The sequence below is a fragment of the Mchenga conophoros genome, linkage group LG18 (assembly GCF_057382185.1).
Source record: "Mchenga conophoros isolate Kocher_MC1m ecotype Shallow Benthic linkage group LG18, M_conophoros_male_GT1.1, whole genome shotgun sequence".
Lineage (NCBI taxonomy): Eukaryota > Metazoa > Chordata > Actinopteri > Cichliformes > Cichlidae > Mchenga > Mchenga conophoros.
Genome location: NC_140543.1, coordinates 27,600,184 through 27,722,079, shown reverse-complemented (window position 1 = coordinate 27,722,079; position 121,896 = coordinate 27,600,184). Strand labels below are relative to the sequence as shown.

The following is a 121,896-nucleotide window of genomic DNA, read 5'->3' as shown; positions in this document are numbered from 1 at the left end:
TTCCTCCATATATATGTATATATATATATATATATATATATATATATATATATATATATATATATATATATATATATATTCTGTATTTCCATGTATGCTTGCATATTTCAATAAACTGCTGCAACATTTTCATAGCATAATACAAGGAAATTAGAACCTTTATCAGGAGAGCTAATATATTTTATACAAGTTCTTTGCCACTTTAAATAATTGTTAGAGAATCTTCATACTTAAAAACTAAATAATTTAGTATCAACATAATAATAATATTTTTTTGTGTTTCATTTTCAAATCTCTCGAACACCGGTGACGTCGCGCGTCGCACTTTGGCCGGAAGTTGCGTGAGCAGTAGGCTATCATCGGAACTGATAGCCGCCTGCTATCCTAAAACACAGTAAAAAAATATCTGTAAAATCGTTTTTAGTTAATTCAGAGTCAAAGGTAAACTAACTCCAAGACAAATATGGACGACGATGTGTTGACGACTCTGAAGCTGTTGATAATTGGTGAAAGTGGCGTCGGAAAGTCCAGGTTTGTCTGTGTTTTAGCGAGCTTAGCAGCTAGCCTGTTGTGAATGTTGACATTGTTGTGTAAGTTTCTTTCTCGCTGCCCAGTGTTCCAGCTTAACTGGTTTTCATGGTGTCTGTTGATGCCAACATTTCAGCCTGTATTCACAAACTTCAGATGTTCCTGGTAACAGATTAGACACATTTCTGAACATTTTAGAAGTAGATTTGAAGTTTAAAAAAAGACATATGCTCGGGGGTTGCAGTGAGATTTGGCAGGTTAGGGGAAAACTACAAATATCTTACATAATAATGTCTACTCTGAGCTTCAGAAGGCTTTCTTTGTGTACTGGGATCAGCTGACCTGTCCTATTGCAGGTTTGGATTTTTTTGTTTAGTTTTTTCCCTTTGTGAATTTAACCAACTGTATTCTACAATATAAAGGCCCACGTTACAGGAGCCTTGTCTGCTTCCAGCCTCTAGCCAGTATAAATGCGGAATTTGCAAGTGTTGATCAGCTCAAATCCAAAGTGATATCTCCTTTGAGAACCAAACCCTATTATACAGCAGCTGCATTGAAATGCAAATGAGCACTCCATTTTTTGAGTGTTATTTCAATTAATTTCAATTTAAAAAAAAAAACCGATTCAAGTACATAATATTAAGTTAAATCAGATTTTTTTTAAATCACCTGACTATGCACACAAGTAAGGTTTTACAAGATTTTCACCAGGAGGCCATACTTTCAACACTCTCAGGAACTAACAGTTCAATTACGTGTTTCTCTCTGATGATATCTGTGTTTTTACTCGGGAGCTAACCTAGCACAGTCTGCCCTGCACCAGTCCAGCACCCATTACTGTAAACAGCACCACAGCACTGCACATAGCCCCAGTTTAGCCAGCACCTACTGGTCAGTATAAACTCTAAATTGCCCAGAATTATAATCTTATGATTATGAATTTGCTTCTAAAAACATGTCAGAGTATTTAATGTATTCAGATGTATCCAAATAAGTTCAACAGCACATCATGTATAGATCCATGATTTGATAAAAAAAAAAAAAAAAAACTCAAACAAAACAATTAAACTTCTTGGAAAATGCATCCACTGTGTCATTAGCTTGCAGCTAGCAGTAGGGGTGGGCAACAATGAAATCTCTGACGACATAGATTCCAAAGAAATTCTGAACGTTTTATTGATGGTTGTAAAGTAAATGGAAGGCCATCTTTTTCCAACAAACCGCTGTCACTGATAAACAGTAGCAAATGTAAGCACAAAACTAGGGCTGGGCAGTGTTTGCCTTTGTAGCTCTTCAGGAGCTGCACAATATGGTCACATATTAAAAGAAAAAAATGTTTTCTACCAGAGATGACTTGGGTGTCTTGGGTCAGGCTTTTTAACCAGTTGCTGAATAATCAATTCTCCAGAAAATAGCGTCACCATTCCCAAAGGACCCACCAACCTCTCTGCCCGAACAGTAGGAGTAAATAATAAATAAATATTAAATAATATAGATTTTTAAATGCAACTTTATTCCTTAATGTTTTTTCTCCTGTTAGCAGCAAACAATTTTACAACAGCTTTATTGTTTTATAAACAATAGCAAGACACTGACTCGGTACTCACTGACCTCATATCAAATTTGTACTAATTTTGAATTCTGTTTTTGTATTTAAGCTTTACTCTCAAACCATAAACAGCACTTAGTCTGCAGCTGAAAGAATACAAACTAAAACTGTTGGGAGCAGGTAATGTCCAAAATCATCTGGAAGCGCCATGTTTTCACAGAGTTTTTTATTCACGGCAGTCTCTGCTGGGGGAATCTATCTTATATGTGCAAGTTGTTCAGAATCAGAATACTTTAATAAACCCTAAGAAAATGATGTAAGCCATTGTTAAGCCATATCTTAGTAAAATCAAAATTGCAAAATGCAAACTGTGCGTCGCATTGTTAGGGAACTGTCCGTGTTTTAATTTGGTGATTTAGAAATGTTGTTCTACATAATTCTAATCTGCTGATTAGTCTGTTTCACACTGCTGGAAACACAGAACACACACTGAGAATACCTGTTCAGTCAATAAAATTAATTTCTCTTTGGTCTGCGACAAGCGGAAGCAATTTCCACGTTTCCTTTGTTATGGTGTGGGACTTTAAACCTTAATATTTAAATAGATTTTTACCACATTTTTACCACGGTCTGATAGCGACAGGCCGTGGTAAATATGCAGTGCTGGTCCTGTTGGACATGACTGCTGCATTTGACACAGTGGATCACGATTTGCTGATCTCCCGCTTACAGCACTGTGTGGGAATTTTTGGTTCGGCACTTGTGTGGTTTAAGTCCTATCTTTCAAATAGGACCTTTTGTGTTAAGTTGGGATCCGCTTCATCCTCTGTGGCTCCTCTGCTTTGGGGTGTGCCTCAGGGATCTATTCTTGGGCCATTATTGTTTTCACTGTACCTTTTGCCTCTTGGTGCGATTTTCCGAAAACATAAAGTGTCATTCCATCTATATGCAGATGACTGCCAGCTTTATTTACCTTTTAGTCATTCTGATAGTCTCCCAAGTCGACCTCTGCTTGACTGCCTTAGCGATGTTAAAGCATGGATTGCAAAAAACCTTTTAAATTTTAATGATCGGAAGACAGAAGCGATCTTATTTGGCCCAAATCGTTTTTTCTCACGCTCCAGATGTTGATCTTGGAGCTTTGACTTCCCAACTAAAGAATTCGATCACAAATCTCGGAGTAAAAATTGATTCTGCACTTACCTTTGATGACCACGTAAACGGGGTGGTAAAATCAGCATCCTATCACCTCAGACGTTTAACGAAGGTTAAGCCCTTTCAGTGTTATTCATGCCTTTATTACTTCATGTTTAGATTATTGCAATTCTCTTTTAATAGGGGTTGGGCAGGGCACTTTGTCACGCTTGCAACTAGTGCAAAATACTGCGGCACGATTTTTAACTGGCAGAGGGAAATTTGACCACATCACTCCGATTTTGGCCTCTCTACACCGGCTTCCAATTGAATTTAGGATCCGTTTTAAAGTCCTTTTATTGGTTTTTAAATCTCTAAATGGTCTGGCACCTGTTTATTTGTCTGAAAATAAAGTGCCTTAACCTTATTATGCGCAAAGCAATGCCAGACTGTTACCTCCTATTAAGTATGAAGCTGCCAGTGCTAAAATGCAATGATTGCTAGTTAACATGGGCTCAATGAGCAGCAGGTGTTAATCAGCTGACAGTGTGAACGAGACAGAGCTGCAGACTAACAGGAGAGATGAGGAAAGTGCACAAGTTCTATTAGTAAACGGTTGTTTGAACAGGCTGTGAATGACGCAGGGCTGATGATACTCTGGGCACAAAAGGTGTTATGTCTGTCAGGTAAACATGCGTAGGCCAGTGTGCACTAAAATACCATTACAGTTGCACAGAAGCTTCTCTTCAAAACACAACGAGAAACTGCAGGTGGCCTTAACCTACCACTGCACCCCTGGCAGAGCGAGAGGCTTGTCTGTCAATTAGATCATGAAGTACAAAGTATTCATGTTTGGGGGGAAAAGTAGTTAAAATTCTGGTGCCTTTACAATCTTTTGGCATGTGCCCACTTGTCCTTTAAATCATTTTCTAACAATTTTAAGTCAGTTAAGTTACTGTTAAAATCCATGTTTTCATTTTTGTTTTTGTAATGTTACCTTTAGATCAGGGGTCGGCAACCCTAGGCACGTGAAGGGTTAACTGATGGCACGACCATAGCTGGACTGGCCATCGGGCATACCGGGCATTTGCTCAGTGGGCCGATGGTGATTTTTTGTTTTTATGGGCCGATGATTTTTATTTATTTCTTTATTTGTAACGGTATAAGCAATGAAAGGTGGTGGACTGGCCAGATGCTGGCCGGTGCGTAAAAATAACTCAGTTGTTTGGTGGCTATGGCGGAGCTTCCACAGATTCAGTAACATTAGCAAGTGGTGGAGGCCAGCAGGTGGATGAAGGAAAGGGGAGGCAGGAGGAGGAGAGACCCGAGGCGGCCACCGGTCAGGTGTCAGGTGAACTGAACTTCAGGTGAGAAGTTATGACCTGCAGTCTATCTGGGTCAGATATGAACCAAGTTTAGGTGGAGTTTATTTTCATGTTGCTGACTTTTTACAGTCAGTTACAATAACTCGTACTGCGTACTAGCTAGCATGACAGAGTTTCTATACAGCTGGGTGGATGCTATGATGTTACTGATAGTGAACTTTATTTTATTCATAAGGTTAGTTAGTAGAGTTGCCAACCATCCCGTATTCAGAGAAAATATTATGTGTTTCATATTGAGCTGAAAAGGAACACAGTTTGTCCTGGACTTTAGCTAGAATGAAAAAGACACAAAGCTGGAGTTACTCTGTGTCTTTGCTGCACAGCTGCCTCTTCTTCTCTCATTCTCTCCCCTCCCTCTCCTGTTGCTACTTCAATCATGCAACTGATCAATGATCAGCTGATCGGCTTTTCTCTCTTGTTTCTTTACGCCAGAAAGAGGAAACCGGCAGATGTGGCGCTAAACAACAGCAGCACGTTTAAGCTTGATCAGCTGTTGTTAGAATTTATTTAATATTACCTTCTAGTATCAGCTGATGTTTGCTGGAGCCACAGCTGTAAAAGCTGCTGGTCATGATATCGGTTTGGATACATGAGGGAAACATGAAGATGAAACCAGGAGATGTCCTTACTGAATCATCAGAGCTGAACAGGTGATGGAGAAACAGGTTTACCTTTTAGGTGACATGAATGAGTTGAAGGGAAGTTATGAACTGTTTCTGAGAGACAAATAACACCAGGATCCTTTTTTACGTAGCTGACAGCTGGCAACTGTGCAGGGGCGGATCTAGCAAAGTTTTGCCAGGGGGCCAGGTAGGGCATTAGCAGGGAAGGGGGGCACAAAGAAATACTTTTCTTTCTTATTCGCATTTAAAATGTCTAGCTTTTAATAAATAATTATCTGAATCTTAAACCAAAGTTTTTATCTGATGTAAAATGTATAGAAATCATACATATACCAACAAGATTGTACATCACTGTCACAACAGCATCTGTTTTCATTCAAAGGCTTTATGGCTTTTCCTGTAATACCTGGTGGGCCGGTCTCTAGTCAAAATGCCCGAGCCGATTTTTTTTGTCCAGCCCTGGGCACGACACGCAGAGAATTAATCTGAGAAGGTGCAATAAAAAATAAATGGCTGCGCCAGCGCTGCACATTGCAAATTAGCTCGCATAGACACATTAGTTGTGCTGCTTCTTAATGACGGTATCTTAGCTAACAACCCCAACTACCAGATTCAACTTGTAATTGGCTAAAAATAACTTAGCCTACCGGTGAGAGGGACGTTGTTAGCTTTCCACATTCCGACACTTCAAAAGCTTCAGGAGATTTCCGCTCAGCGCAGCATCAGCACCGCGGAATTACACGGATACATCCGTAGACTCGAGACAGAATTCACAATGCTTTTTTGGGACTTTCAGGTGTATGGACCAATGTTTTCTTTTCTGATCAAACCAGAAAGCTTTAATGAGCAGCTGGGTTTGTCTTGCATTAACTGGCTGAGTTAATGCCAGTTAATGCAACATCGAAGCAGCTGGAATCCACAGCTGTGTGTGTTCATGCAGCTTGCATTATCACCTGCTGGACATCATCCTGACAAGTTTAACTGTCTTCAGAACATTGCAGAGGCCTTATTGACAGTATTTGGCTCTGCATATCTGTGTGAGCAGATTTTCTCTCACATTAAGAGTGTCCTCAGGTAGCCGTCTGAATATTGGACACTCGGAGACCTGTGTCTTGTTATGGATAAAAAAGTGTCTTTTTTTGTTTCAAAATAGCTGATAACTATTCGCCGATAGCTGCCAACATCTGCAAACAAATATAATCCTATAAAGTGGTTCTATATAGTGTGTAATTGTTAATATAGAGTGTTATTAAATTTATTGCTAATGCAATCATATGGCGCATTGACTTCTGAGATGGCACTCATCATCAGAAAGGTTGCCTACCCCTGCTTTAGATTATATTATATTATATAGGTCTCATGTTGGCACAGATCGTACTTTGATCTCAGATTACTGCCTGAAATTTACAGCACTTATTTACAACTTAATTGAAACAAATTAGTCTTTGAAAAAGCTTACATACTTCCTTAAAAATGTTTGAGCTATTTCCATCCTGACTGATTCCCTGCTCCCTCTTTGTAAATCACCTCGTATCACTTTGATCAGATAAGTTGACCTGTTGAAAATGGCGACTCTGGATGCAAATTCTTGAACACAGAGACTGAAAAATATAATGAAATCTCGCCAGTTAACATTGAAACCACTTAAGTGTTTTTGGTCTTTTTCTAACCGTTTGCTTGAAGTATTTGCTGCTAACAACCCTGTAGTATTGCTAATCTTAAGGGCCTTCCTTTACACACAGACGTAGAAAATTTGTTTGAATGTTTCGTGAGCTACACATATTCTTAATGCAGATGCTCACACTGTCCATTTGATTTGATAGGATTAATTTTTTTTTGCTGCAAATAAAAAAAATCTTATCAATCAGACCGCTGCATTTGGCAACGAGTACGTCTTACTTCAAAACATGTACCGGTACTTAATTTGGAATTTTGTGTTGCAGGTTTAAATTTTTTGTTTTTTGCACCTTGCCCTGTGTCTAAAGGCCTTTACTCCTGCAGTTTTAAAGCTTTCCAATATTTTTTTTTGCTGAAAGGTGTCAAGCGCTGTTAGCATTTTCAAGACCATAAAGTTATTGCGATCCTGTGGCCCTGCTCGAGGGAAACCTGTTCAAAGCTACGGCTAGCTCACAATAGCCTGTTGTACTGGATGAACTGCTCATTTCCATTTTATCTTTATTACAGTCTGCTCCTGAGGTTCACAGAGGATACTTTCGATCCAGAGCAGTCTGCCACAATAGGTTTTACACACTCACACACGCACACACATATATGAAAACTACTATTGATTTTAAACTTATAACTTAAAGATTTTTTCTTTTTTGTCTCTTATAAATGATCAGGTGTGGACTTCAAAGTAAAAACACTTGCAATCGATGGAAATAAAGCTAAGCTCGCCATATGGGTAAGACAGAAGTTTTTATTCCTGTTGTCTACATTTCATGTTTGGGGGGGAACACGATGAAGTAAAACGTTTCTCCACAAGATGGTGACATGGTACAGCCAAAATTGAAGGACGTAGGTGGTATTCCCAGTATCCAGTAAAACCATGCTATGCACAATGAATCCATAACCTAAGCCCCATACAGAGAAGTGCTTGAAATTTCTTTCTAAAAAGTTATTATTATTGATATTATTATTTTATCTGGTCTCAATAAGAACATGTGTGGGAGGTTTATAAAAATTGGAAAAACCTAATGGCCTCTGTTTTTATGTGATGAGGGGAAAAGTAAGGTTTATATTGCATCTGTTGTTAAAAATAATGCAGTGTTCTTGGAAAGCGTTGTCCCGGGCATTCACATAGACGTTACTGTAACACAAAACACCTAGGGTACCATTGTCCCATTCCCTGTATGACTCCAACTCTTTCTCCCAATGGCAGCAACACATCAGGCCATGCCACAAAAGGGAAAAAAGACACAGAAAAAAAGATCAGAACCAGCTCTGAGACTTGGTCTCCAAACTATTCACATCCCAATCAGATTGAGCATCTGCCAGAATCCATATGGACCCTGTCCTGCAATCACTGGGACCTAAAGGCTTTGTTGTCAACCTTCACAACTAGAAGACACACACGGGGTCAAAGGTGGAATGGCAGCAGATCAGGGATTTAAAGAGTATTAGACAGTTTTATTGTGGTCCATCACTTTATATTAATAGTGTTGTTTTCCAGTAAAACTTGATAGAAAAAAAAAAAAGATTAATTGTTCCTGAGGCAACAGCAAGCTCACATTGTGACTGTCCGAGTGGAACTTATCAGAAACACATGGTCTGTGAGGTCGGATGCTGGGAATTGGCTGCTGTGCCGCTGGCCTTAAAAGTTTGGTATCAGAAATCTTTTGCCGCTTTTATTTTCGTAGGACACAGCTGGACAGGAACGGTTTCGCACTCTGACACCCAGCTATTACCGCGGCGCACAGGGAGTCATACTTGGTAATTACCTGTACTGCAACATAAATCAAGATCAAAACAGACCGATACTGGCAGTTGCATCTCTGTCAGTGCTGTTATAGTAATGTAATGATTTTCTCCAGCTCCTTCTTACTCGTCACGTCTTTCTTTTTTCAGTGTATGATGTCACAAAGCGTGACACGTTTACGAAGCTCGAAAACTGGCTGAACGAACTGGAGACCTACACAACACGCAACGACATAGTGAAAATGCTGGTTGGGAACAAAATTGATAAAGTGAGTCACTTTTACAAATCCTTTTACATTGCGCTCTGGTTTTATGAATCCAGTTCATCCTATATTGTTTAATAGTGCATTTTGTCTGTGAAGGTTCTCAGTCATCCAGGTCATCATAGTCTAAGGAGCTGGGAAAGAAAAGCGTCTGGACTTTTTAAAGTTTCCTCGAAGACATTTCACCTCTCGTCTGAAAACCTTTTTCAGTTCTAAGAGCAGATGGTGGAGATTTCCCACGACATCCCAGTGTTCTTCAGACCCAGCCACACACTCAGACAAAAACTGGTTCATCCCAAACACAAAACTTCCAAACACATACTTAACAACGTAATATATGCTGCACAGAACAGCGAGGAATGCTCAAACCTTTACATTGGAGAAACCAAACAGCCACTTCATGAACGCATGGCACAACATAGAAGAGCTACCTCGATGGGACAAGACTCAGCTGTCAATCTCCATCTAAAAGACAAATGTCACTCTTTCGAGGATGCCAATGTTCACATATTGGACAGAGAAGACATATTGTTTGAAAGTGTGAAAGAAGCCATCTATGTCCACTGTGAACGACCATCTTTGAACAAAGGGTGGTGGCTTACGGCACCAACTGTCTGCCATCTATAATCCAGTTTGGAGATCCCTTCCCAGACACCTTAACGCCCCCTCACATCCTGGCCTTCTGACCTCAGTAAGGCTACGTCCACACTAATGCGTTGTCGTTTGAAAACGCATCGTTTTCTCTCCGTTTCGGCCTCCCGTCCACACTGAGACAACGTTTTCGCTGATGGAAAACGCTCTCAAAAACGCATACATTTCAAAACAGAGCTTTCGCGGATCAGTGTGGACAGCAAAAACGCAGACTTTTGAAAACGATGATGCATGTTAGTCATATGATGCAGTCATGTGACCACTTCACATAAGATAGCGGAGGGCATTATACCTCTTGGAGACACTCCCATAGGGCTTAAAATCTGGGACTCTTCACCAATTACCCCTTAGAACTGAAGAAGCTTCTCGGATGAGAGGTGAAACGTCTTCAAGGAAACTTAAAGAAGTCCAGACGCTTTTCTTTCCGAGCTCCTTAGAATAGTGCATTTTAATGAGTGTTGCTTGTCTTGTGTTGTACTTTTATGATGCGTACACAATTCTCCCTCACCATTCGGGCAAATGACAAATGTTTATTTATTTATTTTTTAATATTCAGGACGACCGCGAAGTGGACAGAAACGAGGGGCTGAAGTTTGCTCGGAAACACTCTATGCTTTTTATCGGTGAGTTTCTGTGTTCGAGTAACGTCAGGCGTGGCCGGTCATGCTCGTTTAAAGTAAGAGAGGCATAAAATGTAACTTAAAGCTATTAGAATTTACCGTAGTGCTGCTTAAAAGTCAGGACTGTTAGTGCACAGCTGGAACAAGCCAAGACATCATTGAGTTAGTCATGCGTGTAGTTCAGATGAGATGAGCTGTGCTGTTTATACTGCTCGCGCATTTCTGAGTCTCTGCTGTTGAGAGACGCGGCCACTCAGACGAGCTGCATTATGATTAAAATCTAGCCAGCTTTCATTTATCAAATCCATGTCCGCACGTGTTCCTGATTCTCCTCTCCAATCTGGCCCTCTCTGGTAAATTAGGTTAAGGTTTGTGCAGAGTTTCCATTTTAGAACGGCTAATAAGGGGTTTTGAAAAGGGCAGGGCAAGAAGAATCTGAAGCTTTCATCTGCAGCAAGGATGTCTTCATCCTGATGGATGACTTCTGCTTTTATGAAGTCATTTTATACTTTATTAGTCATGTTTGTCAGCTGACTGATATGTTTAGTTTTGGTAGCATGCTGGAAAATGCTCACATTTACTTTATTTACTGATCTCTTAAATTCTTCCCTTACACAGAGGCCAGTGCAAAGACCAAAGATGGCGTCCAATGTGCCTTTGAGGAGTTGGTAGAAAAGATCCTCCAGACTCCGGGGCTCTGGGAGAGCGAAAACCAGGGTCAGAAAGTTCGGCTGGGAGACCAGGAGCATGCCAGGCCTGGGGCGTGCGGAGGATACTGTTCCATACCCTGAAATGAAAAAGCACAGACGTGAGAGGACTGACTAGTGACGGGAAACGGAGAGTGAGCGAGAGGTGGAAGTGGATGAGCACCTTTTTATTTGTCGGGAGTACGTCAGTCGGTCGAACAGACACTGCTGTTTGCACACTTCCTTTTCCATCACTTATATATCACTACTTCCTGTTTAAAAGAATCACGCAGAAAAAGAGCCTCGTGTTTGAGGTGGGTGTTTTAAATTAACCACGTGGAGTATGAGTCTGTCATCCGAGTATGTATGGTTTGAATTTATCTTGGTGGCTCAGCTGTACATTAAGACTTCAGGTTACACAGTTCTTTCAGCGTGGACCGATTTTGTGGTTAGAATAGACAGCCTGTCAGATTTTAATCTAATAAATTAATTGAAGTCTCCTTCATCTCTAAACAAATCTCACCTTCTATGTAGCTGCAAAGTACAAAATCTTCTGCCATACATATATTAGGAAGCTTTATTAAACGCATACTATAGCATTGGATTGAGGATTAGGGTGGGAAACATCCAGGCTAATGCAGGTTTTCATTTCAGTGCACATGAGAACACTGTGAATTCTCAAAAATCTAACCTTTTCCAATAACACCCCAACCACCACCCAGTTACTGACATCAGTTTGTCTTTTCTGTTCACTCGTGTGTTGTCTGTTTGTCTATTATGTCGATTCTCTGCTTCAGACTATTTAGATGCCTTCAAACTAATTGATTTCCTGTGTTTATTCCTTTTGGCGTGAAAATGTGCAAGAAAAGTGATCAACTTTGTCTTGCAGGATTTCCTGTAACCGAACCCATCTCTGTCTTTGCATGCGTGATCTGGACGGTAACTTCTAGAGCTACAAGTGTAAAGTTTACAGTACCACGAGCTCTTGCAATAAAATGTACCTTTTTATGCACTTGAGCTCATAGATTGTTTTTTAATACTAAACTTTGACCTTGTGATCTTGTTTTCGCATTTATTTTGAAGGATTCATTTAGTGTTGTCCAAGTTTATTGAAGGTATTTCATACTTAACATAGCTGTGTTCTTTCCCATCTTCAGTATATTATGAACTTGATGTGTTTTTGCTATTTGTTTCTGTTTTCTCGATAAAATATTATGTTGAACTCTTCGCCCTGCTACACCCTTTCTCTCTCCCCCCGCTCCCCCATTGCTTTTGCTGTGCATCTGTTTCAATCATATAAAGTAATATGTTAAATCGATATCTGCCTTAATATCGAGATGCATTTGCTAGAGTTATGGTCAATTAACGTTTGAATTGTTTCAAACTGAAATAAATGACAAACCTCAAGATGCCGTCACTCGTGTCTGTTGTTTAATGGCCCTGTGGGATCTGCCTTTTAGTTTCCGTGTTGTGTAGAAGCCCACCTAATCAAAAGCAGGTTTACAGTGGAAACTTCAAGTGAGGCGCTCTTTCCATAATACTTTGTTGATGACTAGCCTCCTGCACATGTAAGACTGAAAACATTCCTTGCAACAAAAAAAAAAAAAAAAAAAAAAAAAAACAGACCAAAACTGGGACGTGTGGAAAAATCCAGTTAATCATGTTGTTTAAAAAAAAGAAAAGTTCCAGTATGTGATTACAAGCTTGATGTCAGGATGTCCCCAGATGCAACAGGACGAGACCTTCTTCTGAAGCCTGAAGGGTACTTGGTATTTCCATTATTTATTTTCTGCAGCTGATCGTGTGTGGAGGAAATAGAATTCCTGAAATGTCATTCAATATAAAATAAATTAAAAACATTTGTGAATGTTTCATTGTGATCTTTGCTGTTCCAGGAAAATGAAAAGGTTGATTTTTAAAACAGAGAGCACATCTATTGAGAGCAGCTTACGTTATTATTCCATGACACCACAGTGGCAATTCCATTTGAAACTTAACAAAAACCTTACATTCGAGCTGCTTGGGTGGGGTCTCTGTGTACATTGCTACTACAACATTACTATCTCTCTGTAAATAGTTATGGGGATTTGTTAGCTATAGAGTTATATACAAATTTGTTGATGGGAAGTGGTGCTATATAAATAATCTCAAAGGGCTTCATATTGTAAGGTAAAGAACCAACAGTAATATAAGCCCAACAATCACGCAAACCTCCTATAAGCAAGCACTTGGCGAAAGTGGGAAGGAAAAACTCCCTTTTAACAGGAAGAAACCTCCAGCTGAATGTGGCCCAGGCAGGGGCACCTATCCATCACAAATGTTGGCAGTGAGGGGAAAGAGAAGAAAACACAGAGACACACTGGGTGATGTGTTTCTGGTAACTTGTTCAGTGTCTGTTCTTTTAGCACAAACTAGCATCTTTAGGAAATCATACATGATCAGCTCTTTGGATGCTAAGCTCTTCCTTGTTCACTAAATAGCTGCTATCCATGTCTAGTGTGTGGCCAGTACTCTTCAAGAACATCTACTTATGGTTTGGCTAAAACACTGAAGACATGCATCATAAGGTCAAAAACAATGAGTTAAGTGAGTTCAAAGAGCTCCAAATGCTGTGGTTTCATCACTCCGAAAACACGCATTCACATCAGACAATGGAACCATTGTTTTTAAAAAAGTATTAATATGGCAGCTCCAATATGTCTGTGAAGGTTCTCAGTCATCCAGGTCATCGTAGTCAAAGGAGCTTGCAAAGAAAAGCATCTGGACTTCTTTAAGTTGCTTATTATCTTGCTTATTCGCATGATAAGGTGGGGCCAGGTTTCACAATGAACTCACCCGAAACTCTGGCTGATTGGGACCCACACCCAGTTTCACACCTTGGCTCAGGGGATTAGAGGATCATCAGGGGGTCCTTTTGTCCCTCTGTGGGGGGATACTCCCACTAGGTTTATATCTGGGACTCTCCACCATTTGACCTTAGAACTGAAGAAGCTTCTCGGATGAGAGGTGAAACGTCTTCAAGCAACTTAAAGAAGTCCAGACGCTTTTCTTTGCAAGCTCCTTTGACCATGGCAGCTCCAAGTTTGTAACAGGAAACTAGGATTTGGCCCATGTCTGTTTCTAGCCTTCCCTCCATGTTCCCTCCAGGAACTGTCTCCCTGGGCCACTATAACACTCTTCTTCCATCAGTACAACCCTTTTAAAATCCACTTTGTGTAACGATGCAGTAAAACTTCACCACGTACGTCTGCACACGTGAAAACTAAGACTAAATACAGCTCAGCAAAACAAAACTGTGCATAGAAATTACTCTAAGCACACGACTATTCAAAGGATTTCACATTAGGTTTATTGAAATAGCTGCTGTCAAACATTAGCATTGGATGATGATCCAGTCTCTTGGAAGTTAATATAACTTACTGCAACAGAGGGGGGCATGAGGAACACAGCAAAAAACAGTAACAACTAATAAACAGCATTAGGTTAGTGTTAAAAATGGTTACAAACATTAAAGTTAATCAGCATTACAAAACAAAGATCTCAGAGGCTGTACATATACATATATATATATATATATATATATATATATATATATATATATATATATATATATATATATATATATATATATATATATGTATATATATATATATATATATATACATATATATATATATATATATACATATATATATATATATATATATATCGCAAGGCACGTGGATGTCTGGTTTTCCTGTATGAAACAACATGTTTAATGCCTACACACTGTTTGCCAGTGAGACTTTGACAGTCTGGACCTCAGAGATATGAGAGGATTTCTGGATGATGCGGTTGGTGAGAGCGGGCCCGGTGGCACAGCTCTGCTGTAGACCTGAGGCAGATCCTGTGTTGCTCATCTCGTCTGTGATAGTGGTCTTTGCTACAGAGAGAGGCCCTCGGGTGTAGCTCTGCCCTGTAGCAGCGCTGGACACTGGAGCACTGCTCTGGTCTGCAGTGCAGCTCTGCACCTGGGCCAAGCTTGTCAGAGCCACAGCAGCGTGGATCTCCCTCCAGCCTTGGTCATCTTGTCTCTGCTGGCCTCTGAGTGGCTGCTGGTCCCTGTGAATACATACATACATATAGAGTATACACATATCATTTGTAGATAATTTATAATCACCCACGCCTTCCTTTAAAAAATGATCTAAACGCCAATTTCAGATATCCAGAGCCAAAAAACCCCCACAGAAAACAAAAAAGCATCTCTTTATAAAAGTCAGATGATTAGTGGTTTGATTTCAGTGAGATTATAAAATGTATGTATTCAGTAATGAATGAGTAAACTTACCTGTCACATTTAGTTGAATTGTAGTCGCTTGTATCTGTAAAAGAGAATAAAAAGACTCAAAACGTGCCATGAATCAGTTCGACTCGACAGCAGTGAAACTACAGACAGTTTAGTCATGGGACAATGAGTGTTTGGATTAAGCTTTGGAATCATATATTAGTGATAAATACATGTTTTTTTGTGGATACCCATGGGCTTGTGTGTGCTTGTGTATGTTTTAATGGCAGTACATTCTTATATGTTTGTGTCTCTGGATGGATTTTAACATGCTGAAAAGTGTATTGGTCTGTCTGTCCTCAACTATTCAACTGCTATTCAGTGTTGAGCGTTCAAGAGGGAGAAAAAAATCTTAAATGTTTTTTTTAACAGCCATATGGGTCACATAAATTAATACGACCATCATCTAAACCTGTTAAAGAAAGAAGGATGAGTTGCTCTGTCAGTGCCCTAAATAGAAACAATCTGGGCATTTTTAGGAGCAAGAGAAGAAAAAAAACGAACTTTTCAGTAATATATCGCTACATGGTTTCTGTTTGTGGTCAGCAAATAAGTGTGCATTATATGTAAAACATATTTTCCATTTCAGCTTTGGAATATTGCCTATTTTCACTGGAGCAGATTGAAGCTGGTCAAAAACAGATTTTTCTTCAGAGAGGACTAGACAGGGAAATTAGAGGTCTGCTGTGAAACACAGTCTTTCAATGCTAACAGCCCGAAACATTCCCATCTCTGACTGTGAAAAAACATAGGCCAGGGCCAAAAGCAACTACTTGTTGATAGTAAATCATTTTGCTGTCTTATGCTTTTCTTTTGCTACTGAATGTTCTTCGGCCTATAACCTCGCCAGTAAAATAGTTTAGCACTTCAGTTGTATTTACTACCCCGAAAAAACATTGTTTCAGCTCTGGTGAGTCTTAGATTTGCAGCAAAGATCAGTTACAACAAAATTTTACAAGGGGTAACATGAAGCTGCTGAGACGTCTCCCTGCTATTACATTGTCCCGCAGTGATGCAATGTCATTTCATGTTGGATCCATAATTATGGCCATATAAGGGATGGTTTCATATTAAAAAGAAACAAACTATTTCATTTTGTTCCCGAGTACAACGACAAGAATGATGGCGCTCAAATGTCTGTATAGCAAATAGCCCATAAAACTAAAGCAAGCAAGCGAGTTAATTTAGCTCAGTAAAAACTGTCTCGAGGTAACAAAATCCACTTTTTGATGGATATACTATATTTGTTTCAATAAATGCCAAAGTTTAGAAACATGTAGTAGCTACATAGCAATGTCGTTAAAAACAATATGGTGCCTAACCTGTAAAACTCTATTTGATGTTTTTATAATTTGTTTTTGTTTTTTTTGTGTGTGTGTGTGTAGATGATATGACTGAACAGATGGTATAATTAATAAGTTCAGAAAAGCAACATTTTTACATTTGGAAAGAGGCTGTTTTCCCTACTGTTTGGGCTATGCTAAGCTAAGCTAACCATGCTAAACGTATTACTAACCTACTAAAAAATTTGAATTTCTTTAAATATGAAAAAGTAACATAACTTTTGCGTTAACATTGTCTAGCTTATGCAAGTTTCTGGCATGTTGTCATGTATACATTGTTTGAGAGTTTTTGGTCATATTGGTTGTGCCACAGCTACATACAGCCACCGGTCATGAGGGAAAACTCTGTATAAACAGCCTGGTTGGAGATTGGTTGTTGGAAGTTGCTGGCTGGCACTAGGTAATTTTAGTTACAAAGATGTGGCTTTGGCCATTAATGTGTATGATACCAAATTTTCCACAAACATTTGCTAACTACTTGCCAAGTGATAGCAAAGCTTGAAAACTATAAAAGTAAAGCGTTTGCCTTCTAAATAAAAGTTGCGTCTCAGCACAGGCTCCATTTCTGGTCCGTGTTACATTTTTCACTACTGCACAGAGAGTAGCTAGTTAGTATTTCCAGATAAGCCGGTGTGCTTTATACAAACTACGGAAGACCGCGACAATCTGCTAGTGACTATTATTCACCCGATCCTACATTGCCACATGTCCAAAATGGTGGACATGTTAAAATGATGCGGTTAGTGGTCACAAGTTTGCAAAACCTCAATACTATTTAGTAATAAAAGATTAACAGATCACCAAACAATGAATTAATATCTACATGAGATCATTAAAACCTTGGCGCTCTCCCACAATATAAGTTGAAAACCGCTCACATGTCCCAGTGTCAGTGATTATGAATTTTTTCCCAGATGTATAATTCAGATCCACAATACTGCATATACGAAACAAAAACCTTCATCCATGCTTTCACTAGAAACAAAACAGGTAGTTATGCATTTCACTGCTCCGCATCCAATAAAACCTCATTCTAGTCTAGTTTATGACCCTCCAGGCTTTTTAAGGGAAATACTGAACTTGCTGTGAGTGTCAAATTATATAGTACAGAAATTGCTATACAGCCAATATTAACATTGCAAACATAGACTCTGCTACTAGACTTTTACTGCCTGTGGGAAATAAACCGATATCTTTTAGGTGTCCTCGTAGGTTAGTGTGTAGTGGCATCACCTATTAGCAAATCACTTTGAGTTTAGTGACTGTTTTAATCGTCTCCCGGGCAGAGTTAAATGTGTTAATGGTGTTAGCGCCTGTCATGAAGCTGGCAGCTTAACTTTCCACTTCACCTCCACAGAGGAGTTGCAAACGCTGCAAACACCCTTAATATGACCGTCAGGGATACATTAAAAGTTTGTAAAAACATTTCAGCAGCGCTGCATGTAGTGTTTGATGACATCATGAAAACCTCAAAGAACCACCAAAAGAAATATAATTTCAAGTGAGTATATTACACACTTACAGGAATGGTTCAGCATTTTGGGAAATAGAGTTGACCTCAAGAATTATTCTATGTCTACCAGCTAAGCTAAGCTCAAGTTGATCGAAATAACTGAGCTTGTTTGGACTCTTTCTGTAAATAGTGCTGCCTATTAACTAGTTACATGCAGAGACAGATAACTGAATTATAAACAAAAAATGTTGATTTATTGACTGAAAAATGCATTTGAACCATAATTACTGGTCAAAAATTTTTAAAAAAGAATTTACATTTGTTCTCTTTTAGCTAACAAAGCTAATGTAACATTCCTTTAGTTGTGTCTTTCCACCATGTAGGAATGCCATGTTTTGGCATACTATACTTTAAGATAAAGAGGAGTACAACGTTATAAAGTGTAGGATGGCTTAGAGAAGCCCTGACTCACTGATGATGGACTGCCAGATAGAAGAACATTCATTTCTGTAAGCAACCAGTACTGTTGCATGTGTCATTTGACAAGAATTCCTTTCAATGTTGAAAATTCACCATTGCTTTTAACCTGAAGTTAGTATAGGTTTGTAACACTACAAAGTATTGTTTGATCTGTTACCAAGTAGCAACAACCAGGGCTGAAACAGGACGAAATGTGGAAGTGCAAAAAGACGCAATTCCTTCGATGGCCACATGACACTAGCTAACAATTTTGGTTGCTATAGCTAATTTTGTCTTCATTTATCTATCCGAGTGTTGCCAACTTAGCGACCTTTTTGCTATATTTAGCGAAAAATCTAGTGACAAATCTGGCGACTTTTGCTGATGTTATTGGAGACTTATGATGACTTTTTGACGTGAAGGCACATATCGCTCTTACTCTCAACAATCAGCGGGTGCTGCCGTTGGTACCTCGCCCGTGCTATAGCACTCACAGGCGGCGGATAGTCCTTATGCAGCAGTCAACCCCAGCTGCTGTCAGAGCAGGAGATGTTCACACCTTGCTTCCAAACTCCAAATGAATCGTGCATGAGCTCCTGCCCTGACTGTAACGCAGTCAGTTCTTCTTTTACTGTTACTTTTTGTGGATCACAAGGTTTAAAACTACTTAAACACACACACAAACACACAAAGTCGCTGCGCCAGAGTACCTATTTCGGGTCACTTTTGCTGGTCCCAAGCCCAGATAAAGGAGGAGGGTTGGAATTCTGACATTAAAATAAACAATAATTGCTAAAAGAAATTTAATTTGTAGATCTAAATATATTCTAAATGCATTTAGGGTGTTTTTTTTATTCACTTTATGTCTCTTCCACAATGTTATTTCTCCCTCCTACAATGTAGGTTACAATTACATAAGCATGACCAATTATCTTAATAGCAGTTTTCCTTACTAAGGAGTTGGCAACACTGATCTATCCCATCTTCATTTATATCTCACTGTTCAAGGTGTCAGTAAGACCTAAAGTTAGGTGTATGGCCATTGTGACGAGAGCTGTTTGCTAGGTTTAAGTCACTGAAATGGGTGTTGGTTCCTTTACATGGATTTATCTAAAAGATAATATGACCTGTTATATTTTACATCCCATTCAAGAAGTTTGTGCTTCAGTTTTGGTGAGTGACACTTACTGAATAGTTTATAAGTGCAGCTAATTAAGCTTCCTAGCATTAGCTGATAACAACTAGCCTAAATATTTGAACTTTTGCCAAAGTAAACCAAAGTGGCAATGGCAAAAATGCTAATGTTGTGACTTAAAAAAACAACGAAATATATTTTTTGCTGTTTTAATCGATTAAAACAACAATTAAGAAGCGGCATGTCTTTTGGCATCCTACCTTATTTTATACTGTCTAGATAGATAACAGTTAAGGCAAGGCATTATATTTCATGTGGAATATAAGTTCAGTGGTTTATTTATCTACATATGTTTCTTTCTTAGACTGTAATTTACTCCCCAGGTTTTTCAAGTCAGCCATGACATTTAATTTAGCTTTCACAGAAAATAAAATTATCCATTAAATAACTTCTTTAGACTGGAACAAGGTGATTGCCAGGAAACTACTCTTAACATAATAAAACAGAACCTTTTTTGATTTTAGAGTCAAACTAAAGAGAAGCGCTAAAGAGCAGAATTGGTTTCAAAAATCTTTTCACAACTTTTATAATGTAATGTAAATTTAGATTGACTTTGAGTAAGAAAGTAACACTTGGGAGAATCAGACTGCCAAAGCACATAGCAGTCGAGAGAGCGAAGCCACAACTTCAAACACCGAAGGGGGAAGCCAAATGGATATTAGTGGTCTTGCTCTGCGCTGTCTCACAGATGAGTGGCAGCACCGACAGTCGCTCTATGAGACCTCTCCGGTGTAGTCCTGACAGACTGCTCCATTTCTGCATTTGGCCAAGGTTTCCACTTCTCACCCTGGGAAGAATAAAGTCTCAGACATTCTGTAATTGTCCTTGAGACTGGACTGGACATTTCCACCATGGCAAGAAGCTGAAGCGGAACAAATGGCACATTCTAGAATATGGAAATGATATTTGCGGTGTGCAGCAGCAGCCAGGGCGAGCTCCATCCAATTTTAAAATGAGGGATTTCAGCGTCTGCATGAGACTTTATTAGTAATGTTTGTAGAGGCTTTGGCTCTTGCGCCTTAGCGGATTCGAGGCTTGTCAGTTTGCTGTGCTCCCTATAGGTCTGAAAGGGCACCCAGGTGTCAAACTCCCTCCCACTTTCCCTCTAACTTTATAATTGAATCTCACAGAGCTTCTGACTTTCAGTGGAGTGCCAGAGATTTATTAATATCAGGGCGCTCCGAGGAGCCATGTGGAAGTTTCTGTTCGTTCTGTTCTTACTTTACTGTACACTGTGGTGTGTTAAAAATGAACAGAGGGGAAACAGGGTAGTTAAACTGTCAGTTTGCCTCACATTCAGCATAAATCCACAATAAACAAGGAAGATGCTTTAGTAATTTCTATGGATGGGGGGAGATCCTACCATTTCTAGACTACTGTGTTGTTTTTGATTGCTGATTGATGCATGAAGCTAATATTGCATCACATCTTTCTAAATTCGTGTATTAACACATACAGATATTGCATTTGTGTTAGAAAAGAAACAGGTCTCACCCATATGGTAGACAAAGTTGGTCTCTGTTTCATAGGACGATGCAGGCGAGACGACATCTCCATCACATTCGTTTGAACTGAACGACTCGGAGTGGCTTCTTCTCTTGCAGGCTGGCGCAACGCCATCGGCCTTCGCCACCATCATGTGCCGCAGGGTGTCGTTCAGGTAGCGATTCAGTAAACTGCTCTTGTACTTGGAAGGAGGGGACGTGCTGTCATCACTGTTGGTGCAGTCAGCCATGGTGAGCATGTTGCCTTGTTTCTCCAGCACGCTCTTGTGGGATGATGACCTGCTGAAGTTTGACTGGCTGATGGGAGTCTGTAAGGGACATTCTTCATCTGCAGCAAAGGAAACAAAGCTGTCACTGATTTCACACTAAATCGATTCATATCAGTGAATATGAAATGTTACAAACTATGATTAAAAAAGAGAGACTGGGTACATCCAGTCTGATGACTTAGAAACTACTAATTCCCTGAAGGTCCTTACCCTCTGAGTCAGTGTCATCACTGCACATGCTCAGCCTCTCCGCGTTTCCCTGGATATATTTATTGTATAGTTTGATCCTCAGGGCCCAGCTCAGGTCTGGCTGCCTCACTGTGTTCTTCAGCCTTCGTCGGGCGTTTGCAAACCAGTTGGAAACCTGCACAGATGCCGCTGTGTTTTTTTTAGGACAGCACTGACTCGCATAAATCAGCACTAATACATCTTTCAAATCACTTTTGCTTCATTCTTCTTTCTTGCGTGAGCTCGTCTCACCTGTACTAGTGTCATGTGCGAGCCCAAAGCGAGTAGGACCTTCTCGGTCTTAGTCGGGTAGGGGTTGTCCCGGTGTTTGTATAACCAGTGTTTCAGGGGCCGGGCCATGTCCTGCAACACCTGTCTTTTGTGACGAACTTTTACGCCAGTCAGACGGGACCTGAAGGAGTAAGAGGTCAACAAACATTGTCCAGCATGCTTACCTGTAACCTGATTGTAGCACTGTAGCAATACTTTCGATCTACTTCACTGTCAAATTTGACTAAATTATGTCATGCAATTAATTTAATCAAAGCGTAGATATCCAAAGAAGTACAAGATCTGAGATCGCAGCATTATTTTAGATTCTTTATAGGTTTAATGTGTTTTTCTGCCATAAAAAAAAGCAAAAAAGTGATAAAATACCCATATCTTCTGTACTTCATGGCAGAGTTGTGTTCTGCGGACTCTTGGCATCGCAGCAGGTCCGCGCTCTGTCCTTCTGCTAAACTTGTCTGAGGTACGTCTGCACAGTTCAGTCTGTTCCTCTCCTCTGCTCTCCTGCCGTCGTCCAAGTGAAGCTCAGACTTCATTACAGCAACTTTGTTCATTCTTAAACGCGCCGAGTCTTCCTCAATCAACAGGTGCATCAGTAAACTCCCAGATGTAAAGAAAGGCAGTAGATTCCCATTCTTGGTAGACTTGGTGTAAAAAGGAATAGGTTAAACATAAAAGTGTCCCTTGCTTTTCTTTCGGTGCTCTCGGGAACAGACGTTGACAGACAGAAGAGGAGAATAATGTTTGAAAAGTCAGATGATGTTGTGCGAGGAGAGTTCAAATAACCTGCTGCTCCGCCGCCTATTGGCTCCCCCCACCGTCCAATCGCTTCTGTGGAGGGGTCTGTGAGGCAAAGCTTGCAGAGCAGCGGTAGCACCCGACGGTTTGAGCGAGATTGCACATGAAAAGAATATCAGCAAATGCGGTCATTAGATTTACAAGTGAGATTTTTGCTTGGTGTGACTGCAGTCTGTGCTAAGCAGTTCAACATGCCCTCATATTTTCTACATGAGGCACATGATTCATGTGGACCTTGCGGTTTTACCAAAAACCGTGTCAGCAAATAATAGTACATGTTTTACCAAGAGATTCTGGAAATTTATGCGTGTAATTACACGGTTACTTATAACCAGCAAAACCACGGAGCTGTGCCCTGTGATAGGCAGCAAATCCTGCTGTTTTCAGATGGATTTCAGTACAAATTGGCCAATCCACAGAGGCCACACAAACACAAGAAAATGACATTAAACTGTGTGTGTGTAATTATGAGTCTGTATTGCGTCTGGGGTTTAAAGTTTTTAAAGTCTACGTATTTATTTGAGTGTCAGGACTGCATTGCATCCCTTTGCACTGTGAGTAGGGTTAATCCAAAGATAATGCGCATATTTGTTAGTGTGGGTTCCCATTTTTGAGCAACCGGGACTGTAAATAATTATGGAAACTCAGTCTGAAGGAACTCTAACATCATCATTAGTGTAACTAAATGACAACATGTGGGCTCTGAGCCCAGTATTTGAAGACTGGATGGCTCGGCTTAAGCTGTAATTCACGTATGTTTTTCCTCTAAACACTCTTATGTAAGAGTGTTTGGATATACACTGATGACTTTGCCATGCACAAGCATAACTTAATAATCTTTAAGCAAACATTTGTGATAAAATGGGGTTTTGGTCATCCTGGCTGCAGTTTAAACTTTGGAAATTGTGGCTAAAATCCAAGTAGCACTTGTTCGGTGTATTAAAGCACTCTAAAAAGTCCCATCCACATTCATAATTCAGGACTATCAGCGGGGGAGGTTGAGTTTCAGTGCTTTCAAAGCTGAAAAACACATGTACCAGAAGCGTCCCCGTTAGGTGCTGTAAATTCCTTGCTCACATTCCTCGGCAGCAGTCGGAAAAGGCTACATGCTATCTCACACCATTTACTCCTGTCCCTCTGTGATATGTTCACTGGCTCAACTGTTGATATTAGCTGGGAACACGCCTACATTTGGCAGCCAGGAGACCTGTAAAAAAATCCAAGTGGAAGGATATATATCTCGCTTTGTTTGGATACTTTGGCACTTGTGTCTGTGTATGTGTCGTGCAGGTTCACAAACTCCAGGCCTATCCAAAGGGACAAACACCCAGTAAAGTGTGAAGCAGAGAAACAGATCGCCAAGCATTCTTTTTATTATTATTATTTCTAATCCGTTTGGTTCAAACAGACAATTATTGATAGTGCTGTCAAATGTTGTAGATTCTGTTGCATGCTGCTGGCGCTGTGTCCTATTTTAGCATTTCAGCATTTTTTAGCTAATTGTTTTAGTTTACAGCCTGCAGTTAGTGGAAATGAAGCAGCTCAAAGTACTCTAATTAGTTAGCAATTAACAATAAACTGACAAATTAAGTTTCTGAAGAGGATGCATTTCCCCGGTACATTCAGACATGGTGCTAACCAAAATCAAAAAACTGTAGCGCCAAGATAAATAGGTAGTGCTAGCATAAAACTTAGTCTATTTCTTCAATTATTATTTCTTCAACGCTAATGATGTTATGCTCTGATGAATGGTAAAATCAGAATCAGAATCAGAATCAGAATCAGAATACTTTATTGATCCCTGGGGGAAATTATTTTTTGTTACAGTGCTCCATTTTAAACCAACATTAAGACAAGACAGACAATACGCTAACTAAGAATAGTACAATATATACATATATATACATACATACATACATAAGTCACTCATAAATAAATAGTTGGAAAAGAAACATGTGTAGTTGTAGCAGTAAACAGTGTGTTAAGTGGATGCGTTGTACAGGGAGATGGCCACAGGCAGGAATGATTTCCTGTGTCGTTCAGTGGTGCTTTTCGGTAATCTCAGTCTCTCACTGAACGAGCTCCTGTGACTGACCAACATGTCATGGAGTGGGTGGGAGGTGTTATCCAACATTGTCTTTATCTTGGACAGCATCCGCCTCTCCGACACCACCTTGAGGGAGTCCAGCTCCATCCCCACAACATTGCTGGCCTTACGGATCAGTTTATTAAGTCTGTTGGCATCTGCGACCCTCAGCCTGCTCCCCCAGCATGCAACAGCATAGAGGATCGCACTGGCCACCACAGACTCATAGAAAATCCTCAGCATTTTCTGGCAGATGTTGAAGGACCTCAGTCGCCTCAAAAAATAGAGACGACTCTGGCCCTTCCTGTAAAGTGCTGTGGTGTTTTTAGCCCAGTCCAGTTTATTGTCAATGTGTACTCCAAGGTATTTATAGTCCTCCACAATGTCAACACTGACCCCCTGGATTGAAACAGGGGTCAAGTGTTTCCTGGTCTTCCTGAAGTCCACGATCAGTTCCTTGGTCTTTGCCACGTTGAGCTGCAGATGATTCTGCTCACACCACGTGACAAAGGAGTCGACCACAGCCCGGTACTCTGTCTCATCATCCCTGCTGATGCATCCAACCACCGCAGAGTCATCAGAAAACTTCTGAAGATGGCAGGTCTCTGTGCAGTGGCTGAAGTCTGTGGTGTAGAGGGTGAAGAGGAAGGGGGAGAGGACAGTCCCCTGTGGTGCCCCTGTGTTGCTAATCACCTTGTCAGACACACACTGTGGGAGACGTACATATTGTGGTCTTCCTGTCAGGTAATCAACAATCCAGGACACCAGAGAAGCATCCACCTGCATCGCTGCTAACTTATCACCCAGGAGGGTCAGCCTGATGGTGTTGAAAGCACTGGAAAAGTCAAAAAACATGACCCTCACAGTGCTCGCCGGCTGGTCCAGATGGGTGTAGACACGATTGAGCAGGTAGATGATGGCGTCCTCTGTTCCGAGACGAGGCTGATAAGCGAACTGAAGGGGATCCAGATGTGGTCTTACTATGGGTCGCAGCTGGTCCAGGATGAGCCTTTCCAGGGTCTGGAATGGTAAATGGCCTGTATTTGTATAGCGCTTTACTAGTCCCTAAGGACCCCCCAAGGCCATGAAGACAAAGCGTTAGCATGTCTGTTGATGCTTGAGCGAACTGACAAACTTGGTGACTAGCTCATGAACGCAGTGTAGCATTTAGCGCCTAAGGAGCTAGCCATTTGCCTCTGGAGTGGTTGGACCCAAAACAGAGCAAAAAAGTTAAGGTGAAAATTCGAATTTGATTGGTTGCAAAATTGTCTTTTTGAGATTTTTGTGTTGCAAAGTTGTTTTGGGTTAATGTCAGCACAAATGAGTCAGCCAAAGACTCTCTAAACCTACAGTATTCTGCAATAAACTAAAAACCTTTCCCTTCCTGCTTTAGGTTTGTGTAAGTATCTCCCATATACTTTTACCATGTGCTTTACTGTGTCAGTTGTTTAAAAGTAATAAACGTTTCCTGCTAACAAACTAGATGTTGTTTAACATTGGTTGTATTTATTGTTACATTCTTCAGATAGACAGCTACACGACTGAGCCAAATTATCCGAGACCAATTGACATCATACTTCTGTGTAATGTTTGAAGTGGGAGCTACTCTGAACATAAAACGGCAGGTTTTCATTGGAGCACTCTGGTGTCTTTAATGGCATCATTATGATCTCAGAGGGTGCCTGCAGATTCTCAGCGGTGTGATGAAATTACACTGCCAGGCTTTGGCTCAGGTTGGGCTTCAGACCTGGCAAGAGTGTCGAGTGTTGTCTTGAGAGTCTGCATTTAAAATAGAAAATAAGAAAGAAAGAAATGCAGACATACCAGTGGATGCATCTATGCTGTCTGCGTCCACTCAGTTATGTTTGACTCTTACAATAAGCTTTCCAAAGACAAATAAATATTTGAGACTCGATGATGCTCCCTTTGCTGCTGCAGCCCGATCGACTACGTCTAGCTTCACTGTGTTTTTAAAGTACAATTTTATATGTTGTCATAACTTCTCTCCGTACGTCTACGAAGGCCTACGTCCCTTGAAAGCCATTACCGTCTCCCCACATCACACTGCTCTCTCTTCCTCGCAAACACGACATGATAGAGCCATTAACACTCCTTCACACCCAATTGAGCACACCATCCAAAAAAGAGGAAGGAAACACCACGGCTGTAGAGAAATGTAGTCATAAAAACATTGGATTACCCGCCATGTGTGAGTGAGAGGAGTAAAATTTGTACCCGACGACCAGCTGTGATGCTCAAATATGAGTATTTGTTAATGGAGTGTCACTAATGGTGAGTTTCTGCCAATTGTTTTTAATTGTCTCAATATGTTTTCGGGTAAAAGACACCTCGTTGTGGTTAATGTTCTATAACAAAGGTGATTTTCAGAATAGAGCATTTAACAATTAGTTATTGGACCTTCTGCACCTTTGGGTCTTTGCAGTATTTGCAGCATTCTGCTGTTCGCAATCATAAAACGGTTTTTCATCTTGCTTCAGCAAAAGTTTATGATTATTATCGTGTTTGTGTCCCTGCTCCATATAGCATGTAGCTGGCAAAAAAAAGCCTCCCTGACTGCTACTAATAATATTTCTCTGGTGTACATTACAGTTAATTGAAGTGCAGCAGCTGTCAGAATAATTACATGCTGATGTTTGCGACTTGGCAGGGAGGCATTACACTCAGCCACAAGCTCTGGAGAGTTTCCTTTTTTCCCCCCTTCTTCTTGTTCTTCTTCTGCAAACTGAAATGTTTTCACCCAAATGCCAACAGAAAAGCAGGAGCAGAGACAGATGGAGGGAGAGAGAGATGGAGAGAAGTGGAGAAATGGATTCTGCCTAACTGGATGCGCACAAAAGACAATATGGAAAACTTTAGAAATCGCAGCTTTTGTTTAGCCCAGGATTAAAATATGAAATTCAGTCTTCCATGTTGTTTGTTCTAAAATGACACATTACATACAGCTATGTTATATTTTTATTAATTTGTTTTTCTTACTAACTTCATATATAAATCTCAAATCCAGCTGGGCAGATGACTACAGCTTCTCCGCGCTTTTGTTGGTGAGGAGAAGCTCCACTCTGTGGGCACCCACTGGACCCGTGCCTCCTGAATCTTCTCGAGGTCTGACCTCAGCTCTCTGAACGCAGAGGCGATATCTCCATTAACAATCACCTTGTCAAACAGGTGACCGTACTGGCGCTCCATGTTTTCAGCTAAGTCAATCATGTCCTCAAAATCCGCCTCCTGTGAAAGGAAAATAGCGTCACCAGTATCCATCAGGCAACAAAGATTCTATCCCTAGATGGAGTGGTGTACAGTGTTGTGCAAAATGACTGCTCATTTCTTTATATTTTGTCAGGAGAATGGGAGATAGGTGCAGTAATGTACTGAAATGTGTAAACATAAATGGAAGTACTGGCAAAATCAGTTTGTGCAGTTGAAAGTCAATATTTGATATGACCACCTTTATTCTTCAACACAGCCTAAACTCCCTTAGGCAGCTTTCTTGTCATTTCTCTCAGTAGTCTTCAGAAATAGTTCTCCAGGCTTCTTGAAGGACATTCAAAGCTCTTCTTTGGATGTTGGCTACCTTTTGTTGCCTTCTCTATCAAGATGCTCCCACACTGCTTCAATAAATTTGAGGTCCAGCCTCTGGGAAAGCCATTGTATGTTTTTCTATCCAGGTGTGACTTTACTGCATTGGCAGTGTGTTTGGGATCACTGTGGTGCTGAGAAATGAAGCTGTTGCTAAACAGATGCTTTCCAAAAGTTACTGCATCATACAAATCTGACGGTTCTGTGCTCATAATTCCGTCAATTTTGACAAAATCTTCAGTACTAGTGGCTAAACCCACAAACCATGACAGAGCCTGCACTGTGTTTTACAGCTGTAGCTCAACTTACCTCTCTCCTGACCTCCTCTGTCTAATATTGATGACGATTTTAACCAAAAACTTCACACTGAGATGTCTGATGAGGTTTCAGTAAACAGTATATGGATCAACTCAAAGGCCTTTTCTGGCTTTCAGATACAGATCAACAGTTGTATATATTTTTTTAGGCTTGTCACTTCTTCTTTTGTTCTCCACTTGTCCAGTCTTTTGCAGACATACAAAAATTATGCCGGGATATGACAAGTTGTCGGCTAAGGCACAAGAAGCCTTTTCACGCAAGTTGAAAACACAGCCCTTTGAGACGAGCCTCAACTCTGAATGGACAGTACCAAAAACTTACTGCAACACAGCTGCGTCACCTTGTGGGTTTGATAAAGGCAACCTGGGCACATGTGGCCAAACAATGAATCTGAACTCAGATGGGCATTTTTAAAGTTACTTAGCATGTTTTGATTCCGCTGTGCCCCATCAACTTCAGATGCTTCAGTTTTAAACTCCTAGGACCTGCGTCCAGATTTGTGGACATCACATTTTGGGTTGTCTAGAACAAAATACTAAATTTTGCTCTACAACGGCCTGATATCCACTTACGAGGACATTATACTGCTACTGTCCTATTGAAATTTAAAGCGAATGTCCTCTTATGTGGATCTCATTTTTCTCAGAAACAAAAATCAGGTAAAAAAATAAATAAATCATGTAATTCTTTGTTTTTACATTCATCAGATCCCAGTCAGCCCAAATAGCAAAGAGAGATTAAAAATGCATGCCGTGAAGAATTCGGGTCTTAGGAGGTTAAAGTGAGCAGGTACTCAACAGAACAATATAAAATGCACAGACTCTTCAGTCTACATCAATTTGGTGAATAATTTAAGTTTGTTTCCCTATTTAATGTGATTCCTTGCTATCGCCTATTTATTGTTACAGGTTTTTGTTTGTGTTTTCTTTTAGTTTTTCCCCCATTTAAATCATGATCAATATCACACATAAGCTGAAACTTTTATCTCTGACACAAATACGCTTCCTTAGATGTTATCTTATTGGAGAAGGAGCCAATCAGAAAGCAGTTTTGTAACTTCCCATGTCTTCTAAATGCAAACCACAGGGCCAGTGTAAACTAAGGTGTGTGTTAGTTAGGGGTGTGTGCCACAATGTTTGTCCTCATACTGTCATGTCGTTACATGGAACAGGAACCTTAGTTCACCATGCAATTGCTGGACTGTGTGTGTTTTTTCTTACTGAAAAGATCCTGACTTGGTTAATATCCTCTTCATTGCAGACAAATTTAGCTCTCCGTCTGGTGAGGCGTAGCTCCTCTATGCGCGGTGGCTTGACAAACACCACGTATGGTTTAAATTCAGACGTGTACACACGCTTTATTTTCTGTTGGAACAAAAGAGGATTAGATTAGTTGAAGACAGAAGGCAAGTATCTGTAATAAAATATGTTGTCTAAACAATACACATGTGTTTTCTGAAGACTGGGCCACAGCTTCGGATTCTGTTTGGCAGAAAAAAACACAAAATCATAACTTTATCCAACTCCCATGATGTAAAGCTACTACTGTTACTTCAACTGTGGCAAAGTAATTACTTGTGAGAGCTTAGAAACTGTTGTTTTTTTCCTAGAAGAACCATTGTCTCGTGTGTCTCACCATCTCATGTGGAGCCGAGTAGAAATCTTACTTTAACTGTTCACTTATTTCCCATTTAACCAAGCAGAAACGTTGCTATCCGATATAAAACCGGATTAAAATGAGCAGTGTGACACAGCGTATAATTAAAAGGTTTGTCCAAAGGTCCAAAGGCTTTTACAAACCATCAAGGTCAAGGTCAAGTTTATTGGTATAGGACATTTAAAACAACCACGGTTGACCAAAGTGCTTCACAGGCTTTCAATAACAACAAACAAAATAATTACAAGATGTCTAGATTTAGCTCGACATGAAGGCCAGAGAGTAGAAATGAGTCCTGAGGAATGACTTGAATGTAGCAACTGTTTTGGTCAGTTCTAATATGAAATAATAAGGCATTCCAGAGACTCAGGGACACAATTTGAGAGCTCTGTGTCCACTATTTTTAAAGGCTAAATCTCGGACTATTGAGGATAAACCCCCCACCAGAGCGGCCAAAGGTTCGCCATCGAGCCCCACCCTCAACAGAGCAATCGAAGTCACATTGCCCAGCCTCGCCCCCCTTAGTTCCTCTTCATGCCCTGTCTCCGCAGTCTGATGCGTGATGTGTGAAGGGTCCGGGCTGTGAGGATTATGGCAGTGATGACTTTTCCCAGGAGAAGCTGGGACCCTGTTTACTAGAAGGTTTTAAAATTTCTGTACTTTTAGGTGACAGGAGACATGTGGCCTGGTCAAAACACAGAGAGCTGCACTCTAAAAGATCTTTAAACATAGTAAACATACCTTGTGTGCCACAGACTGCTCCCAAACACGAGGGGACAAGTAATACCTCTAAAACACTTAAGTTGGCTTTATTAAACATTAGATCTCTAGCTGGGAAAACATTTTTAATTAATGATTTAATCACTGAGCACAGCCTTGATTTTATGTTTTTAACTGAAACTTGGTTGGACCAAAGTAACAGTGGAGCTGTTCTCATCGAGACGACCCCTCCTAACTACAGTTTTATCAGTGAGGTCAGGGCGAGCAGGAGAGGAGGAGGGGTTGCTGTCTTATTTAATGAATCATTTCAATGTAAGCAGCTATCTCCTGGAAGTTTTCAGTCTTTTGAATATGTGGCTTTACAGCTGAAGGCCCCATCCAAAGTTGTGTTTCTTAATGTTTACAGGCCTCCCAAATACTGCACAGACTTTTTTAATGACCTCAGTGAACTGCTGTCTGTGATCTGTGTTGATTTTGACTGTGTAATTATTGTTGGGGATTTTAACATTCATGTGGACAACCCTCAGGACAAAGGGACTAAAGACCTGAGTAACACTCTGGGCAACTTTGGGCTGACTCAGCATGTAACAGAGGCCACACATAATAGAGGACACACTCTTGACCTACTGATCTCCAAAGGCCTGAGCATTTCAAAGGTTACTGTGTCTGATGTGGGCCTGTCTGATCATTACTGTGTTTTCTTTGAAAGTAAAATCTCAGCCCACACAAATATATCAACAACAGTGATCACAAAACGGTGTATAACTGAACACAGTAGTGCAATTTTTAACCAGGTCTTCCCATTAACACCTGACCTGCCCAGAGGGTCAGTCAATGAGCTCGTCAATAGCTTCAATGCTAACATGTTAAATGTAATGGACACTATTGCTCCCATTAAGGTGAAGGTTATCTCTGGAAGGAAAAAGTCTCCATGGAGAAACTCCACACTGGTGAAAAATGAAAAAAGAGAGTGTAGGAAAGCTGAGCGCAGATGGAGAAAAACAAACCTCCAGGTTCATTATGACATTTATAAAGAGAAACTTCACAATTATAATTTACAACTGAGGAATGCAAGGAGGTCCTACTTCTCTGACATCATCACTAAAAACAGCCATAATGCTCGGGTCTTATTTTCTACAGTTGACAGGCTAACAAACCCTCCTGTGTCAGTGGCAGCTGAACTTCATTCGACCATGGCCTGCAATGACTTTGCCAAATTCTTCACTGAAAAAATCCAAAAAATTAGACAAGCAATTGGTACATCAACAGCAGATCCAGGATATGTACTGTGTCCACCAAAAAACTGTTTAAACACCATGAAACAGTTTCAACCTATTAACAGCAAAGACCTGGAGGACATCTTAGGTCAACTGAACTCCTCCTCCTGCTGTTTAGATGTCCTGCCAACAAGTTTTTTCAAAAAGGTCTCAAAGACTTTGGAGTCAGACCTGTTACAGATCGTCAACTTTTCTTTAATGTCAGGTGTGTTTCCAGAATCACTAAAAACTGCTGTAATCAAACCTATACTGAAAAAGGACAATCTTGACAAGACACAAATGAACAACTACAGGCCGATCTCAAATCTCCCGTTTTTAAGTAAGATCATTGAAAAAGCAGTTTCTCAACAGCTCAGTTACTTCTTAAAACAGAATAATTGCTACGATGCCTTCCAGTCAGGTTTTAGACAGAACCACAGCACTGAAACCGCTCTGACCAAAGTGTTTAATGACATATGTCTGAATACAGACAGTGGAAAAATGTCAGTCCTAGTTTTACTAGATCTCAGTGCAGCATTTGATACAGTTGACCACAACATATTACTCAAACGACTGGAGAACTGGACAGGTCTTTCAGGAACTGTACTAAACTGGTTCAAAACATACGTAGAAAACAGGAAATACTTTGTATCAATAGGTAACTTCACATCTGAGCAGACAAGTATCACATGTGGAGTTCCCCAAGGTTCCATCTTGGGACCCCTTCTGTTTAACATCTACATGCTCCCACTGGCACAGATTATAAACAACAACAAAATAAACTATCACAGCTATGCAGATGACACACAAATATATATCACAATGTCACCAGGAGACCGAGGCCCTGTACAGGCTCTTGGTAAATGCATTGAGGAAATCAATGACTGGTTGTGCCACAATTTTCTCCAGCTAAACAAAAACAAAACTGAGGTAATAGTCTTTGGCGCCAAAGAAAAACGATTACAGGTCACCAGAGAACTTCAATCTATACATCTAAAAACCACAAACCAGGCGAGAAATTTGGGTGTAGTGATGGATGCAGACCTAAACTTAGAAAAACACATTAAGACAATAACAAAGTCAGCTTACTATCACCTCAAGAATATATCAAGGATAAAAGATCTGATGTCTCAACAGGACCTGGAAAAACTAGTCCATGCATTCATCTTTAGTAGGCTTGATTACTGTAACAGCATCTTTACAGGTCTACCTAAAAAATCAGTCAGACAACTACAGCTCATTCAGAACTCTGCTGCTCGAGTCCTCACTAAGACCAAAAAAGTGGACCACATCAGTCCAGCTCTGAGGTCCTTACACTGGCTGCCTGTCCGTCAGAGGATAGACTTTAAAGTTCTGATGCTGGCCTATAAAGCTCTGAATGGTTTAGGACCAAAATACATCAATGACCTCCTGACCCAGTATGAACCTTCCAGATCCCTCAGGTCATCTGGATCCGGTCTTTTATCAGTTCCCAGAGTCAGAACCAGACACGGAGAAGCTGCATTCAGCTTTTATGCTCCATATATCTGGAACAAACTCCCAGAAAGCCTCAGATCAGCTGAAACACTCAGTTTATTTAAATCCAGGTTGAAGACTCACCTGTTCTCAGCTGCATTTGAATAAAGCACCAAATCCACACTTTAAGCTTAAATTTCAAAACTTACATTTAACTACTGATTTTATCTACTGTTCTGATTTTATCTGTTTTGATTTTATATACTGTTTTGTTTGTTTGTTTGTTTGTTAATTAGTTAGTTAGTTTATTTGCTTGTTTTAATCAATTTTAAATCATGCTTTTTATTTGTTCTTGTTTCTAATGTCTCTGTAAAGCACTTTGAATCACCTTGTTGTTGAATTGTGCTATACAAATAAACTTGCCTTGCCTTGCCTTGCCTTGCCTAGAAGACCTCAGTGCTCTGACAGGAGTATGAGCATGAATAAGATCAGACAAAGACAGTGGTGCCAGCCCAATTAGAAACTTAAAAATGATCAATAAAATGTTACAATTAAACCTAAAGTTGACAGAACTCAAATGGAGTGAAGCTAAAATTGGAGTAATATGTTCATGTTTTTGTGTTCCATTTCTTTCCTACATACAAAGAATAACAATAATACAGTCAATACAATACAATAATAAGAGCATGTATGACTCTGAGTCATAAGAAAGGCAAGGCTGCACTTTGGCCAATAATCTCCGCTGGTAAAAGAAGCAGTTTTATCACAGACATAATCTGTTTATCCAAGTTAAAAGAGCTGTCAACACCCAAGTTTTTAACCGATTGATAAATGAACGACCCATAAGCCCCTTTTCCATTAGTACCTACTCGAATTGACTCGGCACGGTTCGCCAGGGTTTTCAGGGCTTTCCAATAAGTCATAGTACCAGGTACTAAAATAGTACCTGCTTGGCCGCAGTTAAAAGCAATCCAAGCAGGTACTAAAATGTGACGTCGTCAGACTGCCATGCTACCGATTGACTGGTCACTGGCATCACTTGATGAGTCACAAGAGTGTCTCATTCACAAAGATCAAAACTGCCATTTTTGAAACCAGGAAACGAGGGAAATGGCTACAAAAAACAACGCCCCGGCTCCCGAGTCCGACGAGAAGCAACAGAATACCAGGTATATTGTTGGCTCGACGTCCACTTTGGTTTAGCCTTCCGCATCGCATACTAATTACGTCACGGGATGCTCTGCAGTGTTGCTTTGACGACAACCATGGACATTAGATAGTACTGGATTGTAATGGAAAACCAGTCGATGCAAGTCAGGTCAATCCGAGCAGTGAGAGTAGTGAGAGAGCCAACACAGAGGAAACACAGTCCTACAGCTGCTCACCACAACCAAACATAACAATCTCTGTTTTCATTTCTGTTCATTAAAATTAAGAAAATTAATGTTTAACCAATTCTTTAAGGCAGTCGAACTAAACTTAATGAATTGGGGTCATTAGATTTCACAGGGGAAAAAAAATCAAGATGTTATCAGCAAAACAATGAAAGGATCGGTTAAATTTCTCAAAAAATAATAATAATTTTTAGCTCACTGACATGTGTAACCCAATAGGATTAGGGACAGGATAAAGTGTCAGTCTCTAAGGTTGACAGAAAGAACTGTAGAAAGAAATGACAAAAACTGCACTGCCTCAAATTCCCAAACATTTCCAAATGTTAACCTCAGAGTAAAAACATGTTAGCACTCTGGTTCAAAAACAGTTTTGGCCTGATCGCTAATTTCCCCCTTTATGATAACTTTTTGTGGGATTATTATTTATTTATTTGTACCCCTTAGATGGCTCAAAGTTCATTTTTAAGTGGGGAATGATTATTTTTAAAAGAGGGGCAGTAAAAGCCTGCTTGGTGACCTTGTTTGGTTTTAGTGCCTATATGACCAAAGAATAATAAAGTTGTACTAGCAGTTTGCCCAAGTTATCCGTGTTTAGCAAATATCTGTTCTTGTGCAGTGTACCCATGCTGTCACTTTGCCCACTAAACTTGGTGGTGTTAACTGAAAACTTCCCTGCACCCCACCCTTGGTATAATTACATGTTCAAAATGTTCTGGCTCCCAGAAAACAAGCTGTGAATGTCAGGCTTCAAAGTGGGACTTCAAAGATCTACAGATGATGTCCTGTTGGATAATGCTCATCTCTTATATACAGTCTATGATTTTATCCCATTTTTCCCTCCACAAATTTGGACTGCCCTCATATCCTAAAGCTAACTTGGGGAAAAGTCCACACAGGAATGTTCTTCTTCTGATAGAAGCAGATTACTCAGTCCTTATTTGTTGCTTTAAACTGCAGGGTTTAAAAAGTGAGGAGGCTCATGCTATTGCTCCACAGATCATGCAAAAAAGCAAGTACAGTGTGATCCCTCACTGGCTTCCCAGCATAACTAAAATAAAAAACTAAACCCTTGTGGTGACACATGGGACTTGGAAACTTTACTTTTATTAGTTCAACGTGAAAAGGCCACAGGACAAAAACCGAACTGTAAATTTCCATTTCTGAAAAAGGTGCTGGCTCACAATGAATGATTATTTAGTATGAAGAATCAGCGTGAACTGTTTATTAGGGACACATGACTTTTTGGATGGCACAATGCTTACACTGGGGTGAACATCCAGGAGGCAGACCTTGCCCTCTGCCATCACTCTGTGCACAGAGTCTAGACTCGTTCCATAGTAGTGACCTCTGTAACTCCCATACTCAATAAGCCTGGAGGCAGAAAGCATCAGGGACAGGAACAGACATGAAAACAATTAAAACGGCAGAGTAGACAGAGTGAGTGGACAAAATGCAAGCGAGATTATTTTAATACCATGGGAACACATGCTAATGGAGTACCTGTGACTCAGAATGAGCTCTTCAAACATGTGGACTGACACAAAATGATAATCCACACCTTCGCTTTCCTGCCTTTTCTTCTCCCGTGTGGTGTCTGTAAGAGAAGAGCACGGCAGGCGGGAGATGAAACGCATTTTAGCGTGCAGGAGATGACAGTCGAGGAACTCGAAAGCGTCTGTCTTACGGGGTACGGTGACGCCATAGCGGTCGGGGTCGGAGATCAGCAGCCTCCTCTTCAGTTCATTAACGCCAACGCCGCTGGGCCCTCGAGACAAATATCAAAACACAGTGTTCTCCATGTGGGTATTCATTCCAAGTATCACTAATGTGTACTAATGTTTTCCTCAACACAAGCCCAACATCAAATGACGCATCTGTCTTTACCATCAGAGAGGGAGCGACAGTCAGACAGAGCTCTGATTTCAGTCAGATTTTCAGCGTCTGTCTGCGCCCCCCCCATCGAACGTTTAACGCTCCTATACCCTCTGGAAAATACATAGGATTGCACTTAAATGTGACATCTGCAAAGCCACGCAGTATCAATGTCATTATAGTGTAGGATGCACAGGATGAAGCGCACACACAGACACACTCGTGCTGTAGCATCTGGGATTTTCTTCTAGAGCAGGTTTCGGCAGCCCCAGATTGCATCAGACTCTAATGGAGCTCTGTCTGAAAGTGGGATTCCTGACATACCTGCCTTTTCCATCACTGGGTTGCATGAGCTTGATGCATTACAAAATATCAGGTTTATGGACTCTCCGCTCTTACACTTCTAATGCGTTTCACAGCTGCCGCACAGAACCGGAGAGGAGCATCATCGGGCTTTGTGGACGCTTTCCTTTTCAAGAGTTACACGATCTGTGGGCGCTTTAAGTGGCTGGCAGTCACTTTCACCAACTTCCCTGGGGCATAGGGGTCTATTGTTTCATTCAAAGTGCATATGCAGTGCAAACTGAAAGGATATATTTCAAACCTGGTCAAACATCATCCAGCTGGTCCTGGTTTAGTGATCCAAGGTTTTGGTTTTCCCGTCTATAACTTTCATTGCCAATAAGCTATATATTCTTAATGATGACCTCCGGTCAATGAAGAACCCTCACAGCAGACAGTAAAACGTAATCCCGAGTTGGGGTTAGCTCCAACTCAATTAAAGAGGTCTAAATCTAAATCCAAGCCGTCTTAACTGTTCCAAGTTGATGATGGAGCACTTGGCTGACATTATGAGGGATCGTCTCCACCATCCATCTCTTTCTCTCCATTCTTTTATTTATTTTTTTATCTATTCTCTATCTGGTATTGTTTTTGCACCTCTTCAGCTCTTTGTGTTTCTCGCTTCTCTTTTCTTTATCGCTTTTTCCGTCTCTTCGCTTCTCGTCTGCCCTCCGTTCTCCTCAGTCACAGGCGACCTACAGTTGTATCGTAATATGACATTGAAAAGACCTTCAGCGGGGCTCAATCTAAAATTCCCTGGGGAGAGATAGAGCTCAGAAATACATAGAGCAGGCCTGCCGGGCTGGCAGAGAAGCAAATCTGAGGTGGGCCGCTAGGTAACTTAAGAGAGCACGGTATATTCTGACTTTGGGTTTTCTGACAGTGTTTACGTGTTTCTGATGGGAAAGGACTGTTTTTGCGCTCATGAGTGGGAACATAAATCTTCATTAACGCATTGGTTTTTCTTTTGATCAACAACATTTTCAATAATACCGTGCTTTACGTAAATGGGACTCTGGCATTTCTGAAATTTTTGCAAGGGCTAAAAAAAGGGAAGCTACAGGATGATATAAAACAGAATATAACTGACTAATACACCTTAAACTGCACGGAAATATTTATGCTGTTATCTCCATCATCTCACTGGCACATTATTTAACTCTCTCTCTTATTTTTTTTACAAGTTTATGGCATTTTTTGATAAAATTACTCTCCACACAGCGTGGGTGTGTTCAGGGTGGATATTGCACACACAGAGATAAGTCTTGTACACCCAGGGGAATCAGCTGGACATTAATGTGCCAGTGAAAACTACAAAAAACAAAACAAAACTATGACAGCATTTTTTTTAAAAACTCATTGTTTTTCATCATCATTAAAAAATGCAATGCTTTTTCCTTTTTCTTTAAAGTAGCAAAAACTCCCTGTTGACTTTAATCATTTACTAAACATCATCTTAGAAAAAAAAAATCAGCAATCAGCCCAGAGGCTGTTTTGTCCAAGACAGGAATGTCAGTGAATCATATAAATCATAATCATATAGCCACTGCTCCCTAATCCTTTCTTTTCCATTCCACTAAGAAAAGCATAATTTTCCTGCCTAGTTCATCATACAAGTGCTCGTCATAAAAATTACATTTGACAGAGATTTTAGTTTTTAATGAGGTATTGGACTTGGATAGCTCTACAAAATCTGAATGAAATATTTTTTTGAGTTTTGACTCTCCTAACCCACCTAAGTGTGTCCAAATTCAGGGGCTCCATCCCTCAAAGGACACAAAGGAAGGTTGAGAAGGCCGGAAGTGAGTGGCTGATAAATTAGACCAGGGGTAGGCAACTCCAGGCCTCAAGGGCCGGTGTCCTGCAGGTTTTAGATATCACCCTGGGTCAACACACCTGAATCAAATGATTAGTTCAGTACCAGGCCTCTGGAGAATTTCAAGACATGTTGAGGAGGTAATTTAGCCATTTGAATCAGCTCCTTTTTGGGTCAAGGACACATCTAAAACCTGCAGGACCTTGAGGCCTGGAGTTGCTCACCCCTGAATTGGACAAAATGTAACTTTCTAAGATTCTTTGTTAATTTAATATTTGGAACAGTTGGATATTTAAATGCAATAAAACCCAATGCTGACTTTAAAAGTTTATCCCTGGACTGCTTTGCTTGGACCATCTGCCATTTTTCTTTTCCAAAAAATGTTTTACAACCACCAATGCACAATAAATCTTGGGATAGAGTGGGTTGAAAAGGATTCGCCTGATGCATCTTTCAAATCCCAGGGAAAGGAGGACACATTTGTAGGCCTCGGCTGGAGGAGCCTTCGAATTTGGACAGCCTTCATTGCCTTGCTTTGATGTAAGAAGCCATCAATTGTGGCCTTCAAAGGATGGAGCCTCATATCGCTCCCCTAAAACGTCTTAAAAATACCCCCCCATACACTTTTTTGTTTTTTTGATCATACATACCAACCAGGATGACCACTCGATGTCTGTCCTTTGGCTCCCTGTGGTAGGGGATCACCTCTATGTAGGTAGGTGGACAAATTGAGCTGTGTACCCCGGCGCTCCATCTCCTGAACCGAGCAGCTTCTTTGGCCCAGCTGCTCTTTCTACCGAGTCGGAAACTCCTTCTTAACCCAGCTGGCAAAGAGACACAGGGACTCTTCAGTAAGGTGTATAACTGGAAAGGTAGCTGTAGATATATGGCGGTCCTAAAAACTTGGGTTAGTTCATTTGAGGCAGGGCTACAAAGCCTCTGGTGTGTACAGTTATGTATATGTGCAAGCAAACCAACACGGCAACATTTGGAGCAATATTTCTCATCACGTTGAAAACATTAACTCTCAGTTTGGCTCCGTTATTAGTGTTAGCCACGTATTCTTGAGGGAAAGATCTGTGTTTAGGGCTTTTTTGGTGGAAGTGAATCATAACACTAAAGCTGTGCTTTATAAAATTAAAGAAGTAGCATAAAGGTTTTTATGGCTAAGTCTGTTGATCATACTGTTTCATCATCTGTGTGTTTCCTTTCATACACATCATTTAATCCATTGAATCCAAAATCTTCTAAAACATTTCTGTCGCTCCCTCTTTTTTTTTTGCTTAAAGACGACAACATTACTAGTTATTTCTTAAGTCTGAAGAATTTTTATGTTGAGCACATTTTCACACATTAATAGTCAGCAGAGTTGCGTAAGCCTTGATTTAATCTAGGCTTAATTGACCTGCATCTGGATTTTGCTCTTGTTTTGGTAAAAAAGGCAAAGACCAGAACTCTTGTTTTATACAGTGGAAAGGGAAAAGCATTGAGAATTATTAAGGACAAGAGAAAACAATTCAAGAAACCATCTGGTGTCAACTGCTCTCCTGAGCAGCACACATCTTATTTATGAGACAATAATTCAGTCTGTCACGCGTCACTGCTGTCCTGTCTGAAATCCAGCCTCTGCCATGCGACTGTGGTCGGGCCGGGCTTGGCAGACTTGCTTTCTTTCATGATGTTAACTAAGTGATGGTGCCAAGCCCTCTCTGACGTCAACCATAATTTCACTTTGTAAGCATGTCTATCCATTTCCTCTCCAGGCTTCATTCTGAGAAACATACCAATATGATTTCAAGCTTTTGTTTACACTGGATTTAAAATGATGAGCTCTCTCAAATATGCGGGTTATACAAACTGTATAAAAAATAATTTTACAAAGCAAAAAAACAAATCTTATTTCCTAAAATCAAATGCGCTCTGCACAAAGCCATCTTGTATTTGTCAGTCTTAAATCATTCTGGCAGGCAAATTATCATCGGTGACTGAAAATGCTCCCAGCCCCACATTTGTTGAGATACTAAAACATATTTCAGATTTACTGATCAGTGTGATGTGACGGGAAAGGAGTGATAAGGCCGAGTAACAGGCCAGCGTACAACATGCTGTGAGCTGGGCCTGAGCTCTTCATGTCAATGTGGTCAGTGTAAAAGAGTTGTGTCTGTAGCATCACAGCCCTCCAACAATACAGTGAGATCATTAGGTGGCACTGAATGATTCAGTGTTAGCAATTAAGGAAACTGAATGACAGGACTGGTAGATTCCTGGTTTGGGACTTCTCCACTGAGGAACCATTTGTTTGTTTGTGACTCAAGAATAAAACATGGACTTAGCTTCCAGGTCAGAAAAACAAAGTCAATGCTGAAGTGCCTTAGATCTCCAACCACAGATGTTGCCATCTGGTGGCGATAGCTGTGGTTGGATGTATTGGAAAACAGCTTTCTGTGTCAGTTACTCATTATGTGTCATGTTGAATATTAAATTAAGTCTGTTTTGTAAATTTTGGTCATTTGGTCATACCATATTTCATAATAAAAGATTATGAAAGCTGGTAACAACTTTCAATTCAGTTCAGTTCAATTCAATTTGACTTTTATAGCACCAAATCAAACAGTTAACTCAAGGCGCTTGTGACTGACAAGTAATAGACACACAAACTATGGTTAAAAATAGCTTTTTCCACATATTTGTCATTTAACAAGAGAAAATATGACAAATGAAAAGCATCTCCATATATTTCAGAGCTTTTACTTCAGAGCAGAGATTACTGCTGCTGTTCGTACTATTTAAAAAGGCAGAGATTGGGCCTTTATCTGAGCCATGGTCTGAGTAACCCCTGCCTTTCTATTCTAAATGGTAAATGGACTGGTTCTTATAGAGCACTCTTCTACTCTACAGTGGCTTGCAGAAGTATTCGGCCCCTTTGAACTTTTCCACATTTTGTCACATTACAGCCACAAACATGAATTAATTTTATTGGAATTCCACGTGAAAGACCAACACAAAGTGGTGTACACGTGAGAAGTGGAACGAAAATCATACACGATTCCAAACATTTTTTACTAGAGACTGAAATCCTTGCCCATTCTTCTTTACAAAACAGCTCCAGCTCAGTCAGATTAGATGGACAGCGCTTGTGAACAGCAGTTTTCAGATCTTGCCACAGATTCTCGATTGGATTTAGATCTGGGCCCTATTTCAGGAAGCCGGTTTAGAAAACTCAGAGTTAAAAATGATACACGGGGTTGAGTAACCCCGAAGTGTCCAACTCGGAATATTCGGTTTCAGAAAGGCTGATAACAATTAGTTCAATCAACGCGGAGTTGCTTTAACCCCAAGTTAAGCGCGCGCACGAGGATACATAAAGCCCTGATTAGTGGAGCACAGATTAAGCGAGTCACCATGGAGATGGAGGGAAAGAAGGCGCGGTCAATGTATCTTACAGCGCTTGAGGCCGAAATTCTGATGGCAGCATATGCAGATAACATGCAAATTTTGCGGGAAAAAAGTAACACAGCCTCAGCTGCAAAAGAAAGGGAGCATGCATGGCAAAACATAGCCGACAGAGTCAATGCGTGAGTGTTAATTTAAACATTGATCGAGGGATTTCCACCCATTTAACACGTTATTTTATTTTATTTTATTTTTTATTTCATACATTTTATTTTGTGACATGATGTGAGCGCAGGTGCAACCCAACAGGCCCCAAACGTTCCTGGCAGCAAGTAAAAATGAAATATAAAAATATAGTCCAAACAGGTGAGGTGTAATTGTATTATGAGCCATAGTGCTTGGTCTGTTTGTCTGATGTAAATCAATTGCAGTTAGAGGCTACATTAATTTCCCCTCTGTAAGCACTTATTGAAATTATCTGAGCACATTACAAGTACATATTTGCTTACTCTGTATGCTCAAATGTGGCCCGTTATGGCCACTAGAAAAAAAGTGGAGGCCCGAAAAACAGGTGGGGGTCCTCCACCACCACCACTCACAGAGGCTGAGTAGTTGGCTTCCACATTTGTGATAATGTTGGCAGCATCACATATGATCTTCACAGTGCAGAGAACACAAATTAGCATCCATTACTATAATGAAATAATTTGTTAGTTTGAAATGCTACAGGGAACTATGTACCTGTACATTAATGCTGTGGAAAGACTTCCTGTTCACATAGTCTCCTTCATTTACTGAAGGAGCAATGATTGGAATGTGAGTGCCATCTATACAGCCAATCACGCCTGGGAACCCTGAAAATAAATGTAAAATTTAAGTAGTAGTTCAAATATCACCACATCATAAATTAAGTTTTGTTCATCCTGATACCTGCAATTTTGTGGAATCCCTCTTTGATAAATCTTGTGGGTCTATGACCGGGGAACACCACAAACGAGTACAGGAGACGTTTCAGTGCAACTGTAACATTCCTGACTGCCCGACAGACGGTAGCCTTGGAAACGTGCTCAGCGTCACCAATATTATACAGAAAGCTCCCGTTTGCAAAAAACCGAAGTGCAATACAAATAATATGTACAGAACTGAGAGGATGTCCGCGATGTGTCACATGAGCAATATTAGGCCTGAGGAGGTTATTCAAATCAATTATAGATTGTGCTGAAAAACGGTAACGTTCACACAGGAAATCATCAGGAAATGATAAAATGTCCAAACGCGCTCTGATCACTCTCTCCCGGCGGAGAGCTCTGCGGAGAATTTGGGCTTCAACATCTACTGGCTCTTCAAGGAAGGAACACGCCATGTCTGACACTTCCTACAGTCAGGTTTCTGACAAAGAGGCGGAGAAGGTCAGGGTTAGTTGAAGTAAACCTGCTAGGGGGCAGGTTAGCTTCACGGAGTGTGTCGTCATAGTAACTCACTCAGAATTAATCTAAACTCGCTTTGTGAAACCGAAAACCCAGAGTTTTCGTTAACTCAGGGTATACTTACTCAGAGTTTGCACTAAACCGGCTTCCTGAAACAGGGCCCTGGACTTTGACTGGGCCATTCTAACACATGAATATGTTTTGTTTTAAACCATCCCATTGTTGCCCTGGCTTTATGTTTAGGGTCGTTGTCCTGCTGGAAGGTGAACCTCCGCCCCAGTCTCAAGTCTTTTGCAGACTCCAAGAGGTTTTTTTTCCAAGATTTCCCTGTATTTGGCTCCATCCATCTTCCCATCAACTCCGACCAGCTTCCCTGTCCCTGCTGAAGAGAAGCACCCCCAGAGCATGATGCTGCCACCACCATATTTGACAGTGGGGATGGTGTGTTCAGAGTGATGTGCAGTGATAGTTTTCCGCCACACATAGCGTTTTGCATTGAGGACAAAAATTTCCATTTTGGTCTCATCTGACCAGAGCAGCTTCTTCCACATGTTTGCTGTGTCCCCCACATGGCTTGTGGCAAACTGCAAACGGGACATCTTATGGTTTTCTGTTAACAATGGCTTTCTTCTTGCCACTCTTCCATAAAGGCCAACTTTGTGCAGTGCACGACTAATAGTAAGAATAAAATGATAAACCAATATGAAGAAGTTGAAAATAATAGAATTTAATTGTAGAAAAATGATCCTTTTAGTTTGATATTTAGTGGTATTGCTCATTGTTGAGTATATTGTTCTGTTTGGTTTGTTTTTTGTTATGTGCAGAATATTGTCAGAGTGTAATTTTGGTTGCCTACTTGTATTATCACAGATAGGGGGCAGGTGTCAATAAGAATTTATTCTTCTTCCTGCTCCTTTTCATGCATGGAAACAGTGTTACTTTAATTGAAAGGAAGGTTGTGTATGGGAAATGAATTACTGCTGTACCACGTGTGAAACAATAAATAAATAAATAAATAAATAAATAAATAAATAGTTGTCCTATGGACAGATTTCCCCCACCTGAGCTGTAGATCTCTGCAGCTCGTTTAGAGTCACCATGGGCCTCTTGGCTGCATTTCTGATCAGTGCTCTCCTTGTTCGGCCTGTGAGTTTAGGTGGACGGCCTTGTCTTGGTAGGTTTACAGTTGTGCCATACTCCTTCCATTTCTGAATGATCGCTTGAACAGTGCTCGGTGGGATGTTCTAGGCTTGGGAAATCTTTTTGTAGCCTAAGCCTGCTTTAAATTTCTTAATAACTTTATCCCTGACCTGTCTGGTGTGTTCTTTGGACTTCATGGTGTTGTTGCTCCCAATATTCTCTTAGACAACCTCTGAGGCCGTCATAGGGCAGTTGTGGAGCTGTTTTGCAAAGAAGAATGGGCAAGAATTTCAGTCTCTAGATGTGCAAAGCTGGTAGAGACAAACCCTAAAAGACTGGCAGCTGTAATTGCAGCAAAAGGTGGTTCTGCAAAGTATTGACTCAGGGGGCTGAATAATTACGCACACCCCACTTTTCAGTTATTTATTTGTAAAAAATGTTTGGGATCATGTATGATTTTCGTTCCACTTCTCACGTGTACACCACTTTGTATTGGTCTTTCATGTGGAATTCCAATAAAATTGATTCACACACATTCATACTTCGCTGGATGCATCGGGGAGCAGCATGGGGTTAGTATCCCGCCCAAGGATATTTGGCATGCAGACTGGGATCGAACCTTCCAGTTAGTAGGTGACTGGCTCTACCACCTGAGCTACAGCCAACCCCCTTACTATTGTTTTGTATATATTCCTCTTGACTGCTTATATTTCTTCTGCTTATAAGAAGCCAGAGTACCTGAAGAGAACCCATGCACACACTGGGGAGAACATGCACAGTAAACACCACACAGACTGGATTTGAACCCCCGGACCTTCTTGCTGTGAGTCATCAGTGCTAACCGTGATGCCACTTTATAATAGTTGTTTCAAAATAAGCTTTACTCACTGCCTTTGTGACAGAATCGGTTCAAGAAAATGTGCCATGGATCATTATTTTGCCATGACATACACACACGCAGTCAGACTTGAGTTAAATGGATACACAGTACTCTACTAACACCCTTTACAAAGCTCTTTAGTAAGTTGTATGACTACATATTTCAAAGTTGCAACACAGTACTGTTGTAATAGAATCTCTCTGCAGTCAGACAGACCCACCTGCCTACCTACCAAAATACCTCAGCTGCTTCTCTGATTGATGCATGCAGGATCTTGATGCATGCAGCACTAAGGATGTACATGCAAAATAAAGAGTCTGAAGCTCTGTCCTCAGGTGGAATCTGGCCTCAGATAAGATGAAATGCACATTATTAACTGTACACGACTCTTTGAATTGATATTGTGCAATATCTGTAATTACCTTTCCTTTTACAGACGAAAGGAGCCTTTTTACAATCAGCCACAAGTGCACTTCCCCATATGAACATCCTGCACTGCTCACATGCACACATGCAAATACACACAAGACATTATTTCCAATCCATGAGATCAAGACAAATGGGATAAACTGTGCAGCTGAAACCACATTTGCTGTTATATTCCTTTCCTCTAAATCTACAAACCACAGAACTACATCACCAAATGAACTGGTTTGTACGGCAAAATACAACTAGGGTCTCCTTTTTTGGTTTTTATTACAGAGTTTAAATATGTGTGTTTTTGTGATCGTTCAGGTTGAAATGCCCCTGAGTTATATTTTGGAGTAGCAGTCTGGCCCCTTTTCCATTAGTGGGATTTGAGTGGGACAAGTCAAACATCTTACCAACATGGATCCCTGTTATAGCTCTATAGTCTGCATCCTCCGTGACTGGAAAAACTGGAAGAGAGAGGAGAAAGGAAATCACAGATAAAAAAGGAGAACCATTAACAACCATTAACAAAGCTTTAATCTTCGAAATTAAAAGGTAAAGCACGCTCAAGTCGACCAGTTTGGTTTTAGACGTTACATCTTAGGTACAAACAGAAAACCCCAAACCAAAACCCAAAACATACTCATTACATCATGACAATTATTCTGAAGGTAAGGTTTCGAAAGCATATGGTAACTGACAGTACCTTCCCCCTCCTCTATGAAGCATGTGGACAAAACAATCGAAGTTAGTACAAGAGGAGGGTGGCCGGGGTCACCCTGACCATTAACCATGACCTTCAATAGCTTAATAGAAAACGTTTTATACTTTTCGCGTGTGGTGAGTTTATGGGCCAAAGGGGTGCATCACCTGGTGGCTTGACTCTTTGAGGCTGGAACAGAGCTTTGGGTCGCTGTAGAGCAACTCTTCTGTAGTAAGCCAAAAAAAAGAAAGGCAGAATGAAAGCAGGATAGGTGTGTCCATTCAGAATTTTAAAGTCAAGTGACTTAAAAGCAGGAAAAAGACCTTTCATGCAGCTCCTTCGAGGGGATGAGCCCAGCTCCACCGTTGCTGTCCTCGAGGTGACAGGCCTGCCACCAGGTGTCATCCTCCATGCTAACAATCTGGAGGACGTCACCCCTTTTAAAGGTGAGTGCAGCGTCCTTGCATGGAATGCTAGGATCTTGATTGGGATCATAGTCAAACAGAGCTCGCACAAACAGCTGAGGAAAGAAAACTATGGCATTATACAGCCTTCAAGCAGACAAACTGGTGAAAGGAAAACACACAATGCCTTTTTTCATTTATTTATTCACATTTCTGTTTTTCCACAGCAGCTTCACGAACTTCTGTATTCTGGCAATGGACTGCGCTGGTGTTTCTTCGCATATGTCGGTGTCAGTTTTGAGAAATGACCACAATCACTGAAAATAATTTGTCTTAATCCATTGCAAATGCTCTCTAGCTGCTCTAACAGTTTCCAGCTTGGACATACACTCTGTGTGGTGAAGATGGCCTACAATTAGTTCTAGCTAAGATTGTTGAACTTGAATTTTTCCACATAAGATAGGGATTCATTGTTGATGTTAAATTGAGTCAGTACAGTTTAAACATTTAAATGATAAAAAGCTGTAAGTTGTAATGACGTTAGCATCTTATCCTTGATGGTCTGATCTGTGCTTACTTCTTGAGAACCCTGCAGCAGCAGTGAGAGCATTGTGGCAGAAACACAAAATATAACCCAACACACGAGATATCGCTGATTTCATACATTTTTTACTGAAACCAGGTGGACAGTTTTCTCCATGCAGCCGCATCGCATGCTAATGTCCATGCACAACGCACACTAGCACGAGTGTTATGGTTAATGTTCTTTGTACCTTTTGCTTAGTTGTTGACATTTCTTCCCTGGAGTATGCAGGAATAATTTTGAACCTGACTTCATCCTTAGAGCGAGCCTGCACAAACACAGTGTCATGAAAGCAACAGTTTGAGGTACCTCTTTCATATTTTTACACAAAACAGTCGAAACAAGGGGAACAAATTGCCTGGATCTGTGAAAATCTTAAACAATAAATTGATTAAAACATTAAATAAATATGCATTTTTAAACCTTAATTATTGGCATACTTCTTTATTTTTTAGGCTTGCACAATCACCACAGTACTTTTGTATTATTTTAGCTAGCTACATCGTCCTGTTTCTAGCTGTTAAGCTAAGCTAGCTATTGCTCAAAGTAGCAACAGTAAACATTTTGTTGTGGTTTGTTTTTTTACTGACAAATAAATCTCACTTTAAATTGAAAGTAGGAAAAAATGAATTTGAAGATAGAGCCACCGATGAAGACTGTAAACAGTCTGAGAGAAATCAAAATATTAGCAGCATGATTGATGTGATAGCATTTGATGTTTTCTCAGTTTTTCCTCGTGTTTTTACCTTAAGTAAGATTTATAGAGTTCTGGCTACTCAGATGTTTTTCATTACATGTTACAATATACTTCTAGCCTTGATCCTACAAAATTTTACCTCAAAGAAAAGTTAAAAAAATGTGGTTAGCTTGTGATATTGCTCTTTACTCTAACCTAGATTTATTGCTCTTGTATTAAAGTTGGTGTCACAAGTAGGCCTTAACACTTTGCACATGACTGGGTAGCAATTTATTGCAAATAGCCTGTGTTGTTTATGTTTTTGGAATAAAATTTTCAAAATATTTACATCACCATCGCTTGTATTTTCATTAGACTGAATATTTGAGTTTGGTTGGACCCCATAAGATTATCTGCTTTTTAGTGGGCTGTTGAACTGGCCGGAATGGCAGGATGATGGCACATGATGTTTTAGCTAACTGTCAGCCGAGTTCTCTTTATTTGATAGCGCAGGTGTTAACACATTTGGCTAACAGAGCAAAGAGTTCCAGTTCACAAACCCAGCCTTGTGTTAGGCAAGTAACACGCTACTGTAATCTGTTCAAAACCAAAAAATGTGGTCAACCTTACAGAAATATTGTAATTAGGTAAACAATAATTTTTTTACAGAAGTGAAAGTTTAAGTAACGTGGAAAGGTTTATTGGTTTTGGTGGCTTAATGAGAAAAAACATGTGAGACTAACCAGCAGGGGAAGGATTTCCTTTGGCTTCCTGTGCTCTAGTGGGACTCCATTCACCTCTTTCAGCTCATCGCCTTCATGGATGAGGCCTTCAAAGCATTGGAGATTAATATGGAAACCTGTACCTCATGCTTTTCTTTAAAACATGGAAATGTACAATCACAGCGTTTCTGCAACCTAATGTAAGCGAGGATGAAAGGAAGCATATTTGCAATCAAGAGTCTATCAGCTTACCGCTTTTGTCAGCTGCGCCTCCTCTCATGATCCTCGCCACAACAATAGCCCCGGTGGATGTATCCCTCTTAACTGTTGCTCCCTTAAGGACAGTGATTAGTGAATGAATGGACAAGCATACGAGCAGATGCAGAGAGGCAAAGAGGTCAAACGATGGCGAGTGAAAGTAACATGTTGAATTTATTAGGGCCTAGACAAGCTTCTTATTTAAAGTCCCCTGATTTCAAGGAAGGTTATTTGTATCAAGACAGGCCCATTTAGGCGGCTGCCTTCATGTAACACACAAAGCGCTGGAAAAGGTTATTCAAATCAGCATTATTTTCAACAGATGTTATTGATGTGGAGCAAATCGCAATGGAAAGAGCATCTTATGTAGCTGACTACAATCAGCTCATGCTCGGGTGTAACCCTGTTGTCTGGAAAACATGTTGGATTGATCAAAGAGGCTATGTCAGAAAAAGGTCAGTCCCCTTCCAATCTAATTTTGGGATCAATACAAAAGTATGTTCTCCATTATTGGTCCGAAGAGCCTTTTGGAAGCTCAATCACCAACACAGGAGTACACACACACACAAAAGCAAAAATGTCCGTCATTAAGTAAATTACATTCATATTTATCCTGAAAACATATTTAAATTAAACCCATCGCTGGAATTTCTGCGCTGTTTGTTTGTCTCTTGCTTAGTGAGATATCTCAGAAAGCTGCCATTAGAATTCACTGACATCTGTTGGAAAGTAAAGCAACAATACGAAATAATAGAAAAGCCTGGTTTTGTGATGTAGATCCAGGATTTTTCAAAAGAAATTTTCACTTTGCATTTGAGGACATTTCTTCTATTTTCTAATAAACTACTGGGCGTACTTGAATGGGGGAAAACCCTGCCATATGAACCCCACTGCTATCAATCACTGACTTTATGGAGATTTTGATCCAGAAGCAACTGAAAAAACTGATTATAATAACAAATTTAGAGGATTTGTGGCATTGGCAGAGGTATGCACGCTTTGTAGTTTTACTGGTTTCCTGCCCCGTTTCACTTGATCCAGGAAATATCAAAAAAAAAAAAAAAAAACCTGACAATGGCTGAATGTTGAATACGGGGAATCATTCCGATACCATCGAGAAAATAAGCTTTGATTAAAGACCTCGAAACTAGTTGATCTTCATCAGTAACAATCATTCTAAACGAGCAGAACGGCTTTAAAATGCCATTAAGAGGGTTTTTTTGGTTTTTTTTTTTGCTGTTTATACACACAAGTTTTGCACACCATACACATCTGCACAACAATGCTGGAACCGTGCCGCTCGTCTCTGCAGATATATGGCAAAAGAGATGTGGAAGAATTGACTCTGTAAATTTTGAGCTGAGGAAAGCTGCCTTATGTTTCAGCCTAGAGGCAAATGTGATCCTGTCAAAGGCTTTCGTCCCGCTACACCTTGGCATACGCTGCTTTAGCAGTCACGCTGTTCAGCAACACAGCATGAATTCAGTCCCTGGAGAAAATTTCAACCTATTAGATGTGCTCATTGCGCTGGATTGCCCGTGTGTGTCAGTTAATGTGGCTGGACAAATTGCGCATTTTTAGGCACAGTCGCCTCGTTACATGGTAGCTTTGACCTAAATGTTTGCATTTCTCTATGTTTTGCGTGAGGTCTGAGACCAGGCAGGCCGTATTAGAGACAAGCTGGCACGCAGCACAGACAGAAGGAATTCATTTTCTCGGCATGACGTTTTTGTAACCGGCCTCTGGCCTCTGTCACTGGAAATTAGTTGTATCAAATGTGTTTATTTGTTTCGCTGCTAAGAGTTAAATGAAGATTCACATAACCGCTGCATCGTGGCTCTCTCTCTGTCGGTTTCTTTTTTAAAACCTGACCTTTGAGCAGACTGTACTGACCAGAGGCTCTTTGGTTTTGACCAAACTGACAATTTTGACCGAATCCTCCTCGTCCTCCAGTGCGTCATCAGGTATGGGTGGCAGAACAGGCTCAAAGTCTCTCTGAGCTACAGCGTCATGGACATGCAGGAGACTCTGCAAAAGGAATAGAAAAAACAGTCAAGATGGTGTTCAGCTTTGAGTTAATGTCACTTTGCATTCTGGGATCCTGGAAATACACTGGGCTGAGTCCAATCAATCTGACATGCACCGAAAAGAAATACTCCTCTGTAAGTGTCCCAGGCCATACATACTCTGAACATAATGAGGCATGCAGGCTGTCAAGCTGCTGTCAGATTCAGCCTGTGCACAAATGCTGGAGGTGTCATTGGAAAACTTGTCCAGTTTGAATTTAGGTAGGCAGTAGAACTGCTGTCCCCACTATCCCCAGTGTCCCTAATGTCACCAGCTTACACGTTTAGATCATCTGTTAGGTAAAGCGTAGTCTTAGAAAGGTTGACAGCCAAGCTTCGCCCCGAATACACTTACCTAATCCAGAGGCAGCAGTTTCCTCCTGGAATGTCAGCCTGATTTAGTTTGGAATGTACCACCAGCCTGTGGGCCACCTGAAAGCAGCTCCCCCTCATCACTAACACTGGCTCTGCCTGCAGCCATCTGGCTCAGCTCAAACATCGCGCATCTTATAAAGGATCACTTCCCAGCGAATAGATCTTTGACTTGTTATCAATACCCAGGCAGTTCATTTAAATTCTTTTTGATATGGTTGCTTTGGCAGTGTGAAATCCCCGGTTTTGTTTGCTGAAAAGCAACACACAGCATAAATGTTAATCCCTCTCTCTGCGAGCCTGTGCAAAATGCAGTTCCAAACAAGAAGGTCATTTACTGTAATATGAAAGAATGAGAAGAGGGGGGGAACATGTGCTCATCAACTTAATTTTAATAATCAGCCAATCCATCTGTCAGTTAGTCTACTTGTTATCCGCATATCCATCAACAGTTACTCTGCTCAAAAGCTGCCAATGAGTGAGCAACGTGTCTCTGGCCACTTTCACAGACAGGTTTTAAAAAAACAAACATTCATTTACAGGATATTATACCCAGTGTCTCTTATAAGTATGTGCGAGCCCGTGCACTGTGGCCAAGAACAAACAGGTCATTAGGGCTGTTCAAACAAACCTGTTAGTTGTCGGCTGGCTTCTGCTCCTCATTAGGAAAAGCCACAACTTCTGCAGTTCACTGGAAAACCATATGCGCTGTGTACGTATGCTACGTGTATGTGTATGTGCATCTGAAAAATGACTGTCAGCAGATCCGAAAGAAGGAACTGTGCGTTTGAGGAGTGTGGACCACTATATGAGTGCACACTAATAAACATAACTCGGGAGTAGATTAGCTTCAGTGCTAGTGTGGTTAATAGATGTCAGCACCTCTCAGCTGCAGAATGATGAGGTGTAATCAATTTAAAAATGAACTTTACGGTCAGATTAATTTGCCACTTAGAGTGACTCATATAAGAGTGGATTGTAGGAAACATATAGTGTAAGTCGTTTAATGTATATGTGTGCTTGTAGCATGAACGGAGATTGAGCTGTCAGCTACAATTTTAATGTCAACTATCTTGGAAAAAATTACTGAGAAGTACACAATTACTTTTCATTGTTGCTATTGAATCTTTGGTGCTGGAGAGCTGAGACAGAAGTGAACAAAGCAACAAGTTTTTTTGGCTGCTTTTTCATTTCGTCTCATATCTCATATTTCATCATCATATCTGAAAATCCTTGTGGAAGAAACATGCACCCTTTCACAGTTCAAGTAATGTTTGTGTTTAGCAAAAAGAGTCAGTTCCTTGAATACTTAGATAAGACTGAAGCCTCTTTTCTATCGCTCTTGAAAATAGCAAGAAGCTGTGAATTACTAGCATAAGATAAAAACTGTAAACGGGGAAAAATAAGAAACTATTCTAATGAATATTTGTTCCATTTTTTGTGTCGGTTTTTTCTAATAAAACAAGTTAACTGCATCTCCAATTAGGTCACTCTTTGCCTTCTTGCTAAGCTAAGCTAACTGGCTGTTAAAAGACAGGCATGAGGGCAGTATTGATTTTCTGATCTATCTCTCTGCAGCAAAGTGTAAAGTTATCAGCAGCTAAAGATTTCCATGTTTCATATTGGGTGTGCTGGGTAAATATGAAATCTTGTCTCTTGTTACGACATTTGCAACAATTGCAGCTTTAGAGCTTTAGAGCAAGACAAACCAGGAAGTATTAAAACAGGTCCAGTGGCTGGGCTCCTGATGGCTCACTGCAAATCACAGACGTCCATACCACATGAAATTCTTTACAATGCATCCTAAAAATGGAGCTTTACTTATATAGCACTTTTATACTCAAAGCACTGCATATTAGAACCACATCCACCACTATACACACCTTTCATGCTGTTCGCTAAGTGCCTGGCTAGGAGATGAGGGGACTAACATTAGTATAACCAGGAAAGGAAAAAGCCAAATAGAGTGAGTTGTGAGAAAATAATATTTCATTAAGGACTCGACTCACAGAGTCTGCTGCAGTGCTATTTCAGCCAAACAAAAGGACCACAAGCTAAAATATCCTGAAAAGTAAAGGAGATGTTTAACCAAGTCAAAGGGAAAACACTTCTGCTACAGGCAAACACTTGCTACTTACTGGTTGCTTAAAGACTCATCTTATCTCATCTCATCCTCAGGCAAACCATTCAAAGCTGTCCCACTCACTGACAGAGCAGCTCTTCACCAGCTTATATACTGGCTGACTGCTGAATGTGCACTGGCATAGTGTTACAGGCCTTTAACCAATTCTGAAAAAGTCAGAATGCCATGTAAAACGTAAATAAATGTAAATAAAACAGATTGCAATGATTTTTTTTTACAATATAGCGTAGAAAACATAAGAAATGTTTAAACTATCAAAATGACAACACCAGAAGCATGTGGGATCATATATTGATTTCTGTCTGTTTTCCTTTTATTTATTTTATGTTTGTGTACACTTATAAATGGTAAATGGCCTGTATTTATATAGCGCTTTACTAGTCCCTAAGGACCCCAAAGCGCTTTACACAACCTGTCATCCACACACACATTCACACACTGGTGATGGCAAGCTACATTGTAGCCACAGCCACCCTGTGGGGCACTGACAGAGGCGAGGCTGCCGGACACTGGCGCCACCGGGCCCTCTGACCACCACCAGTAGGCAACGGGTGAAGTGTCTTACCCAAGGACACAACGACCGAGACTGTCCAAGCCGGGGCTCAAACCGGCAACCTTCTGATTACAAGGCGAACTCCCAACTCTTGAGCCACAATCGCCCCCAAGAGTTGGGAGTTACCTTATACTACTACTACCTTCAAGGTCATTTAAAAGTCTACTGATAAATTTCGCTAAAGCGTTTCTATTAAAATAATCATTGCTGAGTAGTCTCCTCCTCTGTGATTTAGAAGAACAGGAAGTGGTGAGTGGGAGGGACAAGAGAGAACGATAACGCGGCAGATTTTTTAAGCTCTTTAATTTTTCTACTGCTAGTTTTACAAGGTGTACACGGTAAAATTGTGCTGGTTAACTTTAAGTTCTTGTACACCTTGTTAAAAGAAGGTCCGAGATGGATGTCATATGTACTAGTGAAATGATTTTGTTTGTTTTTTTGATTGTGACAGGGGCGCACCAAGAGGGGTCAGGGGGGCCACTGGCCACCGCTCAACTTTAATAGCTGGAAATTAACTAGGCATATAATTCTTTTCCCCCCTCTTTTTTTGCCATATTTTTCAAGTAACTTATATTTGCCAACAGCATAACAAAACTGGAAATTCTGTTTTTAGTGTGCCACCCCAATATTTTAAGTGCCTCCCATATGAAATAATTCTGGAGGTGCTCCTGGATTGTGAGAGAAATATAAATGGAATTGTGGACATCAGTACGAAGCGTGGATGCTGTTGACCAGAGTAGATACAATGACATTTTATATACAGGCATTGCATGGGCTCAGAATGCTTCAGAAATCATTGCCTGTAAACACAGCTCACTATGCCATCCATAAATGCAGGTTAAAGCTCTATCGGGTACTTTTGAAAAGGACCGAAGAAAAGAGGAAAACCTTTCTGTGGTCAGACGGTTCAAAATTCTTCTGGACTACAGAGGAGAGGGACCATCTGGCTTGTTATCAGCTCTCAGTTCAAAAGCCTGCATCTCTGGTATGGAATTGGAAGCTTGCACCATGAATGCTGAAAGGTTTTAGAACAACATATACTCTCATCCAAGACAATGCTAGAATATTATCACTATCAGACAGGAATGGGACAGCATTCCCCTCCCAAAAACCCAGCAGCTTGTCTCCTCAGTTCCCAGGTATTTACAGACTGTAGTTAAAAGAAGATGGGGTGTTTCACAGTGGTAAATTTGTCCCTGGGAAACCTTTTTGAGACACATTGCTTCCATCAAAATCAAATTGAGCTAATATTTTTCTTAAAATGGTGCATTATCTCTGCTGTGTTTTCTGTGTTCTGCTGAAAATAAAAAATATGGGATCAACATGTTGATGACACGCTTTACCTCTGTATATATATTATATATATTATTAGCAAAGGTAATATATATAAAAAAAAACACCCAGCACGCCCCTGCGGGCGGTTTATCCTTCAAGCTCGGGTCCTCTACCAGAGGCCTGGGAGCTTGAGGGTCCTGCGCAGTATCTTAGCTGTTCCCAGGACTGCGCTCTTCTGGACAGGGATCTCCGATGTTGTTCCCGGGATCTGCTGGAGCCACTCGCTTGGGAGTCACCGCACCTAGTGCTCCGATTACCACGGGGACCACCGTTACCTTCACCCTCCACATCCTCTCGAGCTCTTCTCTGAGCCCTTGGTATTTCTCCAGCTTCTCGTGTTCCTTCTTCCTGATATTGCTGTCATTCGGAACCGCTACATATATATATATATACACACACATATATATATATATATATATATATATTACCTTTGCTAAAAATGCTATATAACTGGCCCAGGAGAGGGGAAGCTTTAGCTTGACACATGTGAAGTTACAGTAACATGTCACTGTGGAAGGAAATATTTTTACCTGAAAGTGGGGTTTGGAAATGAGGGCAAGCAGCTCTTTGACTTCCTCTCTCCAACCCTGGTATATGAGCTCCTCTGCCAACTGGAACAGGGAAGAAGGGAGAGGTCGGATGTTTATAATTAGAGGTACTCTTTTTATGTTAAGGCTTTTGTGACATTTTCAGGTAGGGGAACAAGCAAAAACGCATAAAAGGTTCATGAAATTTATATCTGCCGGACACAACGTCAGTGCTGTCGTTATTTCAGACACTTTCCTAAAACCCTGTTTGCCTCACGGGGAGTTTTCTCATCCTGGTGTGAGCCATTTGTCTGTTTCCTGTTTTAGCTTTGCGTCTCGAGTCACTGTCGGAAAAAAAAGAGAACACTTCTGAATGTTCAAGGCTACACGACAGCTGTGGTGACAGCTAAAACAGAGCAGCCTTGACCGTCGGCAGCAAGTGGAGAGGCGGCGAGTGACTGTGTGCAGTCGCCCGTCTTGTCAGGCATATTACTGTAATGACTTCTACTGCTTCAAGATGTCGAGGCACACTCCAGAGACACAATGCATGAAGGTCATTAGTTTCCACTGTGAGCAAACAGAAGCCTCTCTGAGGGGAAACAGAACCTCGGTTTGGCCCTTGCAGTAGGTCCTGATGATTTAAGCCAGGCAGAGAGTGGCTGTCGTACTGAATCTGAAGCAAGGGGACTGAAGGGAGGGAGCTGAAGTGGGGGAGTGTAGCAGAGAGACAGAATGGAAACATGGCAGATATTACAGTATATGGATATGAAAAAAAGAAGAAATGGAAGGAAAAGAGAACAAGAAAAGGGGTGGAGAGAAGAATATATGGAAGGGAAAAGGGTTAAAAAAAATTCAATTTGGACATTGTCCAGGACAAAGGTGGTGAAATCAGAAATAAAGGTGGGGGTTAATCGAAATATACAAATTAGTCATGGGGATGGATGAAAATGAAAGAAAGACGGGATGGTAACAGGAGTGAGGATGACGCACATCTGTCTGTCACGTCAGCCTAAATCTGAAATTAATTGTTTTCCTGAAACATTAGATGGAATGATTTCCGCGGCTCCCGCTTGGTGCTCAGTCTTCAATGATCTAACTCTTGGCTCATGAGTTAAGAAAAAAAAACTCCTTTAAAACAGCCTTTTCAAACGATGATATCTAAGGTGACAGCGCTTGAGACAACATTTCATAATTCAGCACACATAAGAAGAAATCCTCTTTGTGACAGGAAAGTGAGAGAAGCCCATTGGTGAGATAACCTCTGTTCCCTCTTCTGTCAAGCTGTCATCCTCGGCAGTGTGTCTATCTGCAAAAGATGTTTGGAGACAGTCACTTACACTTGAGGCCAGATTCGCCGCGTGCTCCTGGACGGGGACGGGGCTTCGCTTCTCAAAACGCTTCAGTTGCTCGTGAATCTGGCAAGTAAGGAGAGGATCATGCAAGAGCTTTTCCCTGCAGTAAAGGGGAACTTTAACTATTACTAGTTACTTATCAATAACTACTAATACTACTGCTGTGAAAACAACTGGCTACTAATATAGATTTAAAGAAATTTAAAAAAATCCCAAAGTACTGTAAATATAAACCTTTAATACAGCACACAGCTGTAGTGAATCTGTGATATGGTTTTATTGTTTTTGAGACTGGTGGAAAATATAGTACACTGTTGCATTTGCTGTAAAAAAATACAGGACACTGTTCTTTTTACAGTTAAATCCTGTAAATGCTGACGCCTTTAAGGGAAAAAATGATTAAGAGCAACTGCTGAGCTAAGGCCACCATGAGACTCCTGTTGCCCTGAATCACTTCCAGAACAGCCCCCGACCAGATTTTATTTATGTAACAACATTTCATGGAAAGTTTACATGTAATTAAATTAGTTAAACTCAGCATCGAATTTGTGTGTGTGTGTGCGTGTGTGTGTGTGTGCATAATTCTTGTCATCTGCAGACTGGAAAATAAGCATTTAATCCTTTTACTTAAGTATAAGTTATAATCATAAGTATCTTAATTGTGCATAATATGTACCTGAAGTACATATTGTGGCACTTTCCAGTGTACATAATATTAACAGCACTCTAATCCAGTGGCATTACTTGTACATAATAAAACATAAACACATAATACTGCTAACAATAGGATCTGAATACCAAATTCACTTTAAATGAAGTGAATTCTGTGACTTGGATGGACAGATTGAGTGATCACAGCTCATTACAGCACAAACGTGCGTTCACCTTGAAGAGCAAGTGAAGCTTCTTCTCCATCAGCATGCTGTGGAGAAACCTGTAGTCCTCCTCTCTGTCGGTATGTGGCTCAGTTCCAGACATCATTGAATATAGCAGCATGCACATGCCTACCGGGTAAGTGGCAGGACATGCATAAGCACACGTACAAACGAAAAAACCTGCACCTGCTCTTATCTTCTAGGTTGTGTTTTTGAGGGTCAGAAGGTGAGGTCAGAAGCCAGATGAGAGAGGTCAGAGGTTAAACGAAAGGTGTGATTAAAAGCCTTCTATATGGAAGATTCAGTGTCACTGTGCTCATCACACAGGATATAAGGAAAAGGATATAATGAAACCATACTCTGGTTCATATTCTATATTCTACATACCTCTATGCTCAGTTTGGTTTAGCATCCCTCCTAAGAATAGAAGAAAAAAAAGGACAAAGAAACCATCTCAGCAGACTTAAACTCTCTCTTTTTTCTTGTGTAAAGAGGGAATGTACCACATGTGAAAAGGAAAAAGGAAAGAGTGTATTTGTCTTTAGATGGCCCCGAACAACATACTGAGATATTAGTGCCCCCTATTGCTGATTTTTATTGTAACAGTTCTTATCAAGTATCAACAAAGCCATGTCCATTATTTATATATATTATTTATATATATATTTCAGTTTGGCGTGTTTAAATAATCAATATTTCTTGCAATAATTTCAGGAAAAGATCAAAACAAAGCTCAGTTATTACATTTCAGTTTAGATCTCAAAATAAATATATAAAAATGCATGTTGCTTTCTTTGCTTGTACAACAGTTTTACCCATGATCTATCCACCAGCGTGGGTAGAGGATAATGTCTGCAGGACCTTTGCACGGGTTCAGTTTTAGATTTATATCTAAAAATCTGTTCTTGGGCTGGAAATGTATGTGAAAACCAAAAACAGTAAGGCCTGCACTCTCACAACAGACTAATTTATGTATGAGTTACTCTGTTGTTACTCATGCATGCAAGTATCAGGTACAAAGAGTTTGAAGCTACACAATACTGTAAAACTGATTTAAACATGTGAAATAATATAATAATGAATATTTTGAATGTTCATACGCATTAACAACAAATAGTAAAAATCATGAGAAATTTTTTAATGCTCTGTCACTAAAATCAGTTCAAAAATGAAACACCTTGAATAGAATATCTCAACATTGATTATCTAGGATTTAGTTTTAATTCTTTTAATATTCCAAGGCCATGTTACAAAGATTATAAAGGATGTTTCTGTCTTATTTTGTTTTTTTAAATTCCAATAGTGTTTACGTAGAAAAAAAGTTACTGCTAAGCAAAACAACAGAAGGATGCACTCACCAGAGACTGTCCATCCCATAAGGGCCAGGTCATGCAAGCCATATCATTTAAAATATGTAAAGAGTACAGGCTGTGTTTGAACATCCACTTGTATTGAAAGGTTATGCACTGTTCCACTGACCGCAATGTAAGAAAGACCGTCTCTTATTCCATCAATATGTGTTCGGTTTGACACAAATAAAGCCAGCAGGCAATCGATACGCCAATCACATCATGGAGGTTACACAGCATGGAGTTTAATGTTGACCTATTTCAGTTCAGCTACCCACATATGACTGCAGACACTCAGTCATGCACAATATTAGTACTAGATAACGTCTTACATGATGAAACATATGGATGTTCTGATTTTGAAAATGGTGATGTTGGGGTCTCTGTTACTATAATGGAATACACTGTATAGCTACAGCTGCATTAGATATCGCTGGTCACAAAGTTCAGACTGTCCATCAGGAACCCTGTACAGTGCTTGTCTCAGTAGACTCCAGACATCTGAGTAGTTGACTATAAATGCCCTGGACTCATTGCATTTATAGTCAACTACCCTATTCTACATAAACCACGTATCAATTAGGCCAAAACCCAGGGGTGGTAAGAAAATGGACATATTAGCCTGCTGTGGCCTGTTCACGCTGGGCAAAGTGTTCGTGCGGGAGCTATATGACAACACCACAAAAGCGACAAAGCGTGCAGGCTGAAGCAGAGTCCCACTTGACAACTTAAAACTACCGAGACGTGAGGTGAACTTTGAGCAGCCAACAGCAGCACTGACAGACTGCGTCACGTTATCCAGACACAGCTGAGCTCATACGGGATATGATGAGACTTCCTTCAAAATAATAGCCCATCAACGCGGAAATGCCACGGTGAGGTGTGAAAATCAAACACTTTTTGTTAGAGAACCACGTGCGGTTATTTTTGTTATTCTGTGCCATTTTGCCAGCATCGCATAAAAAGTATAATTACTTATTTAAAAATGATAACCCAGTTACTTGTGGTTTTGACTTAAGCATATATTTTATAATTTTAAAACGGAAGAGTGGAAGTTCTTTTGCGATATTCTGTTTCACATAATACATGTCTTGCTTTTCGTTAATAATAATAATAATAATAATAATAATAATAATCTTCTAAACGCATAACTAAAATTGTATTTTAATTTGAAAAGACAAACAGGAACTTCATCCTCCTAGCCCAACATTACTGCCTTCACCGTTTCCTCCTCCATCTGCTGCCTTCCGCTGAACTACATCGGCCGAGTTTAGCGTATACCGTAACTGCATGGCAGATGGTGCACTGAGGGTGTTTCTTTTTTGTTTTTCTTTTTCAGTAAAGACCAGCCGCTATGCAGTGCTGGTATTCGGTGCGTGACTTTTAGCTCTCTGTTTGGCAGGACAGACATCAGGAAGCTGAAGAAAAGAGCTGTGAGAGCAGCCAGGCAGTCAGGAGGCCACGGTTCCCCCTCACACACATACACACATCACCACGGTCTTGATGGTGATGTATGCAAGGAAACCAACAAGAGTCAGCGATGGGTAAATCAGACTCAGACCGTAGCGTTTGAAACATGTTTTTCTTACGCCGTTGATTTAATTTGTGCGTTTAAGGTTTACTTGTAGCCGTTAGCTAGCATGGTTAGCCTGCAATTAGTTAGCCGTTGATTCCGGATATGTACCTTAGCTGGTCGACTACCGTTACACCTAATAGTATTCACATCGTAAATCCTGCCTATTCTAGGTATTTGTAAGATATACTTTAAACATTACCGATTCAATGTGAACTACAGTATGAGCTAACACATCATGATAAGATGGCAAGTCAGGCTAACTTGGCTAACGCTAGCTACTTAGCTAACTGTATATGCTCCAGAAAGTCAGTTTTCAAAGTGACAAATAGAAAATAAAAAAACGTCATTGAGATCTTGCTCTAACCTTTGTTCTGTGTGTCTCCACAGGTGCAACGACAGAAGGGATCCCCAATCGTATCAGGTATGTCATGTTCAGGTTGTTAGCTGTCACCTGTCATGACGATCCATAAACGTAGGTCAGCACAGTGTGCAGGTGATCAGCAACTGTCTGGATACATTTCAGTTTGATCACAATGGTAATTCATATGTGGACTGTCTTACTTCAGCCCTTGTGTTTCAGTTACTCTATCAAAACAAGAATTTACTAGAAATGTCAATAGAATGACAATAAAAATAAAAATGCTCTAATTCAACTTAAAGGGTCTCCTGATTGAGAGGTAAGAACACCACTGTGTGAGATTGAGCATATCTCAACAATTCTGCTGTGCACTGTCCTTTTTAGACCCATAAATCTCAGCCAAAGAGCCAGGCCACAAGCCTTCACCGCTACGACAAGGTGCGCGATGGGTCGTCAGATCCTGTGCCCCCTTACAAGATGCAGCGACGCTCAGACGAAAGTCCTGTCAGCAGACACGGGGAAGGCACGGGACATGGCAAGGCGAAACCCTCTCACAGCGTCAGAGGGAAAAACGGTGAGTCTGGTGGCATTGCACATGCATGCCATTTGCAAGATTAATCTCAGGCGGTTGTTATGAAGGGGAAACGGTAACCACAGATGGGCTCAGATAGGCATAAAGGTCAACCCTGTCTTTGTTTCTATGCTGGTCCCTGACATAATATGTGAACTTCTTCTGTCATGTGTTATTGTCATGAAGACTCTGGTCACCCCTGCCAGTTGTCATGTTGTGGGGAAAAAAAGCTTCCCATAATACTGCCATCAGATTAAGACGTAAATGTAAACTGCAAGTATAAGCCTAAAATAACAAAAGGCAAGCTGATTTCTTTTCCCTGTTGTGCAGTTGTGACTCTCCCTGAGGATTTAGTTCTTAGCAGAGCCTCGTTTGCTTTCTCTCCTTTGACAAGTGGCTTTGTTGCAGGGACCAGTGGCTCTCCTCAGGAGAACTCCCACAACAACAGTTCTCACCATGGCACCGACTTGCATGCGGCTCAGAGCAAGTCCGCAGACAGGGTAAGGATCTACCCAGTGTTATCTGATTATAAAACCTTCAGCGATTCCTTTAGAGTGCAGCCACGCCACTATGGAACATTTTATGCAGGGCGTGATGGATAGCCATCTTCTTCTCTCATGCAGACATTTATCAAACCTAACTCAACAATGCTTGACTGTAACTTCATAATTATGTAAGAGGCTCCTTGTGTAGTAGATGGTCTGATTAGAATGTGGACTTCCTTGTTTAAACGATTTGCCATTTGTCAGTGTGAATGAGAGACACATTGTTATTTCTCACTGGTTGGACTGCACAGTGGGACCAAATACACAATATTCAACATTGTCTGGTTTGACACTAATTTGAACCGCTCCTGCAAGCACCCACTGCTCCGTGCATTTGTAAGCTTTCCTACAGACTCTTGTCAGAGCACACACAGTAGTATGTGGTATCTAATTACTCTTTCCACAGAGAAGGCATGAGATCATGTTTTAAGGGCTCAAGCCTCACCTACAAAAGCACAGTTTTAAAGTTAGTACAGATGTGGATGAGAAATGTTAGATCCTAACAGAGTCGTCAGTATATGCATCATCATTAATATTAAACATACCAGCTCGCATCCACACTCAAAAGCCCCGGTCCATTATCGAGGCTCGGAAATGAAAGATGTTTACCTCCCAAAGCAAAATGGATTTATGTTTACCAAATGTGCTGACTCAGGTAAGCTCTTGCCAGTATGTACAATGAAGTAGGACTGCTACCTCCAAGCACTGGAATAAACAATTTAAATGAATTCTTCCACTTGTTGATCTTTGCTTTTGAAGCTTCGTAACCCATTTACACAAAGTGATCGATTGCCTTGCGTTACATCAGTTTAAAGAGCACTTTCATATCCTCTCAAGTTGTTTGAAACTTGAATGCGTGCTCCTCAGGAAAAAAAATGTGAGTGCTGGAAAACCGACACTGTTGCTTGAAGAAACTTTGACTTGAGCACTTTGAGACTGGAAAAGTGCTTAGTGGAGCAAAAGAAGGTGTGATGGCTCACGGCTTCAAGAGGAATGTCACTGCTGGGAAGTGGGTTGTGTAATAACACTGAAAAGAGAACTACAGACCAGCAACTACCAGAATGCTTTGCAACCTTTTCCTGTTCACCAGACAGACTGGACTGGTTTGAGGAGGGAGCGTATGGAAAATAAGGAAGTACTTTTATACAGAGCGGAAGAATTTATCTGGGGGAGATTTGCATAAATCACATAGCATGGATGGATTAAAAAAACACAGTCAGAAACAGATACTGTGCTTTCAGTTTTACAGTTCTAGGTTTTTTTAGTATCAGTGAAATAGCCTTTGAAGATTATGGCTCATGAAAACAAGGGAACATCCTAAACCTGTATGAACAGTCGGTACTTAAAATGAATGCATGCTTCTGCAATGGATCGACAAAAAGCCTACGTGCCAGTGCCAATATTTATACCTGTGCAGGTTGCACAGGTATAAAGGGCAGTGTGTAGGGCTTCAGAAAGGTTTGTAGTTGGGATGTACCTAGATCTAACAGCGAAGTGTATGTCTGCCAGTGCTTGATCAGCAGGTTGTATGCTTTACCAAGAGAATAAAGTGGGGGGGATTAGATGCAATCAAAAAGTACACAATAAGTTGAAACTGGCCAAAAACGAACTGTCAGGATTTTCTTTTCCCAACTAAGGTTAAATTTACCTGCTCTTCGGATCATCGTGGCGGGAGGACCATGTAGCTAACTTGGCGTGACTTCTTTGTTAGATTGACTAAACATCAGATATTTTGACTTTGAAGTGAAGGGTCACAACAATAATAATAAAAAAAAATTTATGAAAAATGATCATGCATACAATAATTGCATTACTTTGGCAATGTTATTGGGAAAGTTTTTGTATAAACTGAGCAAAACGAACTTGGGGTGAAGTGTTTTTTTTTTTTTTAACTATTTGACTCTCAATTTTCCTTGTGACTAGGACCCAGCAGATGACTGGACAGAGCACATTAGCTCCTCTGGGAAGAAGTACTACTACAACTGTAGAACTGAGGTCTCCCAGTGGGAAAAGCCCAAGGACCTGCTGGAGAGGCAAGGCTCACTTTATTCAAGTCTGTTGGCTTTTTAACCTGAGACAGTGACTGAGGTTGTTGTTCTCATGCAGAGTCACACATGACGGCTTTAGCACCACAATGCTATCAGAATATCATTAGCTTAAGGCACAGGCTCAAACCGCAGCCCACGTCCTTAACATCATCGCTGTTGCTTTACAAAACCTGTTTGCTTTGCTTCAGGGAACAACGGCAGAAAGACTCAGTCAAGATGGCAGCAAACAGTTTTCCCAGGGACATGGACTACAGACAAGAGGCCTTGCAGGACAAAGCCACAACAAGTACGACTTACCAATAAAATCTTGTTCATGTGTATATAGTTATGCTTCAGAATATAGCGTGAATTCATTCTGTGTTCATCACTCTGCTCGTCTCCACAGAAATCGCATCAGTGGATCAGTCCACAGCAGCCAATTGCGGCCATTCCTCCTCTTCCTCTCAGAGCCTGACCCCTGCTGCCGCCGCTATAGGCTCCACCCCTTCCAGCATGTCGTCCTCTTCTTCGTCCTCTAGTGTTCAGGCGCCTCCGTCTGCCCAGTTGCCCTCGCCGGCGCTGCTCCAGGACCCGGCACTCCTGCATCAGCTCCTCCCAGCGCTGCAAGCAACTTTGCAGATGAACAACGGCAGCATGGACGTGGCCAAGCTGAACGAGGGTGAGGATGAGGGCGCGGTTTACACTGCTTACCGGTCTAGTGTCTTATTCAGCACAGAGGCGCACAATTGGTTCTCAGAGTTATATTATGGGTTGTTTGCAACTTCATAGTTGTTTAGCTTAGAAAAAAAAAGGGGGGGGGGGGCGTCCTGTTTGGAAAGCTTGTTTTTACACACAGGTATTCCTGCGTACACAACAAAATATGTCATCTTTCAAAACAACAACATCTTGTTTGTTTTTGCTTTTTGTAACCCCCACCCCCAAGAAGCACATGTGTTCCGGCATAAAAAGGAACATGCCGTGCTCCTGCCTTGAGGCATGACTTCCAAAAAGAGTCAGGATGAGTGCGCGGGCTAAGTTTATGAGAACCAGCAGAATTTGAAGATGCGTGGCAAAACAAGCTAGCAGTTCGGCTACATTTAGGCTTCGTTCATGTTAGCTTCCTTCTGTCTGTTGATATGAACTTAGTTGGTGCACTGTGGTTATAAAGAAGCTTGTCGGACAGGTAAGAGCTGGATTTTTACCCTCTAAGATTTTGCGTCAGACAGCAAAGAGGCCACAGTGTTATCGACCCTTTTGGTGATAGAAAAAAAAAAATTAGAATCTGTGTTTGATTGTCTTTTTTGTTTTTTACAAGTGTTTCCCCTGTTGCACTAACTCGATTCTTATTTCAACTGAGTTTTCTGACTTCTAATGTTTATACACTCACCTGTTGTGTGTTCTTGCTCACTCACCTGTGTGTGTGTGTGTGTGTGTGTGTGTGTGTGTGTGTGTGTGTGTGTGTGTGTGTGTGTGTGTACACACGTCCCTCTTTCCTCCCTCCAGTATTGGCAGCTGCTGTCACCCAAGCTTCCTTGCAGTCTGTGCTTCATAAGCTCCTCACTGCTGGACCTGCTTTCAACGTCACTGCTCTGCTCTCAGCTGCTCAGCACTCCAACCAAGGTACGGCCTCTTTGCTGTTTTTCACCATCTGCTGTCACATACTGATTTTCATCTTCTTTGGAAGGTTTCTGCTCTCTGTGTCCTTGTTTTACTGTGTGTATAACTTTAGGGTTTTTTTTAGATTGACTACAGCTATGTGGGGGGAAAAGAAGCACAAGACATGGTCCCATGTTCTGGGATAAAGGATGTTTTATATGCTGTTGTATTCCCTCTTCAAGCCTTTTTACCTTTTTAACTGTTTGCTGTTAGTCCTAAAAAAACCTGGTCTAATATCAGTGCTCATTTTCCTCCTTCACACTCTGTACAATGATACGTGCAACCTGACAAATCCCCTATTCTTCCACGGCGATCTTATGTTTTCCTGTTTTCAGCCCAGCACTCGAGTCAGTCGCCGGTCTCCCTGACGTCCGACACATCATCGCCGCGGCCGTACGTCTCACCACGGAACGGCACACCACAGAGCAACCAGAAGTCTCATTTGGGTGTGCATCCTGGCAGCGTCTCATCCTCGCAAACCAGGGTGAGCCTTTGAAGCTAAAGTAACAGAGCAGAGACGCTGTGTTTATGACTGCACTCCTCTGGACCATCTTCTCTGTGTGGGTTTTCGTATCCGTGTCTTGTTTTTATTCATGTTTCTCCTCATCGTCATCTGTTTTTCCCTCTTCAGGGCAGCATGTCTTCTGGGAAGCCAGGCTCAGCTTCCTTGTCCCAGACAGCAGAAAAGCGGCCAGAAGACCCCAGGACTCTGCAGCAGAGAAGGTAACTTTCAGGAAGGAATTATTTAAAATCACTTCATCACAGCATAGATTGGTGGAGGCAAAGCCGATGAGTAGTAGCGGGGGGGATTCAAGAGCTACAAGGACAACTGGCCTGAATTTCAAAAACATGCTTTACAAAATACAGCAACATGTCTTCCAGATAGTGTTTATGGGAACGGTTTACTTTTGAGAAAGGGTTTGCAGCAAGGTCTGTGTGTTATTTGAGAGTAGTCATTTTGGGGACACTCAGCTCCCAATGATGCAGTTCCCCGAACAACCGGAAATGTTGGTGAGGCTTATAATTCATCCATATTTCCCCATTCATAGGCTAGACGGTGAGATTATAGACTGATCTGTGTAACAGTAATCAGCTAGAACATCAGAACAACTGCAGCAGGATTTTATTAACACTGTCTCCACCTGCGTGTCTTCCTCCAGCAGCCAGGACATGTTGTGCACAGGATCAAACGCATCTGGTGCCTTGTTGCCTCACGCTCCGTCCAGCAGTGCGAGCCACTCAGACACCCCTGGCTCCTTCACTCCCAGCCTGTCAGCTCATTTCGATGAAAACCTCATCAGACATATCCAAGGGTGGCCTTCAGAGAACACAGAGAAACAGGTATAGTCCTCCAGAAGACAGGTTCACATTTTATAAGGAAAAATGTAGAGCTTGGAATTCCATTTTTCGATAGTGAAATTGGCTCTTGAGTGACTTTCAGCAGACTTTGTCGTGAGTGGGCCTGTACAATATATGGATATATCCTCAGTTTTATTACTGCTCATTGTGTTGATGTTTGTATGGACAAACTGAGACTGCAGAAAAAATGATGATGGAGTAAAGAGCTTGTGCTGTGAAATGTTTTCACTGTCACTTCTGGTTGTGCTACTCTGTCATCTTTTCTGCTCCCCGTGTTGGAGTTTTATTTTATGCTGAACTCTCTCTCTCTCTCTTACACACACACACACACACACACACACACACACACACACACACACACAAAGATGCTGTTCTCCATCGCATCTATGATAACTCTTTGTTACACGAAAGCTGGCTTTTTTTCATGTTTTTGTTTTTTGTTGACAAAATGCACTTCTCCCTTTCCACCAGGCGGCTCGGTTGCGTGAAGACATCCACAACATGGGCAGCTTGTACATGTCTGAAATCTGCACAGAGATGAAAAATCTTCGGTCTCTGGTCAGAGTGTGTGAAATCCAGGCCACACTGAGGGAGCAGAGGTGAGGCAAATGGCTACATTTGCATAGACTCAGCTGTTAACACACATGCATTTTGATTTACATTTTCTTTTTTTCGCAACTGCAGAATCTTGTTCCTGAGGCAACAGAGCAAAGAGCTGGACAAGCTGAAGAACCAGAACTCCTACATGGTGTGAGGACCTGACCCGAGAGGAACAGGCTTGGATGGTCCGATTGAGACAATTAGAGAGGGAGGAATAGACACGGACAGCGAGCTGCTACAGTTTATTCCTCCTGCAAGAGCGACTGTTAGAAGTCAGTAACTGACAGTGAAGCTCCGTCATCCTGAACATGTCTTTTCTTTTTAATATATATATATATTTTTTTTTCTTTTCTCCATTGTCCACTACATAAATTGCTCAAACCGACTGTTCGCATGTCGGAACAGCTAAAAAAAAGTGGACAACGGGACCTTTTTTGGACAGCACCTTTTGGACCACGAATCTTGGATTGTGTGTGTTGTATTGGGTTAACTTGTTTTCTGGTGTGTTTTGATGTGTAGTGGTCAGGAAGAGAGTCAAAATGAACTAAGACAAACCCTCTTGTGATTGGTGTGACACTTCTGTGGGTGGGGGGGAGAGCGATCGGGTCCCCTTCCCAAACTTCTGAAATGAACTTTGTCATGCACTGCGATGTGTGGCTTCAGTGGCAGTGATGTTACTGTTATTTTTCTTTTTCTTTTTTCTTCACCAATCAGTGGGTTTGCCAACCCATTTTGTCTTAAAGCTGGTTTGTTTTACATGTCACCAGATTCACTGAGATCTTTGGCCAGACCGAAATGACAGATGTTTTTTGTCCCAAATGATGGGATTGTTCCATTGATGCAGAGTCACTTGGAAGACATGGCTAGTTGTGTAAAAAGCACTTTGAAAGCTGTTTTGATGAAGCTTATGTTATTGGACCTAGGTTGGCCACAAGTACATCTGAGGTTGTTTTCCATTGGTAGCCCTGCTGGCAGTTTTCTTCCTTCTTTTCTTTTTAAATTGTAAAATTGTCAATATTTTGTTTCTGTTCCAAGTCAAATTGGGGACATGTTCATTCCTTACAAGCAGCTTAGCAGGAGGTTGCATAAAAGAATAGAAAAGTGACTGAATTTACAGTCCCTTAAAGCTAAATTATTATTGTGCTGGAGTTATTACATCCTTGTAGTTGTAACGGAAAAGCTTGACGAAGGAATTATTTTTTTTTTTCTGTAAGAAACTCATGTTTTGGTTTTGTTTGTTGCTGCAGCCTTTTTATCGACTGACTCTAGACAGGTGTGGTTACTTTTTGTGAATGGTTCATTCGCAATGAGAGGGCATACTTTTATATGGCCATCAGATTAAAACTGCAGTCTTACACTCCAACAGTTTAAAAAAAAAAAGTTCCTTTGTTTCCTGGTTTTTTTTTTTTTTTTCTGTGACACGGAATAGTTCCCACAAGATCGGATGTGCACAATTTTTGGGGTTTCGGGGTGGGGTCAGATTTTTTTGGGGGGGCTTTGTATTCCATTAAATATGTGAATAAAATATTATGCCACACCCTTTGCTTGGCTTTCACTGACATCTCAAGCATGCCAACAGAATATCTTCAGTATCACTTTGTAAGCAGTTAACAGACGATTGCCTGTTTGAGTACAGCTGCTGACCACCAGATGGTGACAGTGAGCAATGTTACTTTTAAACCTAATCCTGCCCATGTGATCGTTTCTTGCTGGAATCCGTCATGTTAAAAGAGAAGAGGACTTGGAAATTTTGAAATACCTGGCCTGTATTACGTTTCTGTTCCCATACCGGGGCCATATATCCATAGTACCCAGCCCTTAGATAACCTGCCACACTTTGCTTTCCCCTGCCAGGGGTGTTTCCACACTTAACAAATGGCAATTAAACTATGTTAACATTTGTATATTATAATTTAAAATAAAAAATATAACCTCAAAAATATTCATAAACCCTCTATTTACATTAAAGGCATGAAACTCTACAAATCCCAAATGACACCTAAAAACCCAGAACAGTGTCGCCCCACCAAACTTGCTGCTTGGTCTCTCCCAGAACCCTTAACTAGTAACCTTTAAGAGCTTCCTTTGTCTGAAGCTGGATTTTTGCTTCAAGAATTGAAACATTTCCATCGTGATCTTTGCTTGTGTTGTGTTCCCCATGCGCACAGCTACCACATGCTCAAAAAACCAAAACCTAAAGAGTGTTTTCATGCTTTCACCAAGTATCTCATGCACTCTATATAGAGTATTGGGCCATCCAGTCTTCATCTTTGAATTTCAGTCCCACTTCCAGAGGTGTCCAACTAGCCATGCAGTCTGCCTTTACAAACATTGGTAAGAAATGGGTCTTTTCAAAGAGCTCCGGTAATGTAATAGGATCCTTTAATTACAACAAATCAACTGGTGAGATGTCTTCCCTCTTAGATAATCTATGATCAGCTGTAAGTGGTGTCATTGCAAAGTGGAAGAGTTTAGGAACTATAGAAACTCAGCCACAAAGAGACAACCATGTAAAACTTCAGAGTGAGGTCACATGCTACACTCTGCTGACTCGATAACTGCAAAGCTGCAAAGCCCCTCCAGCATTAACATCAGCACACAAAAGCCGTGTGCTGGGGTTTCAAAGAATGGGTTTCCCTTATGGAGCAGCTCCTGTAGGTGTAATGTGTAGGTGACCCAGTACTTTTGTCCATGTAGTATAGTTCATATAATTCCCCGAAGGAAAAAAAAATCAGATTTATTTTCATTTAGAGACCAAAGCATTCACAGCAGCTATACGAGTGCAGATAAATCCAAATTATTCCTTTAATTATGTCTTCATCCTAATCTGATCATCAGCTTTACTGTTCAGATGTAGGAACACATTCTTATAGTTTCGCAGTGGTCAGCACTGGCCCCTTTGAGGTTTCCTATCTTTTTTTATACACTCCTGGTCTGCTCATTGTGCATTCAGGATTTCCACTCGATTTCATTTATTACCATTTAGTCAGTACAAAGCTCGGCCTGCACCCGAGCCTTTTTCTAGCTGATACACCAGCAGCTAAATGTGCAGAGATCACCAAATTTATCTGCTGCACGGGTTCCATTTGTTCTCATATACTACATGCTGCTGTCAGCGCACAGAGGGCATTGCTCTCATTACCAGTGATGCAACATCTTTTTTTTTCTGTTACACTTAATCACAAGCTTATTAAACATGATTAAATATTGTTGTTTCAGTACATGGTCTATGGCTCAGAGTGGCTCGAGATGGAAATAAAGTTTTTTAAAATTTTAAATCTTACAGGGTCTGTCCATCCATCTCATTCAACTCTTCCAGAAGAACAAGACTGCAGTGTGTCTTGGTTGAAATAAATCCTGACCTGTGTGCCGTTTCATTGAGTTAGTAGTGAAGGCTGTGGCATCTAAACCACTGACTTCAAGTTACCATCATGGCTATTATAATGATCTGTTCCTCCCTCTTTTTCCCCTCATCACTGTTTGGTTCTTGTGTTTCTTTGTCAGTTATATGAACTCACCTCTCATACATTATTTAAGGATCACACTCCTGATTTTCATCTCCTCCTGGGACAGATTCTATGTTATAACTCACCCTTCCTTTCTCATCTTTGTTCAGTATCTTAATTTGTCCTAAGTTGGAAGCTTAATGACTAATCTGGGATTTGTTTGCTGCGCTGAGTAAACAGTGTGTGGACATGACCTCCCAACATGAACACATCTCATTTAAAGTACAATTTAACCCGCGGTGATACCTTGATGGCAGCATTTTTTTATGGATCCTGCCCAAATGCCCATGATGGCAAACCTTTACCTCTGAACCTCCTGGTATGATACTGGTATTAGTTCTATTGTCATGCATCTTCCTTCTACTTTTCTAGTTTTTCCAGGAAAAACAGCCAGACATGGTAAGTCAACATCAACACCTGTTGATTGCAAACATCTTAATAAATTTACTATGAGAGGCTGTTCAAATGTCCTGCAGGAAAAAAACAGTTGTTGACCCACATGGCCAACTGCCATACTTCACTAGAATATACAAAACAACTCCAGTTTAGTAATTTATCAAAAAACACGTGTTTGCATCATACAACATGAAATCGATCAGGGATCTGAATGACAATGATTAATGGGATCATAAATTCATTAATGATCCGTAGGTGTAGACGTATCTGCACAAAGGCCAATTTTTAGCATCACTCCTATAAGTCTACAACACCTTCTGTTACCTAATGCGAAACTATGATAGTTAAAACTGGCTACGTTTGGATATGAGCAAAGCTCAGAACTGGTGATCAAAGAAGAAAAGACGTTTGGCTCGTTGGGTGTCTGAGGCATCGGCCTTGGTGGGTTGTCTGAAAATGCTGTCGAAAAAACAACTTCCTTTTGTATCTTAAAGAATTTTTGTCTCATTTCAGAACCCAGAGAAATAAAACCATAGTGGAAGTGGCTTAAACATGCATTTTACCTGTAGGCCACCAGATGGCGATAGCTGTTGGTGCAAAAAGACTTCCGGTCCTAGAAAAGTCTATGGGAGAACGGCTTTCTGTCTTGACCTCTGTAAACACTTTTCTAGTGAGTTAATGGACTCAGTCACTCATTCTGGCTCATATTGAATAAAAAAACTGAGTCACTTGGTGATTATATGTTTCAAAAAGCTGCTCATTGGCTAACGACTTGTCAATCATTAGTCATTAGACAATAAACAAGTGCTTTAAAAAAAATCCAAGATACAGTTAGGTGAATACTCATCTCGAGGCTTCAAAGCGACGCTTCAGGATGCTGGAATAACTCACTGGATTGAGGCAACCATAGATCGTAAGGTTGTCGCAAAGGCCTGGGTTGGAATCGGGTGTCCCACAACTTTGGATGTCATCACAGCAGCCACAGCAATATTTTACGTGGTCTATGTTATGTTGTTGTTTGGATGAATTATTATAAATAATCTCAGAAATCATTTTTCTGGAGGACGGGGCTGTGGCCCCCCCACACTCCCTAGCAGATCATTACATGGAGAAACCTTTGGAATGCAAGCATGCTGATCCACACAGGTATGCACACATGGGTATTCACAGACGCGGACTAAAGCTTTCTTGGCTGCTGCCTCAAAGCACACTGTGCGCTGTCTATCTTGCGTGCTGCACAATATCGTTTATTATTTAGTAAATATTGATATCTATGACTAGCTAGTTTATTGTGATGGTGCTTTGTTTTCTCTATTATTATGTTGCTCTTTGTTGTTTGCTGTCTCCTCTGTTTGTTTTTTTTTTGTTTGTTTTTTTTTTTTCTCTCCATACAGGTGACCCAGGAGTTCTTTTTTTTTTTTTTGTCTCTCTTCCCCCCCCTTCTCACCGTCTCTTCTCCCCTTTGGTTTTCTTTCTTTCTCTTCCCCTCTTTCTCTCATTCATTCCCCCTGTCCTATTTATTTAAAAAAAAAAAAAAAAAAAAGACAAAGGATGAACTGAAGCTCTGCCATCACATAATGTCGCATACTGCTGTTTCTGATGTCATTTAAAAAAAAAAAAAAAAAAAAAAAATCATTTTTTGATTAAAAAGATGGCTTTTAAAGCAAACACGCACTTTTCTAAATGACCTACAACATTTGTCAGGGTTTCTCTAGTTCGGCCTCTATAAAGGAACCTCTATGCTTTGATCTTCTTCTGCTGGCTCTTCAATTAACTGCGCATCCTCCTCTGCTTTCAAAGTCACTTCCATTGTTTCATCTTCCTGGGTTATACTTGTCTTTGTAGTAGCAACAACATCATTTTTTTTTCAGTTTAATTACAGTACAATGGTCTGATCACGAGATTGTTGCTTCCCCCCCCCCCCATTTTATTGTATTTTGTGTGTGTATAACATGCTACTGAGGCAGGAAAGCGCAGTCTCTTTTTATTTTTCACCTTTGTTGAAACTTCTTGACTTATACTGTAATTGTATATTACACGGATGAACTGTTTTTACACTGTCAGCAGCAATTTAAAGTTTTGCCAGCGGTACTCTTGACAAGATATTGTCCTTTTTGCCCATGAGGCAGCTTAGAAACATTGCGCTTTATATCACTTCTATAACCCAGGTAGGCTTGATGGCTCTCACCGCACACAACCAGTATGTCCCCACACTATGTCATTGATAGATCGAGTCACTGCTGCCTTCGATCCTTTAGTATTCACTTCATACAGTGCAGGTTAAAGATCATCTTCATACTCTCACCTTCTCTGCGGTAAGTTTGTTCTCTCCGGGTATTTTTGTAGCATCTTCTCCTCACGCGCTTCACTTCAATCAGCGGCCCATCAGTCAGGGGGATTTTTTAAGACTCTCTGCAGTCCCTGTGTCTTAGCCCCCTTTCACCAGCACCGGCCTTAGGGGACACGGGTAATTGTCATGATTACCTGTCATACTATATTTATTGCTGTCACACATTTATTGATGGGTCCCCCTGATCCAAGTGAGCCAGATGCAGGCTCTGTCATTAGCCCTGTTTCTCTGTTTATAGCACCTTCCCTCCAATCTTCAGTTAACCCTGTTCTCTCACACCCCCAGCATTACACCCAACCCCTCCTCTTCTTATCTCACCCCCTGACATTATTCCTCATTTCGCTCATTTTTTTCCTTTTTTTTTTGCAGTCACCCACACCCTCTCTCCATCTGTCCTTGTCATCCTCCCCACACTTCCACTGGCCATTTACCCCCCCCCCCCCCCCCCCCCACACACACACACACACACACCATCATTGACTCCGTAGTGCTCCTCTCCCATCGTCACAGCCAGAGGGCTTTCACTAAAGTCACCGATCTCGCCTCAAACCGAACCTAGCATCGGGGGGTGGGGGATGTCGGCTTTGGTCGACTTTGTAAAACTTTTGATAAATGAGAGAGCTAGCCAGGGCCTTGTAAAGTCGACGTTATATAGAATGTCATTGAGGCCTGTGAGTTGAGACTGGGACATGCAACATTAGGGAGGCGGCTAAATGTGCCTTGAGCATCTTGGTGAACACTGCATGTTTGACTGTCATTTCTACATTATAATGGAAACCGTCGTGGATTGATGGGCGCGAGGTGGGGGCTGGAAGTCCTTTTGTCAAACAGTGCCATTGTGAGCAATAAATTAAATCTTGTGATTTAATATTATAGGCCCTCTGGGAGCATGCAATCCACATTAGCTATGATATATAACTGAGGCAACTGCAACAAATCTCATGATTTGTTTTCTGGAGTAGCATCAGCCCTCGTGGTCTTGTTTGTACATAGTGAAGGATAGTGCCACTGATAAAGCCCAGAAGACATTTTTTACTTAGTCAGCTTAATTTGATCAATAGTTTACTTAAAGTGCAGATAACAGACATTTCTCAAGATTTTTGAGGGTGATGATGAATAACTGAAATGGTTGGGGCTCGATTGGAATACTGAGGATTTGGTAGTCTTTGTGGTTATTACCTAATGTGGCAATCAAGTCTGTGATTCTACACCCACACAGTCATAGCTGGTTTATTTCATTACTTCTTCAGGTAGCAAGAAATCAAATAGCACTCTGCAGATGTCTGGCATTTACTCAACTGATAGATCATCAACCAGCAACTCCTTTGGTAACTGACCATTACAACAGTCAGTAGTAACAGACTGGAAATCTTTGGGATTTCTAACTTCTGAATACGATATAAAAATTATGCCCAAGTTGGGCTGAGTCACGTTTAGCATGCTAAGAGAGATATTACAGGTTTCCTTCTTCCCAGGAATGTTTTCCTTTCCTTTGGGATCCTGAGGTACCCCCAGGCCTTACAAGAAAATATAATTTGTCTAGTGATATCTGCATCTACCTCAGGGTCACCTCCTCCTGGTCATGCCTGGATAACCTTGAAGGAGAGGGGCATCCTAATCATGCCTGAACCACCTCAGGTATCTTCTTTCAACATCTAGAACTCCAATAATAACAATAATAACAAACTAGAAAAAAGCATTTTCTAGCAAAAAGTGGAAATGTGAATGCTGAAAGCTAAAATGTTTTACCTGCAACGTCTTTGGCCTAGAAAAGACTGAAATAATCGTATAGATTACAATATAAAATTATTAAATATAGATTAAAATATAAAAACTGTTTAAGCAAGGATGTCAAACTCATTTTACATCATGGTCCACATATAATGTATATTCACCATACATTCACTGGTCTTAAGTGAAGACCAGTGAATCTCCTCTTGTTGTCAGTGGGAACAAGTACAACTACACATTGAATCGCTCAGATTTCTTGATAGAAAAAAATAGCAATTGCAGACTTTGGCCTTCACAGGCGGGGCCAGTGTATTCTTGGTCAGTGGACACTGACTCCTGGTCGAGGGCCAAAGCCTTCAGTTTTCTCAGCACGGTCTCCACTTCCTCAGACACTGAGCAGGACTTTTCAGGGATTTTGTAACAGGAAATAGGAATGTTTCTTCAAAGTTTTTGTCAAAATAAGATATTTAGAAATTCAGACTATGAACTCTGACAGTCATGTGTAATCGTGAACAAAAGGCAGTGAAATGACTGAAGGTTCCTCCCTGTAGTTGGCTTATAAATACAGATTTCCTGTCATGTATGATCAGTCTATGGACCCTCAGCATGCAGACTGCATTTCTATGAGGTCATAATGTAATAGACAAATATTCTGCAGAAATATGTTTTTAATTTAATTGAATAAAATTTATTTTAGCAAAATACCTGTGTGGTAGTCACTTCAACTTTCTTACAATACCGTGACTTTTTCTGATTACAAAAAAATTGCCAAAAAGATTATCAAGGTCGAAGATTTTCAGCAAATTACAAGTATTTTCAATCAGTGTCTAGCTACTTTGAGTTATTTGTTCGGTTTTTTCAAGTACAAGTATTCATACTTATTTCACACTTTTTTTAAGAGGGAAAAATCCTTAATTTAGTGGTGTTGTACTCTAGTCCAAAGCTAGGATAGAGTACTGCTAACCATACAATCTCCAGTACCATTGGACAAGAGTGTAGATAGGACCAACAAGAATGTAACTGAATACATTTACGCTACGCGACATGACTTCTTCAATGTTACCTCTGCTGTTGCAGGATGGAGTCAGAATCTGTCCTGTGGCGTCGGAAATTGTGTTAAGTATTTTCCTGGCTTCACTGCATCACAATGAAACATGGTCACAAAACTCTTGGAGCCCAGCAGGATGGATGCACTCTCAAGCACTCAGATTAAAGGCATACAAGAGTACCACGAGATGTCAAACTGGGATCTCAGGTCGGTGATGTGCAGCAACTTTCACAGGAAGACAGACAGACGATGTCCCTCGCCTGTTGTATTAATCCAGATCTAAGGTTTAACCACAAAGGGCGTCCTTAAACAACCAGAAAAACAAGCACCAACCACTGTTAATTGAGCATGGAAGTGCCCATGAAATGGAGACAGGCTGTAGTTTTCAATGGCATCAAAGGCAAGCGTACTTTTTTAACCTTAATTACCACAACTGAGTACCAAAGCTAGACTTTTTGCACATCATAGCACTTAAACTGTGCGATGTCCTGAGTACCCTGGATGTGTAAATAGGCCACTAAATGCTCACAGAGTTGTGATTTCGTTGTAAAAGTTTTCTGCCGTGGACTCGCCATAAAATCTTTTGCCTAATTATTCTTTCTGTTATAAGCAGGCGTTTTAATTCACTCACATTTTGTGCTGTTCTGTAAATTGTCACGTATATAAATCATATATAACTTACCCAAAAAATACAGTTTTAGCTGACTCATCCCTGTGTTACCCACAGTGCCATAAAATTTTTTACCAACAGAAACTTTGTTTCATGAACTATTCGAATCACAACTCATTGTCTCATTGGCAGTGAAACACACTCTCAGAGTTACAATTGCCTTTTTGCCAGTCCCTGTATGCATTTTTTATTTGTTTTCATTTGTTTGCCAGACTAATCTCTGTTTTTCAGCCTGGGGACTCTTGATCAGTCTGTCTAAACATTGACGCTTCATCTCTTAAATTACTTACAAAGAGAATGCATAAAAAGAAAAACATCCAGTTTGTTTTAAAAGACGTGAATACCTTTATGCCCCAAACCAAAGGTGCAAAAAATCATTATGTTATGTACCTAGGCATACATCCTAGGAATATAGTTTGTGTAGAATTTATAGTTGTAAGACATATTTGCAAAGGAATATCTAGAAAATAAGTTAACATGATGTGTACCTGATTATATATACGTTCACTTCTGTCCTCATGCTAGACAGAAAATTCACACAGTCCATAAATCTACACAGGTGCACGTGGATATAGAAAGTCTACACACCAACCACTGTTAAATTAAACATTTGCTTCAATACAATCCAACATAAAACTGAAATCTTTTTTTAGGGAAAACTAAAAACTTAACAATGTAGAGATCTTTAAACTAATACCTTAGGCGAAGCACCATTTCATTTGATTACAGCCCCGAGTCTATCAACGCGGCACATCTTGACTCACTCTTCTTGCATAAACGCTCCTAATCTGTCACAATGTGGATGTGTTTCCTGTGCACTGCCCCCCGTCAGGTGACCCGGCAGATTTTCAGTTGTACAGTTGTGGTTGTGGTGTTGAAAGTATTTCTCTCCAGCTTCACTAACGTCCCAGTTTCAACAGGAGAAAAACAGCCACAAAGCGTGATGCTTTGCTTCTCTGTGATATCCACAGCATCAGTGTTGACTTGTGGTGCAGTGATGTTGTGTATCTAAACAGAATTATTTGAATTATTTGCAAAGCGTTTAACTTGGGTCTCATTAGATCACATTTTCCCACATGCTTCTTGAGAACTGGTGTATATTGTTGCAAAACTTCACTGGGCTTGAATGTTTTTCTTTATAGGAAAAGTTTCTGTTTTGCGTCCCAGCCCAGAAAAGTTCAAAATATGGGAGATGTAGTACACAACCAGTTCTTTGTACCGTTCTCCTGACTGATATCTTTAACAGTGACTTCCCGTTGATAGTTTCTAAGCTTTTTGCAGACCATAGATTTTAAAGTAAAAATCAACTAAGTAAATGCGAGGAGTCCTATTAGAACAGCTGCTCTTTATTGGCTTTTGGAGTCACTTTAACTGGTGGCAGGTGTGTAATGACTACAATTTAACCCAGATTTTAATGTGTTTTCATGTCAGTTTTGAACAGAAGTACATCCCCAGCTATAAAAGGGTGTGGACGCCCAAACCAGCTCATTCCAGCTTTTCAGATTTTACCCCCTTAAAATATTTCATTTTCTTTTTCAGTGTAAATGCGTAGATTATAGATCACATTCTGAACTGATCTATCTTGTTCTCATTTTTTTACATTACAAAAACGTAAAATTCTAACAGTGCTTTGCAGGTTTTTTAAATCCATTAAATGTGTTAAAGGTAGAAGAAAAGGAAGCCTTTTTATGAGAATGAAGGTGTAATTATACACTCTCACCACAGGAGGGTGCTGTTAGACCCACTGATGTGGTGATCAACTCCTCTTGGCCTCTGATACAAATATAAGCGTACAAAACATTATAAATTAGTGTCCAACCAAAGGAGAAATTATCGTCATAATAAAGTACAGAGAAGCCAAAGCTTACTTTATTAGAATTTTGTGGATTTGCACAAATGAGGATCACTAAAGGGAATGAAAGGAAGGTGGTTTGATGTGAAACCAGACAAAGCTGACCAGTGATGTTAGCAAGTCAGGTGATCTCAGAAGGTGCGGTGGTTGTGAATCACACCCATTAAATCCTGACTCACGATGGAGCATTCATTGCTTGGGCTCTAAGAAGGCAGTCCATGAAAACGTACAAAAAAGGTGTTAAATACATTAGTGACGCAACCAACAGCAGCTATCAGTGCCTCACTAAAAAGAAAAAAAAATACTTTTAGGTTTCTGAGGTGCTCCTCAGTTGACTCGATCACCTTAATACTTTGTTCGTTCTTCTTTGCACTGTTTTGTTGCTATTTGAGTGGTTGTTGCAAACGAGAAGGCGCCAGTCCCTGTGGTCTTGTGTGCAATACTGCTACAGTAAATGGGGTAAGTCACATTTGTGCAGTGGCAACGTAGAGTAGGTGTATTGGCTTGTTAGAGCTGTGTGGGTTAGAAAGATAGCATTGCAATTAATACTGTATTCATGTGACCCAGATGGATAGGTTTGGCTAACATATGTAATGATATTCCTCCTCTTCATTGTTTTTGTGGCTTTAACAGTGGTTTGTATTGATATAAAGACAGTGCAATAATAGATCAGAGGCGAATTTCAACTCTTTTACTTGTTTCTTGCATAGTGTGCTGCTCGTTTCAGCAGCAACTTTTGGTTGTGGGTACACTGACGGTTTTCTGTCACTCTGATTCATACAGAAGACTTTGGATCAGCTGTTTACACAGAATGTGATTTAATACAGTCTGGTGTTTACAAGTGCCAAAGCACTCAATCGCAACATTGTGACATGCCCAGCAGATATGAATATTTCCACTTCCTCAACTCCTGTCTTATCTTTTTGCCGTGTGTTTGATCAGCTCCCTATAGATGAATCTCTGTCATCTGTTCAGCAGTTGCTGATATCGTGCTGCTTTTAATTCCTAAAGAGTATTAAAAAAAGCCTCTCACAGAGAGCCAGTTCAGCCTGAAAGTTTAATTTTATATTAGGAAAGGACAGATGTGTACACCCCTCTTTGCACTAACTCTATGTCAAAATAAGGGAATGCAGCTAGAAATTAATCAGTTTAAATAATTTACATGGTTGAATCTTTCTTCTAATTGGCTTATGAAAAGGTTTATTCCATCCCTCAGAAAGTGACTGAAATTTTGATTTATCTGGGCGTCTTTATTATGATTGGGCTTTTAAACCGATTATAGTTAAAATAGAAGGCTCCATGTAATCGTGGTGGATGACTAGATCCCCCTGGCATGTAATCTAATAATTGTATAGCATCAAAATACGAACCAAGTGTAGGAAACGCATTTCCGTGTGTTTATGTGAGTCACAACAGTGCGTGCCCACAGAGTTGGGCATTTAATTGAGGACTAGGGCTGGTTTCTATGTGGTCAAAGAGAGGTTAGAGGACTTGAGTGCAACATGGACGGTGCAATTAATGATGGGCGAGATCTGGCATTTTCCTAACCTTTCAAGTGGCTGTTACAATAAGGTCGTTTGTATTTTGTTTTCAATACTTTCACTCTACTGTGTCGTCACTAAAAGTTCTGGAATTAGAGTGTGAGAGGTTAGGCGTGTTTCGAAGAACTTCTATCCCAAGTAGGGGCCAACAAACTCATGCCTGGTAAAGTAATTTCAAGCAGACAATATTCAGCAGAATTATGTTCATGGAAATGAAAATGGCATCTTAGCCTACAGCTGGACTTTAAATGTTAATGCTCAATAAAAATAAACAGTTGGGAAATCCTCAGTCAGTGTGGTGCACCATTAGATCAGATCAATTATCTTCCAGAGCACAATGGCCAGTCAGACTTACTTACATGCGAAATGTGGTTTCAAATAGTACCTGCTCGTGTGCAGCTTAACAAGGCTCCGAGGCTTTGCTTTCACATAGGTTTAAATAAGTGCAAGCTCACGTTTAAAGGGGCGAGCAGGGACCACAAACCCAGTGTGACGTCAGAACAAGTAACTAAGAGCCAGAAAGTCAGAAAACACTTACAGCGGGACTTAACCAACATGGGTGCTTTTCATTGCGTTTGACTTCAACGCCTTTTGTATGAGGAAGATTGTAGTTGATGGATTTGTCTTTGTGTAAATTTATTTTGCAAGTTTCGGTAAAAATCATCGTCATGGCATAAATAAATGTCAGTGAGGTGTGTGATGCACAGTCCAATCAGCAGATTTCCTACATCCGTATGTCCTTTTGATTTCCAGCATTAACCTGGATGATTGAAACTTAAGTTTGCCATTTAGTGATTTAAGGGATTTTAGAGAAGCGGTGTCATCATTAAACAAAATGTCTAATCAATACATGGCTTGTTTTAAGGGTCAATCAAAAGTTTTATTATAATTGTGACCTTACTTCACAGCTTCTGTTCAGCTGTGCTCTGCCTTTCACGTTCTCCTTCCAAGTTCCTTTTGATCTCCAGTTTTCACTACAGAAACGATGGTGATTGGGCACCGACATGTGACTACTCCATTATCCCCTCTCTTTACACTTTCTTGGTTGTAAAAATTAAACATATTTAATGGGGAAAAAACAAACAGCAAACTTGAGGTAGAATACTATCTCTGAAAAGGTAGTGAGCATTAGCGAGCCAGCGGATTGTGTATTCTGCACTGATGATACACTGCAAATGACACTATATACGATACACTTAGATTTAAATTTGTTTGAGATTTGAAAGAAAGAAACAAGGCAGAACAGAAATAAAGGGGTTCAATAAATATCTCTTAAGTTAGTTTTTTTTTTTTTTTCAAATGGTACTTTCTGATCATTTGACAAAACAAAACAAAATCCTAATGCTTTTAAAATTGTTCTATCCGCAATTTTATTTGTATTAGCATCCAGTCCTGATGCCAAATTACAGGCTTGCCTCGCAATCGTCTGATGAAGCCATTCTGATTCTGAGGGACACTTAGCAGAGCAACAAAACACTTATCACAGCGTGGAGCTACTTCTGCAGAACTGCCTGACATTTGACCTGCTAACTGGATAACACGCATCGCTGAATGGAAATAAAACGTCGAGGCAACTTTAAATTGAAGGAATACTTGCCAGGTCTATTGTTGGAATGTATTTAAAGGAGAAAGGAGAATTGCACCTCTTCAGCTGCCATTGCTTGACTCTGTATGGACATATTATCAATACACTACAAGTAGTCTGCTGGTTTAAATTATTTTTTTGCACTGCAGAGTAAACAAACGTACTCAGTAAAGTAGCAGAGCCAGCATAAAACTTTGTCAGACAGGGTTTGATTTTGCAGGCATTAAAGTAGTCACTTGCTAGAACTCTGCATCAGTTTTTTGCCTTGACGGAGGAAAGTAGACATGAAGAGATACTTCAGTTGTTTTTTTGTTTTTTATATTCTAAATTGTGAGTGAGTATGTCTACCATTTAAAGCTCTAATATTTTCCATCAAACAATGCATTTTCTTCTGCTTTTTCAGAGCTGGGTTGCAGGGGCAACAGCCTAAGCAGTGATGTCCAGACCTTGCTATCTCCAGCCACCTCCTCCAGTTTATCTGGGGGATCTGGAGGGCATGCCCTGGCCAGCCGAGAGATCTTTCCAGCGTGTTCTGTGTCTGCTCCGGGACCTCCTCCAAGCTGGACATGCCCAGAACACCTCACACAGGAGGTACCAAAGAGGCATTCTAGTCAGATCTCCAAATGACCTCCACTGGTTCCTTTCGATGGGGAGTAGCACCGACTAATGACTAAACTCCTGACCCTATCTCTAAGGGCGAGGCCATCTACCCTCTAGAGAAAGCTAATTTCTTCCACTTGTATCTGCAACTTCGTTCTTTTGGTCACTACCCATCACTAATCGTTGAGTGTTCATCATTCACGGCAGGGAAGTAGCTCAACTGGTAAATCAACAGCTCTGTTCTCCCCGAGGTTTTGTAGATTTGGAGGTGCTGATTCTCATTACTCCTGCTTCACACTCGACTCCAAACCACTTCAGTGTGAGCTGGAGGCCACCCCCTGATGAAGCCAACAGAACCACATCATCTGCAAAAAGCAGAGATGAGACTGTGAGGCTACCAATGTAGAAGCCTTCCACCACCTGGCTATGCCTGGAAATACTGTCCAAAAAAGATTATAAACAGAATCAGTGACAAAGGCCGGTCTTTGTCACGGGCAGAGTCCAACACTCACCAGGCACACAGTCCAACTTATTGGTTTTCATTTTGGTGGATAAAGGGAGGTTGCCCAACCAGTGTGTTTTGTGGACTGGAGAAGGCATTTGACTGTGTCCCTCAGGGTGTCCTGTGGAGGGTGTTTCAGGTGGATGGAGTCTCCGACCCATTGCTCTGAGCCATTCTGTCTATGTACAATTATTGCAAGAGTTTTGTCTGCATTGCCGGGAATAAGTAGGACTCGATTGTAAAAATGCACTAAAAAAAGCTCCAGTGTGTACCACCACCTCTTTAAATGGCTTCCAAAATTTAAAAAACCTTCTAGAATAAAACCAATTAAACCAATAACTGTCGAGTTAACAATTTGCAATACTCCCTTTACCGCCTGCTTTATCCCAGGTCAGCCTTAGACAAGCGTGAAGCAAAAAGTACGCCCAAATGAGCAACTGCTTTGCAGGTCGCCAGTTTTATTTCCCCATTAGAACAACTAAAAGCGTCATTAATGCTAAGATGACTCAGCTATGAGCAAAGCAAATGTCTTGCACTCCTGAGGAACATCTGGGGAACTTTTATTTATGATTTTTCCACCCATATTCATTCTAATAAACAAGGCTACTGCAGTCCAGTAACAGTCCAACCTTAATCTGCTCTTTAATTGCAGTTCCCTGCTCCTTTTATACATTTTTCTTTCATTAGAACAATTCCTTAAAGAAATGATACTTAGACGTGTACAGTAAACAGAATCCATTTTGCAAATAGTTTACTATAACTCAGTTTGCTTATAATGCTTGCACAATCCGATTTAATTAATTAATCCAACTCTCAGTATGAGGTCCAAATAGATGTCTTGATGCATGTCAATCATCCAGGTAAGTAAATCCCCAAAAGTTGATTCTGTTTATCTGGACGTAACGTTTTCAGTGGGAGAAATGTTTCATCACCCATCCAAGTGACTTCTTCAGTCTCAGCTGACTGCAGGTTTCCCTAATCTTATAAATGCTGGTGCAAGTGGTGCAAGCCATCACTTGGAGTGCCTTAATCATTGATATGGTACAGTCATTAAAAGAATAATGCACCAGCTTAATAACACAAAAGGCCTAAAAAGTTTGAAAAGGGATAAATGAATTGTGAGGATTAAAGAAAGACGCTTTCACAACACCTGACCAGAAACACTCTTGAGGAGATAGCTGTGTCGTTATCAAGCATGGCTGCCAGTGGAACCAGGTCAGTACTGCTTATTGATAATGCGACTGTTGATAGAAGCAGCAGGATGAATTCTGTAGTATACAGGGCTGTACTCTCTGCTGAGATTTAGCCAAATGCTGATCTGAGAGTGCTTCACAGTGCAAATGGATAATGACCCAAAGCATACAACAAAAGCAGCCCAAGATGTTCTTTGCTTTGAGTTTCTCAAAGCAAAGAAGCTCATTGAAAGAATTTTTAAAACAATCCTCATATCTAAAGTCATCTTTCATTGTCCATTTGCTTTTAAGCCTTTCAAAATTGGACACTATGTCTAAAAATGTCTGAAATTCCTGAAAAGTTATTGCAATAAACCTCTGCTAGACAGGAGTGTTGTAATTCAAAGAGTTATTGCCTGAGGTGTGAAAGCTGTCCTGTCCTTGTAGCAGTGGAGATCAATAAGTCTGTTAGAGAAAGTGCCTTCCCCGCATCACCAGTGTTTTTATTTATTAATAAAGGTGTTCTTCATCAGGGACAAACTTCTTCATGCACCAGAGTTTTCTTCTGTGATTAAAAAAAAAGGAAATATGAACCTAATATTGTGAGGCCCCAATTATAAAATCCAAATGCAAAGATTCAAAACTTAAATAAGGAACAATCAGGGCACAACTAACCACAGAACTAGTTATCAGTCAGCTGTCCAGTTACTTTTGCTGCAGTATTTTTTCGCTAAGCTCTTTCAATTGCTTCTTGATTGCTTCATTTGAAATCTATTGCATTGTTGTTCAGTCTGGTATCTGCTGGGATGAACTATTTTTGTCATTCTACACAGTCTCCCATCTTAAAATGTCCAGCTTTATAGGAAATCTTTATAATTTCCATTTGAATTGTACAAAGATTTGCACCCTTAATTATGCGGATGCGGTTGCATTGAGTCTACTCAAAGTACTTGTTTGGTCTACAGTGATGTGAAATGGAAATAAATACATATATTTTTAAGTGAGCTTTAGTATTTGAGACGACTGATCCCCCACTGATCATTTAAATACATTTTTTATACATAGATATCATAATAAAGTAATATATATAATTTAGAACTTATATTTGTAATTATATAATAATTATATGTGAAAAGTCAAAGTTCAGTGAGACTAGTATCATACACTAACATTAACAAGCTTTTTAGCTCGTCCATCCATCCATCCATCCATCCATCCATCCATCCATCCATCCATCCATCCATCCATCTTCATCCGCTTTGTCCGGGGCCGGGTCGCGGGGGCAGCAGCCTAAGCAAAGAGGCCCAGACCTCCCTCTCCCCAGCCACCTCCTCCAGCTTATCCGGGGGAATACCAAGGCGTTCCCAGGCCAGCCGAGAGATATAATCTCTCCAGCGTGTCCTGGGTCTGCCCCGGGGCCTCCTCCCGGTGGGACATGCCTGGAACACCTCACCCAGGAGGCGCCCAGGGGGCATCCTTGTCAGATGCCCGAACCACCTCAGCTGGCTCCTTTCGATGTGGAGCAGCAGCTGCTCTACTCTGAGCCCCTCCCGGATGGCCGAACTTCTCACCCTATCTCTAAGGGAGAGGCCAGCCACCCTTCGGAGGAAGCTCATTTCTGCTGCTTGTATCTGCGATCTCGTTCTTTCGGTCACTACCCACAGCTCGTGGCCATAGGTGAGGGTAGGGACGTAGATCGACCGGTAAATTGAGAGCTTCGCTTTTACACTCAGCTCCCTCTTCACCACGACGGGCCGGTGCAGCGTCCGCGTTACTGCAGCTGCAGCCCCAATCCGTCTGTCGATCTCCAGCTCCCTTCTCCCATCACTCGTGAACAAGACCCCGAGATACTTGAACTCCTCCACTTGGGGCAGGAACTCATCCCCGACCCGGAGTGGGCACTCCACCCTTTTCCGGCTGAGAACCATGGCCTCAGATTTGGAGGTGCTGATCCTCATTCCCGCTGCTTCACACTCGGCTGCGAACCGTTCCAGTGCGAGCTAGAGGCCCTCACCCGATGAAGCCAACAGAACCACATCATCTGCAAAAATCAGAGATGAGATTCTGAGGCCACCAAAGCGAAAGCCCTCCGCCACTTGGCTGCGCCTAGAAATCCTGTCCATAAAAATTATGAACAGAACCGGAGACAAAGGGCAGCCCTGGCGGAGCCCATCACCCACCAGGAACGAGTCCGACTTATTGCCGGCAATGCGAACCAAGCTCTTGCAACGGTTGTATAGGGATCGAATGGCCCGTAGCAATGGGCCAGACACCCCATATTCCTGCAACACCTCCCACAGGACACCCCGAGGGACACGGTCGAATGCCTTCTCCAAGTCCACAAAACAAATGTAGACTGGTTGGGCAAACTCCCATGCACCCTCAAGTATCCTGGAGAGGATAAAGAGCTGGTCCAGTGTTCCGCGACCAGGACGAAAACCGCATTGTTCCTCCTGTATCCGAGGTTCGACTAGCGGACGAACTCTCCTTTCCAGCACCCTGGCATAGACTTTCCCAGGGAGGCTGAGGAGTGTGATTCCCCTGTAGTTGGAACACACCCTCCGGTCCCCTTTCTTAAAGATGGGGACCACCACCCCGGTCTGCCAGTCCACAGGTACTGCCCCTGATCTCCACGCAACATTGCAGAGGCGTGTCAACCAGGACAGCCCTACAACGTCCAGAGCCTTCAGGAACTCGGGGCGGACCTCATCAACACCAGGGGCTCTGCCACCAAGGAGTTGTTTAACTGCCTCAGTGACCTCGCCCCCGGAAATTGGCGGGTCATTCCCCTCATCCCCAGACTCTGCTTCCTCCTCGGAAGACGTGTCAGTGGGATTAAGGAGGTCCTCGAAGTATTCCTTCCACCGCCTGACAATTTTCTCAGTCGACGTCAGCAGCGCTCCGCCAGCACTATACACAGTGCAGATAGAGCACCGCTTTCCCCTCCTGAGACGTCTGACGGTTTGCCAGAATCTCTTCGAGGCAGTCCGAAAGTCTTTTTCCATGGCCTCTCCGAACTCCTCCCACACCCGAGTTTTTGCTTCAGCCACTGCCCGAGCCGCATTCCGCTTGGCCTGTCGATACCTGTCGGCTGCCTCCAGAGTCCCACAGGCTAACCAAGCCCGATAGGACTCCTTCTTCAGCCTGGTGGCTCCCTTCACCTCTGGTGTCCACCATTTGGTTTGGGGATTACCACCACGGCAGGCACCAACCACCTTGCGGCCGCAGCTCAATGCAGCAGCTTCGGCAATGGAGACGCTGAACATGGTCCATTCGGACTCAATGTCCCCAGTCTCCCTCGGAATGCTGTTGAAGCTCTGCCGGAGGTGTGCGTTGAAGATCTCGCGGACTGGGGCCTCTGCTAGACGTTCCCAGCACACCCTCACTACGCGTTTAGGTGCACCAGGTCTGTCCAGCGTCCTCCCCCGCCACCTGATCCAACTCACCACCAGGTGGTGATCAGTTGACAGCTCAGCCCCTCTCTTTACTCGAGTGTCCAGAACATATGGTCGCAGGTCTGCTGATACGATTACAAAATCGATCATCGACCTACGGCCTAGAGCGTCCTGGTGCCACGTGCACTTATGGACACTCTTATGTTCGAACAGGGTGTTCGTTATGGCCAAACTGTGATTAGCACAGAAGTCCAATAACAGAGCACCGCTCGGGTTCAGATCAGGGAGGCCGTTCCTCCCAATCACACCCCTCCAGGTCTCGCTGTCGTTACCCACGTGAGCATTGAAGTCTCCCAGCAGGACAACAGAGTCTCCAGGTGGAGCACCCTCCAGCACCCACCCCAGGGACTCTAAGAAGGCTGGGTACTCTGAACTGCCACTCGGCGCATAAGCGCAGATGACAGTCAGGACCCGTTCCCCGACCCTAAGGCGCAGGGAACAAACCCTCTCGTCCACCGGGAAAAACCCCAACGTACCGGCAGCAAGCCGAGGGGATATTAGGATACCCACCCCAGCCCGCCGCCTCCCACCAGGGGCAACTCCAGACTGAGACAGAGTCCAGCCCCTCTCCAGGAGACTGGTTCCAGAGCCCAAGCCATGTGTAGAGGTGAGCCCGACTATATCTAGCCGGTACCTCTCAACCTCACGCACTAACTCAGGCTCCTTCCCCACCAGAGAGGTGACATTCCATGTCCCTATTGCCAGTCTTGGCAGCCGGGGGTCAGTCCGCCAGGGCCTCCGCTCCTGGCCGCCACCCGGCACACAATGCACCCGACCCCTATGGCGCCTCCTGTGGGTGGTGGGCCTGCGGGAGGATGGGCCCATGTCTCCTCTTCGGGCTGTGCCCGGCCGGGCCCCATGGACTAAGGCCCGGCCACCAGACGCTCGCCCTCGGGCACCCTCCCCGGGCCTGGCTCCAGGGCGAGGCCCCGGTAACCCTATCCCGGGCAGGGTAAACTGTTCCCTCTGTGTCCTTTTCATAAGGGTCTTATGAATCGCTCTTTGTCTGGTCCCTCACCCAGGGACAATTTGCCATGGGAGACCCTACCAGGGGGCAAAAGCCCCCAGACAACATAGCCCCTGGGATCCCTGTGACACACAAACCCCTCCACCACGATAAGGTAGCGATTCAAGGTCGCTAAAGTTCAAATGACTCTTGGCTAAAGGGACTCAGCTCATGGCCTTGAGCCTCAGATACATCAAACACAATTTTCTCAGCAAAAGTAAAATAAAAAGTAAGAAATAAAGTTTTGTCCTCTACTTCTGTCAAACAATGTTATTCACCATTTCTGTAGCTGCTACTGTCATGATTACTCTGTGACAGGAGCAGCGCGTTGTAGCCTAAACTGTCTAGTTTAACAGCCGCTCACTTAAAGCCTTCTTGGTCTTCGCAGGCTTCGACTGACGCAGCCTATGTAGGCAAAGTCCCTTGGAGGAAGAATCCCCTGACTTTAGACACACCAACTATAATAAAATTTTAATGATTTTTTGTTGTTGTTGTTGTTTTTAAGTGAGCTTCTTCTTTGATGTTACAGTACATTACCAATGGGTCTTGCCAACCAAACTAACCACACAGCACTCTGGAAACTCTGCTGCTGTACCCTCTCATCTAAATCTGGTGAAAACAAAAACCAACCAAAGAAAAATGACAAAACACGAGGCTTCATAGTGGTAATCCACAAACCACTAAGTGGTTGACATCACAGTGGACATCTGCCTTTTATGTACAGTCTATGGGATGCACAGAAGCAAAGAATACAAGCATGATTGGCACATGACTATAAAAAATACAGCATATTAAAAAACGAAAGAAAGAAAGAAAAAGTTCTCTGCAGGTGTACTTTAACCTGAAGGAGCTGAAGTGGTGTAATGATAATGGATTATCAAGTGATGTTTGTACTCTCACCGATGTTTGAATGAACTAAATTAAGTATTGATTTCCCCGGAGCCTGGAGCCCAACAAATGTACACGTGTGAACAAGAAGAAGTTGATAGCAGTAGCTTCTTTTAAGGTTAGCTTTCCTTTCTATTTCCCTTCATTTAGCTGATACTTTACTGCTGAACTGAGTTGAAGCTGTGGATGCCAGCTATTTGAAAGCCAACAAAAACATTTGTGTTGTTATGTCCCTATAATCACTTTACTGACTTGAAAAAAAAAAATCATAAATCTCCTTGTGATTTTAGAAGCTGGAGAGTAAAATTAATCTGGCCCAACAACGAAGTCTGGTTTAATTTGGCCTTGATCTCATGTGACAAACACATGAAATTTGATCAGGAGCTCAAGGCAAACGCCGACTAGTATGGTTTTAAATCTACAGTATGGCATCAAAGGGTACAGAGCACACAATCGGTGGGTCAATTGGGTGGGACTTACTCAAGATCCAATCATCTTCTGCCTCAGATGCCGGATCCTGCAGCTTCATGTGTGCATTTGATAGAAGCCCCAATAACAACAAATGGAAATTGGGAACCATAATAGATGCTTTCAATATGTGGACAGCAGGATCCACCCTTACAATTTTTGTGTAATATAGGAACGGCCGCACTGACATACAAACTGAGTACAACCTCATAAAATCTATGGTTAAGTCCCACGATTGTACAACGCTGAAATAAAGAGCATGTACTCCCGGGGAGACTTAGAGCTCATCTCCTCAGCCTCCGGTGCTGAATAACTAAAAAGGGCATCACAGTGAAGAAGGAATGTCTCTGTCTAACTCTCCAACATTTATTATATAGGTGTTTAAAAAAAAAAAAAATAGAAAATCCTGTGCTTGGGTGGTCATGACAATCCCTGTTGTGCTCCGATAATTAGGGACAAATGCAATTGCATGGCAGGATGCTATAAACGAACCAAACTTCAGTGAAGAGAACAACTGAGATAATACATCCACAGTACAAGGTTAGTCGTTAATTTACTGCTGCATGTGCTGGGCTGAAGTTACATCGTAAGGTTTTAAAAACTGAGCTTCAAAACGTGCTGATGAATAGTGGTAATAAAAACTGAGAGCCGGACAGCGATTACAGAATTCTTTTAGGGGCTTGTTCAGATTAAATAGAACAAAATACAAAGCATTAAAACATGTTAAAAACATAAGAGTCTTAATAAAGGCAGAATAGTTTGTAAGCATTCATGACTTAAAGACTGGATAGACTGAAGTCTGTTGATTTTGACCAACTTATGCTCACAGAAAGAAAATTTAAAGTGCAAACTCTATGCAACACATCCAATGTGCAAATCTTTTTGTGTGGTAATATATATTTAATACTGTATAATAATATAATTACTAACTGCTGAATGCTTGTTTGGCATGTTAATAGGGTTAGCCATGAAATCTACAAATCATATTGAGTCCTTTAAAGAATCCCTCAGTTTGTCAACATTAAAAAAAATTCAAATATAAAAAGTAAATATTAAGTTTCTGTTCTACATATTTAGGAAATTTTATTTTTTTACTTTATTAATAATTTAAAATTTAAAATTGGCATACTCCGACAAGAGCTTTGAGGTCTGTGGACCAAATTCTTCTAGTTGTCCCTAGGTCTAGATTAAAACACAGAGGAGATCGGGCTTTTGCTGGGACTGCTTTGAAACTGTCGAATAAACTGCCTTTACATATCAGGACCTCTTCAACACTGGATACTTTTAAAACTCATCTAAAAACCCATTTTAATTCTGTATGAGTCTGTCATTATTTATTCTTATTATTTTCTTATCTTTGATTTTACGTTCCTTTTAAATTTGATCTGATTATTCTATTGTGCAGTACGTTGGTCAACAGTTGTTGTTTTTAAAAGTGTTATATAAATAAAATTGATTTGATTTGATAAAGCAGACTAATGGGAAGGCACACAGGACATCGTCCGGGTAGCATCAAACCCAGGCCCCTGCAGCCTTTCAGCATATGGGTTTCCCGCTCTACCAGTTGAGACATTTTGAGACTTGCTTACAGAAAACCCGACTAAGTGGTTCTGTAAAGACTAATCTATTGAAAATATACCACAGACTAAGATAGTCCAAGGGACTAAGATGGTTTCACAACCTCAAAAAATAGGATGAGCTCTAACTTTCCAATAAGAACAGATAAGTTAACAGACCTATAAAAATTACAGTGGGGCAAAAAAGTATTTAGTCAGCCACCGATTGTGCAAGTTCCCCCACTTAAAATGATGACAGAGGTCAGTAATTTGCACCAGAGGTACACTTCAACTGTGAGAGACAGAATGTGAAAAAAAATCCATGAATTCACATGGTAGGATTTGTAAAGAATTTATTCGTAAATTAGGGTGGAAAATAAGTATTTGGTCACCTCAAACAAGGAAAATCTCTGGCTCTCACAGACCTGTAACGTCTTCTGTAAGAAGCTTTTCTGTCCCCCACTCGTTACCTGTATGAATGGCACCTGTTTGAACTCATCATCTGTATAAAAGACACCTGTCCACAGCCTCAAACAGTCAGACTCCAAACTCCGCCATGGCCAAGACCAAAGAGCTTTCGAAGGACACCAGGAAAAGTATTGTAGACCTGCACCAGACTGGGAAGAGTGAATCTACAATAGGCAAGCAGCTTGGTGTGAAAAAATCAACTGTGGGAGCAATCATCAGAAAATGGAAGACATACAAGACCATTGATAATCTCCCTCGATCTGGGGCTCCACGCAAGATCTCATCCCGTGGGGTCAAAATGATCATGAGAACGGTGAGCAAAGATCCCAGAACCACACGGGGGGACCTGGTGAATGACCTGCAGAGAGCTGGGACCAAAGTAACAAAGGTCACCATCAGTAACACACTACAACGGCAGGGAATCAAATCCCGCAGTGCCAGACCTGTTCCGCTGCTGAAGCCAGTGCATGTCCAGGCCCGTCTGAAGTTTGCCAGAGAGCACATGGATGATACAGCAGAGGATTGGGAGAATGTCATGTGGTCAGATGAAACCAAAGTAGAACTTTTTGGTATAAACTCAACTCGTCGTGTTTGGAGGAAGAAGAATACTGAGTTGCATCCCAAGAACACCATACCTACTGTGAAGCATGGGGGTGGAAACATCATGCTATGGGGCTGTTTTTCTGCCAAGGGGACAGGACGACTGATCCGTGTTAAGGACAGAATGAATGGGGCCATGTATCGTGAGATTTTGAGCCAAAACCTCCTTCCATCAGTGAGAACTTTGAAGATGAAACGAGGCTGGGTCTTCCAACATGACAATGATCCAAAACACACCGCCCGGGCAACAAAGGAGTGGCTCCGTAAGAAGCATTTGAAAGTCCTGGAGTGGCCTAGCCAGTCTCCAGACCTCAACCCCATAGAAAATCTGTGGCGGGAGTTGAAAGTCCGTGTTGCTCGGCGACAGCCCCAAAACATCACTGCTCTCGAGAAGATCTGCATGGAGGAATGGGCCAAAATACCAGCTACTGTGTGTGCAAACCTGGTAAAGACCTATAGTAAACGTTTGACCTCTGTTATTGCCAACAAAGGTTATGTTACAAAGTATTGAGTTGTATTTTTATTATTGACCAAATACTTATTTTCCACCCTGATTTACAAATAAATTCTTTACAAATCCTACCATGTGGATTCATGGATTTTTTTTTCACATTCTGTCTCTCACAGTTGAAGTGTACCTCTGGTGCAAATTACTGACCTCTGTCATCATTTTAGGTGGGGGAACTTGCACAATCGGTGGCTGACTAAATACTTTTTTGCCCCACTGTAATCTAATTGATCATTAATCATTAATTTGTAATAATTTCTAGTTTTCTTACTACTGTCTATACAGCTTCAACAAACATATATAGTAAATCAAACACAGTGACGATTGTGTTAGATATACAGTGAAAAAACAGAAATCTTACTAAGCCTGCCAGACTAGCCTTGTCAGGTCTTTTGATACACTTTGGGCATTTTGGCAAATGTCTTCTGGAAAATCTTCAATCCTTTCCTACCAAAAAAAAATATCCCATCTGGTACGCTGTACGGTGGATTTCTTCCCTTTATTTCAGGTGCAGCTCTGCTCTTCAACCAGAAAAAAGTCAGTCATTGGCTCAAAATGTGTCTGCGTCTGAATACGGGTTGCCACATCACATTTCTATTCCAGACTGTTTTTAGATGCAACAACACAAACATGTTTTTATTCACTGACACCACAGATGGTAAAAGCCGTCAACACTCTATACGATCATTGGCTGTATAGGCTAGCATGTACAGTATGTAAAGCTCTGAGTCAGAAAAATGAAGCCAACATGAAAGCGATTTAAAGTCACACCCTTTTAATGGCAGAGTCTCCCCTGCTGGTTTCAAAGTCAGGCTGCATAGAATTTAATAAAAAATGGCATTATTTCTCACTTGATTTTGACCTCATTAAACGCCTTCCTGATGAGTTCATTAATATCGCTCTCTAGTCTCACTTCTTATTAACTAACTAGATGCTCATCAACTAAGTTATGGTTCCCATTAGAGTAAAAAACAGTCTAAATTATGCTTGAGAGTTGGTTTAACTTGTGTCTTGGAAGTTATTTTTGCACTGCATGAGTAGGAGCTCACTGAGAAACCAAAAGGAGGAACGGATTGACTCACTTTGCCTCCCTTACACCCCTCACTTGTCAGGTTGAGTTTCAACATCAAGACGGTGATGCTCGAGGCTTCACGGTGGGGCTTCAGTGCCGAATGGCTGCGGCTCATGATGGTGGCTACATCTGTTTTTAACATACAGTCTCTGTGTTGCACTCACAGCCTTTAAACAAGTCTAAGTGATGCATAACATGCTGCACGCATCTGCAAAGATGCACACATACTCATGCCAAGCCACATACTCATTTTCAATTTAACGACACAATTTATAGGATTTATATCTGTAGGTTCCAGTGAGATTCATTTTTCTTCATGCTTAATCAAGTTAAGTGCACTGCTGCGAAAACACACTCTGAGCTCTGATTTAAATTTACATTGTAGATATGTGTGTGTATGTTTGTGTGTGCTGCGTGCATATAAATGTGAGCAAGACGGTGTCAGCATATCAGTTTTTAGTTTTTGTCATTTTGCTTATTAGTTGGGTTCTTTTTAGTCAGCACTGTTACAGCTGAAAGACCTTGAGATTGCAGCTACAGACAGACAAGAATATCTCAAACCACTGTGTCGGTCTCAAGCATGATAATCTACCTGATTTGCTGAAGTTAATTAATGGAAACTGAATGGATATAAAGTAAAAAAAAAGACACCATGCAGTTTTTTTTCCCACTTCCTTTTTCTGGGTGATGCAGGGATCACTGCTCACACTGCTGAGAAGAAAAAGAAGTGCATCTTCCACCTCATTTAACGATTGGTGTAATTACACAGTGTCACCTTTGACCCATCTTTATTCCTTTTTTAATGTATTGCCTCGAATCACAACAGCTAATAAAAGCAATACATCTTCATTCTTTATAAGCTACTTTTTCACTCTGACAGCAAAATAAATAGGAAAGCTTTGCTGAATGAGCTTACAGGCCAAAATCTGTGTTGGTGCAAACAGACAAATAAAAGGAAGGGTTGATTTATTGACCCTGACAAATTTAACCCGCCACTTAACTAGTTATGTTGGAGATTTAATTACACATGCACACATGGCTGGCTCAACAATCAGTTGTTTCTCCTGGTAGATGTAGTCAAGCAATCTGTGAAAAGGAGCTGCAAACTGTGCTTTTTGACCAGAATGAAGCACAAACCACGACAATGATACCCCTGCAACTTTACACAATTGTCCGCTAAAATGGTCTTATGCTTGCGTTCTTTTCAGGGTGAGTATTGGTGTGGACAGATGGTTTCTAACTAATGCCTTGTGGCTTACAACCTGGCAGTGATAAATGGTGCTGGAGGCACCAGCAGTTCCAGGATTATCATAGTACAGTTAGAAAATCACAGGGATAAAGTGAACTGAGCTGTATTCAAGCACGTGCTCGGCTATTAAACCCCATGCAGTCCTTGAGGCTTGTACTAAGTCCTGTGTGATGTTACGGGCAAACATGGCAGGAAGCCAGGTTATCTTCACATGACTGATTGGTAGTAGGATTCCTGCTTTGTCAGCCAAAGGCAGTTTTATTATCATCAGAGATCAGTGTTATGTGTGTTATGATGCCAGAACAGAGTTTTAAGTGTATTTTAGTGGATAAGAAGAAAAGAGCACTTTACAGTTAAGATTTAGTTTAACACAGAGTAAGTCAAAGGTGACTGTGTATCCCTGGCAAGATCCCTCTTAATGTGTGTGCCAAAGAGTCTGGATGCAAATAACCTTGCACTGTCTCTTCTTTTTATTTTGGCTCATTATCCCCACCTGTCCACTTGTCTTAGGATTTGCAACCATAAGTAGTCCAATTAGAGAATGATCCTTTTTGTTGCAGTTACCATAAACTTCTATATTTGATAGCTGTTCCCCGGAGAAATAGAAAAGGATATCAGCAAAGAAGTAAATGAAATGCAAGGGATATCTTTAGAGGAATCAGTGGTGTAGTAAGTAAAGACTTGAGACTTTCCCAGAAACATTTCCAGGACTGACTCTTGCAGCTCCTCACAAATGAAAATAGTGGCTATTTACCCAACATTTTGAACCTGTTAACTCCTTTTTCTTTGACTGTAACTCCTATCCCTCCAAGCCTCTTCACTTTGCTAGTATTACCACTTTGTATCTCTGTCATTGGACAGAAGTGAGCTTCACTGAATTGACGATTTGAGCCCTTTTTGTTTTAAACAAGGTTGCACACCTTGAATTGATCTGCTGTAAATCTGAGGAATTTTAAAAGAGCAAGTAGAGCAAAACTAGTGAGAACAGGACTTCCAAGAAATAACCTAACTGTAGCAAGAATTCATAGCTAGTCCTACAGAGCTAAATCTCGTATGCTTTTTATGTGTGTAGTTGCTCAACTGCGAATAAATAATGGCGAGGGGCTGAAAGTATCTTTACCTGCCTGGCGACTTTCACAGTATTTAACAAACTGTATAGTGCATATATGATAATGATCTAATCATAAATTGGCATTTAAATGCGGGACTGAATAGTTCATCTACCACTGTATCCAGCATACAGCATGCCCACAAGATAAGGCACACTGCATATATTCATTCATCTGACCTTATCTTGTGACAGTCAAAGGTTTCTGTACTGCTACATACAGTATTTGCAGTGTCACTTTGCTGGTAAAACATGTGCATACTTTATAATGATCCCTGAGACTGAGCACAAAGAGCAAGACAATTTCTTTTCTTTTTTTTGTCTAAAGGAAATAAAGGAGAGAGAATCTTACAATTTGGCATAAATTACAAAACATCAAAGTAGCCACAGATGGCACTACTGTGGTCATCAGAGAAAATGGACTGTCCAGAAACAATGATGAAATTTACAATAAAGGCGAAACAATGTGAGTCTCTGAAAACAATGCAGTCATTCTCACTGGATTTGGTTCCAAATGCTGTGACACAAGAGGCTGCTTTGTTGATTATCACCATTTCTTTGGGTTAATTATACTCTGAACAGTACAGACATATGTGCAGTTTTATATTTTAAACCCCTGTATTTTCTGAACACAACATATTCAAATTTCCTTCATGTCTGCACATTGTGCAAATTGAGCCAAACTGGGGTCTGCATTAAAATACTTCATTTTGTAGGTGCTTTTAATTCAAAGCCAGATGTAATTTGTTCCCAAGAACTGTTGACAGTCCTCTGCAGATTAAGATATTTTTTATTTAGTCTGAAAATAACAGCCGACTGCAGCAACAGCAGAAAATGTGCTACACTTTACTCGCACTAACATTTAATTTAATCAGGAAGTCAAATTCATCTCAGTCCCCGATGGTGCTGATCTTGTACATTTAAATTAGCAGAATCATTTATTAGTGGTGTCTTGGAGTCTTTAGCAATCTCTAACATTTGCATGCAAATAGACAAATACAAGTAGTCACTTTTATGTATATATATTTTATCGATGTCCGGTGAGTACTCTTGCGACAGCATGAATCATGTGGTTGCGTGGTCCACTGCAATGGATGATTTATAACCAGGTACAAGGTGAGATTAAGCTGTGGATCAGGCTTCATTCATATTACATTTATAAGAATGCCGATGTACATTAGCAACGAGGGCAAAACTGTATAAGCACTGCCTTATCTATAGCAAATGGACTGACAAGAACTGATGTGGTCACAACAAACCTAACAAACTCTGACTTTAGATATGTCAGGGGAAACCTGTAGAAAGAAGGATGGTGCCGATTCCAGAGGCTTAGATATCAAGCCTGATATGAAGACTTTCTCCTTCTCCTCTGCCATCGCTCTGAAACGTGCTACATTGCCTAACTGGCCAACAGAAAAGTGTTTAAGAAAAAAGCCAACAAATATCACATTTAGGACTTTTTGGTCACTGTTTCCACTTTTGTGCTCTGGCATCTCTGATGTGGTGATCCGGTTCAGTGTCCTAAATTAAAGTGAGCCAGACAGTGTGCTGAGAACCCTGGGGTCCCTCTGACATGTTGTGTAAGTAGCCAACCCCTTTGATGGATGACTCTTATTTTCTTGTCAGGCTCACACCACTTTTATGTTTATCTTGATATCTTGTTGATGGGCTTTCATTCATAAAGTACAGACCGGACAGACAGGACAAGAAGGGAAGGGAGAGCAGGGAAAAAGAGAGAGTCACTCAACAAGAGAGAAATTGCTGGTGGACACTGGACAATCTGAAATACCTACAGTATACACTTAAAGTGCGATCTTTTGCAGCACCAGTGTGGATTACTTGGCAGAGACACATGAGTAAGGTGCCATTGTCTTCAAAAGACTCAACAACTATACCTCAGAATTTACCCAATTTGCCTAACCTTCATTTGACTCATACAGTTCACATTTGGCCAGTGTACGCAGTTGGAGGAGCTCTCATTTTCTCCAAATAATTCTGGGGTATTGCTTTGGCCCAGTCTGGTGGTTAGTTACTCGATGAGCAGCACTCCACCACATCACCCAGGGGAAATTTATCCACATCACACCGATTTTCAAGGCCTAACATCAGCTTACCCTAGAGATATCTTGAGCATCCTCACAAGCACTTTTAAACACTTGGTGTGCACATATGAAATCGCTGGCTTACGCACGTGTTGCACTCTAAGTCTAAAGGGGAAGAGTGTTTCTGAAATTTCAATGAAAATGAGCCTTGAATGGACCATTTAACATAATGATTGTACATCAATCTAACAACCTAACACTTAGAGGTTTTCTTCTCAACTTCGCTTTGTTTAGTAAAGTTGCAATGGCGTTAAAACTTGATGCTAAACCAAATAAATGTGAGGTACACTGAGTCCTTGGAGATGGAGATGACTGTCAGACCTTGACAGTTGAAATTGTTATGGTGTCTGTCATTTGGGATCCTCATTCGGTTGTTTCGTTGTCACTCCAACATCACAGGGTCCTGCACAAATCTCATTACTGCTATCAGAACATTGAAGCTGCCAAATTAGGAGAGAGATTTTTAATTTAAAAAAAACATTACTTTTTCCACCGCAGTGCTCATAATCACACAGTCTACAAAAGTTTGAACATGTTAAAAATTCACTCCTGCTATCCTGTATAGCTGGGAGACTCACATGGGGCACGTTGAAAGGAAAAGATTAAAATCCAATTAAAATTCCAGAGTTTTTTATTCTTGGTTCAAGAATATGCACGAGCCTATTATTTCTGTAACAACTCTAGAACTTGCCTCCTGAAGGAGCTCATATTTTAAAACAGAACACTGATGTCTTTGCAGTGTTTAAGGTCTGATTTGCTCTGTTGTAATAATGCTTTAGTATTCTTTCATTACAGCACTATTCTACCACCCTATGAAGTCCTGTGAAAAGGCATCCACACCTCATAGTAACTTGAGTAGCTTGTAAAACATTTTATGTTTCATTCAGAGATAAGAGGCTTTATTCTGGTAACCCTTCCAAACAAGCCTTTTTCTTATTGTACTGCCATGATCTTTAACATTTAACATGCTCACTGAGCCCTGTAGAGTCTGACATGCAGCTCCTGGGTTTTCTGCAACTGCTCAGAGCGTTGCACAGCCCGAGCTTGTCTCTGTTTCTGTGTTACTTTATGACAAATGAAGCAGACGTAATATCTAAGTTGATTCAAAGTGTTGAATTTGTATTTTAGAATTTTTAACTGTAGGCCACAGCTATAGTGTATGATAGAAATACATCAGTGTGAAAAGTGTTTGCTGTTTCTAAGCGAAGGTATTTATTACTAAGGGAAAAAAGTGAGTGCCCCCTAAACCTAATAACTGGTTGGGCCACCCTTAGCAGCAACAACTGCAATCAAGCATTTGTGATAACTGGCAATGAGTCTTTTCTATTTAAAGAGGAAATTTGTTTGAGAACATTAAAAAAAAAGTAATAAAGAGCCAAATCTGACCCTCAAGATTTTACAAAACATGTTAATGAGCTAATAAGAGACTACCACTTGTCCCTTATAACAGTTGCCCTGAGCATACATCCTTGCTAAACGAATTCAACATGATGCATTTATGTGTATGTGTAGCCCAAGTAAAGAACTGTACAGCAAAGTTGTTTTTCACAGCTACTTCAGAGGCTTGGAAAAGCGAACATCCTTCCTTTGCTCTTCATAAAGTCGTGTTGAAAAACTACATGACCGAGTAGGGTATCGTAGTTCCTGACAAAAGGCAGCTTTGGTGTGATGTACAAGGTTGCTACACACAAGAGACTGTTACGAGCTGTATTGTGAATAAAGGTGACTTTATGACTGATGCTTCTGTCAAAAAAAATGTCAAATCATGAAATCATCAACGTTTCAAACACAAAGACTTGCTCTGAAATCACTACATCACCAAAAGTCACACTTTACAGGATTAGTGGTTCTATACTGAGCTCACAGTCTGCTGCTCAAATCTGGCATCACGTCAGTTTCAGTCCCACAAGAGTTTTTCTTTTCTTTTCCAAAATAGTGATAAATTGTGATCTAATATAAGTGCACTTAAATTTATCACAGTGCAAGTTGAATATTGTAAACGCAAGTACAGGGAGTGCAGAATTATTAGGCAAGTTGTATTTTTGAGGAATAATTTTATTATTGAACAACAACCATGTTCTCAATGAACCCAAAAAACTCATTAATATCAAAGCTGAATGTTTTTGGAAGTAGTTTTTAGTTTGTTTTTAGTTTTAGCTATTTTAGGGGGATATCTGTGTGTGCAGGTGACTATTACTGTGCATAATTATTAGGCAACTTAACAAAAAACAAATATATACCCATTTCAATTATTTATTTTTACCAGTGAAACCAATATAACATCTCCACATTCACAAATATACATTTCTGACATTCAAAAACAAAACAAAAACAAATCAGCGACCAATATAGCCACCTTTCTTTGCAAGGACACTCAAAAGCCTGCCATCCATGGATTCTGTCAGTGTTTTGATCTGTTCACCATCAACATTGCGTGCAGCAGCAACCACAGCCTCCCAGACACTGTTCAGAGAGGTGTACTGTTTTCCCTCCTTGTAAATCTCACATTTGATGATGGACCACAGGTTCTCAATGGGGTTCAGATCAGGTGAACAAGGAGGCCATGTCATTAGTTTTTCTTCTTTTATACCCTTTCTTGCCAGCCACGCTGTGGAGTACTTGGACACGTGTGATGGAGCATTGTCCTGCATGAAAATCATGTTTTTCTTGAAGGATGCAGACTTCTTCCTGTACCACTGCTTGAAGAAGGTGTCTTCCAGAAACTGGCAGTAGGACTGGGAGTTGAGCTTGACTCCATCCTCAACCCGAAAAGGCCCCACAAGCTCATCTTTGATGATACCAGCCCAAACCAGTACTCCACCTCCACCTTGCTGGCGTCTGAGTCGGACTGGAGCTCTCTGCCCTTTACCAATCCAGCCACGGGCCCATCCATCTGGCCCATCAAGACTCACTCTCATTTCATCAGTCCATAAAACCTTAGAAAAACCAGTCTTGAGATATTTCTTGGCCCAGTCTTGACGTTTCAGCTTGTGTGTCTTGTTCAGTGGTGGTCGTCTTTCAGCCTTTCTTACCTTGGCCATGTCTCTGAGTATTGCACACCTTGTGCTTTTGGGCACTCCAGTGATGTTGCAGCTCTGAAATATGGCCAAACTGGTGGCAAGTGGCATCTTGGCAGCTGCACACTTGACTTTTCTCAGTTCATGGGCAGTTATTTTGCGCCTTGGTTTTTCCACACGCTTCTTGCGACCCTGTTGACTATTTTGAATGAAACGCTTGATTGTTCGATGATCACGCTTCAGAAGCTTTGCAATTTTGAGACTGCTGCATCCCTCTGCAAGATATCTCACTATTTTTGACTTTTCTGAGCCTGTCAAGTCCTTCTTCTGACCCATTTCGCCAAAGGAAAGGACGTTGCCTAATAATTATGCACACCTGATATAGGGTGTTGATGTCATTAGACCACACCCCATGTCATTACAGAGTTGCACATCACCTAATATGCTTAATTGGTAGTAGGCTTTCGAGCCTATACAGCTTGGAGTAAGACAACATGCATGAAGAGGATGATGTGGACAAAATACTCATTTGCCTAATAATTCTGCACTCCCTGTATAACGCAATTGATGTGTGTTATCTGCTGAATTAATTTGATGTGATTATATACACATGCTGAACGTTGTGTTATCGAAGCACGTTGAGACAGTTGTTGTTGATGCTATACTTAAATAATCTAATAAGCTGAATTGAATAATTTTGGTAAATTAGTTGAATGTGTCAGTTGAAGATACACTAAATGGGCAAACACTGAGCCTTCTTCACATTACACCTACTCGAGCTGCTCGGTCATGCCATTAAGCTCCTGGTGCACAGTTTTTGTGCTGATGTTAATGCCAGAAGATGTTTGGCAGTTATTGAGTTTGGTGAATGTTAGTGATGTTTACACACTATATGCCTCCACACTCAGTAACTTTATGTGGTCTGCCACTTTGCATCTGAGTTGCTGTGGTTCCTAAAACTGACTAATTGCAAATGCGGCATCTCATTGCACTACTATGCTTGAATTCAGTGAACTCTTTAGAAGGAGCCATTCTTGCACAAATGTTGGTATATGCAGACTGCAAGGCTAGGTGCTTGATTTTACTACACCTATAACAATTGGACTCAAAACACCTGAATTTAAAGATTGAGAGGCACGGCCCAATATTTTTGTCCAGATAGCGTAAGATAAACTGAATTTATCTCATTTATTCACATTCTGTCTGTACTGCCACCACTTTCACAAGCTTCAAGTTCTAAACACTAGTTGTGCATTAGCTGCATTGTGTATTATCTATGACATTGGCAAGAGACCATATAAAAGAGACAATGGCACTCAAAAAAATCCTCAACCTGCAACTCCATCCATCCATCCGTCCATCCGTCCTGTTTTAAATTGCAAAGGAGTTGGACCCTATTCCAGCTGGCAAAAGGCAGGCCAGTCTATTGCAGGACTAGCACAGAGAGACAGACAACCATTCACACTCACATTAACGCCTAGAATTGTCATTTAATCTAAGTCTTGCTTGTCTTTGAGTTGTGGGAGGCAGTTGGAGCACCCACAGAAAACCAACACAGGCACAGGGAGAACATGCAATCTGCACACAGAAATCCAACTGGATTTGAATCTACGATCTTCTTGCTGCGACAGTGCAAGCCTCCGCACCACCTCACGGCCCCCAGCTGGTTTTGTACTGGACCAGCTGAGTTGGGCCAGAGTTGCAGATCAAGTTAGCATGCTGGGTTTTTACACTATGATGGTAGAAGTATAAGTTTGGGGGGATTTTATTCTTTTTAGATTTGAGATTTTATTTACACTGATGCACACTATTGTTATGCCCTGGTGACCACTGAAATAAATAAAGAGTCTTTCCTCACTCATTTAGACTTTGTTCTACAATGACTGACTTCTGGTAAATTCTCTGAATTATGTTATCATGTTATCATCATTTGGGTAGTTATAATTTGAAATATAATGTGAAAAGCTGTGTTTGATGTACCTCATTTGTTGTCAGAGGTCATTTGCGTAGAGAAACTAATCTGAATTTTTAGGCGTTAGACAAAAAAAAGCAATGCGGCTTCTTTTTGTTGTGTTAGTTATCAGAGATTGTTTTACTATCTACAGAGATAGAGAAGAATGTTTGTTCATTATCAGATGAAATGTCAGTGGTTATTTTTTGATGAGGTAAAGATGAAATCACAGAAAATGAATTTACACTTTAGTATAACCTTTTAATAGATTTAGGTGGCTTCACAGCTCATTCTATCAACCACGAAGTGATTGTAAAAACACCCCAAGCAGCTGAGAGAGACAAGAACATTTAGAAAATGTGTTTGGCATGTCGTTGAAATACTGACGTGGTAAAACATGTCACAAAAGCGCATTTTACTGCAGCTGTGTAATGCAGCACACGAAAAGTCTCCAATAGATAGGAGGTGTATGCATGTGAGAGAATTCGTGGCCTATCAATCTCTGTTTGTGGCAGTCAGCAGAAAGACGTGTAATTCATGTCTTGAACCTGTGAGAACAAACAGGTGTGACATCAGAAACAACAGCGCCATCCTCACCCAGGCTCAGCTAGCTCTCATCTGCCAGGCAGCCGGCATATAAATCCCATGAAACTGCCTTCTCCTGACATCTATGTGCTGATCAGCTGCAGGATCTATGAGCTTCACACATCAAGAGGGGCCTTCACTAACAGCCAATTCCACCTGGCGAGGGATGCATTTCAAGGGCAGTGGGGCTCTGATGGGAGCTGGCTGTTGAATCAGACTGTCACTCAGGTTCTTTTGTAGTTTTGTAATGGCCTTAATAGCTAACTTAGCTGAGGCATATTTTGTTTTGCTCACTTCAATATATGTTCCTTTAGCTGTTCAGTTGTTGTTCAGCCAATGTTCAGTTTCTTGGTCTCCACGACCTCCTTCCTTCCTATCCAAGGGGGTTCTTTTTCACAGATCTTTTTTTTCTATCAGATAAATACTAGTCAAGTGAGAGTGGAGCAGAGCTACAGCTCCTACACTATTTCCTCTTTTCTTGTAGCACTTAGTAAGTCAGCCCTCGACCGCTTGGAGTGTTTCAGAATGCTGCTGCCAGACTGCACACAAGGTCAAACAAACAGTCTCATATCACCCTCTGTTTATGTCTTTCTCTTTGGCTCCCTGTCGTGTTCAGGACTGCATGGTCAGACTTCTGAGGCTGATCTTCTTTACCATCACTTTTCAGCTCACCCACTGGGGTCAAATACATTATATTAACCACATATTCCACGTACCTACCTAAGGACCTGGGGGTATTGAACGTTTGAGGCTGTAAGACTTTGCCGGCACTTCTAAGTTTCGGCAGGTCTATGTATTCTTTCAAAAACTCTCTGAAGATGTGTGTTTATCACATTACACAAGTGGAAATATGCATGAACTAGTTCTACTTATGTACTGCATTATGCATATTTAAGCTTTAACTTCTGTGTAGAGGTCATTTTAATCAATAGAGCACGAGGTTGTTGGTTAAAAGACAAATGTGCTCTATCTATATACTGTTCAAAGAAAGACACAGAGAAAGTCAAAGTGAAAAGATGATGCGGCAGGCTAGTCCATTTAACTAAAATGTCATTGCAGTGTCTCCTAATGGTACTCAGTAGTTTGCATGGCCTCTGCATGCTTGTAAGCATGCCCTACAGCATCAAGTCATTCTCCTAATGAGATCATGGATGGTGTCATGAGGTATCTACTCCCATATATGGACCAGGGCATCACTGAGCCCCTGGACAATCTGAGCGTCGGATGGACGAAAACATAACGACGTCCCAAAGGTGTTCCGTTGGATTTAGGTCAGGCGACCTGGGTCTCAATGGTATCAATTCCTTTATCCTCAAAGATCTGCCTGCATAATCCTAACACATACGGCCGGGCATTGTCATGAAGGATGCAGACTTCTTCCTGTACCACTGCTTGAAGAAAGTGTCTTCCAGAAACTGGCAGTAGGACTGGGAGTTGAGCTTGACTCCATCCTCAACCCGAAAAGGCCCCACAAGCTCATCTTTGATGATACCAGCCCAAACCAGTACTCCACCTCCACCTTGCTGGCGTCTGAGTCGGACTGGAGCTCTCTGCCCTTTACCAATCCAGCCACGGGCCCATCCATCTGGCCCATCAAGACTCACTCTCATTTCATCAGTCCATAAAACCTTAGAAAAATCAGTCTTGAGATATTTCTTGGCCCAGTCTTGACGTTTCAGCTTGTGTGTCTTGTTCAGTGGTGGTCGTCTTTCAGCCTTTCTTACCTTGGCCATGTCTCTGAGTATTGCACACCTTGTGCTTTTGGGCTCTCCAGTGATGTTGCAGCTCTGAAATATGGCCAAACTGGTGGCAAGTGGCATCTTGGCAGCTGCACGCTTGACTTTTCTCAGTTCATGGGCAGTTATTTTGCGCCTTGGTTTTTCCACACGCTTCTTGCGACCCTGTTGACTATTTTGAATGAAACGCTTGATTGTTCGATGATCACGCTTCAGAAGCTTTGCAATTTTGAGACTGCTGCATCCCTCTGCAAGATATCTCACTATTTTTGACTTTTCTGAGCCTGTCAAGTCCTTCTTTTGACCCATTTTGCCAAAGGAAAGGACGTTGCCTAATAATTATGCACACCTGATATAGGGTGTTGATGTCATTAGACCACACCCCTTCTCATTACAGAGATGCACATCACCTAATATGCTTAATTGGTAGTAGGCTTTCAAGCCTATACAGCTTGGAGTAAGACAACATGCATGAAGAGGTTGATGTGGACAAAATACTCATTTGCCTAATAATTCTGCACTCCCTGTAGGAATGCATAGGAGCTGCTAAGAATAGACCCCCACACTGTGAGGTGTTAATTATCGTATTCTCTGTTAGACTCTTGGCCATGCCCTGAAATCTGTTGCAGTGTATATGTACTGTAAATCTCCACATTTTAAATTCCATTTAGAATTCATTTTTGTGCTTTTAATTCCAAACGGTATTGGATCTTCGACATATGAAAACACCCTGTGACCTTGAGTCTCTTTCCAATTGCGGCCTTCAGTGACTTTTTTGAGAGTAAAAGGACTCCATTAATCTCATGTGTCACCTGTCAGACTCACAGAGGGGAGTTTGTGAAGCAGTCTAGATGAGTAACACACTCTCCTATTCTCTAAAGATGCACATTGACAGTGTAGCTCCAGCTCGTCCTTTCTGTCACAGAAAGGATTTCTGCTCAATACTGGGAGTTATGTTCATGCTAAGCTGCTGGGTCCAACATTTACCTCTGTTGATTTTCTAATTACTCCAAATCCACCTGAACAAAGAGAAGTTTGAGAAGTGTAATGTAAAAAATGTATTGATGACTAAAGCTGTGGCTGGTGTTCCCGAATCTGTCATGGTCCCTGTGCCTCCCCGGCCAGCCCAGTGTGGCCACAAGTGTTTGTTGTTTTTCTCTCACTCTGTCTCTCCTACCTGTCTGCCTGGGCGGAGCTCTGATTGGGCTCCTGGCCTTGGCCCACGCACCTGCAGCTGATCTCGAGCGGATTGCAGTTCTCTGGCTCTTAAGGCTGGGGCTCTGAGCTGTTCGTCGCTGGAATATTGAGTAACTCTCGTTAGTATTGCCTGTGTTGCAGGAATTGCTGTCTTGTGTGTGACTGGGTGCAGTAAGGAGTGTATGTAATGTGTGTGTGAGCATGCGCGTGAAGGAAACGCGGGGAGCGAAAGAGGAAAAAGAGAGTGAGAGAGTGTGTCATGGGTAGAGGGCGACCGGGAGCAGCGTTCTAACGGGCTACAGGCTATGCAGTGTGTTTCCAAAGTGTGCAGTACTGTTATTAAAGCCTCATCTCTTCAGTACTCTCCGGTGCCTCGGCTGATTTCTGTCTGCCTCACTACTCCACAAAAGTGAAGGGAGTTAACCCCGAAGGAGGACAAACTTCGGCCCTGGAGGAAGCATCTCCCCTCGTGTCTCCCGACCACGGTCAGGGGACTGACGGCGAGGAATGGTTAACACTGGCGACCACGAAGGGACCCTCTCACGTTGTTAAAGAAGTGGTGAGCACAGAGAAAAACCGACAGGCTAAAGCGGCTAACGATAAAGCCGAGTGACTGTAATTACAAGTGTATTAGCCCGCAGCTAAGCTAACTCGCGATGGCCGCTGCTCGCCATTCTCGTGAAAAGTACGGACTTGAGACCAATTACTCCAACCCGTTCATATCGCTGACCAGTGTCTCCGAGGGTGCCGCGAGCATTAGGGAAGCTAACAGAGACAGAGCTGTGACTAAATGTGAACATATGAACCCATTCCTGTGTGCCGAAAGTTGTGCTAACACACACGCTAATGGAGAGTGTGTATTCGCGCCGCCCGATGGTCCTGCCCGGCCGCAGTTTTCCCGCACGAATCCCTTCGTTGATGCTGAATGCCGCAGCTACGGCCGTGAGAGAAACACAGGCAGCAGCATGAACTATTATCCAGCTCCTACTCCCCAAATGAAAATCCACTATCCAGACTCAAACCCATTTTCCTCCGCTCACATGGACAGTTTTGTACACAGCACACCGGCTCAGTTTAACGCAATGTTAAATACACCCATGCAATGTATGCCTTCCAGTAGCCTTAATGAAGCCATTAGCTATGGGGAAATCACTGCACAGCATAAACCCCGCTCGAAACCAGGCAAGACCCGCTGTGTGCCCCGTCAGCCCCTATCTGACAGTGAAGAGGACGATGACACTAGAGAGAGAGTCCCCACCCTACGTCCGGGCCAATATGACGGCACCACACCGTGGAAGGAATTTCTGCACAGGTTTGAGAGCTGCGCTGAAGCCAACTATTGGTCAGAAAAAACAATGACAACTCAGCTTAAATTCTGCCTAGTTGGAGCAGCAGGGGCCATTATCCACAGAAATCCCCGCTCATCCAAATGGGATTACCGCCGCCTGGTGGACGAACTGGAAACTGCATATGGCCCTTCTTCTGACCATGCAGCTGCTGTTGCTGTAGAACTGAGGCAGCGAGTGCGTAAACCTGGTGAGGCCCTGCATGTTTTCAGAGATGACATTTATGGGAAAGTGGCTGTTGCATATGGTAATAGAGCAGAGATTGAACAAGACTCTATAGCTGTTGAAGTTTTCACCAATGGGCTGGGTGATGCAGAAATAGTACAGAAGTTGCTAGAGAGGCACCCAGCCACACTTGCCTGCGCATACGAAATAGCCCACCGACACGAAACCACTAAAAGGGCTGCATCTTATGTAACCAGTGCCATGCAGCAAGGAGCCCGTAACGCAGCTGAACGCCGGCCCCGAGCTGCCGTCGTCAGAGAAAAAGACAGAGATGAGACTGTTGCTGAGCATGCACCTGCAGCTAGCCCCTCACTGAATCGTTTTGTCCCACACACACCCTCGACAACACCGAACAATCACAGAAATTTTAAAAGGAGTGGGGTTCGCTGCCATAACTGTCAAGGTTGGGGCCATGTCCAAAAGCAGTGCCCTTCCCCTCACAAAACCACCAAGGCCTTAACATTGAACAGTAGCCCTTGGGACAGCCCAAAACCCACTGTGCTCCACCTTAAGTGCCAAAGCCAAGAAATGAGTATCCCCATGCGCCTCTACGAAGTGGAGGTATGTGCTGTTTTGGACAGTGGAGCCCGGAGGAGCGTGCTGCCGCTGCCCTACTACAACTCCATCCACCCAGACGTGAGACCACCACTACAGCCCTCAGTTGTTGAGACCTTGCTTGGTGTGGGACCTGGGGACGTGCCGGTGCTAGGTGAAGCCCAGATACCTGTCAATATCAACAATCGACAGGTGGATGTTGATTTCTTGGTGGCAGATATAGCAGGAAATGAGGTGCTGCTTGGGCATCCCTTCCTCACTCAAGCTGAAGCACGTCTTGATTTTGGCAAACGCCGCATCATCCTTTTCGGTGAAGAAGTGCTCTACTACCAAACCGAAGCCAGTACAAAGTCACACGCAGTGAGAATAGCTAGAACTGTGGTGGTGGAACCGGGGCAAGAGTATATGGTGAAAGGCAACGTGCATCCTGGTGCAGCAGCTCGAGGTGACATGATGCTTAGTCCCACCAAAGGTTTTGTTGAGAAGCACAAAGTACTTATCGCCAGAGTCCTAGTCAACGCACAGCCTTCTAAAGCTGTCCCACTTCGCCTTTTTAACCTTGGCAATAAAGCAGTAACAATTAAGGCGGGATCCATTGCCGGGCTCCTCCAGCCAGCTGAGGCCGTGGAACCCTCCATGGTCTCCCCAGCTGCAGACTCTCTGACCAGCCCTCCTGTGGTTCCTCTGCACCTGCAGGAGCTCTATGCCCAGAGCTCCACAGACCTCAATGACTATGAACAGCTCCAACTGAAACGCTTGCTTTGCACTTATGGACATGTGTTTTCTACAGGGCCTGCTGACCTGGGCCGAACCAGCCTTGTGCAGCATGACATCATAACCCGTCCTGGTGCCCCAGTCAAACAAAATCCACGAAGAATGGCAGGGGAAAAGCAGCAAAATGCTGATCAGCAGATGTACGACAGTCTACAGAGCGGTCTCGCCCAACGCAGCTGCAGCAGCTGGGCCTCGCCCATCGTTATGGTGCGTAAGAAAGATGGGACATACCGTCTCTGCATTGACTACAGGGCTCTCAACGACCGCACCATAACAGACGCCTACCCGCTGCCCCGCATCCAGGACACGCTGGACACACTCTCAACTGCCAGATGGTTCAGCACATTAGACCTCGCATCTGGCTACTGGCAGGTTGAGCTGACGCCTAGAGCACGCAGGGCCGCCGCTTTCTGCACTAGGACAGGCCTCTTTGAGTGGAACGTCATGCCATTTGGACTATGCAATGCCCCGGCAACGTTCCAGCGGCTGATGGACCGCGTCCTGGCTGGCATGCAGTGGGAGACCTGCCTGGTCTACTTGGACGACATCATCGTGCTGGCTAAGGACGTGTCGGGGATGCTGCAACGGCTTGGCCAGGTATTCTATAGACTTCAACAAGCTAACTTGAAACTGAAACCTGCCAAATGCTGCCTCTTTCGCCACGAAGTTGCTTATCTTGGCCATGTGGTATCCGAGCATGGTGTGGCTACCGACCCCAGCAAAGTTCAAAAGGTTCAGATGTGGCCCACACCTACGTCCATCCAGGAGGTCAGACGCTTCATCGGCCTGGCCTCATATTACCGCCGGTTTGTGAAAGATTTTGCCTCTATAGCCGAACCCCTGCACAACCTGACCAAGAAGAATGCACATTTTCAGTGGCATGCTGAGCACCAAGCAGCTTTCGACAAGCTGAAGTGTCGACTCACCTCTGCCCCTGTTCTTGGCTATCCACTTGACCATGGAGAAATGACACTAGACACTGATGCCAGCGACACTGGCATCGGCGCGGTGCTGTCACAGATGCAACAGGGCGTGGAACGTGTGCTGGCATATGGCAGTCGTAAGCTATCAAGAACTGAACAAAACTACTGCACCACACGACGTGAACTACTAGCCGTCGTGGATTTCACGTCCCACTTTCGCCAGTATCTCCTTGGACGGCCTTTCAAAGTGCGCACAGACCACAGCAGTCTACGGTGGCTAACAAAAATGAAAGAGCCAGAGGGACAATTAGCTCGATGGCTCGAGAAGCTTGCCGAGTACAACTTTGAGATCATCCACCGTCCAGGTCGAGTGCACACCAATGCTGATAGCCTCTCCAGAAGACCCTGTCGCCAGTCTTGTCCATGCAGAGTGCAGGACCCCCCCAAGCATCTCGGGGGGACCAGTCATCAGGCAGTTCAATGCGAGTTGGACTCTGACACCAGCTCCCTGTTGCTGAGTCCGGTGAGGGTGGAGGGACAACCGGCTACTACAGCGGTGTGTCTAGTGGGGGTAAGTCATAACACCACCACACCAGAAACAAAGACTTTAGACCAAACTGCTCTTACAAAGTCAGACATTTTATGTCAAAACACTCCTATCAACACAGACATCTCAGAACAGACAATTCACACTAGAACAGACATATCACACCAGAACATCTCCACTAATACACACACTGTAAAGCTGACTGAGAAAGTATATGTGGCTACAACCCTTGATACTGCTTCTCTGTTTCATGGTTGGACCATGGGGGAGCTGAGCCAAGCCCAGGACGCTGATGCAGACATTGCACCCATACGCGCCTGGATGGAGGCCAGCAGTGAGCGCCCCCCATGGACTATTGTTTCACCATGCAGCCCAGCAACTAAGACATACTGGGCTCAATGGAAACGGCTCTACTTCAGAGATGGAGTTCTGGTCCGTCGCTTCTACTGCCTTGACGAGACCCAGTTCTATCCCCAAATCGTACTGCCACGTAAGCTACAACCAGAAGTGATGGGCCAGATGCACGAAGGGCCAGTGGGTGGACATTTTGGTGTCGAGAGGACTGTGGCCAGACTACGAACCCGATTCTATTGGTATCACATGAGGGAAGACGTCGCTCTTTGGTGCCGTACTTGTACCAGCTGTGCATCCAGGGCCCGACCCCAGAAGACACCGCAAGCTCCGATGGGAACTGTCCGGGTAGGAGCCCCAATGGAGCGCGTTGCGCTGGACATTATGGGACCACTGAATGAGACAGAGCGCAGAAACCGATATGTGCTTGTGATACAAGACTACTTTACAAAGTGGACTGAAGCCTTTCCTATCCCAGATGAACGGGCTGCAACCGTTGCCGAGGTCGTTGCGTCTGAGTGGGTGTGCCGCTACGGGATACCTCAAGCACTACACAGTGATCAGGGACGCAATTTTGAATCTGATGTGTTCCAAGGGGTGTGCAGTTTGTTTGGCATAGATAAGACTCATACAACGCCATTCCGACCCCAGTCAGATGGCCAGGTTGAACGTTTCAATGCCACTCTCCAGAAGATCCTGGCCTCCACAGCAGAGCGTTGTCATTGGGACTGGGACCTGATGATCCCGTACGCTGTTATGGCCTACAGGGCGACCAAACACAGTGCTACAGGTTTCACCCCGAACTTCATGATGTTTGGCCGAGAACTGAGTGAGCCAGTGGACCTTGTCGCAGGTCTACCTCCTGATCCAGGCAACCAACCCTCAGTTCCAGAGTATGTGCAGCAAATGCGTGAGCGGCTGGAGCTGGCCCACCTCATCGCCAGGGAAGCCCTGGGTGAGTCAGTCAAGCGCGCAAAAAGGCAATATGACAAGAACTGTTGCCACACACAGTATAAGACTGGAGATCCTGTGTGGTATCTCATCAAAGGAACACGTCACGTCAAGAACAAGGTCAGAAAGTTCCTCCCATCGTATGAAGGACCATTCTTTGTCCTGGGACAATTGGATGACCTAGTTTATCGGATCCAGAAGAACCCAAGGTCTAAAGTGAAAGTTGTCCACCATGACCAGCTAAAGCATTATCGCTGCCGCGAGCCACTGGACAATACCTGGGTCCTTGATCAGGCTAATCAGTGGTCCCCTACAGAGGTCCCACCACCAGCTTTAGAAGATGACCCAGCAGACCGTGATCTGGGTCTGCACAGTCTGTTCTCTACTGCAACTGGCAATGGCCCCAGCTCCTCTCAGCCTTCTGTCTCAGTTGCAGCTGATCCCGCTCTGGTTGTGGTTGTCCCATCGTCCCCTTCCCATGTAGACCATGAGAATGGTGGGGGTGTGGTGGGTGAGCCAGACCACCCGGGCCAGCAGTTTCAGCGACCAACTCGTCGGCGCAGAGCTCCAGACCGGTATGGAGTGTGGATCACTTAACTTGGTTTACCTACCATGGACAGTTCCAAGTAGGACTGAAGATTCGGTTCAAGTTTAAATCGTTTCAGCCTCCTATACTGTTAGCTACAATGGTTTAAAAGAGTTATATTTTTTTTTCATTGTTCCAGTGTTTACATTTTTTTTAAAAAAGTATCTGAAGGACCTACGGGGTTATCTACATGCACTTATCCATTTGTATTTGTGCCTTCCTAGATGCTAGGATAAGTTGGTTATTCCCGGTCGCCATGTAATAGTTACAATTGTGTAATTTCTTTTCTACTTAACAGCACTTGAAATGCTTTATTTTGCACATGTATGTACACCTTACTTGAGCCAACCTCTTTGTCACTGAAGTGCACTCGTTGATACTATACCTCACCTTATATGCGGTAATGGCTAACACTTTTATCTCCTGTGGGCTCCAAGTGGTAAAGGGGATTGTGTACCAGTTTTATGCATTACAATGCTGGAGTGGAATTATTGTTTAATTGCCATCCAGAGTGGGGGTAGTGTTGCAGGAATTGCTGTCTTGTGTGTGACTGGGTGCAGTAAGGAGTGTATGTAATGTGTGTGTGAGCATGCGCGTGAAGGAAACGCGGGGAGCGAAAGAGGAAAAAGAGAGTGAGAGAGTGTGTCATGGGTAGAGGGCGACCGGGAGCAGCGTTCTAACGGGCTACAGGCTATGCAGTGTGTTTCCAAAGTGTGCAGTACTGTTATTAAAGCCTCATCTCTTCAGTACTCTCCGGTGCCTCGGCTGATTTCTGTCTGCCTCACTACTCCACAAAAGTGAAGGGAGTTAACCCCGAAGGAGGACAAACTTCGGCCCTGGAGGAAGCATCTCCCCTCGTGTCTCCCGACCACGGTCAGGGGACTGACGGCGAGGAATGGTTAACACCTGGCTTCCTTGCGATTCTACTGTTCCCGTGTTTGCCTTCGACTTACCCTCGTCTGTGTAAACAGGTTTACCTGGATCAGCCCTTTTGTGTACCCCTGGACCCCGTGAGTAGGAGAGTGAGCTGAGCTGCTTGTGTGGAGACTGTTTGGACGAGGAGCAGAGCGAGTGCGAAGAAGTGTGTCTCCCCAGCCAAGTGATCCCCGGGACCCTGGTGTTTCCCCCCCCTTCACGTGTATATAGTGCACCAGTGTGATTAATAAAGTGTCGTTGAACTGTGCTACCTCAGTCTGCGCCTGAGTCCGTTCCACTCCCGTGACAGAATATTCCAGCCACCATGGACTCAGCAGATTCAGCTTCCTCCCCGTCTCCCTCCGCCCCGGTCACACTGGAAGCGATCTTACAACGCCACGAGCGAATGCTTGTTCACCTCAGCGAGAATGTCGCTGCCTTAACACTAGCAGCTGCTCAGCGCACTCCATTGCCGGAACCCTCGCCTACCAGCGAACCCACCCAGGCGTCATCAAGCTCCGCAGTAAGTGCTGCCTCACCGGTTCCGGTCCCGGCTGTGTGAGAGTTTCATCTCCCCACACCTGAGCTGTTTTCAGGGGATGTAGGGAAGTGTGCGGGTTTCCTTATGCAGTGCGCTCTCCAGTTTCGCCAGCGGCCTCATGCCTTCTCTAATGACGGGAGTAAGATCTCATATTTTGTTCAGTTGCTACGAGATCGTGCGCTGACCTGGGCACAAGCCGTGCTGAGCGCTAGTCCCGAAATTACTTATGATGATTTTTTGTCTCTGTTCCGGAGTGTTTTTGATAAAGGCTCCACTGCTGCGGCGGCTGGGCTCCGCCTCATGAACCTGAAGTAAGGTAAGCGGAGCATGGCAGATTTTTCAGTTGACTTTTGGACACTAGCGACGCAAGCGGGGTGGGGGCAGGAAGCATTAAAGACGGCACTGCTAAACAATGTGAGTGAGGAGATTAAAGATGAACTAATGGTGCGTGAGTTACCCTCCTCTTTAGGTGCGATCATGTCCCTATGCATCCGAATAGACGATCGCCTGCGTGCACGGCGAAGCACGCAACGTCGCTTCGCTCAGCCTCGGCCACCGCGGGACGCCTCACCAGGGCCTGGAGCGGCACTCGAGCACGGCGAGGTTGAAGAGGAGGAGCAGCCCATGCAACTTGGACGTTCGCAGCTCTCACCCGCAGAACGTCAACGGCGTATGGCTGCCGGTGAGTGTCTATATTGCGGCCGTCAGGGCCATTTTGCCTCTTCATGCCGCGCACGGGCAAAAGGGCGCGTTCGCCAGTAGTTGAGAGAATACTGGTGGGCGATATAACTACTAAAAGTTCTCTCCCCCGGCTTATGTTGCCTGCAAAACTCACCATTAAGAATGTTACCCACTCTCTTCAAGCTCTAGTGGATTCAGGTGCTGAGCAGAGTTTCATTGACGCAGCTCTGGCAAAAAAGCTAAACATCACACTACACGCCCTACCCGATCCGCTTGCTGTCACAGCCCTGTCTGGGCAACGCTTGTCGGACATAACCCAAATCACGGAACCCCTGTCTCTTACTCTCTCGGGTAACCACTCAGAGCGCATCGAGCTTTTCGTGTTTCAAGCACCGCGCACCCCCCTTGTATTGGGTTATCCATGGCTGCTCCAACACAATCCGCACATCGATTGGAAGAAAGAGAGAGTAACCGGGTGGAGCATCGAATGCTACATGAACTGTCTCCAAGCTGCACCCGCTCCTACCACATCTCCAGGGCCTGACCAGCCGGTCGAGCCTCCGGAATTGACCTCGGTCCCGCGTGTTTATCATGATTTGGCTGAAGTGTTTAGTAAAGATGGGGTGCGTTCACTCCCCCCTCATAGACCGTATGACTGTGCGATTGATCTCCTGCCTGGGGCTCCGCTTCCCTCTGGTCGTTTGTACAGCATTTCTCAGCCAGAGAGGGAGTCTATGGAGAATTACATTGCTGACTCTCTCGCTGCGGGCATCATTCGGCCGTCGTCCTCCCCGGTGGGAGCGGGGTTTTTCTTTGTTGCTAAGAAAGACAAGACCCTTCGCCCCTGTATCGACTATCGCGGGCTTAACAAAATCACTGTTCGTAACAAGTATCCTCTGCCCCTTCTTTCTTCTGCTTTTGAGTTACTTCAGGGTGCCACGATCTTCAGTAAGTTGGACCTGCGCAACGCCTACCATCTGGTGAGAATCTGTGAAGGGGATGAGTGGAAAACGGCCTTCAATACTCACCTAGGCCATTTCGAGTACCTTGTGATGCCTTTCGGCCTGACCAACGCCCCAGCCGTGTTCCAGGCTCTTGTTAACGATGTTCTCAGAGACTTTATTAACCGATGTGCTTTTGTCTACTTAGATGACATCCTCATCTTCTCCAAATCTAAAGCGGAACATGAGGTCCACGTAAGGCAGATCCTGCAGCGCCTGCTGGAGAACAGGCTCTTTGTTAAAGGAGAGAAATGTGACTTCCACATGGATTCAGTGGCGTTTCTGGGCTACATCATCACCAGAGGGGACTTGAAACCTGACCCGGCAAAAGTTCAGGCAGTGTTGGACTGGCCCAGACCACCCGATCGCCGGCAGCTTCAGCGCTTTCTGGGGTTTGCTAACTTCTACAGGCGTTTCATCAGGGATTTTAGTAAAATTGCTCTGCCTCTCTCTAGGTTAACATCACCCAAGGTGCCATTCCACTGGGACCTGCTGGCTCAGGAAGCCTTCTCTCGCCTCAAGGAACGGTTCGCCACCGCCCCGATCCTTCGCCAGCCTGACCTCACCCTGCAGTTCGTTGTGGAGGTGGATGCATCGGAGTCTGGAGTAGGGGCCGTGCTCTCCCAACGGTTCGAGGGTAAGCTCCACCCCTGTGCTTTTTTCTCTCGTCGTCTTTCCCCAGCTGAGAGGAATTATGACATCGGAGACCGCGAACTTCTGGCTGTAAAGCTGGCTCTGGAGCAGTGGAGGCACTGGCTGGAGGGAGCTGCACAGCCGTTCATTGTCTGGACCGATCATAAAAATCTCGAATACATCCGCTCGGCGAAACGGCTCAACTCACGGCAGGCCAGGTGGGCTTTGTTTTTCACCCGGTTTCATTTCACCATCACGTACAGGCTAGGCTCCCGTAATGTTAAGCCAGACGCTCTTTCCCGGCAATACGCCGCAGTCGGGGAGGAGTCCGACCCTGGATCTGTTCTGCCCACTTCCTGCGTTATTGGAGCAGTTACGTGGGAGATCGAAGAGCTCATCCGGGAGGCACAAGAAACCGACCCTGATCCTGGCACGGGCCCCCCTGATCGACTCTTTGTTCCAGCGGCTGTCCGGTCCCGGGTGCTCCAGTGGGCTCACACGGCCCGTTTTTCCTGCCATCCAGGAGTTAACCGCACCACTGCATTCCTGCGCAGGTATTTCTGGTGGCCCGCCCTCATTAAAGACTCACGGGAGTACGTCACCGCCTGCACCACTTGTGCTCGAAATAAGCACTCCAATCAACATCCGTCTGGATGTCTGCAGCCACTCTCCACACCCAGCCGACCCTGGTCCCACATCTCTCTGGATTTCGTCACTGGTCTGCCACCATCTGCAGGTAACACTACAATATTGACCGTCGTTGACCGTTTCTCCAAAGCTGCCCATTTCGTTGCGCTTCCTAAGCTCCCCACAGCCTTGGACACTGCCCGACTCCTCACCACGCACGTTTTTCGGCTCCATGGCATCCCTGAGGACGTTGTCTCGGACCGGGGCCCTCAGTTCACGTCGCGGGTGTGGAGGGAGTTCTGCTCTGCCATAGGTGCCAAGGTGAGCCTCTCCTCTGGCTTCCACCCGCAAAGCAACGGCCAAACGGAGCGCATCAACCAGGAGTTGGAGGCCGCCCTCCGCTGTGTCGCCTCCCATAACCAGGCCATCTGGAGTGAACACCTGCCGTGGATAGAGTATGCTCACAACAGTCACACGTCCTCTGCTACCGGTGTGTCACCCTTTGAGGCGTCTCTGGGATACCAACCGCCTCTGTTTCCCATGGTTGAAGGTGAGCATACTGTTCCGTCTGTCCAACATCACCTCCGCAGGTGTCGCAGGGCCTGGCGGGCCACTCGGGCGGCTTTACTCCGGACGAAGGAACGGAATAAGGCACTCGCGGATCGCCACCGGACGGCCGCCCCTGAGTATGTGGTGGGGCAGAAGGTATGGCTCTCCACTCGCTTCGTGCCCTTACGTGCCGAATCCAGGAAGCTCTCCCCCAACTTCATCGGCCCGTTTGATGTCTGTGCTGTGATCAACCCTGCATCCGTCCGCTTGGCGCTGCCACACAACATGCGTATTCATGATGTGTTCCATGTCTCTCAGGTCAAGCCGGTGGTCTCCAGCCCGTTGTGCCCTCCTTCCAGGCCCCCGCCGCCGCCCCGGCTCGTGGGTGGCCAGCTGGTTTACGCCGTCTCGCGCATCTTGGACTCCCGCCGCCGGGGTCGGGGTTTTCAGTACCTGGTTGACTGGGAGGGCTACGGGCCAGAGGAACGTTCCTGGGTGCCCCGGTCGGCTATCGTGGGTAGGGACCTGCTCCGTGACTTCCACCGCCTGCACCCGGGTAAGCCTGGTGGGTCGCCGGGGGGCTCCCGTTGAGGGGGGGTTATTGTCATGGTCCCTGTGCCTCCCCGGCCAGCCCAGTGTGGCCACAAGTGTTTGTTGTTTTTCTCTCACTCTGTCTCTCCTACCTGTCTGCCTGGGCGGAGCTCTGATTGGGCTCCTGGCCTTGGCCCACGCACCTGCAGCTGATCTCGAGCGGATTGCAGTTCTCTGGCTCTTAAGGCTGGGGCTCTGAGCTGTTCGTCGCTGGAATATTGAGTAACTCTCGTTAGTATTGCCTGGCTTCCTTGCGATTCTACTGTTCCCGTGTTTGCCTTCGACTTACCCTCGTCTGTGTAAACAGGTTTACCTGGATCAGCCCTTTTGTGACCCCTGGACCCCGTGAGTAGGAGAGTGAGCTGAGCTGCTTGTGTGGAGACTGTTTGGACGAGGAGCAGAGCGAGTGCGAAGAAGTGTGTCTCCCCAGCCAAGTGATCCCCGGGACCCTGGTGTTTCCCCCCCCCTTCACGTGTATATAGTGCACCAGTGTGATTAATAAAGTGTCGTTGAACTGTGCTACCTCAGTCTTCGCCTGAGTCCGTTCCACTTCCGTGACAGAATCAGAGGATAGAGAAATAAAATAAAGCATTCTTGACTGCTTTGTGAAAACATTCAATGACCATTTAAAATAATGATCCAGCTGAATATTTGGGGTATTCTTACACAAAATCTTTACCTCTCTTTGAACAGAAACACCATTACCTGACAGACAAACTGGGAAACATTTTCTTCAGATACCCAGGGCAATTTGGTCAATTCTGCTTTTGTGTATTTTAGTTCAAAGTTGTTCAGGAATTTGCACAACTAAAACAAAAGAAATGAACTGACATTTTCTGGGCCATGAGTTGAAGGGTTTCTACCTGGTGTTGAAACAGAATTTATACTATGAAACTTAGTCTTAATATTGTATTGATTTTTATTTAAATGTTCTTAATATTTGTGTATAACTGGAATAAAAGCTTTGTCCCCATTTCTGTCCAAAACGTAGGTTAATTCTGAATTGATTATAGTTAGCTGTGTCACCATTTTTTGTACAGTATTGGTCATTTTGTTTTGTCTATATGATGCTAGCGACCCTGAAAAG

General features: G+C 42.4%; 4 protein-coding genes across 8 annotated transcripts; 2 read left to right on the top strand and 2 right to left on the bottom strand.

Annotated features, from left to right (window-relative positions):
* The first annotated feature begins 325 nt into the window (after positions 1-325).
* Positions 326-12,268, top strand: rab18b (RAB18B, member RAS oncogene family). The gene is made up of 7 exons (XM_085254094.1): positions 326-531; positions 7,404-7,459; positions 7,562-7,623; positions 8,579-8,651; positions 8,787-8,905; positions 10,107-10,173; positions 10,789-12,268. The coding sequence occupies exons 1-7, from the start codon at positions 464-466 to the stop codon at positions 10,959-10,961; spliced, it is 618 nt and encodes a 205-aa protein (XP_085110220.1). The 5' UTR covers positions 326-463; the 3' UTR covers positions 10,962-12,268.
* Positions 12,269-14,572: 2,304 nt separating this feature from the next.
* Positions 14,573-25,289, bottom strand: LOC146554041 (homeobox protein Mohawk-like). Its single transcript, XM_085253274.1, has 6 exons — positions 22,293-25,289; positions 21,888-22,047; positions 21,618-21,771; positions 21,128-21,466; positions 15,187-15,220; positions 14,573-14,957 (listed from the first exon to the last, which is right to left on the bottom strand). The coding sequence occupies exons 1-6, from the start codon at positions 22,514-22,516 to the stop codon at positions 14,618-14,620; spliced, it is 1,251 nt and encodes a 416-aa protein (XP_085109400.1). The 5' UTR covers positions 22,517-25,289; the 3' UTR covers positions 14,573-14,617.
* A 411-nt stretch (positions 25,290-25,700) lies between these two features.
* Positions 25,701-60,538, bottom strand: LOC146554040 (MAGUK p55 subfamily member 7-like). 4 transcript variants are annotated; one of them, XM_085253269.1, is made up of 20 exons: positions 60,412-60,538; positions 59,441-59,470; positions 59,064-59,182; positions 58,164-58,241; positions 56,830-56,910; positions 51,724-51,858; positions 49,825-49,906; positions 49,594-49,679; positions 48,365-48,442; positions 47,511-47,707; positions 47,355-47,413; positions 47,191-47,202; positions 46,898-46,951; positions 39,884-40,057; positions 36,888-36,968; positions 36,704-36,797; positions 36,466-36,574; positions 29,943-30,086; positions 27,809-28,053; positions 25,704-25,827 (listed from the first exon to the last, which is right to left on the bottom strand). In XM_085253269.1, exons 1-19 carry the CDS (start codon positions 60,428-60,430, stop codon positions 27,823-27,825), a joined length of 1,863 nt encoding a protein of 620 aa, XP_085109395.1. In that variant the 5' UTR covers positions 60,431-60,538; the 3' UTR covers positions 25,704-25,827; positions 27,809-27,822. The 4 variants fall into 4 exon arrangements, with proteins under 4 accessions (XP_085109394.1, XP_085109397.1, XP_085109395.1 ...); XM_085253270.1 differs by having other exon boundaries at positions 25,756-25,827; positions 27,805-28,053; XM_085253268.1 differs by having other exon boundaries at positions 25,701-28,053.
* A 1,071-nt stretch (positions 60,539-61,609) lies between these two features.
* LOC146554039 (WW domain-containing adapter protein with coiled-coil-like) lies at positions 61,610-70,631 on the top strand. 2 transcript variants are annotated; one of them, XM_085253273.1, is made up of 13 exons: positions 61,610-61,946; positions 62,366-62,399; positions 62,721-62,910; positions 63,316-63,407; positions 65,376-65,485; positions 65,689-65,786; positions 65,886-66,158; positions 66,983-67,099; positions 67,471-67,619; positions 67,767-67,858; positions 68,299-68,476; positions 68,966-69,093; positions 69,179-70,631. In XM_085253273.1, exons 1-13 carry the CDS (start codon positions 61,906-61,908, stop codon positions 69,246-69,248), a joined length of 1,572 nt encoding a protein of 523 aa, XP_085109399.1. In that variant the 5' UTR covers positions 61,610-61,905; the 3' UTR covers positions 69,249-70,631. The 2 variants fall into 2 exon arrangements, with proteins under 2 accessions (XP_085109399.1, XP_085109398.1); XM_085253272.1 differs by having other exon boundaries at positions 68,296-68,476.
* The last annotated feature ends 51,265 nt before the right edge of the window (positions 70,632-121,896 follow it).

Bases quoted from the DNA above. Each gene is read 5' to 3' on its own strand.
- rab18b (XM_085254094.1), top strand. From the start codon at position 464: ATGGACGACGATGTGTTGACGACTCTGAAGCTGTTGATAATTGGTGAA. The intron at 7,460-7,561 runs GTTTTACACACT...ATAAATGATCAG, and splicing joins AGAGCAGTCTGCCACAATAG to GTGTGGACTTCAAAGTAAAA. The intron at 8,652-8,786 runs GTAATTACCTGT...TTCTTTTTTCAG, and splicing joins CGCACAGGGAGTCATACTTG to TGTATGATGTCACAAAGCGT.
- LOC146554041 (XM_085253274.1), bottom strand. From the start codon at position 22,516: ATGCACCTGTTGATTGAGGAAGACTCGGCGCGTTTAAGAATGAACAAA. The intron at 15,221-21,127 runs GTGAGACCTGTT...TCTCTTTTACAG, and splicing joins CAACTTTGTCTACCATATGG to ATACAAGCGACTACAATTCA. The intron at 14,958-15,186 runs GTAAGTTTACTC...ATGTATTCACAG, and splicing joins AATTCAACTAAATGTGACAG to GGACCAGCAGCCACTCAGAG.
- LOC146554040 (XM_085253268.1), bottom strand. The intron at 47,414-47,510 runs GTCTTTTTCCTG...GGCTTACTACAG, and splicing joins TCGAAGGAGCTGCATGAAAG to AAGAGTTGCTCTACAGCGAC. The intron at 40,058-46,897 runs GTAAGATGTTTG...TCTCTTTGCCAG, and splicing joins TATAACAGGGATCCATGTTG to CTGGGTTAAGAAGGAGTTTC.
- LOC146554039 (XM_085253272.1), top strand. From the start codon at position 61,906: ATGGTGATGTATGCAAGGAAACCAACAAGAGTCAGCGATGG. The intron at 62,911-63,315 runs GTGAGTCTGGTG...GCTTTGTTGCAG, and splicing joins CAGCGTCAGAGGGAAAAACG to GGACCAGTGGCTCTCCTCAG. The intron at 69,094-69,178 runs GTGAGGCAAATG...TCGCAACTGCAG, and splicing joins GCCACACTGAGGGAGCAGAG to AATCTTGTTCCTGAGGCAAC.